At 37.2% G+C, this 120,687-nt stretch overlaps 4 protein-coding genes, 2 long non-coding RNA genes and 1 pseudogene across 7 annotated transcripts; 4 read left to right on the forward strand and 3 right to left on the reverse strand.

Moving 5' to 3' along the window:
* Positions 1-4,135: 4,135 nt before the first annotated feature.
* On the reverse strand, positions 4,136-28,076 carry LOC110731338 (annotated as a pseudogene).
* On the reverse strand, positions 27,989-30,435 carry LOC110731339. Its single transcript, XM_021911191.1, has 6 exons — positions 30,311-30,435; positions 29,357-29,461; positions 28,624-28,739; positions 28,439-28,509; positions 28,170-28,291; positions 27,989-28,065 (listed from the first exon to the last, which is right to left on the reverse strand). Coding segments are annotated over exons 1-6 (444 nt in total). The 5' UTR covers positions 30,313-30,435; the 3' UTR covers positions 27,989-28,037.
* Positions 30,436-30,491: 56 nt separating this feature from the next.
* LOC110731336 (F-box/LRR-repeat protein At4g14103-like) lies at positions 30,492-33,211 on the reverse strand. The gene is made up of 4 exons (XM_021911186.1): positions 33,056-33,211; positions 31,435-32,529; positions 31,195-31,347; positions 30,492-31,087 (listed from the first exon to the last, which is right to left on the reverse strand). Exons 2-4 carry the CDS (start codon positions 32,464-32,466, stop codon positions 30,776-30,778), a joined length of 1,497 nt encoding a protein of 498 aa, XP_021766878.1. The 5' UTR covers positions 32,467-32,529; positions 33,056-33,211; the 3' UTR covers positions 30,492-30,775.
* Positions 33,212-37,599: 4,388 nt separating this feature from the next.
* LOC110731341 lies at positions 37,600-40,555 on the forward strand. 2 transcript variants are annotated; one of them, XR_002513283.1, is made up of 7 exons: positions 37,600-37,762; positions 37,842-37,928; positions 38,047-38,262; positions 38,437-38,538; positions 39,399-39,467; positions 39,987-40,073; positions 40,196-40,555. It is a non-coding gene; the product is annotated as an uncharacterized LOC110731341 (long non-coding RNA). The 2 variants fall into 2 exon arrangements; XR_002513284.1 differs by lacking the exon at positions 39,399-39,467.
* Positions 40,556-41,028: 473 nt separating this feature from the next.
* On the forward strand, positions 41,029-48,984 carry LOC110731162 (dnaJ protein homolog ANJ1-like). Its single transcript, XM_021910994.1, has 7 exons — positions 41,029-41,040; positions 41,115-41,277; positions 45,663-45,807; positions 45,895-46,174; positions 46,267-46,444; positions 46,581-46,821; positions 46,975-48,984. The coding sequence occupies exons 1-6, from the start codon at positions 41,029-41,031 to the stop codon at positions 46,796-46,798; spliced, it is 996 nt and encodes a 331-aa protein (XP_021766686.1). The 3' UTR covers positions 46,799-46,821; positions 46,975-48,984.
* LOC110731340 lies at positions 43,556-44,990 on the forward strand. The gene is made up of 3 exons (XR_002513282.1): positions 43,556-43,847; positions 44,242-44,473; positions 44,918-44,990. It is a non-coding gene; the product is annotated as an uncharacterized LOC110731340 (long non-coding RNA).
* A 16,327-nt stretch (positions 48,985-65,311) lies between the features above and the next one.
* On the forward strand, positions 65,312-68,626 carry LOC110731342 (NEP1-interacting protein-like 1). The gene is made up of 5 exons (XM_021911192.1): positions 65,312-65,919; positions 66,336-66,487; positions 67,520-67,603; positions 67,730-67,912; positions 68,367-68,626. The coding sequence occupies exons 1-5, from the start codon at positions 65,748-65,750 to the stop codon at positions 68,532-68,534; spliced, it is 759 nt and encodes a 252-aa protein (XP_021766884.1). The 5' UTR covers positions 65,312-65,747; the 3' UTR covers positions 68,535-68,626.
* The last annotated feature ends 52,061 nt before the right edge of the window (positions 68,627-120,687 follow it).

Raw genomic sequence — 120,687 nt, forward strand, 5'->3', positions numbered from 1 at the left:
TACTTTTGACAAATTAATTTATTTGCATAAAGAATAAAAATTGTTTAATGCCTTGAACAAAATTGAAGTAACATCTACTCAAAAAATAAAAAAATAAAAAATAAAAATTGAAGTAACATGGAATATTTGATCAAGATCATATTCTTATAAAATATTCCTCCAACAATACATCTTCTTGAAAAAGATTATATATTTCCTTATAATTCCATAATTAATGAGTATCAACACAAAAAAAATTAAAAAACCATTGGCAAAAAGATGTAAAAAATGATTAGGTATCTAATTGAATTGTTTGGCTGAAATAATTGTTCAAGGAGCTAAAATATATTTTTTAATAATAAAATAGAAGGTAATTTAATGATATATTGAATGGAAAATTTAGGATTTTCAAATCGAGATGACACTTTGAATAACATCTCAATTTAATTTTATTTCAATTCGGCACCATAAAAATTACTTCATACTCGTATTTTAGTAGTGCTAGCTTAGCGAAACGAATAAATTTACTTTATTGTTTTAAATTTTCACCGCCTTATCATGTAAGATATTAGAACTGGGTTGTCAAATAGTCATACTCCCTCCGTATTTTAATAAGTGTTACACTTCCTTTTTTTTTAAGCAAAAAACTACATTAAAATATTATATTTCTCTCCTCTCATGTTCTCCACCCAAACCCACTATTACTTTTTTATTATATCTTTTTTATCACATTCATTACTTTTCAATAAACTATTAACCCCATTATCTTTCTTTTATAATTTTTTAATACTCCAACTACCCCACTTACCTCTTATTTTATTTAAGTCAATTAATTTGCCTAAAACTATGTGTCGATCAAACTGTAACACTTAAAAAAATACGGAGGGAGTAGTATTTCATACAAAACAATAACATATTTAATCATATCAGCTAGATCATATTAAAGTTTTCACAAAGTTATTATCAACTTTTACGTGAATTAGGGTGACTAATAAACATATATACATTACACATGTTGTAAATTAAACCATTTGCTATCTTTTTTTTTGTAGCCCCATTTTCCTTTGGCAAGTTTAATTGAACTTCTTGATGTAGAATCGAATCTTGTAGTCTATAAATTATGCTCTCTTATGCTTTAAATTTTTAACCTTCTTTTTCCTTTTCTTATACGTCGTTCTCTCTCCGCCATTCTACATTTTTTGCTCGAAAAATTCGAGAAATTTTGCTCGGAAATTTCGAGAAAAAGAAAAAAAAATGTATCAAATTGACGACGATGATGATAGAAGATTTCATCTCCCTCCACCTCTTTCAAACCAACCCAATAACAATGAGACTGATTCATCCCAATTTGGCATTATTTCATCAAATCATAATAAATTCTTACCAAATCTCCACTCTTATCTTCCACTTCATGACCTAACAACATTAAACCCAACTCTCAATATTGATTTACCATCATCATCTAGCCCTAATAATAGCATCATCAACACTTTATGTTCAGATGATCAAACAACCAAGGAGCAAAGTGAGGAACAAGATATTAGAAGGCTAAAGAGGATGATATCGAATAGGGAATCAGCAAGAAGGTCTAGGCTTCGCAAACGCAAGCAACTCGAAAACAAGTCCCATTATTAGAAAGCTACAAAAATCATGAATTATAGATGATAACATGCATGAAATCCAACAATGTTTATTAATCTTTGCCTTTGGGGTAAAAAGTGACTAGAGTGTTCTCCTAGCTAGGTCAAGCTAAGTAGAGGTAGAAATTAATTAGTAGAATTTTCCTCCGTTTTTAAATAATCGCTTGTTAATGTATTGCTTTGATCAATAATGTATTTAAATAAAAAAACACAGGTTGATGTATTGAAAATAACTTATTTCATTATAATTTAGGAAAAATGCATTTTAATAATCTCAATTATGGACGATTACTTCTAACAATCCCAACCTACAGTTTATTTTTTAACAATCCCAACTATGGGGCCAGTTTTCCTCCAACAGTCCCAATTACCGGTGACCTGCTAAACAAGTTTTTTTCTTTTTTACTTTTTTTTAATCGCCACATGTCAACACGTGAATAGTCAGAAATTAAAATTTAAAAAAACATTTAAAACAAAATAACTAAAAATTAAAAAAAAAAAAAATAACCAAAGTTTCGGCCACCCTTAATTTCCCCACCCCCTAGCCTCGCCAGAACTCTATCCCCATCCCTTAACCTCGCTAGAAATTGTTCGGCCAACACTCCTTCACAACTGAAATCAACAGCCGACCTCTACTACCTATCTCTGACCCCCATAACCACCCAGCCAGCCCTCCTCGACCCCCCAAAACTACCTTGAAAATCCCCTTAACCTCATTGAGTCCATGAAGAGATTAGATCGAAATTGGGGTCTGATTGAAGGTTTTTGCGAGGTGATGAGAAGAGTAGCTATAATAGGGCAAGATGGTGGCTTGCGGCTGGAGTTGCAAGCTGAGTAGCGGTTGTTGTTGCTCTGTTGTTGCTGTGATGAAAAGTCGGTGGATCGGAGATGGCTGGTTGCGGGAATTCGTATGGCGAGGTTGCGGGAATTCGTGGCGAAAGTTGTGAGAATTCGTGGGGAGAGGTGGAGGTGGCTGGTTGTATGAATCGGTGGCTGGGGTTGCACGAATCGGTGGCTGGAGTTGTCAGAAATGGTGGCTGGAGTTGCGCGAACTGGTGGCGAGAGGTGGAGATGGCTAGTGCCTGGTGGTGTGAATTGGTGGCGTGAGGGAGGAGGAATGCTGGTGTTGTTTGGTGGCGAGAAGTGTGTGTGGTGAGCAGGGAGGAGCTAGGCAGTGGACTGCAAAGGTGGTGAACGGTGGAGCAAGTGACTGGTAGGGGGTGAGGAGAGGGTGGCTGAATTTTTTTTTTTATATGGTTTTTTTTTTCAATATTTTGGACCAATAACGTGTTGACACGTGTCATGGTCACCTGTTATAATAGGTTATACCGGTTGGGACTGTTGGAGGAAAACTGACCCCATAGTTGGGATTGTTAAAAAATTAACTGTAGTTGGGATTGTTAGAAGTAAATCGCCCATAATTGAGATTATTAAAGTGTATTTTTCCTATAATTTATTCATTTTAGGTTGGATCAAATCTGGGTATAATAATATAGTAATATTTATGGGAATACATTTATGAATTGTGTTTGCTCATTTGTTACACTAGGTTAAATTTTTGTGTTCGGTTGATTACGGTTCAGGTCATAATTGGATTATCAATATTTGGGTCTAGATTGAGTACTTTGATTTAGGTGATCTTGGATTGGTTACTTTTGCAATTATAATTATATATGTATACATGATACCATTTACTCAGGTACATGAGCTACCTCTCGAAAAGATATAAGTATCCATGTTAAATTGTCACATTGTCTCAACCAATGGTAAGAAAGGATACAACACAATCCAAGTATCCAACTAAAAAACTTATTTGTAATAGTTGGACAAAGAGGTGGAAATGGTTCACTAGGACAAATCAGTTTAATTAAGCTTTAAGCTTTGATCATTTGGTGATGAATCATTTGTTTCAAATTCATTTCAATCTTGCATTGTCAATTCAAGACAAGTCTATTGCCAATAATTTTAGTCTTGTTATCTTTGCACTGATGCATATTCAGGTCAAATTCAAGTAACTAAATTTTGGGAATCTTTGAGGTCTAGATTGGATCAATCCTATTTCACAATCAACCTTCGTAAATTGGAAAAGTATTACTCGTACTTATTATAGAACAGCTTATTCTTAACAACCTAAAATTAATTAATTGGTATTTCCGAATCGGAGTACACAGTCACACGAGCACATGACTACCATAGCAGCTGGAAGTAAAAACAAAGTAGCCATACACTTAGATAACGAACTACCAAAAGTTTCAATGTTCAGCAGAATACCTAGAGCAACTTCAGTGATCCTCATTAGCTGATAGAACTGACTCCAGAGCACTGGAGTGCTTTAGTGTAGCTTAAGACACCAAATTCACATTCGAAAAGACCTTTGCAACTCATCTCAAACTACATATAATGTCATTGGAAACCATTCTTTGTTTTAGATTTCGCTCAACAAACTAGTAAGCCTCCTCTCATGAAGTTGTGCACAGCAGAACATCCCAACCCAAGTGACCAAAGAATGAGCAAAGTGAAAAGTTATGGGCCTCTTTTGTCATTTTAAGGGAGTGCACATAGTCAAAGGTTTAAATCATCCATATTACAACATTTACAAGGGAACATATACTCGACTCTTTCATTCTCTTCTTCAGGGAAGAAACTGTCCGGTTCCAAAACACATAGCACCATCGTATAATACATCACGGTATGAACAATAATAAACCTCAAACACTACTAGAAGTTGTGAGGGTTTATCTTAGATACAGGTACAAAATTACTCTGCTTCAAGCAGAGATTCAGAAGGAAAACCTAAGCAATTAAACAAAATCTATGTGAAAATACATATACACATGTTCAAACTTCCTGCAAAAATGCAGAGTAAACGTTCATAGACGAGGTTTCCTGCTGCTCCCGTCTAAAATATTATCACAAGCAAACTTACCGGGATGACTACAGACTATACAAAACACCTCTGCTATACTGACTGAACGTGGAACTAGAAGAGTTTTACTTGTGCTGTTGTACCACTTTTCATCACAGCGCAAAATTCATCATAGTTGATTTTTCCATCCTATAATATGTCAACAAAATCAGTCAAATGCAGACAATGATACTCTATTCTAAAATTGTGATTGCCTGATTGGCCAATTTTCTGTCTAATGCTAGTAATGCACTATGCCAATGAATTTTAAATTTGTGTTTACTAGATACTTACATTATCAGTATCAACCTCTGAGATAATTTCTTTGATACTGCTTTCATCAGCAATTCCGTATATCATCATCTCATTTTCCAGTTCATCCATTGTAATGAATCTGACATATAAGAAAGGTAATATCAGTAACTTGAACTCTGTTCATCCTCACAATAAGCATTGCTTTGGGGAGTTAAGAGTGTTCCACAAATATTAAGGAAGTTGGTTGATAGCATTAATATTTATTAAAGGAAAGACGCTGCCCTCAAGTTAAAAGTGGCTCATAAACAAACGCCACCGTTGTAGAGCAAAATTTTGAAGAAAAATAAAGTTCATGAGATAAGAATTATGTTAGATACAAGGGTTGTTTTTTTTTTTTTTTTTTTTTTTTTAATTCCTGTAAAATCAAACAAAAGTATCCTTGAAGGACTTGTTTCATGAATATCTTCTAAGAGAATCAAAAGAGCAGATGAGCTATAAAAACTCCAAAAACGAACAAGCTGCTTAAAAAAACCTTAACTAAACATAATTAGAAGCTAACCTCAGCAGAAAAACACGGTGCAACACGTCGGTATTACCAGATAAGATATTATTTCACGATAAGAAACCACAGAAAGAATGAAGTGGAAAACATGCAAGCTCCTCTAGCAGAAAATGATACGGGAATATCATGTGCATATTTAAGCAACGCACAAAAACTCAGAAATGCCTGTGGAGGGGAAAGGAGAAGCAGAGGGGGAGGCAGAGGAAGTTGTTTTGGACTCACCCACTATTATCCTTATCAAAGTATCGAAATGCTTTTAATAAATTTTCATCTGTTTCCAATCTGTGCCTATTCATTGTTGCAGTGATGAATTCCATGTAGTCAATTGTCCCATTTCCATCAACATCAGTCTGCAAAAGATTCAATTATACGATAACCAGCAACAAAGTGAAATATTAAAAGATAACCAGGATAGAATACAAATCATATGAAGCTGAATGATAGTATTCAACTTACAGCTTCCATAAGTTGCTTGACTTCAGTTTCAGTCAGCTTTGACCCAAGTTCAGCTAATCCTTTTTTAAGTTCATCATAGGTTATTGAACCACTGTTGTCTGTGTCCATGTTATCAAACATAGCTTTAAAACCTTTTTCTTCGGACATATTTTCTGCGATAACCTGCAATAATGAGCCAGGCTCATCAAAATCCAAATTATTAATCTGTTACTATCACAAGCTGAAAATATCAAACTAAAAAGATATAACTGAAATGAGATAAGTAATCAAACTTTCAAAAACGGCAAGAATCTATTTACTGCAACACCAGATGTCATTTTAGAATGGCTGTCCAGAAGAATGTAAGGGAAGCTAAGGAATAAAAATTGTGTATGCCTAAATTTCAAAGGTCTAACAGAAACGTAAAAGGGCATGGAGCAACTCAGTACTGGGCTATGCATATGTGACTTAGTAATTAAGGCATCGTTAGTAGAGGTAAAGACATGTATGGATGTACCAATTCAGACATAATGCTATTTTCTCCAAACAAAATCCAATAAATACCAAAATATCTAGCAATAGACCTTTGGGGCTCTCCCATCCTTGTGATTTACAGGTCTTACACAATAGAAGTATTGGTATATTTACTTTAAAAAATCCTTGCCATCAAACTAAGACTGACCACAAAATATTAAAATTTCAAAAAAGAGGGGGGAGGGGGAGAGAGAGATTTAATTAGCTAGCTCATAAGATGGTTGGTCATATAGCTTAAGTAACATGGCACATATAGTCTATTTTGGATGGATTCTTCATTTCACCTCAAGGCTCCAGAAATTTACATGTAGACAATGAAAATAGGCAAAACCAAGCGAATTGTTGGAAAAATGGCAGAGTGAAGGATAAGTACCATGGTTAGTTTTAGTAACTGGCAACAGATCTAAGGCTTAATATTTTAAGGGATATTATACCATGTTAACCTTGTGTTTTATAAGTTTTTCTCATAAACTAGACCACAGATCTAAGGCTTAATATTTTAAGGGATATTATATCATGTTAACCTTGTGTTTTATAAGTTTTTCTCATATAACTCTGACTTTTATACTACTATATGAGGTAACCTTAAACTTGCAAAAGCTCATTAAATTGGATGGAAAACATAATTCTGTTAATTAATTTCATTTTTTTTTTTTGAAAGATTTTAATTTCCTATATTTAAACTAAAAAGGTTCAAATGAAAAAGATAAAGAAGATAAGTAAGCTCCTTTTAATTTAACTCTTTCTTCCATTTCCTAATACAAATTTGGGTTTTTTTAAAAAAAATATTTTCAGTTTACATACTTGTATATGTTTTAACTAAAGGTGTTATCTTTTTCATCCAATTTAATGATGTTTTGCAACTTTAGGGTTACCTCAGGAAGTAGTGCAAAAGTTACGTTTACATAAGAAAATCACATAAAACACAAGGTTACATGGTATAAATTCCCAATCTAAAATGTTTGGAAAGTAAAGAATTTCCTAAATGTCCAATCTGCTTGGTTAAAGAATTCTCAGCCTACATCAGCTTTCCTAAGTTTAGTAGGGTGTAAGGGAACATTCCTCTGCGCTTCTCTTTTTTTAAAAAAAAATGTGATTTTTCTCCCAGAAAATGAAATTTTCCAAAAGTAGTCAAAATCTGTCAAACCATTCTGTACCTAATTTTTAAAGAAAAAATCTTCTATTCTGCGTCAAAGAATATCTGTAAATACTATATACAAGGAAAATATACCAAGGAAAATTAAAAAGTTCCGAATAGAAGCATACCTTCAAAGCTAGCTTCTTTAGCTTATTCATTGCCCTAAACTGTTTCATTCTAGAGAGCACTGCCATATATATTGGCTTGTCTGATGCATCTCCGCCTGCTCTCATCTAAGCATGCTCTGTGTGGTTCACAGAAATAATACATATAAGATTTTCATAGAAATTAATAACATGGCTACACTGTTATAGGTATAGTCAGGAAAAAACGGCACGTAGAGCAAATACCCTTTCAATTAGTCACTAACCAGAATAATATAAAGTCAAAATGTAATAGAATAGTTGTAAGTTAACAATTTTACATCTTAATATGGCAATGACAAGATAAATCGTGTGAATGAGATAGAAAATACATTTGAGTCACTAAACTTAAAAGTTGAAAGGATAGCACATTGAAGAGTGGAGATACAAGACATTCAAGAATGGCACTCTACCAAAGGAGGCAAGAAAGCACATTACCAAGCACTTCTGCAGAAGTAATTCTATTCTTTGGATCAGGATTCAACATCTTCCTGACCAGGTCCTTTGCGCTTTTTGATAAAGATGGCCATGGGTCGCTTTCAAAGTCAAATTCTCCTTTTAGTATAGCATCAAACATGCCTCTCTCGTTTTCTGCAGATGTAAACCAAGTTAACTGTCTGACTCTACAACTCAGAGTGAATAATATAAGAAGAATAAGATAAACATCATCATACCAGCCCAAAAAGGTGGGACACCGCTGAGAAGACTTGCTCCTCCATTAGACATAGGACCTGGGCCTGCTGCACCTCCCCGAGATGGCTGACCTGGGCCTGCTGCCCCTCCCCTAGAAGCCTGACCTGAAGGGCCTGCTGCCCCTCCCCTCGATTGCTGACCTGATGGGCCAGCTCGTGGAAGGATGCCATCAACCTTGAATAGATAAACACAAAATAAACCACAAAAAAATTTACAGCAATAAAAATCTATGAAGTCATCTTGCTCGTAAGAATTACGACAGGATGCAGAGGCTTAACCCAGATAGTGAAATTGAACCTTTACTAAAATACTCGTATTTCTCTTATAGCTAAAAAAAAATGTTTTACACATGTATCATCAACTTAACATCTCAGTGTTGTAAAATTACTTGGAAAAAAAATTCAAGGTCAAAATTACAACACAATTTGAATTTATGACAATTTTAATTGAGAAATTTAAAAAAACAACAAACTCTGCCAAATAAACAACCACAAAATGATAACCTAAAACACAAGATACACCGAATCTTTCATTAAATTTAATTAAAGAAATTCCAGAAAAATTACAGCAATAAGATTAAATTTATAACTTTAATTGAGAAATTCGAAGAAACAACAAAATCTGCCAAATTTAAAATTACAAAATCATAACCTGAAACACAAGATACACCGAATCATCCATGAAATTAAATCAAGAAATTCCAAAATAATTAATAGCAATAAGAATCTATGACAATTTTAATTAAACAAGAACCCTAATTATGAAATTGGAAGATTCGAATTCTTACAGATAAAAAAATCACCTAAAACCCAAGATACACCAAATTTTCCATTAAATATAATAAAGAAATTCCAAAAACATTAACAGCAAAAGAATGTATCAAAATTTATGACAATTTATTTGAGCATTTTGAATAAACAACTACCTCTGGGCTCCATCTTGATGGTCTATTTGGATTTCGATGGAACAGTTTGCAATCGAGACGAGCAAAGTTGGGAGACCACCGCAACTGTACCACGTCACCCGCAATCAAACGTCGATTAATGGTAAATTTTTAAACAGATATTAATTAAATAACTGTAATTTGGATAATTAATAGGAAGTGGAGTGGATAGTGGGCGGTTAATCAAGAGAGAGAGTGTTTAACGGTTAATTAAGGAGACATTTAAGAGAAATTTGAACTTTCCGACTTTGGAATTCTCCTTCCCGGAATTATAAGGTTTGATTTGCATTTCTGCCTCATTTCTTCACCAACTTACACTCGAATTCTCGAAATAACCCACTTTCGCTTTGAGTCCTTAGCGCAGTACCCCCGAATCCGAGCTCGACACTCAAATTCGTCACTCCCACTGACTTGGCCGACGCATTTCGGCCTATTTGGAGGTAAATTTCTTCGAGTCCTTTTGATTTTCTTGCTTTTTTTTCGAGAGAATTCTTCTTCTCCCTTCTTTGAATTTGGTTATGGCTCGAGAAAGGAGGCGTCAACTAGGTCGACGGGGTCAGGTTAGGGATCCCCGTGACCGCGCCGATGTTTGGAACGGGGAACGAGTCGAGGAAGACCCGGAAAGGGGGATTCCGGTCGTTCCTTTAAACGCCACGCCGCCTCAGCAGGACGCTGAGGCCGGCAAGGCGGAGCAACCTGAGCAGAGAGAACGGGCTGGGCAGGCCGAAGATTTGCCCCCTGTGCTCTGGGACCTGCTTCCTGGGCATGCTGAATGGCAGGACGCCGAGGCCTAGGACGCCATGGTGAGAAATACCCCATACTCGTGGTGGGTTCGGCATGCCGAAACCTACCGGTTCGCCGAGCAAATTGAGTTGCACTACGACATTTTTGAAGAGGATGGGCACTGGTGCCGAATGCCCTCGCCGACTGACAGGATTCACCGTCCTCCTCCTGGATATATAGGGGTGTACACTCGGCAATTACAATACGGGCTTCGGTTCCCTTTGGATCCCTTCGTCAGGGATATTTTAATAAAGTACAGGATCTCCCTGTGCCAATTAACACCCGTTAGCATTCGGCGGGTGATGACTTATCTCTGGGTGTGTCGGTTTTTTGTTGTTGAGCCGAATTTGCACTGCTTCCGAAAGATGCATCAGCTGGTGCAAAACCTTCAGAGCGTATACGGCCAACATGGGTCTTCAGGCTGGTGGCGAATAAAGAGCCGCCCCCAATATCTGACTATGTGGCCGAACGATTCCTCGGACAAGGATTGGAGAGGTCAATGGGTCTGGGTGAGAGTTCCCGCTGATCCAGAGCATCCCTATTTTTTCGGGGGTCCCCGATACCTCTCCAGGCCTGATCCGAATATGCAGGATTTGGGCCCTGAGGACCCTGATGCCGCTCGTCACCCCAGCTACGAGCAAATGAGCTTCTTCGGGAAGCAGAATAACCCAGGGGGAGTTGGCCGAATGAGATTTATCCCGGCCAGATGGCTCCCAGATAACCATTACATCTTCCAAGAGAAGATATTGGCAGTTGTCGGCCTCAGCCGAAAGTACAGGGATGGTAAGCATGTTCGGCTGGGGCCGAGGACTTTGACTTGTTTAATTTTTTGTTTATCTTTGATGCTTATTCCTTTAGTCTAACCTTCGTCTGTTCTTTTCAGAGCTGAGCGAAGCTACTTCGGGGATTGACTATAACCGGCTTGGGGTGAACGTTGAACGTGTCATTCTAGACCGAGCTCCGGCAATCACAGCTCCGAAGAACCGTCCGCTGCATCTGCACGACACGAGCCTTCAGATCGAAGCTGTCGCCGACTACACCAAGCAGAAGCCTTGGTGGGAGAAGCGAGATCCCCTCCGGCCTTTATTACCTGAGGAAGCACAGGCTGCTCAGACAGCCGAGGACGTGTCCCGAGCAATCGACTCCTTGGAAGGAGGTGTTGGGACATCTGGTGCTGCTGAAAGGGATATCCCTGCATCTGGAGCTCAGCCGAGGGTTCCAGTAAGTTCCTGACTTGCTTGGTTTTTTTTTTTTACTCACACTTTGCTGCCCCCCCTTTCTGCAGCCTGAGGAAGGGAGCGAAAGAAGAGAAGGGAAAGCGCCTGCCCGTTCTGAGGATCCATCTTCGTCAGAATCTGAAGAAATGGACGATCAACCCTTAGCAAAGAGGAGGAGGAGGTTAGCCGTGCTGGGGCCTCGTCAGTTTCAGACGGGGATAAGGCCTACCGGGGGCATTCTCATACGGGAGCCTGATGAAGGCAGACGCTCGCCGAGGGCTCCCCCTCCGCCGGAAGCTCCGCGTCCTCAAACCCCCCCTCCACCTCCGAAACTCAAGAGATGGAGGTGGACCAAAGAACTCCTGATTCGAAGGGGGGGGGGGGGGTTCAGGGACGCCCTGCTGAAAAATCTGAGAAGCTTGCTGAAGGTTTCTCATATGATATTGATAGGGAGGTTGACGCTCTTCTTCGTCAACCTGATCTGGGGGAGGAAGCAGAGGAGGTTGTCGCTGCTGACCCTGGTGGAGACCAGTTGGTCTCCGCCGAAGGGGAAGGTCATGCTGAGCCTGAGAAGGTTCAGGAGGTTCCGTCTTCTTCCTTCCCGTCCTTCCAGACGCTGAACTCTGGAGATTTGGGTTTCTCGGCCCCCCGCATCACAGTCCCAGAACCTATTTGGGAACGAATTTGGGGCCAGAACCATGAAGGGGCTGCAGGTTACTTCGGCGACCTATCTGGTATGTCAGAAGTAAACCGAGCAAGGGTGTGGTCGCTGAAGGCCACGGCTGGGATGGGAGAATCCAGCCGAAGGGTCCCTGACCCTGCAAGAGACAACCAGCGTTTGCTGATGCAGGTACTTAACCATTTAGTTGCTTTGCTTTGCTTTTATTCAGCTCTTCTCCTCCTTTCTGGCTCTTTCTTTTACATTATTTTATTTATTTTAACTGATGTGCCCCTGCAAACAGGTTGTGCACAATCAGACTCTTACTATAGAGCTGATTGACACCCTCCAAGACAAGCTGGAGCATGCCTGGGAGGATGCAAAGATTACCCGGGAGGAGGCGAAGCTTGCTGAGCTGAAACAGCAGGCTGCTGAAGAGAAGCAGCAGCAGGGCGAAGAGTATGAAAAGAGGGCTGCTGAAGCCATCCAAACCTTCTGCTCTGCTATGGAGAAAGAATTTTTTCCCCCACTGATAGAAGGGGAGAAATTTCTTCAGGAGCACATGGGGGTGGACATCTCCAAATTCAAGGCTGCCATCGAGAGCCGAATCCAAGAGGGAGCTGCTGCACAAGCCGAAATGCAGCAGAAGTTGGAAGCTCTTGAGGCCTGCAGAATGGCTGCTGAAGAGGCTCAGCAGGCTAGGGATATTCACCTTTCTGCTGCCCAAGCTGCTGCTGAGAGCCAAGACCAGAAGCTGAAGGAGTTGGAAGATCAGCTGAAGGTTAAGGGAGATGAGCTGACCCAGGCCAAGGCCGAGATTTCCAACATCCAGCTGGAGCTTAATGAGCAGAAGACTTCTTCCTCCAAACTCTCAGAAGAGTTAGAAAAATCTAAAAAGGATATGGAGGAAAGTCGAAAGAGGTTGGCTGACGCTGAAGCCTTGCTCCAAGTCCGCCTCTATACCCAAGAAGAGTACGAGATGGGCTACATAAATGGGTTTAAGGTGGCTCAGAGGTTGGCTCTCCATGTTGATCCTTCGCTGGATTGGTCCAAGTGTGCTCTTTGGGCTCAGGACCCCGAGGATCCGCACATGCTGTATGCTACTCCTGCTGAGCATGAGATCTTTCAGGCTAAACAAGTCGAGGAGGAAGCTGAGTGGCAGGAGTTGGAGGCTGAACAGCGAGCCGCTGAAGCTCAGGCAAGGGCCCAACATGCCTCCTCTGCTGCTGTAGCTGAGACTGCCCCGGGGCTAGACCCAGCTAACCAGCCTGATCCTTCGGCTGAAGCATAGGAAATCGGGCAGTCGTCTTCAGAGTCTTGCGGATCGACATGTGCTTAACTTCAGACTCGCCGCTTTCTGAATCTCTTTGTGCCTTATCTTTTTGCTTCAGTTTGCCTTGATGTACAGACAGTTTATTTTTGTTTCTGTACGTATTTCGGGGGAAGCTGTTATTTTCCGCTTGTGGGCGGCTGCCGATATAATCTTTAGTTTATTTGAACACATAATTTTTTAGCTCTCTTTCTGAGCATTACTTTCATTAATCTGATGCTTTTTCTTCGATTGCTTTGTCTTATTTTGAATGCTTTACTGTTTCTGAGCTTGAGAAATTTTCGCAAAAATTTGCTAAGTACAAAGCTTTCAGCTTGAAGAATTCTGCTGAAGATAAACTTGCGCTGATAGTGCCTCTTGCCCCCCCCCCCAGAAATCTGAAGGCTCAAGTCTTTGGATTGCTGAGTTGGGCTTTGTTTCTCTAACTTTCAGACGAAGCTGAATAAAAAATTTCCAACAGTTGTTGTTGTCCTTGATTTTCTGTCTATCTTTTAAAAATGGATATCCGAAACACAGGGCCAACTGAAGGCAATGCTTTGGATAATGGCTTTCTGGGATACAAGGCTCGGTTAAGGTAATATCCCAGACTTGTCCATGGACTCTTGTCTTTAGAGAACAAGTCTTACTGAAGTTTGACTTCAGCTGAAAGACTAGAGTTCTTTAAAAAGACGAGTTTGTTAGCAATCTGAAACCCAGTTACCCGGAGGCGAAGGTTTCAGACGAGGCTGAATAAAAACCCTTAAATAGTAGATAGAATAAAGAAAACTTGAAAGAATAAAAAGTTGCAAATACTTATAGAAATGGTGGCTCCGAGGCCTTTCATTAATGATTCAAAATGTACTTACAAAGATTGTTCTGCCCCGAAGGATTTACACATGATATTTCTTAAGTACATCAGCATTCCAGTGATTTTTCAACTCAGTTCCATCCAACTGCCGAAGTCGGTATGTCCCTGGCTGAAGCTCATCACAGATTTCATAGGGTCCCACCCATGCAGCTGAGAGTTTCCCATGGATTCGGCCTTTCTGAACTGCAGCAGCATTCCGAAGGACAAGGTCTCCAATTTTGAGAGGTCTTGCATGGACCCTTCGGTTGTAAAATTTGCTGATTATCTGCTTATAAGCAGCCATTCTGACTCGGGCTGAGTCTCTCACTTCATCAAGAAAATCGAGGGATTCTTTCATTAGGTCCTCATTCTCAGCCGAGAAGTGGTGCACTCGTAAACTCTCAGAGCCAATTTCCACTAGAAGAACAGCTTCGGCACCATACACCAACTCAAAAGGTGAATAGCCCGTTGCCTCTTTTTCCGTAGTCCGAAGCGACCAGAGGGTTCCTGGAAGTTCCTCTATCCACTTGAACTTTTGATCTTCAACCCTTTTCCTCAAAGCATTGAGGATTTGTTTATTTGCAGCTTCGGCTTGCCCATTACTTTGTGGATGACACATTGCTGAATATGCCAATTTGATGCCGAATTGATCTGTGTACTGCCTCAGCGGCATATTATCAAACTGCCTCCCATGATCAAAGACAAGGACCTTCGGAATACCGAAGCGAGTGATAATGTTCTGCCAGACAAATTTCCTGACGGTTTGTTCGGTGATATTCGAAGCTGCTTCAGCCTCAATCCATTTGCTGAAATAGTCGAAGCCGACTATTAACCATATTTTTTGGTAGGGTGCATTTGGAAAGGGTCCCAAAATATCCAGCCCCCATTGGGAAAATGGGAGTGGATTAAGGATCGGCTGAAGGTCTCTAGCTGGCCGATGGATGACTGGCGCGAATTTTTGACATTTTTCACATTTCCGGACCAGCTCCTTAGCATCTGAGATCATGGTGGGCCAGTAATACCCGACCCTCAATGCCTTGTGGGCTAAGGTTCTTCCCCCGATGTGGTTCCCACAGATGCCGAGGTGAATCTCCCGAAGGATGTAATCTGCATCTGTTGGTCCCACGCATTTCAGCAATGGGGCTGAGAAGGACTTTTTCAGAAGCTCCCCTCTAAAGACGATGAACCTCGAGCTGGTTCTCTTCAGCTTGGAGGCCAAAATTTTATCTTCAGGAATTTCTCCCCGAAGCTTGAAAGCTAGGATGGGATCCATCCAGCTGGGCTCTGGGTCAGCGCAGCACACTTCAGGTGCTTCGTCGAAACTTCTTTCTCGGCGCACTTCCACATATATAGATCTGTTAAGCTCAGTGAGAGTTGAACTGGCAAGTTTGGAGAGTGCATCAGCTTGAGTATTCTGACCCCTTGGGATCAGTTGAACTTCAAAAGTTCTCAGCTTTGCAATGATTGATTTGATCTTGGCAATATAAGCTATCATGGAGGGCTCTTTGGCCTCTTAGCTGCCACCGATCTGATATGCAACTAGCTGAGAGTCTGTCTTCAGGCAGACATGCTCGGCTTTTAGGGAGATGCACAAATCTAGGCCAGCGATTGCTGCCTCATATTCAGCTTCGTTGTTTGAAGCCCTAAAAGAAAATTTTAGTGCATACTCAAAGGATTTGCCTTCGGGAGAGGTTATCACTACCCCTGCCCCCGAACCATTTACGGTGGAGGATCCATCCGTAAACACGGTCCAGATTTTCTTTTTGTCGTCTAGCGTCTCTTGGTACGAGCATTCGGCCAAGAAGTCCGCTAGAGCTTGAGCCTTGATGGCAGCTCTCGGCTGGTAGCTGATGCTGAATTCAGTGAGCTCAAAAGCCCACTTGGCCAGCCTACCAGATTTTTCAACTTTGCCAAGAACTTTTTCCAGCGGTTGATCAGTTAAGACCACTATCTGATGGCAATCAAAATAGGGCCTCAGCTTCCGAGCAGCTACCACTACTGCAAAGGCGACTTTCTCGAGTAGAGGGTAGCGAGTCTCGGCATCCGTCAGAGTGTGACTGACGAAGTAGATCGGTTGCTGAATTTTGTTTTCTTCCCTCAGCAGCACTGCATTGATGGTGGCTGGGCTAACAGCCACATACATATACAAAGTTTTTCCCTCTGCTGGGCTAGCCAGTGTTGGGAGTTGAGCCAGATGCTCCCGAAGCTGCTTGAAGGCTTCTTTTTGCTCTTCTTCCCAAACGAGCTCTTTTGTTTTTGGGAGTTTCAGGGCTTTGAAGAAAGGTAACCCCTTATCCGAGGCTCTGGAAATGAACCTCGAGAGGGCTGCCATTCTTCCGGTGAGCCGCTGAACATCCCGCTTTATTTTCGGCTCAGGAAGATCGAGCGCTGCTTTGACTTTGGAGGGATTGGCATCAATCCCGCTCTTGCTGACCATGAACCCAAGGAATTTCCCTGACTTCACGCCGAAGACACACTTCTTCGGGTTCAGCTTCATTTGGTGCTTTCTTAAGGTGGCGAAGGTTTCAGCCAGGTCCTTAACATGGTCCTCAGATTTTTTGCTTTTGACGATTGAATCGTCAACATAGACTTCCATGTTTCGGCCTTTTTGATCGGCAAAAACTTGATCCACCAGCCTTAGATAGGTTGCCCCCGCATTTTTCAATCCGAAGGGCATCATTTTATAATTGTACACCCCGGCGTTCGTGACGAATGTCGTCTTTGCTCGATCGTCGGGGTGCATGAAGATCTGATGATACCCCGAGAATGCGTCCATGAAACTAAGCAAGGCATGGCCACTTGTCGAGTCAACTAGCTGATCGATCCTTGGCAAGGGATAGAAATCCTTCGGACAAGCCTTATTTAGGTCCGTGAAGTCAACACACATTCTCCAGGTACCATTGGCCTTCTGAACCATCACCACATTTGCAAGCCATTCTGGATATTGACAAGGCTCGATGAAGCTTGCCTCCAGCAACTTTTTGACCTCGGCTGCAATGTCTCAGTTCTTATTTGCGGAGTAATTCCGCTTCTTTTGCTTAACTGCCGACACGTTGGATCGACGTTAAGCTTGTGGGAGATGAGGTCTGGACTTATCCCAGGCATATCAGCTGCCGAGAAAGCAAACACATCTCTGTTGTCCCGAATGAGTTGAATAAGTTCACAACGGGTGTTCGGATCGAGGTCCATCCCGATTGTTACGCATTTTTCAGCATCTCCTTCGGTCAACTCAACCATTTCAGTCTGATGGTCCATGTCCATTGCTGATTGGCTGGACTCTTCACAATCTGGCCTACTGTCTATGTCATCAGGCGTCCCAGACTTTTTCTTCTTCGGCTGGCTCTCTGAGTCTTTCGGCTCAGATGAAGAGCCAGCCCTTTCCTTTTCTGGCCCTTTTTCTTTGGGCACAGAACCTTGGGCTGAAGCACTTAGACCTTTCGGCTTTTTTGTGCTCGGCCCTCTTTCTTTTTCTTTCTCCTCCTCATCCTCGTCATCGTCATCTGGACGACTAGTGGATGGATTGAGGTAGTTGCACCTTCGGGCGTCCTTTTGGCTGCCCTGGATCCTTTCGGGGAAGCCGGCGTCTGAGACGTAAATCATCAGCTGATGATAGGTTGAGACGACCCCTTAGATCTCGTGAATTATGGGTCTCCCCAAAATCACGTTGTACACTGAAGGAGCGTCAATGACCAAAAATTCAGTCATGAAATTCCTAGCTGCCTCATCGCAGCCGATGGTGACAGGAAGTATCACCTTCCCATCTGGATAAGTTGAAGCCCCGTTGAATCCGGATATCGGGTAGGGTACCAGCGTAAGGTGCTTGGGCTTCAACTTAATTTGATTGTAAACCTTTCGGAACAGAATGTTTGCTCCGCTGCCGCCATCAACAAGGACCTTGCTGACGTCGTGGTTGGCCACCATGGCGATGATCACCAGCGGGTCCTCATGAGGGAATGTTACCCCCCGGCAGTCGGCGGCTGTGAACGTCATGTCCGGCACCGGCGACTGAGGAGGCTGAATATAAGCGTTGTTCACCTGGTGGGTCAGAGCCCTAAGGTGTCGCTTGTGTTCCCTCCTAGAGCATATTCCTCCTGAGATAACATTGATTGGAGAGAATTTTCCCTCCGCACTTTTGCTGTTCTTCCGGGGGAAGTCAAGGTCCTGCCGAGAGTCCTTTGCTGACTTCTCGGCCTCTTTTTTCTCGCGGTAATCCGCGATGTATTTTTTCAAGTATCCCTTCCGGACCATGTCCTCGATCTGGTCCTTCAGCTGGATACATTCCTCGGTGTTATGTCCCGGGGATTCATGGAACTCACACCACTGATTTTTATTTTTTCGCTGATACCACTCTAGGAGCGGTCTCGGCTTTCTGTAACTCTGCTCCTCCTTCGTCACGCTGTAAATTTTGACGCGTGGAAGAGAGAGTGGAGTGTAGGATTCATATATGCCTGTGTATGGGGCAGATTTTTCCTTCTTCGGCTCGTTAGCCGAAGATTGTTCCGAGGCCTTCGCCTTTCCCTTTGTCTTCTGGCCTTGGCCTTCAGACGAGGCTTCCCTCCCCCAGATTGAGGTTGGGTTTTTGTTTTGTTCCACTCTTCAGCTCGGATGAACTTATCCGAAGCATTCAGCACCTCCTCCAAGGTCTTGGGTGAATTCATGACCATGAAGTCGGAGAACTGCCCTGCTTTGAGGCCGTGCTAAAGGGCGAAAACTGCTAGCCCTTGGTCCAGTTGAGAAATGCTGGACAACTCGTGGCTGAAGCAAGTCAGATAGTCTCGGAGGCTTTCAGCCTCCCCTAGCTGCAGACCCATGAGTTCTGCAATAGTCTTCTCTCGGCGGTTTGCCGTGGAAAACTTGCTCCTAAATTTGGAGGACAGATCGTCCCACCCGGTGATTGAGCCTTGTTTCATTCCCTTGGAGATCCACGCTTGCGCGACCCCCTTGAGAGTGGTTGGAAAATATTTGCACCAAGTCGCCTCGGACCTGGGGCAAAGATGCATATGAGCCTCATATGAGGCAATGTGGTCCTTCGGATCCGAAGTCCCGTCGTATGTAATGTGCGACGGTATTTTAACCGTGGGCACATGCTCTTCCAGAATCCATTGCTCGAATGGGGAGCTGGTGGGTAGCATAACGGCCTTGCCTTTGTTCCTGGCTGAAGGGACCGCGCTCCGCCCTCCTAGGGAGGTAGGAGTGGTTTTCGTCCCTGGCTGGGAAGTCTGGGCCTCGGATACAGGGAACGAGAGGCGGTTGTGCACACTCGGCTCCCTGCCGCCGAGTCGGTCGAGTACGCTTCGGCGGGCAGTCTCAGGTTGCTCTCGGCGGGCAGATTCTGGCCGAGAGGCTGAGCTGCTGCTCTTGTGCATTTCTGGCCGAGAGGTTGAGGATCCTTTGAAAAATTGAGGGTTCTTTTTCCTTTCTCTTTCAGATCTCCAAGTATCCTTTTCCCACTCTTCCAACTCCCGGAAGGAGGGAGGTTTCCCCCCATCACGGTCTAGCTTCCTCCGCTGATGCCTGGTATGCGGAGGAGTTCGAGCACATGGTGGAGGCATATTTTGTGCCCTCATTGCCTCCATGAGCACCGCTAGCGCTCTCGCCACTTCCTCCGAACTGGGCCCCGTCAAAGAGGTCCTCGGCTGAGTGTGAGAGTGAGAGTGGATTGTCAAATGTTGGCTTTGGGGCACTGATTGAGTCCTATGATCGGACTGACCTCTGTTAGACCGAGGTGGCTTCGGTCTATGATGAGAGTTGTGAATTACGGGAGAAAGGGAATCCTTCCGGTATGATCCTCCCTCCGAACTGGGACCCTTGGAAGAGTTCCGGTCCGGCGAAGGTGATGGCGTAGGAGTTTTAGGCCTTTCGCCTGCTCCTTGAAGGAGGCTTTTGCTCTTGCGGTTCTTAGCCATCGCTACTAAGATGATTGCAAGATGATTTTGATTGGCTTAAAGATTTTTGAAAGTCTTCCCCACAGACGGCGCCAATTGTTTCCGATGAAGTGGATGAATACTGGTCCGGTCCAATGGATGTTGGGCCGAAGGTTTCCTGCACAGCAAACACACGTAAACTGGCCTCGGGGGTGGATCCGAGGAAGACCCCTCCGATGCTGAAGTCAAACAGTGTATTTAGAGAGGAAGTTATGCAAGAGATTTAATGTTTGAGGCTTTTGTGTGTATATGTCATAAATGAATGAATTGAAGGCTTATATACCTTTGCATATGAGGAGAGGAGAGTAATTGGGCCCTTAACTAGCCATGGGTTGACCATGGCAATTCAGACCAAAGGACTCCTGGCTGACTTGGCTTGATTGGAGGCTCGGGCCTTGACCTTGGAATATTGGATCATTTAGTGACCAGGCCCAATGAGATAATTGGACCCAAATAAATGACTAGGCCCAATTAGATAAATTGGACCCAAACATTATACATTACGCTTGATACTTCAAGAGCAGAAAGATCCCCTTCGATCAAAGGAGCAAGCCAAGACATGGTTAAAGAAAGATGAAGATTTGAAAAACAGAAAAGATGAAGTAGAAGAAGAAGAGTGGGGTTTCGGCGTTTAAATTTGAATTTTTGTAGACTTATTTTGACTTGTTAGAATTATACTGGAGTAGGACTTGACCTTGTTTCTATTTATTTATTAACTCTAATAATAAACTTATATTTATTGATGACCTAATATATATTTTTAGTAACGATGTAGATTTTTGTAGTAACATAATTGTTGTTGTATGTAGGATTCACATACAACAATTGTATGTGTAGCCTTTACCGTTAATGATATAATCTAATTTGGTTTTTCATTTAGTGATTTGTAATAAAAGATTTGACCTCTTTTTATTTTCAATTTTGTGGTATTAAGTGTATAGGTATAAAGATTTGATGATTTTGTGCATAATTGAGAATAAATTTAGGAAAAATTGCCCGCAATAATTCCACCTTTTGGCCGTCCGCCGAAAATAATCCCACCTATGGATTATTTTTAAATAATCCCACCTTTATACCCACTCCGCTAGTAATTTTTTTTAGTAGAATTTACACGTGTCACTTCTTGATTAGTCTAAAAAATAAAAATAAAGAAGTAGTAAAAAATAACCACCACCCCCTAAGCCACACCAATTCAGCCAGCACCATACCCACCACCACCTAACCTAAACCCTAGAACCGCCATCCCACCCACCACCGCGTTGATCGGGGGAAGGGGAAGGGGAAGGAGAGAGAGGCCAGAATCGGAGACAAGCTGCCGAAATCGGGGAAGGAGAGAGAGGCCGGAATCGCGACGGAGGAAGGAAAGAGAGAGGCCGGAATCGCGACGGAGGAAGGAAAGAGAGAGGCCGGAATCGGGAAAGGGGGGCTGGAATTGGGACGGGGGGAACAACCGGAATTTGGACGGGGCGGGGAAGAAGGACTGGGATCGAGACGGGGGAAGGGGTTTCCGAGGGTGGTTGACTGGTTGGTGGTTTCAGGGTGAGAGGATCTCGAGTCGACGCTTTAGGGGGAGGGAGAGGGTGGTCAGAGTTGTTGGTGGCCGACGGCGCTGACGCTGGAGTTGGGGCTGGTGCTTTCGTGACGGAGGTTGGGGCTGTCGTGAGGGAAGGAGACGGTGGTTATGTGATGGAGGGAGGCGGGGTGTTCAGGGGAGGGGGTTCAGGGAACCGCCGACGCCAAGGTTGGGGGTCTGGGTGACTGGAGCCACGGGGATGAAGTGTTAAACCCTAATTTTTTTAAATTGAGCAAAAACCCCCAAATTGATTACCTAAACCCTAATTAAACTACTTAATTCAATTCGTTGTAGGTTACATTGTAGCAATTATAACCTAGTTTGCGAAATTAAAGATAAAATTGGAAGGAAATCGTGGGAAGAAAGAGGGAAATCGAGGGAAGAGTGAGGGAAAACGAAAGTGTGGGCCCATGATGACGTCATGTCGCACAAAAGGTGAAAATTTGAAAACATTTGGAAAAAACTAGGTGGTAATTTTTCTTTTTTATTTTAAAAAAAAAAATTGAGATGGTATTTTCGATTTTGGCAACAATAGTTGGTGGTAATTATTAAATTTTCCTAACTAAAACAAATATTTGTACACATGTATTATCAACTTAACCTCTTAGTGTTGTAAAATTACTTAGAAAAAAATTCAAACTCAAAATTACAACACAATCTTTTGATTTCATCTGTACATCTTTGCACAATTTAGGTTTTTATTAGCACAATCTTTTGATTTCATCTGTACATCTTTGCACAATTTAGGTTTTTTTATTAGCTAATCCATGCTTTCACGTACGCTTTTCCCTGCTAATTGTCCATTCTCAGAGCTAGGTTGGCAAACAATTAGCTTTTGATAAATTCTTCCTGAAAAGGATAGACAGAAAATTTAAATTAAACATGATTGTTTTCTAAGCAAAGTATAAGAATATACATGACTAATGAAAAAAGAACGACAGAAAGTTTGGGACATGAAAAATGAAATGAATAATTGGATTAGTGCCCGGAGCAATCTGAGCTACCTTGCTATAGGAATCATGATAATGCAACTAAATGTGGTAATTGTGTTAGGATCTAGTTACTAATTAGTTCAGTCTTCGTTGGAGTTGGGTTGAGGGACTAATCTCTGAAATTTCCCAGTGGAAAAAACGAAGAACAAACTTGGCATAATTCAGTAGCCTTAACAGGGATTTTAAAAATGTGGCAATATAGAAAATCTGATTCATACTGCAGTTGATACATATCATACAACTACCTGCCCAACGCTAAATTAAATTCTATATTTCATTTACTCTCGAGAAAAATCTATTGAGAGGGATAAATACCTCATTAAGACGCTTAGCGTCTTGCATTTTCTGGAGCATCCAACGATCCTATTCTCAGCTTCTGCAGTTTTTGCTTTCATACTGATCAGGAGAGAGAAAGTTGAAAATGAGCGAAAAAGATCAAGTTTCAAACTTAATCTACAGAAGAAAATTCAATAATCTAAACCATTACAGTTCATCATTGACAGAAACGAAAGAAGAAACACCTTACCTAGTTACCTCAGCTATAATAAAAGAGAGAAAACTCTGAATTCGCTTCAATCCTGCTTAGAATGAATCATAAAGACATACAAGTTACAACTGCAAAAGAAAAGAAAAGAAAAAAAAAAAGATTTGAATTGAATTAGGCAAGAGGTATCATTCAGCACTTCGAATTACCTGAACTGGAATAAAAGGTAAAGCTACACCACCAGTAGGAGCATTCCCATCTCCAAAGAGCAGTTGATTACGCTGTATGAGGTTCTGATATCCTACGAACTTCAAGGCAGCAAAAGAATCAGCAAAATAATCACAGAAAACAGGAAAAGAGACAATAAATTACAAAATATGGCATTTTGAAAGCACATGTTAGCTAATAAGCTAATCAATTGGGCTGTATATAAAGGAATAATTACTTGTTCTTCCAGTTCTCACAAGTATGCATCTTTCTTTTCTATCCTATTTCTCAGCCCAACCAGCTCTATCAGCAAATCTTAAAATGAAACAGCCTGAGAAGCTTACACACAAAAATGTTCTCAAAAGAAAGACCAACTAAAAAAGCGTAACTTTCACGCCTTCAACTTTTCAACTAAAAAATATATTTAAGCCAAAACTACAATGGTGAAGAAATTCATCTCAAGAATTTGTGAATTTTTTAAGCATGAAGATCATCAACCCACATCCAAGAACACAGTAGAAACTCCAATCCTTTGAGCTACCCGAATAGATTTGATAACACTTACAACACTTAAAATTCACTTATTATAGCTCATAAATACGAAGTAACTATTATCAACCATGTTGTCAGTATATACATAAATTCTCAAGTCAATGTAACGCTACTTTACATTATCGATCGATAAAGTATGAGTAACCGTTTCCCCAATTCTCAATAATAGTCACATCAAAATAGAGAGACTCAAATCAAAACTAAACATGGTTATAACTATAACTACTCACATTAAATCAATTCAACAAACACATAATTATAATTACTATGAGCTTCAAAATCAATCATACCAAATTACTAACAGAAAAGCAACATGGTTAATGTTTTCAATATGCTCTCTAACAGAAGGAATCCTCCTAAGCCCATCATCTTCCTCATCTTCATTCTCAACAAACCTTCTCCCTTGCAATCTTTGCTCCAACTCCTCCACATCCACCTCGTCCTCGGCCTCCTCATCAATATCATCCCTACCACGGATCGAAACTAGGGTGGAAGGCGAATTCGATTTCCTAAGAATCACCTCCCTATCAATCCCAAAAACAGCCTCAACTACAGCATTAGTAACAAACCCATTATTATTTTTATCATCATTACAAACTACAGCTTCCAATTATGTTAATATGTGTATAATTTCTCAACAATACCATCTCTCCTAACTCTAAGCTCTTCTGTCAAAAAAAAAAAAAAAAAAAAAAAAAAAAAAAAAAAAAAAAAAAAAAAAAACTCTAAGCTAATCTCCATAATCAAAAGATGCTACCTTTATTGCAGTTTCTATATCCCTCAAATATCTACCCTTGAATTTCCCAATATTCCTCTAAAATCATCTAAATCCATCTTTATCCACCACCAGTCCACCACCACTCTCTTTACAACTAACACCCACCAATAATTAGCAATAATCAGATCTAAATAAAAAAAGAAATAGAAAAATCGGCAAAATTTAGGAACTAAAAACATTAATAGAGTAACTTGACAAGATGAAACTGAAACTACCTACGAACATGAGTTTGAAGCTCTTCACAAACCCAGAAACAATGGAACACCCATCTTTTAATCCTTGAACCTGCTTTAATGGAGTTTATAAAATCAGAATTGGGCATACCCCGAATGCAAGCGAGCAAATCGATCAAGAGGTCGACATATCCCGGAGATTTTCGATCAATAATCTCTGTACAAGTAAATACCAATCACTCTGCAGCACAAGTACATCATAATATCACATTTGAAATACATCATTGTGTAGGTAGGGCCAAACGAAAGAAAGAGTCCATCTTTAAGTCTTCAACTACTACAAGAAATATTAATAAATAGAAAATACACAATGACAAGGAAAAGAGAAAAGAGTGATACAGGTAGAGAAAACATACCGTCGCAGGCAAGTTATGGATAAGTACATAACTCATTACAGTAGTCAGCGCAAAAATCCTGTGGAAGAAACATCAGAAAGGCTTTACAAAAACCTACTCATCAATGAATTCCAGATTCAAAGTTAATGAAAGAGCAATATTTACCAGTCATCATAAACATTTGATTTACCAATGCTTTCAAATCCCTCTGTATCAAGGTAAAGTACAGATGTCTTGACACCACCAACCATCTTTTCCACCGGTTCCCCACACCCATATACCTACATAGTGAAATTTCAGGAAAAATAAACAATTCATAGCAAAAATCAATAAATATCATGATATTTCCAAAAGAGTAAAATTCTAATTTATTAAATCATACCTTTGGTTTTAGTATCTTGCATGTGTCCAACCCCAAAAACTTGTTAGAAAATAGTTTTAAAAGTAATTATGATTAGACAAAATTCAAGCTATTATACTTTCACAGCAACTTTTTAAAGTATATAGTATCACAAAATTAGTACATTACTTCCATTACAGAAAGTGACAGAAACTGATTAAGTAGAAAAGGTTTGCCAGATCTATAGGGTCCAATCACCTTAATATATAACCACAATGAAGTAAAGAGAAACACGTAAATCTACATATGCAAGAAGCTTAGTATCAATAATCTCTGTACAGGTAATGCTAAAGACAAAATTTTATGTACACCATCTTAACATAGGAGGAAAAAAAATCAAAATAGATAAACGAGCAGTATTAGAGAACGGATAGAGGCTAAGTTGAAAGAAATATTCAAAATAACAACATTAGCTTACAGCAACAGCGGAAATTGGTGTTGTTATTCTCTTAATGGCCTCCAATCCCTCCATTGAAAGGCGTAATTTTGTATGACCAGGATCAGCTTCTTCAATGGGAAACCGGTATAAACAGAGACCAATGTCAGTATTGTCATCGCTATGACATTCCTCAATCAACAAGCATATATTCGTATGAAGTGAGCTAACATTAGGCTTAAGCAGACATATATTTTCATGGAGTAAACTATCATCAAACAAAGATCCCCGAAATAACATGCACATCCTACATAAGACATGAATTGTCAACCATGTAGGATAAGGGTAGCACATATCAAAATCTCATGAGAGATACCCTAGTGGTTAGAACTAAAGCAGCTCATTAACAAATAAATCTAATCTTAAAATACTCATATAAAGGGCCAAAAACCCTAATTAGAAATCAGACCTACAAAATCAAAATTCTCACTCCTAAGAAGCAAGGTGGTTTTTCCAGCATTATCGAGACCTAAGAACAAGATCTATGCTTCTTTCGGCCATAATCCCAGTGAAGCAAGAACACCATAAAACCAATAGCCCAAAAACACTGTTTTTCACGACTGAAATTAGGAAACCAACAAGCAAACGAATTGAAACGAAGAAACCTTGGGATTTCAGAAGTAGTTGAAGAAATCAAACAAGAATTCGAAAATTTAAAATACACTATGACTTCAATGACCTGGAAAGAAAGCAATACAATCACAACAATCAAACCAATTTCTCATTATAGAAAGAGTAGTCATTATTCGCATGAATCTCAGCACCTACTCAGTATACTCAAATTATAAATAATGTAGACATAAATGAATAAAGCTTCAGTGCTTCACAAAGCTAATTTCTCATTTGTTCCTAAGTAGCACAGACCTTTTGCCACCATAATGACAAAACAATGCTAGCACACACCAGACAAATTTAGATGGATAAACTGACAATACAAAGGTAGATATAAACAACATTATAGCTTGCAAAAATTTTGCCAAAAACAAGCAACATACTTATCATAACTAATCTAATAGAAATGTCAATTCCTCTAAAGCATATCTAGTAAGTAAATTTTGACAGCATAAAAGAGTTAACAATGCCAATATTTATGAGCTTATCAGAATAAACACATGTTTTCTTAAAGTTGAATAAAGAGAATCACATCAGAATTACTACACAAAGTGAAAGCATGATGATCAAATAAGGAAACCAGATAATGCAATGACAGATTACTCAAAATAAAAGCATAGGAAGTACTGATTACATGTTATATAATCATGCAGTTATAATATTATAAGCAAATTAATAATAGATGATGAGGCACTTAAACTCAATCTCATTAAGACCAAAATTGAGCAGACCCTATTACATATAACCATTATGACAATAACACCCCAGTTCAGTAATTACTAATTAGTACCTATGCAACAGCAATAATTCCAACACATATGATCTGCAGATGTGAGTCGAAATAAACATAATAATTAGGGGGAAAAGTCAAAGATAATGCATTTTAGCTTCAATACAAACAGAGTATATTTCATGGATTCTATAATATTTATTATTAAAGCTCACAGATTAGATTGTGTTTAACAAGATTATAACTTGCAAAAATGGTATCAAGAAACAAGCAAATAACTCATTATAACAATCTAACATATGATAAAATTTCCTTATAAGCTCAAAATTCGAGAATCAAGTTTCCTGCTTGGTGAACAAAAGTATACTAAAACATCATCTTATTCCCAAAATCTAATTAGTCGCAAGGAATCTAAATATATGAGTGGAGCAAAGTATATTCTATAACATTATCACCACAAGAAACAAGTGACTCTAATTAGTCTCATGCCTTTGCAATGTGTGCAGTAAAGTACACCCTGGCAGAATTGCAATAAAAAGTATTCCCCAATGTTGCTAATCATACACAGCAGAGAAAACACAAGTCATTATTGATGTCCAATATGAGAGGAAAAAAGTAGTGGAGATCGGAGAGTTGGAAACTAAAGGAACTGCAGAATCGTGTATTATTATCACAAAGTTAGAAATCTCACATTGAAGATTTTATTGTAGCAATCGGATCTACAGCTGGCAGAAAATCATTCACTGCAGCAGTCTTATACTCGCTCTTCTTATATATAACTACTGTGAAGGCAACCTTATATGGAAGTGGAAGAGAATAAAAGGTCTAAAATGGGACCAATAATCACTAAAAAAACGGCAAGCAAAGGATACAATCTTAAAAGAAAACAGCGAATTCCAGCAAGGCGGTGAGGAGGACATTCATTGAGCTCCATGTAGTGACGGAATTCAGGATCATCGGCACACACTGCTATTATCTTGTCATCTTTCTCACCCTGACACACATAATATGATAAATAATTAAGCTTATTAAATTTTAGAAATTCAATTCCTGGCATTTCAATTCATGGTGGGACCCAATAGTTGTAGGATGCTGCAGATTACTAAAGCAAGACAGGTGAAGGAGGGGAAAAGAGAATCACCTGATCAATCATAAGCATGAGTTTGATAGCCCGAGCTTGAAAGAAAGAACCTGGAATTGAAGTATATGCTCCTGAAAATTACAAAAAAAATGACATGAAAAAGGTTATTTTCATCCATGAGTTATTTTATGAAGGCTATCTTACACACATAACATAGAATTAAATTAACAGAGCATATCTGCTACCTGCATCAGTACAAGCACATCCATAGGGGTACAGGATCACTGTCCTCGCAAAGGGTACAGGAGATGAAACCAGAATAATGTGGGTAAACAACTGATGAGTAAAGAACCCGATCAACCTACAAGTAATGATCAGTATTATGTGGATTAAAATTCACACAGCTTGTACTTGCTCAATGCATAAAAAAGATTAAGGACATGCGCCATAACCATGGGAAATGAGAAAGCAAGAGAAAATGAGTGATAGCGAGCGAATTCAGAAAACAAGAACAGGAGGAAGTGATAAGAAAGACAAATGGGGAAAGAGCTAAGATGGCAAGCACGTAAAATGAATCATGCAAGGGCAGGGCCGTGTTAAAGGTGGTTGGATTGAATACAAATATCCAAAAATCAGCACATAAACCAAAATCTCATCCAAGAAATCACATCAACAATCGTAAATTAGCACCGACAATGCTCAAACAGTCACCAAAAATTAACACCCAAAACCCACATTTCTGATTTAAAAATAAAATAAAACCCTAATTCCCAAACTCAACACAAAAATCCAACCCAAAATTCACATTTAAAACCATAATATAGCACCAACAAAGCTCATATCATCAAAGAAAAGAAAAAAAATAACACCCAATATCCCAATTTCAACAGATCGTCAAGATCCAACATAATGCATAAAAAAACACTAAATCAAGCTAAAAACATTAAAATTAAAAAAATAAATTAAAGATGATCATACCTCAGAGAAGAAGAGATCAAATTCTCTACCTGTTTCTCTAATCTCTGACTGAAAATCACGCAGAATTGAGAACAAACGGGAAAGCAAGTCGAATGACACATAACCCTAAAGAGAATGAGTGATTGCAAAAGTGAAAGAAAATGAGTGATAGCGAGCAAAAGCAGGAAAAGAAGGACAGAAGAAAGTCATGGGAAAGTCGAAGTGGAAAATTCGCAAAATAGATCAACGATCAAGGGCATAAGAGGAATTTCGTGGAATTACTGTTCACAAGCAATGCCTATGATCTCAAAAGTCGGATTTCAAGGTCGATTTATAAAGCTGAGACGATGGTTCCTACGTTTAGAGTGCCTATAAATACGCCCCTAAATCCGACTTTTTGACCAATTTTGGCTCATTTTGTGACTTGTGTGCTTGTGAGAGAAAGTGTCTCTCTTTCAATTCTCTCTCAAAACACATTCAAAACACTATCAAAATCAATCAAATACATTCAAATTCAATAGATCTAAGCATTCAAAGAATCAAAGGCATTTGTTCAAGGAATTGTTCGACCACGCGCGTTGGAATAATCTGTGGCCACAAACTTCATAGCGATTTCTTGTCCCTTTCTCTTTATTTATATCAAGTTTATAATTACTCCTTATCACCATTAATCATGTAATATGGAATAATCAACTATTTGACATCAATTAACTTGTAAATAACCTGTTTCTTTTCATTTCTTATTTCAATATTATCAATACTAACTTTCTTCATTGTCTTTGTATCATCAAAATATAGACAACAGAGATAACCTAAACAATTTGAACATATTATTGAACTAACTTGATTCTCTCTAAACAAAAAATTGATTAGAAGGTATAACAATGAGTGATAAGTAACAAGCAACTAAACACAAATTAAAGAAGAAGAGTACCTCTGAAATGAAAAATAAAGAGACTATATTGGATACATTACATTACATATTTGAACCAAATGCAGTCACCATTGCTATTGCATATGCTTCTCCAAGGTGTCCCCTTTCTTGCTCTTCATCTAACAACCTCGATTTCCTACCGAGTATATAACTTGATCAACCTAATAAACATACATAGATTGAAGACAAAAATGTTTTGGGAATTTGGACAAGCTTATTGTTAAAAAAAAAAAAAAAAAAAAAAAAAGCAAAGGAGGAAATGTCTCATCAACAATAGAATACGCAGGGGTCCTCTCGTCATCTGACTTGAAACTACACACACAAGAAAACTAAGGGAAGAGAAACACACTTATTAATCCGATCCAAAATAAAAACTTTAGAAATAAAACCAGAAATTAACAGAAACTGAAGATAAAGAAGTTTTATGGAAGGACATAATTAAGATAAATAACAAGTTGACGATATAATTAAGAAGTTTAATGTTGGAGAGCATGATGATGATCAGATCACAATACTTGAATTGAGCAGGTGAGTGAGGCCCTTGGTAAATTCTGTAATGTCCTTTGGAGTTCCACCTTATCTACAATTGGAAAATGTGGATAAAGGCCCTCGAATTGAGATATGAGCAATTCCTCCAAAACTAATGCATGTTTCAGCAGAAACTGGATCAAACCAATTTCTCGTTCATTCCCATAGAAATTCTTAATCACGATTCTTCTGAGATGAAACTTGCAGCACGGAGGAACGATTGCTAGACCTCTCTTGCAAAACTGTTGTTCCAAATGCACCCTCTGCTCTGCAGCACGTTCTATAAGTAACTGCAAAGTACGTGACAGTAATGATAATATTGTTACACCATTGCCTAAGTACATCAGATCACATAAGAGTAGGAATTAATAGATCAGAGTAAAAAGCACAGAATCACCTCTGGAAAAACAAGCGTTTCTAAGACGGGGGAACAGATAAGAAATGCTTCCAGCACCCTTTCCCAACAGTTGTATCCTCTATTACCCAGCTCTAAATATTTCAGATTGCGAAACATGGGCAGTTGATCCTTCAACCCATCAACGTTGAAAGGCTGCAGCCAAATATTTTATATTAACAAGCTAATTAAGCAGTCAATTAGTTTATTTACCAATAGAATAAGAAATTGACACCAACCAACCTTTAAGCACGACCCGAGCAATTTCAAATTGTCAACATTGGTCAAGCACCTCATGATGCCTAGTATTTGTTGACGGCAATCCTGATATGAATGTGCACTCCTTATCAAGTCACAAATATTAATGCTTGCTTGAATCAAACGATCCATGTTTGTAATAGATTGCTGTACTGCTAAATTAGAATTGTAATGAAGATACTCCAAATTAGGAGTATCAAGACACAAAAAGTCAGTGTTATCACACTCAACAGTATATATTTTTAACAAAAAAATCCGAAGAGAAGGTGAAGAGATAATAATAGATTGGACATGGTCCAGCAATGCTTCCACCATGAGGTCTTCAAGTAAGGGGCAAGAAGAAACCAGGCTTGACACAAAGCTACCATCCCCATATATATGAGACACGCGGAGGTGGAGCAGTTTCAATAGTGGAAGATGAAAAGTGGTGGAAACTCGATCAACAGGGAGATTGACATCAAGCTTCAACACCTCCAATGTTTGACAAGTGAATATCTCTGGGGGCAACGGATGACCGTCATCTGGTTCTCTCACGTGAATGCAAAGGTCGAGCTCCTTAAGGCCACAACAGGTTAAGGGGAGAGAGATCCACGAACAAATGAGCACGGGTTTTACATCAGGTAAACAATGCTTCGTACACCTATAAATATATCTGCGGAGCATGTCTGAACCCACTCCAAGACTAAACCTGGTGAGATATTGAGATCGGTGTGCTTGGAGAACATTATTGACAAAGGTCACAAAAGAGGGAAACTTGTGGATTTTATTGGGAAAATGCACACAGTGAGATATAGGTGAATCGTCTATGTCGAGGGTGGTGATCAAACACAAGACGCGCATCAGTTTCTTAGACAAGACACAAGTAGCAGCAACATCCTTAGTCGGAAGCAAAGACATTATCCGAATCAACACTTCATCAGGTATATTGCTCAACCTATCAACTACTCGTAGTAGCCTTTTACTATCAGTATTGTCATGTAAGATACTAGTAGTACACGGATTTAACGGCATATCCATATCCGAATCCGAATTTATACTAGGGTTTAGGGCAGTGAATTCCAGAAATATTGAACTCAATCCCTGAAAACAACAAAAGATAGTATCTTTTATCAAGCTTTATTCTAATTATTAATTAATAAATAACACAAATATAACAACCAGACCATCAATTTTTGGGCACAACACGAATTTGAATTGAAATTGATCATGGAAATTGAATTCATATAACAGCCAAGCCAAGCCAGCAACATGAATGGAATCGATTATTAATCTTTTCTCTTTTTTTGAAAGCAAAATCGATTATTAATCTAATATCGCCAACATCCTACGATTGATTGATTCATAATAATTCTAATGATTAATTAAATGCATTATACGATTAATATATACATATGTATATAACAACATGACCATGAATTTGAATATGAATTTCAAGCAGGCCCGTCCCTGAGGCAGGGCAGGAGGGAAAGAGCTCTGAATTCATAGTTTTATTCATTAGCAACCAAATTTTATTCATAATTATAGGGCATAGGGATATTTGATTCAATTATCGATCTCATAATTTTAGAGATATTTGATATGATGATAACAAATACAAACAACTTACCTCAGAAGCTGCTTCAATGGGGGATACAAGAACTAGTTTCAACGGAGAACGCCAACTTCGCTTCAATGGAGAACGTTGAGTGCGCTTCAATGGATATCTCACTAATCTGAGAGAGAGCAATACTACGGAACCCTTATGACTACGGGTGTCAATTCAGATCGGGTTTGATATGGTCGGGTCGAGTTGAGTAAATTTTTAAACTTAAATCATACTCCCTCCGTTTTTAAATACTTGCTCCACTTTTCTTTTTCGGCCGCTTTTAAATATTTGTTCTATTTTCTCATTTAGTAAGCTTTTACAATATTTAATTTATTTCTCTCACCTAGTGACCCAACAAATATTATATTTTATTAATATCACATTCTCTCTCCTCCACTACTTTTGCTTTTACAATTTTGTATTCTTCTACCAACCCCACTACCTCCATATTTTATTACTTTCTCCAATTTCTCCTAAAACTCCGCGCATGGAGAAATGGAAAGTATTTAAAAACGGAGGGAGTACTAAATTGTTATGTCCACGCGAGTCCAAATCTGAATCGGATATTTTTCGGATCGATTGAGTCGGGTGTGCTTTTGACACCTCTAGTTATGACCTGTCAGGGCTCTCACAGTTATAAAAGGGATAGATACGTCTAATAATAATAAATAAATAGGTTGAGTCTTTATATGATTGTCCAATTATGGGATAGCGGCCATAGCGCAGACCTTTTAAGGGTTTAAAGTAAACATGTTTTAAAAAGTACGAAATATGGAGTATTAGTTTAAATTTACACTTTCTTTTCCCAAATACTAGGGTAGCTAACGCGCGCAATGCGCGTGTCATAACTAGTCATATCTGGTATCTCTTTCGGTTTAACCTTACATCACAAATTTAATGATTGACAATATAATCCATAATCCATAACCCTTAAAAGCCAAATTAAAGGTTTAAGGTTGCATTTTTTTTACTTTTGCTTATGAACAGTAAAGTACCGGTTATGCCCTTAATTCATGCCTATTTTTTTTTTGCTCAAAATCCTTATGAATAGTGATTTGGCATTGTAGACACCTAAAAATGTCTCCCCAAAACCAAACCCGATGATGAACACCTTTCACCGCCATTATTGGTCGGGTTGAGTATTTATTCTTGGAGTGCTTAAACCCATATTTCCATTTCATAAACCAACCCAACTTCTTGCCCATTTCCCCAAACCATAACTTATTTTCCACTTTTCGTGCCTTTAAATCCAAAATAATTTTTTTCGTGTCCTTTTAAATCATTCATTTCGTGTCCTTTTTATAAAAACATTTAGTTCAGTTTATTTTGGTCTATAATGTGGGTCAAATGATTGAATAGTTGGATGGGTCCTTAAAAGAGCTTTCCAACGATATATTATAAGCCCAAATCCGAGTTATAACGAATAAGTTATGGCCAAAATATTAAGCCGAGCTCAAACCGAACCTAAGCCCACCTTACCTACGACCCAATGATCATGTGGAGGGTCCAAATGATTTAATTCAATTCCTAAAACAATTAGGATTAATTATAAGCTTCTATAAGTTTCTAAAAGATCTTAATTATCCGTTTTGAAAAGATAAGATTAAAGAGTTTGAAATTGAATAAAACTTTACTTTTTGAAAATCCTACTTCTATCCGAATTGAAAGACGTTCAAAGATATACAGATATTATTTTTGTGCCTCATAGTTTTTATCCAAATTTTATATGGTTGGATAGCCCTTGAAATTATCTTTCCAATAATATATTATAATATCAATTCCGAGCTATAACGGAAAAGATATGAATAAGATATTAAACTCTATCCAAAAATGACACCGTCTCACTATTTCGGCTATATATTTTGTTCTACAAAATATTTTATTCTGATTTTAATTGGGTTAGAAAATAGACTTCAAGAGCTTTCCAACGATATCTTATTCTTCTTATTCCGATTTCTGGATCAAAAGATATGATAAAAACAAAAACCGCAAAAACTGTTGTCTATCGCAAAAGTTTTAATCCGATTCGAACTCGATCTTTTCTTGATTCTTCGACTCTTTTTTTTTCCCTATAAATAGAGGTCATATCACCCATTTTCCAATGATCAACAATCTTGATCACAAGTTTATTCTCTTCTCCCTCTTTAGCCTAAACACTAGCCTCCGTATTCTTTCATAACACTTCCCTTAAGCACTTCAAGGAGTCCATACTTGACCCGAGGTTCCGTCCTTAAACCAAGGCGTGAAAAGGTAGAATTAACTGAGGGTTTGAACCAAATCAACTCTACTTTTAATTTAATTTAATTTCTATTTGATTTATATTTTTATTGAAGTTACTAACAGTTTATTCATGATATAGCAATTCAAGGAAACGCGGAATGTGAGTAATTAATCACTTAATTACTCTTATTTTTATTCTTATTGCTAGTATCATGATTAGGGTTATCATTATTATTTTATTTGACTAACAATTTATTGTTAAATTGCTTCCAATATTAATGTTTATTCTATTATATTTTTTTATGATCACCATATTGCATGTTAAAGGGAATATGTAATTGAAAATCACGCCTAATAAGATAATTTGGACAACCGATTTAGGATCCTTTTTAATCTTGTTATTTAATCAAGTGATCACAATATTTTAGAATTATATGTTGCATTAATATTAAACCAATTAAGCCTAATAATAGTTTGAAGCAAACTGAATATTTTGTTTGTATCCCTTTGAGATCGCAGGAATCACTTTTCACTATAAGAATCGAGTAGAGGCCAATACGGGCGAATGTGACTCCATGACTCACTTCGTACCATCATCCCCGATCCTCCTTTCGTAGTTCCGAACCATATTGAGTTAGTAATCTCATAGATTATGAATGGGGTGTAACCTTCACGAGTCAATCGTTGTTGCCTTCGTTGTCCATTTATCGTGGTTGCCTTTTATGATCCGTAAACGGTTTACAAGTTCCTTAAAAACTTGTTGGCGGCTCCCTACTTTCCTTGTCCCTAATCGTGTCCCTTATCGTATATGTCAATTCCCACTTCCTATGAGTGCCAAGCATATTTACACATGCTTTAACGTAGGCGCACTTCAAACGACGCCTACAATTTGGCGACTCCACTGGGGAGGATTCTTGGTTATTTATCGATTTGAGTGATCGGTATTTAATTAAGATGAGTGGATGAGACTTGAAAGATTCTTGAATTGTATTCCTGCGATTTAATTGGCATTGTCACATATGCATATGATTTTTTTTTAGGTTACCTATTTTGCCACAATAATACGTGTTCTACGTATGTGGCTAGCCCGGGGATTTATGCTATATCAACCCGAAAACGGTCATGGCAATAAGGGTTCATCCGAGTTTTTAAATCCACCCAAACCATGGAGTCGAGTTCGATTTCATCACGAACTCGTGGAGCCGCCCGTTGGCATACACCCTCAAAGGAGGATGCCTTGCTAACGCATCCAAACTCTTAACCATGGTACCCTTTGACACCCAAAAGTTTGACCATAGTCGAACATAGAACTTGACTTTAGGTTGCGAACTTCATTGCATCATGCGTGACTATATGCTTATGTGTGAATTTTTTTTATTGACCTTTTTTTAATAATTTTTTTTCTCTTATCAAACCCCCTTTTTTTATTATTAGAGTCGAGCCATAGATTTTTATTTTTATTTTTGAGTCACCCGGTTTTTTATTCTCGTATACTGCATAAGAGTTAACTTGTTTTGTTCATACCCGGAGTTCTAGAACGAGTTACGTGTCGTGCCACCTATGGATCCGTAGCCCCGAGTTTTATCTTTGATTTAGAGTTGGTTTCTCCCAAATCGGAGTCACAGATCAAAAGTTGTAATCGATATACTACAGCCTCTTCAGTTTAGGTGACTTTTTAGCGTCAACTTTCTTTCTTTATTTATTTATTTATTTATTTATTCTTGTCAAGCTAGTCTTAGTCAAGTCCTTTAATCCGTGTCAACTCATATAATATAGGATTATAGATTTTTATTTTTATTTATTTATTTTTTATACCCATGAGTCATAACTCTTCTAGAATTCTAGTCATCTTCCTAGTTTCTTGTGATCAATTTTTGTGCTAACCTTAATATGTGTTCTTCGTCTTTGATTGTGGTTGATCTTATTTATGACTAACGATTGCCAAGGGACCATTTTCATCTAGTAAATAGCATAAACATTTAAATTGGACAAAAGTAAATAGTAGGTAATATGGGATTGCCTTAAATACATTGTAGTAATTCTGTTGTAAAATATGTGCTCTTATGTAAATTATGCCCTTGTGTTTTCAAACAGTGAGTTACATGGTTGGATGGATTGTCGGACAAGGATCCTTTGGAGTAGTGTTTCGGGTAAACTTGGCAATAACTAATTTAAAGCTTTCATCTTTTGTTTGCAAAAGCAAATAAGCAACATTATTTTAGACTTGAAGCCACCCTATATAACACTACTAATTTACTAATGTTGGGATGTCTAGGCAAGGTGCTTGGAATCGGGTGAAATTGTGGCTATAAAGAAAGTCCTTCAGGATGAGATACGGTGAGTTGCAAATAATGTGCCTTTTGGGTCATCCAAATGTTACCTCTTTGAAGCATTGTTTCTTTTCCACAACTGGGAAAGATGAGCTCTATTTTACTCTGGTGCTTGAGTTTGTCCCTGAAACTGTTCACCGTGTCATCAGACACTACAACAAGAATTCCATTGATATATGTAAAGCTGAGTTTAATCATTTTATGAATTTCAATCATTTTTTATAATGTTTAATCAATCTCAAATGCCATCTCTCTAGGTCGGATAAGCTTTCTGGAAGAATATCGAACTATTAAAGCTTGTGAAAAGATTTGCGACATTACTCACTCTTATCTTGGTCCTAATGGTATCCCTCTGTTTTTAAAACTGATTTATGATGGAGTTTTTGTTTATTTGCTGAAATTTGATATTTTTGCTGTTTTATTGACTGTTTTCCCAATTATTTTAATTTTGTATATGAACAGATTAACAGGGAAGATGGAGAACTTGAATTGAAACTGAAGTGATAAGTAAAGTGACATTTTCTGCTCTTTAGGACCTTTTAAACAGCAGCATCAAGCGAGTTTCACGCTTCTCCAAGACCTTTAGTTATGAAGGAAATCAAGAAGATAAGCTAATAGTCGGTAATCTGGATCTTCAAGTCATTGGACGCAAGCTTGAGTTAATGGTGTCCTTGGCAGGTTCTGATTTTTTGAAAAACTGTCTTCTAGGATTTTTTTAATTGCTTTTTAAATTAAATAGATACGGGGTAACTTCTCTTCCAATTAATTCATGTTTTTTTCGCGAATTATCGTATTTTTCACTGATTAAGCTCTTTCTCCTTCCCCTGCACACTGAACACTGATTAAAACCAGACTTTGAAGATTCTAAATTGCCATGGCACGAGCACGATATTGAAGATTCTAGAACTTGTTCGTCAAACTGAGAAATTCTTCAGTAAGCTCATCAAGAAAGAGGTATTTTCTGATCTACTGGTTCTTTTTCATTCGAATTCTATCAGCTTTAATTTTTATTGTTAGTAGTGTTGTTTTGCTTGAATTGATTAGAAAAATGTATGGGCTGATTTGGCTAATCATTTCTCTCACCTCGCTTTCTCTCTCTACAAATGGGTGTATTTAGGTAAACTGGTGTTTTTCTTTTAAGGAACAGTTTTTATTGCTTAATTATTGTATTAATTGAGCAAGTTTTAGTTAGTCAAGTCGGGAAAGCTGGCTTATTTTAACAATTTATTAGACAATTATTTCATGAATTGTTGGGAGAATTATTGTGGGTTTTAATGTTTACATTTATGTAAGTTGATGATTTGTGGGTTTGACATTTAATCGAAATTTTGGTGATAAAACCAACAAAGCAGCGATGATGAAGTCGGGGTCTCAGTCTTTGAGCTATTGAGGTTTTTGTGTTTATTATGAGCTAACTAAAGTACTTATTATTATTGTGAATTACGATCATGTATAAATTAGATCCAACCACCAAAAGGTATCATAGCTTGTGTTATGCTATGCTTAGGATGAAATGAAATAATTGGTTACTTTTCATGACTTGGACTCAGTTAATTGATTACAAGGAAACAGTAGTTTATGAATTTTTAAGAATTTGAATGCTTAAAAATCTTGGATGAACAGTTAGTTCAATGATAACTTGTGTCAGTTCATGATATATCCCTGTTTTGTTATATGTTATTGTATCAATTGTATCTTTGTTTGAATGTAGACGGCTAAGTTTTAGAGTTTTATGTGTTGGTCATTAGTTGCTTTCATTGAGGTTGATAGATATTCACTTTTTGTTTGTGGTTTCTGAATCCAAATTTGAGAAGATTACACTTCAAAGACCCAAATCATCATCTAATTTTAATCAAGTTGAAGATTCTGGAACGAGTTATTCAGTATGATTTTCTTTAACTTGATCTATTTTAATCAAATTTTGTTCTGCTTAAATATTGTTAATATAATCTTGTTATTGTTCTTTGATGATTTCTCTCAATTGAATTCTGCGTTTCCAATTTTCTTGGTTGGTTATACCTTCGAAATGACTTATTAATGGCTAATTTAAAGAAAGAAGTGAATGGGTGTTTGATTATTAGTTCATTCAACTTGCATAATGTAGAAATGTTGAATATTTGCTTGTTGTATGTTTTGATTTTCTGCTTAGTATCAGAATCTCGGTGATGTTCTTTGATTATCTTTTGTTAATACGATAATTTTCATGCTCTCCCTGTTCAATTGGTTATGATGATTTATCCATGGGGAGTTAAGAGAAAGAAGTAGGTGGGCAATATGTTTATTAAATTGGTGGTGAGAGGGCGAGTAGAGTGAGAATTTGACCAAGCAAAAGATGAGTTTAATCATTTTATAAATTTCTATTTTTTATACTGTTTAATCAATCTCAAATGCCATCTCTCTAGGCCGGATAAGCTTTTTGGAAGATTATCGAACTATTGAAGCTTGTGAAAAGCTTTGCGACATTACTCACTCTTATCTTGGTCCTAATGGTATCCCTCTGGTTTTTTTTTAACTGATTTATGATGGAGTTTTTGTTTATTTGCTGAAATATGATATTTTTGCTGTTTTATTGACTGTTTTTTCCGATTATTTTAACTTTGTATATAAACAGATTAAGGGAAGATGGAGAACTTGAATTGAAACTGAAGTGACAAGTAAAGTGACATTTTCCGCTCTTTAGGACCTTTTAAACAGCAGCATCAAGTGAGTTTCACGCTCCTCCAAGGCCTTTAGTTTCCGGTATCTTTCTTGTTTATGTTTAATCCATTACACATGTTTAGTTTGGTGAATTTGAATTTTGGGTTTTGTTTATTTGTGCAATTAGATTGAATCGTGTTTATGGATGTGTATTGTTGGATTTCTGTTTAGAGTAGCTTAAAAAATTGAAGTTAGTTGGGTAATTAGATCCAAATAATGTGAACTATTTCGAAAAGCAGAAATTATTCATCTCCCATATTTTCAATTGCTATTTTCCCCCAATTTTTAGAAATATTTGAAAACCCTAATTCTTCTATTTTCATTTGATTGACAAAATTTGTAGCGGTTGAGTTTATAAATTTGATCATCATATCGCAGAGTTTCAAGCTTCAACATTTTCTTGGTAATTCCTACATGTCTTTTACCGTTAATTTGATCAATTTATAGTAAGTTGTTCTTTGTTCCTTTGATTTTCAGTATTGTATGTTTGATTTTTATTTTCTAGGTTTTTTCCTGATTAAATATTAGGCTCCAGAAAAGGATACTAAGGATATGCCTTCATTAAAACAGACTAAATCTCGAGTCAGAAAGAAGAAGAATTAAAGGTCACTTTTTTTAATTATTCATCTCCCATATTTTCAATTCAATAACATGTATTGGTAGGATTCTTTTGGAATGTTTTAGACATTGCAGGCTTAGGACTTTGTTATTGAAAGCTGGGGTTTATGACCCGACTCGGCTATAGTGATGATCTTTATAGTAAGATTATGCCTGTGTTGAATTGGAAGTTTTTAGGGAAACTAAAGCTGGGGCATGGTTTTTGTATGATGTAGTTTAAAGAGCTAGCTCATGCATATGAGGTCCTTAGTGATCCTGAAAAACGGGAGATCTATGACCAATATGGTGAGGATGCACTTAAGGAAGGAATGGGTGGAGGTGGCAGCATGCACGATCCATTCGACATCTTCCGGTCCTTTTTTGGAGGAAGTCCATTTGGTAAGTAGCCTATAGCAATCAATTGAATAGTTTGGTTTTATGTCATGCCTCATGCCTGTTTCCTTTTTTTGAGGGGGTTGCTAATCCTACACAGTGCAATGTAGCAATTATTGATCATGTAATTCATATAGTTTTCTATAACCCTCATAAAAGCCAAATTTGGGTGAGGAATTTTTGCTTTTAGGAATTTCCTTATGAATAGTGTTCGGTCTCTGTAGGGAATAATTTCAAGCCTTTAAATCCCACTAGCTCGAACCCCACTGTGATCATACACTAAAGTACGGTGGCGTCCAAAAGGGAAGAAGATAGAGCAAAAGAGTCGCCACACAAGTTTTTAAGGAACTTGTAAACCGTTCACGAGGTGAAGGTTACACCCCTTAACGATCCAAGAAATCGTCAACTCCATAAGGTCTTGAACCAAATAAGGGTTCGGGGATGATGGTACAAATCCAACCTAAAAGAGATTGAATCTGCCCTAATAATAGGCCTCTACTTTATTCTGCTTGTATTCATGTGCGCTTTCTGATTAACATGCAATCAATAGGATTAACCCTAAACCTGTTTAATCTATGTTGGTTGAATTTAATGCACAAACAAACTATTATTGGCGATCACTTGAATTATAATCATATTAACCCTAAACAAGATTTTTAATTATCTTATTAAGCATGATTACAAGTACCAATTCCCTTTAACATGCATAAAAGGTGATCAAGCAATAAAGAATAAAAATCAAGCAACAATGATAATAAATAATCATGAACAATAATTATAATCATCATAAAATTATAACAATTATAATCATAATCATAATCATATTCATGTTAATATTAAAGCATAATAGGAATAACAAGATCCTAGGCATGATACTAACAAGATTAATAACAAACCCTAGCATGTCACTAAGCAATAAAAATCATATCTTTAACCCTAACATGATACTAACATGAATTAATATTAGGAAGAACATAGGAAGCATCACAGGAATCATATTTAATATTAAAAATACCTTAGGCATGATACTAGGAATATCATAACAACAATGTAAACATGATTTCTACATCATAATACCAATATATCAATTAAAGCACTTACTTTGATGCCTCGTACCTCTTTCTAATAACAAAATACACACGTTAGTAACTTCAAGGAAAATAATAAACAAACAATTAAATTAAATAATCGAAAGAGAGATTTGGGACCAAACCCTCAGAAATTAAAACCTTTCACGTCTAGGGCGAAGGTAACTTCGAATATGGCTAGGTGTTTCTAGATCTTGTGAATGCGGAATTTTGTATGAAAAAGTAAGAAAGAATTGAAGAAATTAAAGAACGCTAAAGAATTAATGTTTGTGGAGAATTGGTGAATGAAAGATGATGATCGTAGATGAATGATTGTAAATGGATGAAAGCTTGCGAATGAAGAGAATTGGTGAAATTTGGTTATCGAAAACGGAGTTTTTGATACGATATTTATAGAGAAAATCAGCCAAAAAAGATAATTTAACAAAACAGAGTCTGACGATCGCAAAACGAGGTTGGCGCCAACCCTGGCTAGCTGGCGCCAGGTACCATTGGCTAGCGCCAGGCGCCAATGGCTAGCGTCTGGCGCCAAGCCTGGTTCCAGGCGCCAAGGCCTGGGTTTGGACGCCAAACTGAATTTCAACGCGTTTTCGAAAATCTGATAAATTTACCGTACTGGAAGATAAAATAATATAATTTCTTCGAAAATGCTATTTGATCTTGATTAAAACTCTGAAAAGTCAACAAAGTCAACTTATCAATGCTAATTGAATTAGGAATGAAAAGAACCTTCTAGAAGATTCTAGAAGACTAAAACCATTCCTAATGGCATTAGGAATGATAAATCATATTAGGCCCTCCCTAGATCATTGGACCGCACATAAAACTCAAATTGGGCCCAATTTAGTAAATTGGCCATAAATTCCTCAATATTCATCGGAATTGGGCTTATAATATATCGTTGGAAATGTCTTTGCAAGCCCCATCCAACTACACCATTATCGAACCCATATTATGGACCAACCAAACTAGATTGACTGTTTTCTTAAAATAAAGTTTTCAAAAACAGGGAGAAGAGAAAAGAATTAAAAACTTTCCGCAACACTAGACCTTCCACACTTTCGTTTCATTCGATTATAATTCGACGTAAAAGGTACTCATCACCGGGTTTGGTTTTGGGGAGACACAAATGGGTGTCTATAGTCTCTTTTACCCCCGCAGTTTTTTATTTCTGTTCTTGTTGAATACTGTTCTTCCTTTTTTGCCCTCATTTTTTTGCACATGGAGTTGTCAGCTTAGAAACTCAGTGGTTTCTCTCTCCTTTGGCTTTCTCTCTCCTCTCGAATCATCTGTATACCTCCTTTTTCTCCTTCCTTCCTTCGCGAGATCGCCGTCAATCTATCAAAAAGGGTTAGAGAAACGCTCAAAACCCTCCTTTCTAAACGCGCACCACCACAACACACCACTGCACATCCATTCTGTATTGAACGAACTGACGTCGATTTGATTGGTCAGCTTATGTAGTGCAAGCCTCTTTCCGAACAAGAGGTTTTCATTCTTTCTCTTTCTTCAATGTGAATGTGCTTGATCCATTTGTTTTCTTTACATCTATTTGTGTTCCTTTTCAATCCAGCTTGTTAATTTTGGGATTTTTGTTTTGTTTTTGAGGGTTTCTGGTACATGAAAATGTGTGAAAGTTGCAATATTTGTTCTGGGTTTGTTGATTATTTATTATTTTTTCAATTGAATTAGTTCTGCTGATATTCTTCTATATTAACCCTCAATTTGTGTAGAAAGTTTGGATTTTCTTCTATATTAACCCTCAATTGTTCGTCAATCTTTTGTACTCCATAATTTTTATTTGGATTTGTAATGATTTTAATGAGTGTTATTATGTGTTTGTTGATGATTTATTAATTTTAATTTTGTTTTTGTGCATTAGATTTTTGTAATTTTCAAGAGTTCGGGGTTTTCGTCTTCAAGCTCCCTTCCTATGGATTCGAAGTCGCCGTTTTTTGGGGTTTCCTATGGATTTAATAGGGCCAGCCTTTAATTTCATTTCCATTTTCTTAATTTTTTATCTGACTTTTGATTTTAATCTTTCGTTCTTTTCATCGTTTTATTTTTCAGGACGATGAGCTACGGAAACAGTTCGAGGCTACACAAAATGACTGGTAGATATTCATCTTTTTGAATTTGTACTACAATTTTTTTGTGTGCTATTGGTGTGCTTATGTTGCTCATTCTTTAAGAACTGAAAATCGATGTCACATGCTTAGAGTTCAGAACTTCAGACTCCCCGAGTAAAACATTGTAACTTTTATGTGTGTTGATTACTCTATTTCTATTTGAGTATATTTTGTGCGATTGCGCCTATAGCTTAAGTGCTTGTTTTATTTAAAAACTTCTATAAATCAGAATTTTCATATAACTAATGAGGAACATTTTGTTACTTCTACCAAGCATATAAGCCAGGGTTGTGAAATTTTGGTGCCATGATTCAGTTTTACCTTCCCCCAAACCCCAAGATTGGTAGTTGTCTTGTTGGTTTCCTGCTTTGTGATTTTGCTAGCTTGAAATTATTTGGAGATTTATTGATCATTGTTTTGCCTTTCCAGTTCTGGAATTAGAGGTACCAACCCTGGAATATCTACCTTTTCTCCGATATGTGCTGCTATTCTGCTAAGGTATTGCTGATTTTAATTATTACTCTGTTATGGTCATCAAATAGCTTTGTCGATATTGCCAGCAGCAACCTGATAATTCAACACATTTGTCAAACCTTAGAGAATTTGTGGATATGCGTAATATGTGGTTTTGTGGGTTGTGGAAAGTAATAACTCTTTCTGTTATGAGAAAATTTTGCATTGTATAACGACTATAACCCCGAGTTTCAACTTTCAAGTAGCTAATGCTAAGAAACTGCTATCATTATTCAAATGGCCAAAGGAATGTCAAGAAAAAAAAATCAAAATAAAAACATCAAACAATATATGTAATATACCTGTCAAATAGACAAGATATTCTAATTGTTAATTTTTTGACCAGGAAGCATTTAATCCAGGTATAAAGAGGGCCATGCTATTATGCATTGGAAAGAAACACAACATTGTTATTCCCTGGACTTGGAAACTAGGCATGTTTGGGACTATGTTGGTGACAACTATGTTGCACTGTTTAATACGTTCCTTGTTCATGTGCTATGCATGGCTGTGGAAGCTGTGAATGTAGTGGGGATCCTGGAATAAACGATGCTATTGTAAATAGTAAAGTTGAAGCTGTATGTTTTTTTTTTTTAATTTTCTTAATTTAAAGCTATAGATCTTTGGTTTGTTGCAGCAAGTAATTATTATTGATGGTTAGGTGGTGGTGGTAGTAGCCGAGGAAGAAGGCAAAGGCCGGGAGAGGATGTAGTTCATCCTCTGAAGGTATCACTTGAAGATCTCTTTACTGGGACGACAAAGAAGCTCTCCCTCTCTCGTAATGTAATATGTTTGAAGTGTACTGGGTAAGTATATATATGATTTGTTTTCAGAGCTTTGTCTCCCATTTGTTGATCCATTCCTAACTTAATTGTTATTTATACATGTAACAGCAAAGTATCAAAATCTGGAGTTTCCATGAAGTGTTCTGGATGTCAAGGTACTGGTATGAAGGTGTCTATTATTAGACATCTGGGCCCCTCAATGAGACAGCAAATGCAGCACCCTTGCAATGAATGCAAAGGGACTGGAGAGACAATTAATGACAAATATCGGTGCCCTCAATGCAAAGGTGAGAAGGTTGTGCAGGAGAAGAAGGTCTTAGAGGTTGTTGTGGAGAAGGGCATGCAACATGGACAGAAAATTACTTTCCCTGGAGAGGCTGATGAAGCTGTATGTCATAAACCTCTCTTTGTTGTTGGTTTGATACAGTTTGTATAGGTTGTTGGCTGATAGGCTTACGCCTTTTCTCTATTTATCTGCAGCCTGATACTGTCACCGGAGATATCGTCTTTGTCCTGGAGCAGAAAGATCGTCCTAAATTCAAGAGAAAGGGCGAAGATCTCTTTTATGAGCATACTCTGAGCCTGACTAAAGCTCTTTGTGGCTTTAGATTTGTGCTGACCCACCTTGATGGAAGGCAACTTCTTATCAAATATTCAAGTTTGTATCTTGTTGGAAATATTCAAGTTTATTCGACCTGAGCATTTTGAATTTTAGTAGAATGACAATATTTCAATTTTGATCATCCCAAATCACTACTAAATGTGCATCTTTTTTTGTTGGTATGTCCGAGCAGATCAATTCAAGGCAATTGATGATGAGGGTATGTCAATTTACCAGAGGCCATTCATGAAGGGCAAGATGTACATCTATTTCACAGTGGAGTTCGCCGATTCTTTTAACCCTGATCAGGTTAAAGCATTGGAAGCGATCCTTCCACCTAAGCCATCGATGGCTCTCACTGTAGTTTTCTCCTTTGTACCGTGGGTGGAGTTTGAGGTTGAATTCTGTTGAGTATTTGTGTGATAAATGAAGAAGTAAGACTAATATAAAATTCTTCTTATTCTCAGGTTAATTTTTGATTTTTTTAAAAAAAATATAATTTTATGTTGTTTAGGAGTTTGATTATTATGTTATAAATTTTATAATTTTGTTGATTATTGCGTTATTATCCATTTCAAAATTTCAAGTTTGGAGGAACCCCTCAGATTTGATAATCTGTTGAGCAGGTGCATCACATCAAACAGATGTAAGTCAGTGAGCTTCGAGCTTTTTCATAATCTTATATCATATGATGATATGAATGTTTTTGGGGAGATTTCCTCATTTGATTTGTCTTTTGAGATATTGCAGAACAATCTAAGCTCTTTCTCTGAAAGTTATAATATAAATTATACATCACATGCTTGCCTAAAGATAGTTAATTCCAGTCAAATCATACAAGATAGAAAACATGATAACAAATTGTCGGCAGAGTAATAGTATTGAAGAATTTTAATTTAGGATGTGATAATTATAATTTAAGCAGTTCACATTTTTAATTAATGAACTGTTTTTTGAGCTTACAAAAAATTATTGCTATTAAATTGAGAATTGAAGGAAAAAGCTTAAAGTCTCTTCCATACTTAAGACTGTTGTAGTTGCGAATTTAAATACTCTTGTCCAAAATGCCCAGCTTGTTCAGGGTTATGCAATTGTTCTTGTCCCAAATGCCCAACATGTTCAGGATTATGCAATTGCTTGTCTTATTTGCTTTGCATGTTAAGAAATTCGCAAATCTTGTTTCAGTTGCTTTACGTGAGATTATGAGATGAGAGCTTCTCTGGCTCTCAATTTAAATGACCTTTTGGTGCTTCTCGAGGAGAATCATGAGTGCTCTTTCCATAATCGTCAGAACAATGTCAATTTTAACGACCTTTTGGTTCTATCAGGTTTGTTTGTGTTGATTTAGTTTTTTCACCTTTGTTTTTTTTATTATTTCTTTTTGATTATTTGTGTTACACAGTTAGTTATACATGTTTTTTATCTGATTGATGATTGTCTAAGGTGTTTGCGGTGGAATAAAAACATGGGTTAATGTAATTATTTCTACGGAGCTTCCATATATCTTATATTCTATTGGTCTAGGCTTTCAGCTGTTACCTTGTTCTTAGTGAAGTTGGCAAACCATCACTACATTTCAAGAGACGGTTGCAGTCAACTGACATTTTTGTGGAGCGGAAAATTATTCTAGAAGCTTCTGATGGCCTATAAAAGGCTCAAGTATATTCATCTTCTCTGTTTTTCTACCCTAAAATGGCCATCGACAATAATTATGACAGTAGTTTGTCAATATAATTAGCCCTTGAAAAATTACTGTTATATGCCTTGTCATATTGTTACTGGAAAGGTTATATTGATATTAACCTTATATGTTTTAGTTACTTTTTTGGGTTAGTTGAGTTTTGATTTGTTTAAAAGAATAATTTAGAATTTTGGGTTCAGATTTTAGTACGATAAGGGGTGTTAAGCAGCAATGGTGAAGTCGGGGTCTCTGTCTTTCACCTTTTAGGGTTTAGGGTATAGTAAGATCAAGGGTTTATGATGGGTTTTGTTTTGGGTTTGTAGCTTGAAGACAAGGAGATGCTTCTGCCCCATTCTAAGGTTGAGTATTACTTCTATTACCACAAGAGGTCGGGTTTGGTTGGGTAGGCTAACTGGTTGTGGCTGGGAAGCTTGACAGAAGATGGGTTTCTAATAAGGAGAACTTGGATTAGTAGCTACTTTGATATTATAGGTTCGTGTCTGTTATTTGTCTATTTGCTCATGGATCATGATTACTTGGGGATGCTTTTGATATTATAGGTTCTTGTTTATTATTGGAGATGCTTTTGTGTTGATAAGCTAAGCTCCTTTTATTTGCATCTCTTTGATATTTGCAGTTTGCCTTGCATTATTCATGGTCGACTAAGTTGGGTGTATAGTGAGATTTGTCAAATATTTGAGCATTGCTTCGACCAAGTGGCATCTTAATTTGAACAATGCCTGAAGCCAATGCTACTGTCTAGAAGTTCAGAGAAGCTTTCCTATGTGTGTTATTAATTTTTACATTACCGGAATTCAGACCTTAAAGAAAATCAGGAATGTTTGGCTTGTAACACAGGAATTTCTTATGTATGTTTATATTAATTATGCAAAGCCAAACCACTGGATTCCTTTCATTTAAATGTCATGGCTAATATGATCATCTCATCCCCTCCCCTAAAAACATTTGTCAAACGCTATGTTTTATGATCGATAGACGGCCATTTTAAAGCTCATTTGTAAAATATGAGTGTTTGACCATTTTTGGGGCCTCCTACTACGGGCCTTCAAGGTAAGACTTAGGGCCTGTTCCGATTGACTGAACTTAGCTCAACTGAGCTGAACTGAACTGAACTTATTAATTAGTGATTTTTAACTACGGATTAGTGATCTTTGATTATTTATTGATTATTTAATACTATATATATGTGTATATACAAATGTACATATTAAAATATTTACAAAAAATATACTATATAATTATAAAATTTATGGAAAATATATTAAAAACTTGAAACCTCTAAACATTTTAAACACATATACTATTTAATTTAAAAATAAAATAGTATTATGACAAAAGAACAAAAAACAGTTACATGTATCTAACCTATTTTAACAATGAATTGTATCAATATTATTATTATTATTATTATTATTATTATTATTATTGATGATGATTATTATATTATTATTTATTGATTATTATTATTGTTATTATTATTATTATTATTTTTATTATTATTATTATTATTATTTATTGATTATTGTTATTAGTATTATTATTTCAATTATTATTATTATTATTATTATTATTATTATTATTATTATTATTATTATTATTATTATTATTATTATTATTATTATTATTATTATTATTATAGGTTGTTGTTGTTGTTGTTGTTGCAACTATTATGTAATGGAGGTAGTATGTTTGATCTTGTGAGGATTAATGAGCTTATTCCCTTTTAATCTATACAAATTCATATAGACTTCAAATTTTAGTTGCAATTTTAGAATATTTTATTTCTCATAGTTGCAACTATTATGTAACGGAGGTAGTATATATGTTTGATCTTGTAAGAATTAATGAGCTTATTCCTTCTTAATCTATACAAATTCATATAGACTTCAAATTTTATTTATATGTTAAGAATAATAAGCTTTGTTATAATTTAATCAATTGAGAATACAAACAATAGATGATATAAACAAGAATTCTAGATTGAATAATGTTATCACCCATATCATAAGAAAATATATTAAGAGTCTTTATTCAATTTTGCTAAGAAGATTTTGACATAAACATTTATGAAATAGCTCTTTTAATTTAAAAATACAAGAATTATAGTCATCCTTCTAACTTCTCTTCCCTAATTAACTAAATTTAAAAGGGGGGCGGGAGAAAAAAAAAAGGCAAGAAAAATAAAGGGGCCAAGGGAAAGAGTGGGGTTGGGAGAGAGATAAAGAGCAAGCTAAAAGAGAGAGAGGAGAGGGCAAGCCGGGAGAGGAAAGGGTTTTAGAGAAAAAAAGAAAGAGGGACCAGAAGAGAGAGAGACAGATTAATAAAGAAAAACTAGGACTGGGAGAGGGAGGGAGATATATTAGAGTGATAAAGAGAGAGATGTGTTGAGGGAAAAAGAAAGAAATGGAGGTCGGAAGAAAGGGGGAGATAGAGAGAAACTAAGAAATATAAAAGGGAAAAAGAGAAACTAAGAAATATAAAAAGGGTTGGGGGAAGGGGCTATGGAGATAGGGATCAAGTGCAACCTATAATTGTCAAATCCTTTTAGAGGATGAAATAAGGGCATGAGAGATTGGAAATTTTTATAGCCTTTTATAGTGTTCAAAGCCTTTTAAAAGATGGAACAAGGACAAGTCATCTTAATAGTAGCACATTTAACATAAAAGTTAAACATTATGTTAGAATTGTGTTAGATTCATGAGTAAGTGCTTTTTTATGTGTGTACAACCACAGTGAGAGAAGGAGAGAAAGAGAAAGATAAAGATAGAGGAGGAGAGGTAGGGGAGAAGGAGAGAAAGGGAAAGGGAGGTAGAGAAACAAGGGTCAAAAGAGAGAGAAAAAGGAACTAGGAAAACGGAGGGTTTGAAGAGAGAGACAAAGAAGGACTGAGAAATAGGGCAGGCCGAAAGACAGAGATACCAGTTCAAAAGAGAGAGGAGGTAGGCCAGAAGAAGAGATAAAGGCTGGGAGGAAAAGAGTTAGAAAAAATGGGAGAGATAGATTTATGGGTTATGAAGGAAAGAGGATGAGATAGAGAGAGACAAAAATAAATAAATAAATAAATAAATAAATAAATAGGGACAAAATTACTTGTTCAAGGGATATTTAAGGAGTTAGGTTAGGGGTTACTTGAGAGTTCAGTCAACGGTAATTTGAGGGGCACTCAATCAGGGGTTACTTGAGGGGTTCGGTCATGGATTACTCGAGGGGTTATTTGGTCATGGGTTACTTAATAAGGAGTAACTCAAGTAATTAAATCCTAACCAAGAAACTTGAGTAGGCCTAGCAACTCGAGTAACCCTTGACCGAGAAACTCGAGTAACCCCGACAACTCGAGTAATCCAATACCGAGAAACTCAAGTAACCTTGCTGCACGGTACAACAGGCTACATACAAAAATTTGTGAGTTTATAATATAAAGTATAGTTTGTGGGATATATTTATTTGTTCATAGAAGAAAGAAATGATAGAAAAAAATAAAAAGTGTAAACAGGGTTGGTTTGAGAGAAATAATAAAATAGTTGTGATGGACTCTTATCAAAGCAAGTAGTGTTGTAATTATTATGGAACGAACTGTGACAGGGGTTACTTGAATTATTTTGTTAGGGGTTACCCGAGTTATTTAGTACGTCATGGGTTACTCGAGTTACTCGGTCAGGGGTTATTTGTCAGGTTATGGCAAGGACTACTCGAGGGGTTCACTCAGTCAAGGGTTACTTGATGGGTTACTTGATCAGGGGTTACTCGAGGGCTTAACTTGGTCAAGGGTTACTTGAGGGGTTACTCGGTCAGTCAGTCAAGGGTTACTTGAGGGGTTACTCGGTCATGGGTTACTTGAGGGTTTACTCGATAAGGAGTAACTCAATCGAGGGGTTACTCGGTCATGGGTTACTCGAGCTACTTGAGCAATGGTTACTCAAGTTACTTGGTTAGGGGTTATTTAAGGAGTTCAGCCAGGGGTTACTTGAGGGTTCAGTCAGGGGTTAGTTGAGGGGTTACTTAATCAGGGGTTACTTGATGGGGAGAGGTTACTCAGTAAAGGGGTCACTCGAGGGTTTCAACCGTGGATTACTTTGGGGTTACTCATTCAGGGGTTACTTGAGGGTTTACTCGATAAGGAGTAACTCAAATCGTAACCCCTAACCAAATAACTTGAGTAACCCCAACAACTCGAGTAACCATTGACCGAGAAACTCGAGTAACCTCGGCAACTCAAGTAAATCCATACTGAGAAACTCAAGTAACCCTTACTGCACGGTGCAACATGCTTTATATGTTTGCATGAGAAAAAATAATAATAAAAAAAAGTGTAAATGGGGTTAGTCAGAGAGAAATAATAAAATAGTTGTGGACTCTTGCCAAAGAAAATAGTGTTGCAATTATTAAGAAACGAATTGTGGCAGGGGTTACATGAGTTATTTTGTTAGGGGTTACCCGAGTTATTTAGTCTGAGGTTACTCGAGTTACTCGGTCAAAGGTTACTTGAGGGGTTGGGACTAGAGTTACTTGAGGGGTTTACCCTATCAGGGGTTACTTGAGGGGTTTACCCTATCAGGGGTTACTTGAGGGATTACTCGAGGGGTACACTTGGCCAAGGGTTATTAGGGGTTATTCGTTCAGGGGTTACTCGATATAAGGAGTAACTCAAGTAACACTTGGCCAAGTAACTCGAGTAACCCCAGCAATTCGAGTAACCCCTGACCGAGAAACTCGAGTAACCCGACAACTCGAGTAATCTAATACCAAGAAACTCGAGTAACCCTTGTTGCACGGTACAATAGGCTACATAGAAAAATTTGTGATTTTATAATATAAAGTATAAGTGGTGGGATATATTTATTTGTTCGTATGAGAGAAAAATAATTTAAAAAAAAAGTGTAAATGGGGTTGGTCAAAGAGAAAAAATAAAATAGTCATGGCCTCTTACCAAAAAAAAAAAGTAGTGTTACAATTATTACGAAATGAACTGTGGCGGGGTTATTTGAGTTAGGGATTATCCGAGTTACTTGGTCAGGGTTTACACTTGAAGGGTTTGGACAAGGGTTACCCAAAGAGTTCACTTGGTCAAGGGTTACTTGCGGGGTTCGGACAAGGGTTACTCGAGGGGTTCACTTGGTCAAGGATTCACTTGAGGGCGAGTTTATCCCCAGACCCGGACCCAGACTTCAAACTATGCCACATCAGCTTTTCACTAACTTTAAAATACTTTTATATTATTCAGATTCATACAAGACTTTCTCCAAATTTACACATTATCCCAAGACTCACTCCAAACTCATATAATCATTTTCAAAATATTTTTATTTTTTTGTAAAATATCTTTTTTTTATTTTTTTAAAAATTATTGTAAACTTTTGGTTGGTGAGGTGGCTAATTTTCATTGGGCGTGCAAAGTCTTGACATGGGTTTGGATTTTCCAAACTCCATGTAAGACTCACATGAGTCTTAGATGAGTTTATTGTAAGAATCTTGAGTAAGACCCATGTTGAGACTTTGCTCAATACTTGCAATAAACTTACCCTGAGGGGTTGCTTGGTCAGGAACTACTCGAGTTACTTAATCAAGGGTTACTCGAGTTCTACTCAGTCAGTGGTTACCCGAGTTACTCGGTCAAGGGTTATATAAGGAGTTAGGTTAGGGGTTAATCAATCAAGGGTTAATTGACGGGGAGAGGCTACTTGGTTAGGGGTTACTCAAGGGGTGCAGTTATGATTACTCGAGGGGTTACTCGGTCACGGGTTACTCGATAAGGAGTAACCGAAGTAACTCCTAACCAAGTAACTTGAGTAACCCATGACCTCGAAACTCGAGTAACCTCGAAACTCGAGTAATCCATACCAAGAAACTCGAGAAACCCTTGTTGCACGGTACAACAGGTTGCTTACAAAATTTTTTGATTTTATATTATAAAGTATATGTAGTGGCATATATTTATTGGTTCGTAGGAGAGGGACATAATAATAAAAAAAAAGTGTAAATAGGATTGGTTAGAGATAAATGATAACATATTTGTGGGCTCTTACCAAATAAAGTAGTGTTGCAGTTATAATGAAACGAACTGTGGCATAAGTTACTTGAGTTATTTTATTAGGGGTTGCCTGAGCTATTTAGTCAGGGTTACTCGAGTTACTCGGATAGGGGTTACTTGAGGGGTTGAGATAATGGTTACTCGAGAAGTTCACTCGGTCATGGGTTACTTGGGGGTTACTCGATCTAGGGTTATTTGAGGGGTTCAGACAGAAGTTACTCTAGGGGTTCACTTGGTCAAGGGTTACTTGAGGGGTTACTCGGTCAGGGGTTACTCGATTTACTCAGTCAAGTATTACTTGAGAGGTCACTCGATCATGGGTTACTCGAGCTACTCGGTCAGTGGTTACTCGAGTTACTTAGTTATGGGTTATTTAAAGAATCCAGTCAGGGGTTACTTGAGGGTTCATTTAGGGGTTACTTTGAGGGGTTAATCAATTAGGGGTTACTTGAGGGGAGGGGTTACTCGAGGGGTTCAGTTATGGGTTACTTGATCAGGGGTTACTCGAGTTACTCAGTCAAGTCATACTCGAGTTATTTAGTTAGGGGTTACTCAAGGTTTACTCGGTCATGGATTACTCGAGCTACTCAGTCAAGGGTTACTCAAGTTACTTGGTAAGGGGTTATTTAAGGAGTTCGGTTAAGGGTTACTCGAGTAATTCGGACAGGGTTACTTAAGGAGTTCAATCAGGGGTTACTTAGTGAGTGGTTACTTAAAGGTTCAGTTAGAGGTTACTTGAAAGGTTATTCATTTCGGGGTTACTCGAGGGGTTATCAAATCCCTTTTAATATATAACCTATCCATGAAACTCAAAAGCTAACAAATTATAATGTTGGCCCATCTTTTTTTGGGATTTCCAATTGTAACATTTCAAATTAGGATCAATCTTATTCTTGTGCTCTTTCGTACTCCAAAAAGTATCATCAAAATCCACATATCCACGACAACAAAAATTAGTCTTACCAAACCACATAAATACAGCTACATTTTTTACAAGCATAATAACAATAATAAATTAATTAAAAAATATATATCTCATACCAGTTTCTCTTCCTGATGAGCCTCATAATGGACAGTAAACGTAGTCGCAAAATCAGCCAATCAAGTTCTTAAACAGATTACTAAGATATATGCCTATACTTAGCTTATAATCACAATTCAATGGCTAATTTTTATTTGATAGCAAACAATGCTATATATAAAACAAAAACAATGTTAGAAATTTGTATCACATTAAGTGCAATTAAGCTTTGACAAGAATACACTTGAGCAATATTCTGTTTTTAGAAACTGAAATAGCACACAATTTCAATATTCTTTATACCAGCCATAATGACAAGTCAAGTAAGTTCAAAAGAGACATAATGATCTACACAAATACCACATTAACTTATATTCCTCTTGATACAACAAGGAAAACAATATGAAACATATTTCAATTTAAAATGACTTGTCTTACATATGTATCTCATAAATTCAAACACAAAGCAATAATGGTTAATCCAAATATATTTATTTAGTGATTTACTATTTGCATCCTAATTTTGATTAGCAAAATGGTGCGTGATTCACTATTAGCATCCTAATTTTGATTAACAAAATGGTGTGTGATTCACTATTAGCATCCTAATTTTGATTAGCAAAATGGTGCGTGATTGGATCTTAATTAAAGGTCTTGGAGGAGCGTCTTGCTACTGATTTTCTTAATAAGGTTTTCAAACCGGTGCGTGCGCGACGCGCGCGGCGCACTCGAACTAGTGTAGTACAAGCGCAGAAATTATTGTTATATCGTGGGTAACGTCTTTTTTACACTTTATAGCATTATTAGCTTCATTTATTACATATTCGTAGCAAATTGCATTGTAGATAACTAAGATAAGAATATTAAATAAAATCACTTGTAAATTAAATGAAGGAATGGAGAAATAGAGGGAAATGGGCATTTTCTATTTATTTAATGAGCTTTCAAACATGGTATAGCGAAATAGCTCATTGTTTCATAGACAACCATCACACACGATCACTGAATTTGGTTTCTTATCATGCATTGAGACAGCTAGCTAGGACCATAATTCTTTGTTTCAATTCGATGCATGTCATCTAAATAAAATATCATTCCTTGCATTGTTTGCTTGGTTGTTTTACGGGTAATGATATATATTGCCCTAGTCTGATCCGTACTTCTGCATTAATTGTTAAATGTGATATTTAAGATTGGTACTACTAATTAACATAGAAATACATGGCAAACCAAGGTGTTGATTGGTGATATTGATTTTTAAATTAAATTATATCTCTACTTTTATTAATTTTTTTGGCTACACTAAGGCCAAGTTGTAGACTTCAGTAATAAAATACTAAGTATATGATTAATACATATTCTAATATACTGTTATATTCTAAAATTTTATTAATTATCAGCCAACATAAATAAGTTTTAGAGAAGAAAAAAAATTGATCTAAGAATGCATGACAAAAAGTTGATCTAAGAATGCATGACTAATAACTAAATTAATAAATTATGCTTAATATTTTTTTCCCCTGTTATAAAATCTATATAATTTTTTAAGTTCCAATGGCATTTTTTAAAACCATAAAAATTTCCTAATTAGGCAAAAGCTAATGAGCGCCCCCGGGACGTTAGATAAGAGAATTAAAGTGCAAATATTAGAGTAAAATTAACATTAATTACACCGAACGACACGTGATTTTGTCATGAATTCCTAACTTATTACCATTTCAACCAATATAATTTATACTTAACTAACGTCCCGGGATGCTCGTTAGCAAGATTGTTAATAAAAACCCACAGAAACAGGAGAAGTGTAGCACCCGGTTTTTAAGCATGCAACCAAAAAATTGTGTAATTTTGTTTAGTTATAATACCTCATTTAATGAGAACATTATTACCTATGAACTACTTACTCAAAACAGACATGCAAACAATATTATTGGATGTAGGTTGTACTCCAATTATATTGTTAGAGTACAAGCTGATGATGTTTTTTTTACAAAATAAAAAAATCTCGACCTTGGGAGAAAATTTAGTCTAGTGTAGCTTATATAAAAAAAATATATATCTTAACCTATCCTTCTTGTTAAATTGAAAATCCAAGCTTATTACCGTGATACATTAAACATATTTGTTTGTTTATATTATTATCATAAGGGTAAAAGTGTAAATTTTGCATAAAAATGGATAAAATTGCTACATGGTTTATCCTCAAAACAGCAACTGTTAGTAGTGGTTATGTATGAAATTTGTTTATTACGAGATTAATTGGATCTATCTCTCCTGTTAATAAATAGGAAAAAAAAAATAGTATCAAATATATCAAGATAGTGTACCAAAATGAGAAATACGTGCTAAAAAGACCCTTTGCAAGAAATAAGATGATAAGAAAATGTCGTATCCCATTTAATCTTTCAAAAATGGTTTTGAGAATTCCCAGGCCATGGTAAATGTTAAACCCTATATAGTTCGATCTTGATGAAGTTAACTAAGTATGAGATTATCACACGTTTAACATTCAACAAATCACTTTTCGTTGTTTTAATAAAACGTGATGGTTAGGAATCACAAACTCGAAGTCACTTCTAAATTTAGATTCAAACAAAAATACTTTAATGTGTAACGGAGAAGTATATTATTGAATATATAGATCGATGGTATGTTAATTATTTCACACTTTTGAAAAAAACAAGCTAATCCCGAATGTTCAGTAATTTTAATTTTATAGGAAGATTGACCATATGGCATAGATAATTATAACAATTTTTACTACTCTATATATATATATATATATATATTATATATATATATATATATATATATATATTAATTACATTATACTAAAGGCGAATCTGATATGACACTTGTCATGTTTTGATTAAAAAAATTCCCGCCACTTTTACTTTCCTTTTTTTAACAAATATTTATGAACATTATTTTATAATATCCTATAATATTTAACTTTCAATTTGACAACTATATATAAAGTATATTCTACATGCATTCAATGAAAATATTTTGACATATAATATTTTATAATAGGTATTTTATAAAAGAAAATCAAGTATTTGTTTCAATTAAAAATATTGATTTTTATTTTTAATTAATTATTGTTAAATTAACATTATAATTTATAAATATGCTAAGTAAAAACCGTGCATTGCACGGGACTTAAACTAGTGTATATATATATATATATATAAATATATAAAAAAAAAAAAATAATATATATATATATATATATATATATATATACAGTGGCGGACTGGGCCTTGTGCCTGGTGAGGCAAATGACTCACCAGGGCCCAAAAAAAATTCTAAGTTTTCTTTTTTTTTTAAAAAAAAAAAATAAAAAAAAAAATAAAAAATTCTAACTTCAGCCTGTTGACTTGCCGAGTCCCGACTTCCTCAAGCCCTAGCCCCCGCTACCACTGCTCTTCGCTTCTTCATCTTCACCCAAATCCCGCATTTCCGCCGGCAGCCGACTCCGTGAGACGAGACCTACAGACGACCAGCGGTCAGCGGACCAGACGGCCAGACCTCCAGTGCTGCTCACTGCTCTTCGCTTCTTCTTCATCTTCGGCTTCAGAGTCCGCCGAGTTCAACCCGGGTTCATCTTCTGCACCTTCAAGCACTAGAAGAAAAAAGGTGATGGGAAGCCACAAATTGGAAGCGGTTATTGAAATCCGCTTCCAATTCCTTACAAAAATGGGTTTAATTTAATTTACGATTTGGGGATTTTTGATGTAGGTTTTCTGTATTTGATTTAATTATGTCATTTTTGTTTAAATTTGTGTTTTGTGCCAGTTTTTGCTCGGAAAGTTGAAGGGGTTTTGTTATCTACTAATGGGTAGTCAGGATTAGCTGATTTTTGTGTGAATAAGGATTGTTTTGAAGTTTAATTAGCTTAATTTATGTGGAATTTGTGCTCAAATAAAGTACTTGCTATCTGTATAATCATTTTGTTTGCTTAAACTAAACAATTTCGTCTAAAAAAGTAGAAATTGAAGATTGGTTTTGAGTCTTTTGACTGTGTTTAGTTATAGTTTTGTCTAATTGTCTTCATTATAATTTTTAAGTCCCAAATGATTTATTTTAATATGATTAGCCGATTAGAAACTGAAGATTGGTTTTAATTAGCCGATTTGGGAATTTTTCCTCTAGAAACTGAAGTTGTGACCGGATATTTGACTATTTGAGTTGAGTAGTTGAGCCCTATAATTTTTGTTTAATTGATATTGATTATTATTTCTGATTTTCTGTTTAATTGATATTAATTATTGAATTTATTATCATTCATTCTGCATTTATCATGTATGTGTCGCAATAACTGATTTGGATGATCTTTGTAAATAATTTTTCTGGGGAATATTTCTTGATTTAGTTGAATATTGCTTGATTTAGTTGAATATGAACCGTCCAACCAATTATGAATAGGGGTAATTCGCTGTTGGGGTTATTTGCATATGATTCATACTTGTGATTTCATTTGTTTTGTTAACTTTGTGTTTGATTAGGTTGTTGAATTTATATGCAGGGAAGACTCAGCTTATCAATCATTTTCTAATCAACAAGAGTTGGTATATTGTTAATTTGCCTGGATATGGGTGAGTCTCTGTAATTTTGGTTTTAATTTGGGCAATTTATGTAATTCTTGAGTCTATTTCATGCTGGGAATATTGTATACTTGTATTGTGAATCAATTGTTATTCGTGTTTATTCCTGATCATATGCTTGAATCATATTGAAGTGCCAAAAAAGGATTGCTTTTACGCCTTGAGGCATTGCTTCAAAATTATTGATCATCCTGTAAAACATGTTGCGGACTGATATGTATTTAGGCTACATCCGTTGTAGTTAATTTGGTCTCCAATCGTGTTGTTTATTTTCAAGTTTAGGAAGTAAATGTCTCCTTACATGTCATTGTGAAATTTTATTTTACATATTTGATTATCGATTGTGACTCACCAGTCGGAAATTCCTGGGTCCGCCACTCTGTGTATATATATATATATATATATATACGGGGAGGTTCCGCTAAAAACAGAGCTTATGGTGAAAACTAAAAACAAGCAATCTTAGCCATTCATTACTAGCACAAAAGATCAGACAGTTCTAAAGCCCTAAGATCATTCCAACCTTACATATAATCAATTCAACCATTTTAAAGGTTTTTTTTTTTTTTTTTTTTTTTTTTTTTTTTGACAAACGCAACGTTTTAAAGGTCACTACATGCTAAAATAAAGTAACTTTATCTAAATTGACGATATTTACATAGAGTCACTATATATAAAAATAACGTAACTATATACAAAAATAGGGTAGCTATTTCAATTTTTACAATATTTACATTAAGGTCACTATATACAAAAATAGGGTAACTATTTCAATTTTGACCATATTTACATAGAGGTCACTATATACAAAAATAGGGTAACTATAACAATTTTTACAACATTTACATTAAGGTCACTATATACAAAAATAAAGTAACTATATCGTCTGAGTTTTTGACACCATTTACATAAAGGTCACTATATACAAAAATAAAGGTCACTATATATAAAAATAAGGTGACTGAAACAAAATTTACAACATTTCCATAATTCTAAGGTCATTATATCGAAAATAAGGTAACTATATATTAACTTCGGGTAATTATATCAATTTGACACCATTTACCTAGAGGTCGATAAATATAAAAATAAGTATTAAAAAAGTCTATGTAGGATTCGAACCTACATCCCGTGATTACACGGTGCTCAACCAATTGAGCTAATAGGCTTTCAACATACCAAAAACGTAGAGGCTTAAGACCAACACAGATTTTAGATTCATAAACATATTCACCGAAGTCAAGTACCTTTACAAATAAACTCCTCCCAGGTTCTCATGACACAGGCCCTAAGATTATAGGAGCTCCGGAGAAATATTGTCATCATGTATACTCAGATTACCTATGGCAGCCTTGAAACTCAACGAAGAAGGAAACACCTAAGCAGAACAACTTCAGATCAGCTAAACTAAATTTCAAAAGAACGAAAGCAACATACACAACATAATTAAATATCAAAGTAAGAGGTAAGATCAGGTGAAGCTCAACAACAGTAAGAAGATTATCTTGCGACAAAGTGGTGAGCTTAGTTTTATCCTCCATCAAAAGAACTATTTGTACACATGCCATATTCAAGACCAAGCTCAAAATTACTCTAAACTACCCCCTTCTTAAAAGACCTTTGGCAAACAGACAGTGCAACAGAAGTTGATGGATCAACACCGTTGTTGATGAGTGTCTATTGATTTACTGTCACTGCCAGTTTCATATCTTGCTTCTTCAACATTTGATACCACACATAAAATCCATAACAGCAGTAATTGTAGGCCTAGCGACAGAAAATGATATGGTGCTAAAGTAGTTCCAGGCTCACCTATCTAACTTCTACACAGTTGGTGCCTCAATATCAGTTAAATTGATGCTAAGAATAAAGATGTGAAACTTGCAGATAAACTCCATTTATGTGTTAGAAGCATTTCTAATGTTATCAAAGATAAAAGGAAGGTATTATTAGTATTAGCACCTCAGATCAAACTCAGATTCACGTCCAGGGGTGGTTTTCTCAATTACAAGTCTGTCTAATACTCCTCCCTTAGAAGATCCAGTAGCTGACACAGCCATAAGGAATCCCGGTGGTGGCACAATCCTTTACAAAAATAATGTTTATCCCCTGGGCATAAATCCAGAAAGATCATTCCAGTAATAACATAACACATTCTTTTAACAAACCACAGTCAACTGCTCCAATGAGTGAAGATAAACCAATCAAACATCCAAATAAATCAAACAATGAGGATTAAAAGGGGAAAAGGACATCCAAAGTTTGCATCACTAAAGCAACCAAGCGAAAAAAATCATAATTTTTATCTTCCAATTGGAATCAATGAACAAAAAGGTTAGAGAGCATAAGTTCAGCAATAAGCATGTAACATGACTAACATCAGTATATTGCTTAATATTTTACCATATACTCCTAAAACACCATATGAAGCAGTATATCGCTTTCTGCATAAAACTCCTTAAACCAATTTCATTTGTGAAGGCATCAAAATGCATCCCACGGTGAAGCTCCTTGTATCCTGCAACGCAGTCTTTATGCAGTTGTCTGCAATCACAAATGAAAACGGAAAAGGTCATTGTTAGCAAAATATTGATAAGGAAAATTTAGAACATGAAATTGAACAAAAATCACAAATGAAAACGAACAAAAACCAAGCAAAATCAAACAGGAAATCGAACAAAATTGAACAAAATCGAACAGGAAATCGTAAAATTAAACAAAATCGAACAAAATAGATAAAAAAAAAGTCGAAAAAATTGATGACCTAAGTCGCAAACTCGCAGTGGAAATCGAACAAAATTGATTAACAAAACACACAAAATCGCACAGAAATCGAACAAAATCGCAGAAAAAAAAATTGATAAAATTGCCAAATGATATCGAAAATTAAACATCTGAAATCTAATCAAATTATGAAAAAAGAATATTCAAATTTGATGAGAAAAAGTCGAAAAATCGCACTAGAAATCAAACAAAATTGATGAACAAAACACGCAAATCGCACAAGAAATCGAACAAACTCGCAGGAAAAAAATTTGATAAAATTGCCAAATAAAATCGAAAATTAAAAATCTGAAAATCGCATAAATCAAATCTCAAAAATCGCAAAAATTAAAATCGGAAAAATCAAATTGAAAAATCGCAAAATCTAGTTGAACATCATGCGTTTTTCATGAAAATTTGAACAAAATCGGAAAAAAAAAACGTACCTGATTTGAGCAATTTAGGTTGTTTATGCGAAATTTGAACAAAAATTCTTCAATTTCCAGCAATTTGTGTTCAATTTTGGGATTTGAGGAGAGAGAAAGACAAGAGGTTTGCAAGTTTGAGGAGAGAGAAAATTTTGGACGGTGGGTTGGGGGTTTTTGGGAGGATATGTGTTTTAATCTCAGCCGTGAGATTTGATAGGTCATAATCTACGGTCTTGATTGTCCGTTTTCATGTTTTTAGCTATAGGCTTGTTTTTCACATGATCCACACTATATATATATATATATATATATATATTATATATATATATATATATATATATATATATATATATATATATATATATATATATATTCTGTGGTAAATTAATCCACTCGTAAATTAGGTCATCCAATTATAATCTTTGAAAATTAGTGCATGGTTAGTGACGTAGTTTACTGAATTGCTGTGTACGTTGAATGTCATAAATTAGTACGTGAAGTTATCCATGGTACACTGTGAAGCATGGATGCTTGTACGGAGCAAATGAACTTTCTACTTTCGTAATTTCGTACTACGAGTATTAAATTATAGGTTAGATATTTTTCCTCTTTATATTATTCACGTGGTAAAGTCTTATAAAAAAACGGTTTCATAATTATCGTTGATTACTTTGAATAATACTCCATATGTTTTTTTTTAGTAGGTAATATAATTTTTAATGTCTCACGATAAATTATTTGAAAATTAGATAATACACCCGGGTGCACCATGTTCATGGTGCACCCGGGTAAACAAAAAAGGCGGAAAGAACATATAATGTTTGATAAAGAACATACCTATGTTTGACAAAGAACATACCTTTAATATGTTCTTTGAGTGTGATCAGTGTGTTCTTTGAGTAAAATTATATGTTCTTTACATTATAACTTATGTTATTTAACATATGTTGATAAACATATTTTTTTTTTGGGTTTAACAATACAAAGTATGTTCTTTGAATTTGGCGTGTATGTTCTTTAAGGTCGTAATGACGTCCAAATTCTATTTTTATTATCATATGTCATATTTAAATTACTTTTATTATCATATATTCTTTGAGTTTGATTAGTGTGCTATTTAGGTATTAACTATATGTACTTTACAATATAAATTATGTTCTTTTAACATATGTTATTTTGAAATTTGATATTGAAATCTTAAATTATTTTTAATTGAAAATAATATTAGAGTAAAAAAAACTAAATTATTATGGGAAGTTGAATTTTTTTTTTGGAGAGATAGAAAACTATTTTTTGGGGAAATGATATTTTGGGTAAGGATTTTTTAAGAGTTGATCAACATTGGCATGACTCGCTTCCCGACCCGATCCGGCCCGAAATAGGGTGGGTTTAGGCAAACCTAAAAATGCATTTTTAGTTAAAACTCGAACCGGGTTCGAAAAAAGCCCAAAACCCGCTACTTTTCTACGGGTTTGGGCACGAGAAATTATGATATGGCCCGGCTCTACTCGATTTTTTATCACCTCTAAATTTTTTCCGTTAATAATGTGTAATTTTTCAGAAAATTTTATTAAGTTTTTATCTCGTTCTTTTTATTATATCTTTATGTTCTTCGGTAATGCATGTTTTTGTCAAATACAAACATGTTCTTTGTCAAATACAAGTATGTTCTTTATGAAACACAAGATGTTCTTTCCGCCTTTTTTTTTATTTATCCGGGTGTATGATGAGCATTGTACACCCGTGTGTATAAACCACGGATTATAAATTATTGAGTCCTTAAAAAAAATGTCTGATGCATCCAAAATAAAATTCTAGAACACATTATTAATGTACTGATATGCATGCAAACACTGCGTTTTGCTTTTCCCTAATTTTCTGCCAGCATGCATGGTACTCTGTTATACATTCTGCGGGTTGGGTTAACATATTCTTTAAGTAAAACTAATTTAAGTAATTAATTGACAAATATTCCATGTATGGTATAACCAATTAAAGTAATTAATTGACAAATATTTCATGTACTCTACTTTGTTTAATTATGATATTTGCAATCCTAACTCCTAAGGCTTTAAGAGATGAATGTCGAAATAAATCACACGTCTTGATGATTACTTCTAATTATTACTCCACCGTTTCAATATGATAGTCCCATATGGAATCAATCACATAAAATAAGAAAAGGATAATATTTGGAATCTAACATTAAATTAAAAAACAATTCATAAATAATTTTGCCTTATTTAATATTTTTGATTTTTTTAGGAAAGCTTTACTCATATTTGCATAAATCAAGGGAGTAATTTATTTACTTAGAGTCATATCATTAATTCACAATCAATTAATCTAACCAATCAGAATTTTGATATGAATAAAATAGGAAATAAAAACTAAGTTAAAAGTGGAATACATTCAATATGGGTATATCTTTTTGAAACGCCCAAAATAGTATATGGGACTAACAAATTGAAACGAAGAGAGTAATATTTTTATTTTTAATTTCTTATATGCAACCCTTAAGAATGCAGCGTATATATCATTTTCATTGTTTTAAAGTGGGTAAAATTATTTGGTTACACCAGTACATTAATTGCACTTCTTCCATCCATGCATATATGTGCAGAGGGAAGAGCAAGTAGTCCACACCCTCTTAAATGCATTTTCTAAGTTTCAAGCCCCATTTAAAACCTCGCTCTTTTAGTTCTCTTTCCAATATTACTCATTCTCCCTCAATTTCACACTTTTCCAAGCCCTTTTTTTTCCCATAAATTTCCAAGATATTTTTACTTCAAATTAAATCTCTCAATTATAATGGATGTTCACAGAATAAGTTCTAATTGTTCATTACAATTTAATTATCTTTGTAGAAAGGTTGTTCATTTGTTGGAATGTATTCACATTAGAGAATTTGGGTTTCATCAATTTGCTTTCAATTTGCTGAGGAATGTTGCTTTGGCCATTGCCACCATCATATTTGCATTTGGTAAGTTTGTTTATTATTATCTTATTTTAATAATTCTCATTTTCTTACATATATTTGTGTTTAAGGATGTATTAAAATTCGACTTTTACTAATTAAATATATATAGATATATTTTGTATCTTATTAAATCTCATGTTGGTGACCCTTTCAACATCTTTGATGGTACGTATTAGATGAGGGGTCACATGTATATTGTCGAGTTTGAGTTACATAGTCTCATAATTTATCTTTCTTAATACTTAAGCATTAGTAAATTCGAAAGAGACTAATTTTGAACATGCATTATTTTTGATGTGAAATGTACCTATACAAAAACAAAAATTATGATCATACAATAATTGTTGGTTTTAATATATATATATATATTTTTTCATTTTTTCTTATGTTATAATGTATACTTGGGAATATTTTGGCAGGAGGGGTGATAATAGGAGGCATTGCAGGAGCCATAAAAGGGCAAACAACCGAGTCAGGATTATGTAGAGGAGCCGCAATTGGGGTCATGTCCGGTGCCATTGTAGCCCTTGAGTTGCTTGATTCACTCCTCAATGGTCATTTTCCGTTCAAGGTATGCATTACTAATTACATAACACGGATAATCAACTAGCTTAATTGGATTAAGGTTTACTGTTCAATCACGACGTTATTGATGCTTTGAAAGAAGTGGGTTCACAAAAGAGGGACATTTCTATGACAAAATCCGTAGTACATAGAAAAAAAATTCATGTCATATTGTTTTCCTAGAGATGAGGTCCATATGATCAAGTCAATTCATATAATTTTGCTTTAATACAATGGACCATATAGTTGTGCATTGATTTTTATAGACCAATTAAACCCTACACATCATGTAAGCAACTTGTTCATCACATTATATATCGTGTACTTATCATGATTATAGATTTGGACATGTAACAACAAAAAGTTTGATAAAATATATATGTAGATATTAATTTAACGCATATAATTGATTAAGAAATTGGACATCATAAATTCAATTCTTTGGTAAAATAAACTAATAAAATAAGGGTTTTTTTTTCGTCTTTCTTTTTTAACATGGAATTATAAGAAAATACCCGTCTTAATAAGTTTCCCTTTTAATTCTCACAAAATATCTTCTAACGTCACTGGGCGTACTAAAAATATCTCTTGATAGTGTTACTCAAAATGGTCACGTCTACTAGAGATATATGTACATCAACCATCCTTATGAGTGTAACATAGATGCATCGAATTGGCGAATCTAGATCATAGATTTCAATTTAGTAAGGATAAAACTCATAAAAGCTGGACCCATTTTTTTTTTTTTTTTTAATAGTTTTATCGTATAAACTTGAATTTATTCCTCTTATACAGAAAATATTAAATTACTTGCCCATAATAGGATGTAGGACAATCCTATGATATTTTTCTTGAATTTTATTGGGCCCCAAAAGTAGGTATAGTTTGGAGGATGTAAATTAAGGCGAGGCTTTACATATCAGAATAACCTTACCAAATTAACATATTAAGAATTAAAATCTGTAAATTGCTGCTTTAATGTGTAAAATTAATTACCTAATTTTTATTTTATTCTTTAAACTAATTTTGTTACAATCAGGTTGCTCTTTTTGGATGCATATTTAATGGCAAGGCCTTTAGGGAATTGGTCAGCCCTGCAGTTCTTAAGGCGTACCAATGGCAAGTAAGTTAAATTACATAAAATAAAGAGTCTGAGTAACATATATAATAATAATCACGTCTATTTTTAAGAACAAATACATACATAATGGTTTTAATTTGGCTCGTTAATGAATTTACTTTAATCCAGACAAGTATGAACGAGGGATTATTTGGGAATGAAGAAGGATCAGATTTATATAACATCGTCGAAATTCGAGGGATGTTCCCTGAGCAGATCAAGAAGCTCCCTGTGATCAATTTCCATAGCAATTCATCGAATTCTTCCCTTCCAATTTCACATAATGATATATGTTGCACAATTTGTTTACAGGTAATAATTATTGTTTATCTATGTCATTATTAATGCATAATACGATATTATTTACGAAGTATTTTCTTTTAATAAGTAGAGCTGACAATTTCTGCCACAACATCATGATCAATAATACGACCTCAGTTTCTCAACAAAATACAATGTGAACATGCTTAAAAAAAAACACACACACTAGTCACTAGGAGACATTTCACCTTTTGTTGGCATCATTACTTAACAATTTAGCACTACTCATCATGTAAAATATATCAATTATAAAATTACAGTCTTTAAAGATCTTGTGCAACTAAATAATTAATATGATATAAAAACATGAATACGACTCGTTTACCTGAATTGATTATTTTTCTAGAAAATTTATTTGACACGAAATTAAAAATTGTGATTTTGTTAATAATAGTAAATTTTTTGTATTTCTCTCATTCTTGTCCTTGTTTCATCCCGAATTTAGGACCTTGAGGAAGGCGAAAAAGCGCGAAAGCTACCAAATTGTCAACATTTGTTTCATATGATGTGCATAGACGAATGGCTAGTACGAAGTACATCATGTCCTGTTTGTAGAAAAAATGTTGTTGATTCTACTCAATATTTGGGCTGCCGAAATGTACTACTAGTATAAAGTTAACTAATAATTGTACAAGGAATATGAAGATGTAAAAATTTGGGATTATAGGGCATTTTGCTAATTGTGGAAATGAGTTTATGTGAAAAGTTTAACCACCAACCATTCTTCATTTTATTTATGCCTTATTTTTTCTCAACTGTGTATCGATCAACTTTGAGAGCTTCAGAGGAATCTGTTACATGCTGCACCGTTGAGGTCGAGGACTTATAACACAAGAAAGGGTTGGTGTTTAGAGAGCCACAAAAGGCGGGAGTGAGAATCGATTCCAGAATCTCCTGAAACCGGGAAGAAAGGTGTAACCACTTGAGATATGAATTTATGCATTGATTGGTGTTATTAAAAGTCAAGTAAAGTTGGACGTCTTAGGGTTCTTTAGTTGGCCATTAAATCAATCCAAAACAAATTGTAGTAATTTATGCGACACCAATGGACTTCACAATCAGTTAATAGCCCATCTATATCAAATAGTCCATATGAAGTTTTCCTTATTGGGCTTTAATAAAAGCACAAATTGGACTGTGAGTCTGTGATGTAAAACAAATGAGTTATACGAGTTTTTATTTTCCCTTAATTTTAATACTTTCTCCGTTTTATAAAATATGCAACAACAAAAGCTCTTACATTTTCTTTAAAGAAAAAATTCCTAAATTACTTGTAGTCAAAATGTTACCATTTTTTGAAACGAAGGAAATATAATATACTGTACTAAGAAGTTTTATTTTTTCCTTTTTTTGTAAGTACAAAGACTCTGATATGATCCGTTCGACTGTGCTCTTAGAATCATAAGGTAAGGGAGGCTCAACCCTAAAAATTGTAGCTAGTAAGAATCAATCAAACTCGTAATCTCACAGTAAAGGTGAAAGGTGAAACTCTTGCCAATTATAAAAGAGATGCACAAATCAATTTAGAGAATAAGAAAATCAATGTTCAAATAATTATAATATTTTGTATAACGTATGATATGAAATCATTAAGAAACAAAATGATTGAAGTTTGTCTGATAAAACTTTTTAATAAATAGTCTAGTCCCTAATCTACTACCTTGATTGTGGTCCTAGGATAAAAAAAATATTACAAAGGACATAATCAAGTGGGTGTACTTGGTCCATCAAAAGAGGAATTATGGCATCACCCACTTTCAATGGCAACAAATTTTTGCCTCCCAAAATACTTTGATTGATTACATTTTTCTTTAGCTTTGCCCTATTTTCTCAGGAGATTCAAGATCACGGTCCAACAACTAGCCTACCATACGTATTATATGAATAACGAGATGCTCCAATCAAATTGTTTGGGGTGTTCGATTGTAACTATGTATACACAACCGAAAGATAATAAAGAGTTTAATTCTTATCTGACCCTTGATTTTCAAAGATGTGAACTAACAAAGCGAGAAGGGATCCACTCATCTTATACTATATGATTGTGAATCCCTAGCGGCCTCTTCCTTTTTTTTTTAGAAGCTTTTAAGATACGCTTGATTTTCGTCATCATTATCATTGAAACCTACACGGTCAATTAAGCTTAAAAGATACCGGTACAACCCTTTAGGACGACAATTCTAGGCATATCATGAAAAGAAAAAAGTTGTAATAATGTATGCCTATAATGTATGTAGAGCGACTTAAATTGATGGGATCGGATTGTACATAATTATTTGACTTACAGTGACGATCACATTTACTATAATTTTATTTTAATCTCCAATCTCTTAAATCATATTAAATGATTTCTCTTTAATAATTAGGTGGACGGGATGCATGTATGATATTTTTTTAAAAAAAAATAATAAAATTATACTTGTATCATATAACAATAACAACGACGTACTCGTAATCCATATTCTAGAACTAAGAAATGGTCCTAAACTAGCAATTATTGTATTTAATTACGGTGATTTGTTATATAGCGTGACCTAATGATTAATGTCTAGTGTAGTACGAGTATGTAGACTAATAATATCTTTTTCAATCCTTGTCCTGATAGAATAAGTGCAATAAAAATGTGATTAATAACCACATAAATCAATTTTATTACTCGTAGTATCACTTATAATGCATTTACTTCCATGGATATCTTTACCGGTCATACCTTTAAGATTTTAGGTAATAAATTTATTAATAAGTGAGTCAAGCTTTACTTGGTACGGAGTATATATATATATGTCCTCGTTAGTTATATACAGAGTGTACGTGCACAATTAGATATAGACTTATAATAGATATTAGATCGAAATTAGTTCTTAATAGAGTCCTTGAAAATGGTTGATTTCGAACCATCACGTCCAAGTCCAACGGGTACAAATCCGTTTAGCCTCATTGAGAAAAAATACTTAAAGCACGTTGATTGTAAATTTCCTTCAAATCATTGAGTTTGATTAAAATTGCAATTGATGAATAGGAAAGCCTAAAGTCAATTAATAGCAATATTTTTCACGCGAAGAAAAACAAGTTATAAAAGACAAAAGTTGATTGTTCCAATTGGGTGATATCGAGTGAAAGACACAAAAGATACTAACTTTAAAAATTCTAAAATCTGTTATATTACTCGTGCGTATCAAAATTGTAACAAGAAGTTTGGGACTTGAGGAGGTTTTGTTTGTTCTTAGTAATAAAATTGAGTGATTGACAATATGACATGCATTTATGCATAAAGGATGAGTACTTTGATTCCTAACCTGCACAAAGTAATATAGGTTATTGTGACTTGTTTAAAAGTTCAATCGTACTCCATAAAATGATAAAATTTGGACCCCTCGTAAAAAAAGACGGTAAATCACAACAATATAAAAGAGGATACGAAAAGTACATGATTTGCAATAACGATCGTAGCTTTATAAAGATGATGTTTTTATTTGATTCAACGATGATGTATTTGTCAGATATAAATCTCATTGTATATGTCATATGACTTTTATTTATGAATAAATTGAATTAAAAAAAATATACGGAGTACTACGTATTTAATTTTGAAGAATGGTAAAAATATTACTCGTAGCTAGGTATGGGTTCTTCTAGCTTATTGTTAGATTTATTTGGGCTCAACATTGATGATTGTAAGGCTATTCTATGCATGTCAACATCTTTTTATAATAATTTGACATGACATTTGAATAGAGGTTGAAATCTCAATGGCATCATACATTCAATCATACACTAATTTTCATGGGTAGAAAGTAGGAACTACAGTTGTAGGATGCTAGCGTAACAGTAACCTTAACGGTTTTTTTTTTTTTTTTTTTTTTTTTTTTTTTTTTTTTTTTTTTAACATATACTTCCTCCGTTCTTTTTTACTTGATCCGCTTTGACTTTTACACTATTCACCACTCCTCCTTTGACCGTGTTTTGTGAATAATATTTAAAGAAAACATATTCATGAAAGATATTTTTAAATTCTTCTCAACAAGTATTATCATAATATATAACTTTTATAATTTTTACTTATCGAGAATTAAAGTTATTTATCATTAAAGTTTTGCGTTGACAAACGTGATAAAAGAAATAGGTCAAGTAAAAAATAACAGATGAAGTATATCTTGGTGTGAATTGTGTGATTGTTTGGTGACTTGGTAAGTGTTACTCCATAACTACACAACTTTGTACAGTATATGCAATCTTCCTCATAATTGAGGTGAGCCCTAATCATAATAATATACTCTCTGATTTGTCCACTTCAAAAGTTCAAAATACATACAAAATGTGCTTAGAGTAACTTGCAACAATGAACATTTGAAACTTGTGTCGTATCATTGTTGAATAATTAAACAATTGCAACATGCATATAGTCTTTGTCTTTTAAATTTTTTTTTTTTTAAAAAAAAACAAACAATCTATATATTTTTTTTCTTTCCACAAAAATATAGGTTGCATTTCATATTCAAGTATTTTTATAACAATCAGATGTCAAAATTGAATAAACATACCAAAGTTTAATATACTTGTATATCTTTACTTTTAAATAGGAATGCATGTGATTTTAAATTAATTTATTACTGAAATATATGACTGGATTAAAATCCCTCAATTTTATTTGGTATGATCTAGTTTTGAGCCATTATGATGTAACTTACCAAACAAAATTAAAACAAGTTTAGATGGTCTAATATTTCTCAATTTCCATCTTAAGAAAATTATGATAACAAAAAGAGTATATTCAAACAATTTAAAATAAGAATTAGAAAACAAGCTCAAACAAATTTAAATAAGGGAAATTTACGCAAAAGAATATATCCTTAAACCCCAATCTAAAGGACAAAGTATGTCCTATGAAATTGCTTTGGTATGCCTTAAGAGTACAAGAAAGTGAAGTAGAACATGATGCAAAGCAACTATTACAAACAATTGTAGTCAAACTAGTATTCTATCATAAATCAAAGATTAGAGGAATATCCCCTATTAATTTATAAGTATAGTGGAGTAATTGATAATGTGAATACACAAGGACCACCTCAATTAATCTAATATCAAAATCACCAAAAGATAATTGCACCAAAAATAAATCACCAAAAGATAAAAAATATATAATGTTGTTTGGGATCCTAGGGAGAATTATAATATGAAAAAATTGCAAGTGACTTAAACCAACTTAAGTCATTTTCTTAAAAAAGTTTGAAAGAAAAGCTCAAACTCCACCAAAAAATGTGTCATTTTTTACAAGTACATAATACGGAGTAACCGAGTAATTAATAACATTATTTTTTTCCCAAAGACCTTGTCAACTTGTGCAACCAAACGGTCCCTTATTTTCTCACTCTCTTTGATAAGTAACAAACATGACGTAACTATGAACCACCTCCATTCTCTTTGATAAACTGTTGCCAATTGGCTCTATTCTCCCTTGAGGTTGAACTTGAAGGCCCCCACAAATAAATTATTATATTTTTTATATAAAATATTAAAAAAAAATAAAAAATAAAAAATCTAAGAGAGAAAAAATTATTGTTGTCTATTTTGATCATTATTCCCCTTGTCTACCTTTTTGAAATGAAATGGTTTTGTATTCATTTGGGTTTTTGTTTCTTCTACTATCTTTTAGGCTAGTTTGATGTTGGAGCTTTTTGTATTTTGATTCTTATGGTAGCCATGTTATAAAATTACTAGAAATGCTTGGTATTTAGTATGAACTCATGATTTAATGACGTGATTATAAAAAATAGACATTTTTATATACAAATTTGTTAAGAAATATGATCTGTTTTGACTTTTATTTTACCTTAACTTTTTCACAGTCGGAATATTTTCATAAATCGATAATAAACTTATGCTAATTCTGTCCTTAAATACTCTTTTTGTTTATTTCTTACCGGCTCTAAATATATTTTTCTTTCAAATCAAAAGTTATATCAAGTGTTCTCTCTATCGTATCAACTCAACCTTCATCATATAATTAGAAGAAAATTATCTCTCAAACAAAACAAACTTAAGTTTCAATTACTAAAAATAGTTGGACTCACAAGATATTTTATTGTATTTATATGCATCTTTCTTTGTCCATTGAATTAGCTTAGTTTCAAGGGACTAAAATGCACTAGTAGTCCACATCGGCCTTACCTTAAATCATAGTAGCACTTTGTTTTAAAAATTGCAATTTTATTACACTAGCACTAATACTAACATCATTAGTGTCACCTAATATGTGATTATGTCATCCTCAATCCATATCAATCCCCATAACCAATGTATTTCAAGCTCATCATACACCTATTCAATGTAAAATTGAGATCAATAATTAGCTTAGCGATCAAACAATAATACATTGACTCTAAAGATTAATAACGTGGCCTGTAAATGCATAAGGATTAAAATTCTTCGGATCAACCAAACATTTTCGGAATTACCAATAATAACGGATAAGCCTAACCTCATCATTAATTAGAGTATCAAATAATTAAAATAGTGGCACTCATTGTTATTGTGAAATTTACACAAAAGACGTAATATAAGCCAAAAAAAAACTGTGCCAAAAAACTTTCACTCTACAATTATTTGCCTCAAAAGTTCTACTACTACTAAATTACAATTTCCTTCTGTCAAAATTACTAGGAGTAAAAATTAAAATTGACAAATACTACTAGACAATTGCCAAATCCCAGCTAAAATAGCAAAATAAAGACAGAAAGTTTAGGGAGAGTTTTTTAGGCTTTATGCATGTAATAAACTCGGACTCGTTAACTCACTGAGTCGACTCGTAACCGAGTCGACTCATTTTCTTTACCTTCTCCCGGTTCAAAAAATATTTTCTAAACGATATTCGGTTTAACTAACTAATTTTCAAGGAGGGAAAAAATTTTACACCATAATATATAATATTTTTTTTTACTGATTTATTATGTGTTTCATTAATATTTACCCTTCAAACCCGGTTTGGCTCCATATCGCGTCGCGAACCCGGGTCATGTCCCGGCCCTTGAGGGTCCGGCCCACGCCTTCGAAAACCGAAAATGCATTCATTTTCCTACTCCGAGCCAAGTACTCGTGGGGCGGTTCGACCGCCGAGTCACCAACCGGGTCATCCTCGTCCGAGTCAACACATGACTCGGCCGAGTTGACTCGGAGGATCTTGCTCCAATCAGGAACGTTTACAGGAGCTGACGAGGCCACGTGTCTGGTATCCACACGTGGGCCCCTACTTGCACCCGTGGCACCTCCGTATTGGTGCAGAATCCTACGGCTTGACGGCGGCGGCGCTTTGTCCTCAAATGCCAGGGACAAGCCCCCCACGTGCCTGTCATCCTGGTGGCACGTGACACCCACGCCCACTCGCCTACGCCCACTCTCAACGGTGGCGCGTGAGTCCCACTCGCGGATGTGGTTGTGATGATGGTGATTCTCGGAGGTGTCGGTCACCATCGACCAAACATCCTCCTCCCTAAATTCCGTTACATCGGTAACCGTGCCGTTTTCTTGGTAACCATGGTCGTGGTCGTGGTCGTGGCCGTGATCGTAGTAATTATTGTAAGACCCCGTGCCAAGAAGCCGGTCGCTTCGGCTCGAGGTTAATCTCCGGCCTTTAGCCATTAATAACCACTATTTAAATTAATGATTGACAAAAAATTAAACAAATTATAATATGGTAAAGCTAAAAGATGAGAAAAGAGTTCAATGTAGGAGTAAGTAAAACATAAGTTTGTGTTTGAAGATGAAGCAAGTATATATAGAGATTTTTTAGAAGTACATTTTGATGTAGTGGGTCCCAATAATTTTCATTTCATTTGAATTTAGGATGTATTTATGATGCATTTCAGGTTAAAGGGGAAATTAAAATGGAGGTAGAGAGAGAAAGAGGGAAGAATTAGATTCATGTGATTTGTATAAAGAGAATGGAACGGAATTGTATAACATTGGGAAAGTGATGATTGAGTGATTGAATTATTGTAGAAATGGATGAATAGGATGTGAGTTAAATAATTAGTGATTCTCAAGCGCCTTATTTGGCGCGTGTTGCTACTACTATCATGTTTAGCTCACTGTTTTATTGGATTTATTAGTTGAGATTAGGAATATGTTAACTAAAATTCTCTAGGTGCATATCAATAATTTTTTTATTTTGGTGCAAGAGAGGAGCAAGTTCACACAATGTATATATAATTTCACTACAGTTTTAATCATATTATTGTTAATTTTACATCGTCCTTTTATAGATCCTGTAATATAGTGATGTATGTAAAATAATAAAAGAGAAAGTAAAATTAGGTAAACTAAAAGTTTATATATACGATTTGATAAGACTTAAAACTCATAATTTAATCAGGGTTTTTCAAGGACCAAAGGCTGGACCGATCCCTCGGTCCGATCCAAGTTTGGTTCATTTCAGTATGGAATGAATTTTGCATATCCTTCAATTTTGGGAGATTTTTTTTTAATTCAATTCAAAGGAATAGAGCTAAGTTTAATGAATCTTCATTGTGCTAAGCACCAGCCCACGTCAAATGACAGTCTAAGCACATTAAAGTTCAAGTTTTTAATTTCCATCTTAAAAATTTCCTTGATTTGGAATATAATTAATTCTACCTATACAATAAACTTGGTTCGCACCAAAATAATTAGGCAAAATTATTATGAAATGAAGAAAGGTATACAAATTTTTATATGTGGTTGGTCATACGGTGTTATCCATCTTAGGGATTATTTTGTTAGTGTTAAAGGGGATACTTGTCAATATTAAGGGTTACTTGGTCAGTGATGAAGGAGTTATCAGTCAGTATTACAGGGGTTATTTAGTCAGTATTATAGGGTTACTTTGTATCTTTATAAGCGGTCACACAGTGTGACCAACCGCACACAAGACGAATAATTTTTTTACAAAATATCTTACATTAAGATAAGAGCGAGGCTACATTCATTAAAGAAAGAAGCAGCAAGTTGAAATTAGCGTGAAACAGAGAGGAATAATTCAAGTTGCTTAATTAGATCATTAAAGGAGTAATTTGCAAGGAGATTAGTTGGCCTATTTAATAAGAAAAATACATAATAAAGTATGTAGGGGCTACAAATACAACCTTAAGAAGAAGAGCAAATTGCAAAAAATCAATGATTAGAAACTGATTTCTTGGATTAGTAACAATTACTACGGTAAATTAGGATCAAGTGGCTATCTGAATTTATGCATGAATTAGTTGTCAAAATTGTTTGTTAGGTTTCTCAATTTTTGTAATATGTTAGTTGAGTAGGTGATAAGCTAACTCGGATATTTTTGTTAGGTTTACCATTTTTCTCTCAATTCGTAATTGCGTATGAATAGAAGTATAGAACTACAGTTGTAGCAACCTTTATCTAAGCATACTACATGTCTATATTGTGCCTAAATTCTGTTTGTATTGAACTACATTTGTAGGCCTTGTAGACTTGTAGCAAGGACAACAAAAACAAGAGCATTTATGCCGGGTGTACCATATATATATATACACCGTACCTGGGGTCATTTACTCATACACCAACAAATGAGGTAAAAATATTATTTTCTCGTTTGTTGATTAAATGAGTAAATGATCCCGGGTGTACGGTGCACCCGAGTATATATAACAAATTCTAAACTAGAACAGATCTGACCAACCTGATTCAATTCAATATTTCCACATAATAAGGATAATAAATATTGGATTATTGGATGTTTATATAATTCTTCGGACTCTGAATTATTTGGTTAATTTAATTATTAATAAAATTTACCAAAATTAAAGCCCTAAGAAGTTGTTGATTAAAAACTTCAGATTGTTTCAGGAAAAAAAAATCAGATTGATTCCAAAATGTTAATTGGATTATTGTGATCAATTAATGTAATACTCCGTATAATATTATCATGTTTGATAGGTTTTTAAAACCTTCTAAAAAATATTTTGAATTTTTACTTCCCTATCACAAAATATCTGAAAACATTGAATAATTCGATCCTATTTTGTACAATAATACTCCTTATTAAATTTTTGGATCTAATATTTATTTTGTAGAATCAAGTTAAGTTAATTATTTTCGATTTGGAAAGTTTAATTATATCCAACAAGTTGGATTGGATTGGATATCCAATTTAGCCAGCTCAATGTTGTAATAGCCAACTATACTTAAGCAACCTATACATGGCAAGTCTTTTTTAGCCAATTATTTATGACTACAATCGATTACAATAAACATGCATTATATTATTTTCCTCAATGAATTGAAGTCAATATTTTGAGAGTTCATTTTTTAACTACCAATTTTAATGAGCTAGTATGCGCAAATAACTAGGGAAATCCATATATATGCATTTTGATGCAAGAAAACCACAATAATCATTATCGACCATTTATCTCCTCTAATTTATTCCCACTTCAATGTATACTTTTCATGTATAAAACAATATTTTCACTCATGATATTATATCGTTATTGATTAGCGAATGCTTAATTTGTTAAGTAAAAAGTTCTATAAATCAAAAAACAATATTATGTTTCGGGTGAAAACAATGAGACCTTGCCGAAGGTCCGCTGAAATGGAGAAGGCTGGATTCGGTCCAAGTTATGTTGGGCCGAAGATTTCCTGCACAGTAAACACACGTAAACTAGCCTCGGGGGTGTTGCCGAGGAAGGCCCCTCCGATGCTAAAGTCAGTACAATGTGTAAGAAGAAGACACTATGCAAGAGAGTTTGTTGCTTGAGGCTTTTATGGAATATATCAGAATATATGAATGAACATATGAATCTATGAATGAATCAGAATGAATCTCCCCTTGAATCTATCAATATGATGCTTTATACCTCATTTTACATGGAGAGGTTGGGCCTTAGCCCAATTGGCTTGCTTTGTGGGCTGACCTTTGACTTTAGCACAATTGGAGAGTTGAACCTTGACCTTGGGCTTTTAATTGGATCATTTAGTGCTTAGGCCCAATTGGACTAAATTGGACCCAAACAACTTGCCCCCCAGACCCGATTCGGAAGGATGACGGGTCGGGTTTGATTTAATTCAGAAAAGCAGGGAAGTAAATGATTTAATTAATCCAAAAATTTGAATTTAAACCGTAATTAATGAGATAACAACGATTAATGATTGTGGAAGTTGGACGGATAATGGGCAGTTTAATCACAAGATCATGTGTTTAACGGTTACTTAGTGGAGTATTTAAGAGAAATTAAAACGCAGACTCCTCGTATCCCGTACCTGGAGGTATAAACAGAGGCGCGTCATCTCTCCTCACTTATTCACCAACACAAACCCAGAATTCTCGAGAGAGAAACCAAGAACCCGCATCAAAACTTCGCAAATTCCCCGAGCATTAAGCTTAGAAACTGAGACTTGCCACTACGAACTCGTAAATCGGCAACTTTCGCTTCAGATTAAGGTAAATTCCTTTGATTTCAGTTTATTTTTCTTCGAATTCGAACTCCTTCCCCTTTTCTTTCGACTTTTTTCTTCGAAATAATCAATGGCAAGAGGAGTTAGAGGTAGAGCCCGTGCTCCAAGAAGAGCAAGGCCGATTCCCGATCCTAGGAACAGGATTGGGATCTGGAATGGGCAAAGGCCAGAGTCTGACCCTGCTGAAGGGATTAGGGCGACTCCCCTTTCCTCGGCTCCTCCTCAGAGAACGGAGGAGCCGAGCGCTTCTGGACGGGATGATGAAGTTCCCGCTGTCCTTTGGCATATCCTCCCCGGGTTTTCAGAATGGGAGAATGCCGAAGTTGCTTCGGCCATGATAAAGAACCGCCCCTACCCATGGTGGGTGGAGAATGCCGATCAATATCGATTTGCCGAGCAAATTGAGTTGCATTACGACATTTTTGAAGCTGATGGGTATTGGTGCCGAATGCCCTCGGCCTCCGATAGAATCCATCGTCCACCCCCGGGGTATGTGGGGGTGTACACAAGACAGCTTCAGTACGGGCTGAGGTTCCCTTTGGACGTATTCGTCCGAGACTTGCTGATCCATTACAACATCTCTCTATGTCAGTTAACTCCCACCAGCATCCGAAGGGTGATGACATACTTATGGGTCTGCAAGTTCTTCAAGTACGTGCCGAACCTGCACTGCTTCAAAAAGCTCCATCGGCTAGTGCCAAATATTCAAAGTGGGCACGGAAGCCATGGTTCTGGGTGGTACCGGATTGAGTCCCGGCCCCAATACCTAACCATGTGGCCAAACGACTCTTCAGACAAGGACTGGAGAGGTCAATGGATTTGGGTTAGGGCACCCACAGATCCGGGCCACCCTTGCGTCTTCAGCGCTCCCCGGTACCTCGCTGAGCCTGATCCCGAAATGGGAAGTCTAGGTCCCCCCGCAGATAACGGGGCGGATCCGAACCTGGATCAGCAACATATCTTCGGCAAGCTGTCGAACCGGGGGGGCAGTGGCCGAATGCAGCATATCCCGGAGACTTGGCTCCCCGATACGCATTACGTTTTCCAAGAGAACATGCTAGCAGCTGTTGGCCTCAGCCGAAAGTTTAAGGATGGTAAGCTTCTTCGGCTGGGGCCGAGGCTTTTTAACTATCTCTTTTTCTTCTCTCGCTTCGCTTTTTTATGCTGTGCCAACCTATCTGAGCTAACCTTTCCCCTTTCCTTTTTTCAGAGCGGGACGAGACCAACGTTGGCATTAACTACGCTCGTCTTGGTGTCAACCGAGAACGAGTTGTAACTGAACGGGCCCCGTCTATCACTGAGCCGAGGCATAGGGAAGTTCATCTGGACTCTTCCCACTTCCAAATTGAGGCTGTTGCTCTGTATCAGAGGCAGAAGCCTTGGTGGAAGAAGAGAGACCCCTGGTTTCAGCTGCTGGACGAAGAAGCTGAAGCTGCCCGCACAGCCGAAGAGGTTGCACGGGTTCTCGAAGCTTGCGAAGGAGGAGAAGGGTCCTCCAGAGCTGCTGAAGCAGAAGCTGCAGCTAGAGCAGCTGAAGAAGACGAGGCTTTGCTGAAGACCTCGGTGAGCTTTCAGACTTAACTTTTTCTTTTTCTTTTCTTCTTTTTTTTTTTTTTTATTTTTTACTCACATTCTTCCTCCCCCTGTCTGTTACAGTCTGAAGAGAGTAACAGACACAGAGAAGGGAAAGCTCCTGCTCGTCCCGAAGACCAAATACAAGGAGAGTCTTCAGACTCAGATATGGACGAGCAGCCCCTTCTGAAAAGGCGCCGAAGGATGGCCATCATCGGCCCTCATGACTTTCAGAGGAGGCCGATGACCATCGGCGTTGCAATAAGGGAACCCGAGGAAGGCAATGGATCGCCGAGGGTTCCCCGGCCACCACCCCAATCACCTCAAAAGACCCCTCCGCCACCTCCTGAGATGGAGGTGGATCAGAGAACTCCCGAATCTAAGGGAGGGGTCCAAGAAGAAATTAAGGAGAGTGCTGCTGAGCACAAAAACAAGGATGCCGTGATGTCCAGTGCTGAGGGCTTCACGGCAGACATCGCAAGAGAGGTTGAGGCTTTCGTCCTCACCCCTGAAGAAGAGGAGGTCATAGTAATTGACTCCTCTGAGAAGGATGATGCTGAGCCATCCAAAGCTAATCAAGCTCCATCGTCATCCTTCCCTTCTTTCCAGACTCTGCAATCTGGAGAAATGGGTTTCTCGGCCCCCCGAATTCCAATCCCAGACCACATCTGGGACCTCATATGGGGTCAGAACCGAGAAGGAGCTGCAGCCTACTTCGGCGATTTTGCTGGCATGTCCGAAGTAGATAGGGCAAGGATCTGGTCGCTGAAGGCCACTGCTGGGATGGGCGAATCCAGCAGATCAGTTCCTGACCCAGCCAGGTCTAACCAACTGCTGAAGATGCAGGTAATTTTCCTTGTCTTCACTTCCTCTGAAATTCAGCTCTATATATTTTTTTTATTATTTATTATTTATTTATTTTTTTTTTGTCTTCCTGTTTTCAGTTCGTGCACAATTAGACTCTCACTGTAGAGCTGATAGATACCCTACAAGATAGGGTAGACGCTGCTGTGCACGACAAGAAGGTGGCTGAAGAGGAATTAAAGCTTGCTAAGCTGAAGCAAGCAGCAGCTGAAGAGAAGCAGCAGAAGGGTGAGGAGTATGAGAAAAGAGCTGCTGAAGCCCTCAAAACCTTCTGCGACGCTATGGAGAAGGAAGTTTTTCCCCCACTGATGGAAGGGGAAAAATTCCTCCAAGAGCATATGGGAGTGGACGTCTCCAAATTTAAGGCTGCTGTTGAGAGCCGTATTCAGGAAGGAGCTGCTGCACAAGCTGAAGTGCAGCAACGTCTAGAAGCTCTTGAAGCTAGCCGAATGGCTGCTGAAGAGCTGCTCCAGGCCAAAGATGTCCAACTCTCAGAGGCTGCTGCTGCTGCCGAAGCTCAGAGAGCTAAACTCCATGAGGCTGAGGATCAACTGATGACACAAAAAGTTGAAGTGGCCCAAGCTCAGACAAAGGCTTCCCAAGTTCAGCAGGAGCTGAATGAGCTGAAAGGTTCCTCCTCCAAGCTCGCTGATGAGCTGAAGAAATCCAAGGAAGACTTGGAGGAGACCCAGAAGAAGCTGGCTGATGCTGAGGCTCTACTCAAAGTCCGTGTCTATACCCAAGAGGAATATGAGATTGGTTTCAGAAACGGGTTCCGAGTATGCCGAAGAGTCTGCCTTCATGCTGAACCAAAGCTGGACTGGTCTAAATGTGCTGAATGGGTCCAGAATCCCGAAGACCCTCATATGAAGTATGCAACTCCAGCCGAAGCTGAAATCCTTAAGGCTGAGGAAGCCGAAGAGGAAGCTGAGAGAATGGAGTTGGAAGCTGAACAGAGGGAAAGGGAGGCTCGGCAGAGTGCAAAGTCCGCTTCTTCTGCTGCTGGGGATGAGGCCACCATGGGGCTCAACGCTGATCAGTCTGATCCTCAGGCTGAAGCATAGGAACTCGGGCAGTCGTCTTCAGAATCTTGCGGTTCATCATGTGCTTAACTTTAGACTTGCCGCTTTCTGAATTTTTTGCCTTGTTTTTCTCTTCAGCTTGCCTTGTCGTACAGCAGTTTATTTTTTTTTGCTTATGTACGTATTTCGGCAGCTGTTATTTTCCGCTTGTGGGCGGCTGCCGATACAGTTTAATTGAACTTGTAGCTCAATTTCTGAGCATGAATTATATATCTGATGTTCTTTTCTTCAGTTGCTTTGTTTTTGAATGCTTTACTGTTTCTGTTTCTTCAATTCTGCCGTACATACTTGCACTGAGAGTGCTTCTTGCCCCCCAGAAATTGAAGTATGACTTCAGCGGAATAAGCAATTTCTTCACTTCTTCAAAATGGGTATCCGAAACACAGGGCCAACTGAAGGCAATGCTTCTGGGATACAAGTCTTACTGAAGATTGACTTCATCTGAAAGTTGGATATCCGAAACACAGGGTCAACTGAAGGCAATGCTTTGGATATTAGCTTTCTGGGATACAAGGCTCAGTTAAGGCAATATCCCAGAATTGTCCATGGACTAATGTCTTTGGAGAACAAGTCTTACTGAAGTTTGACTTCAGCTGAAAGACCAGTGTTCTTTAAAAAGACGCATATCCGAAACACAGGGCCAACTTAAGGCAATGTTTCGGATAATGGCTCTCTGGGATACAAGGCTCAGTTAAGGCAATATCCCAGAATTGTCCATGGACTCATGTCTTTGGAGAACAAGTCTTACTGAAGTTTGACTTCAGCTGAAAGACCAGTGTTCTTTTAAAAAGACGAGTTTTGTCAGCAATCTGAAACCCAGTTACCCGAAGGCGAAGGTTTCAGACGAGGCTGATATAAAAATTTTCAACTGTTGCTGTTATCCTTGATTTTCTGTCTATCTTTGAAAAATGGATACCCGAAACACAGGGCCAACTTAAGGCAATGTTTCGGATAATGGCTCTCTGGGATACAAGGCTCAGTTAAGGCAATATCCCAGAATTGTCCATGGACTCATGTCTTTGGAGAACAAGTCTTACTGAAGTTTGATTTCAGCTGAAAGACCAGTGTTCTTTAAAAAGACGAGTTTTGTCAGCAATCTGAAACCCAGTTACCCGAAGGCGAAGGTTTCAGACGAGGCTGAATAAAAAACCCTTAAAGAGTAGATAGAACAAAGAAAATTTTGAAAGGATAAAAAGTTGCAAACATTTATATAAATGGCGGCTCCAAGGCCTTTCATTAGTTCAAAATGTACTTACAAAGATTGTTCTGCCCCGAAGGGTTTACACATGGTATTTTTTCAGTACATCAGCGTTCTAGTGATTTTTCAACTCAGTTCCATCCAACTGCCGAAGTCGGTATGTCCCTGGCTGAAGCTCATCATAAATTTCATAAGGTCCTTCCCATGCAGCTGAGAGTTTCCCATGGATTCGGCCTTTCTGAACTGCAGCAGCATTCCGAAGGACAAGGTCTCCAATTTTGAGAGGCCTTGCATGGACCCTTCGGTTATAAAATTTGCTGATTCTCTGCTTATAGGCGGCCATTCTATCTCGGGCTGAGTCTCTTACTTCGTCGAGGAAATCAACAGATTCCCTCATCAGTCGCTCATTCTCAGCCGAGAAGTGGTGCACTCGAAGGCTCTCAGAGCCAATTTCCACTGGAAGGACGGCTTCGGCACCATACACCAGTTCAAAAGGTGAGTGGCCCGTTGCCTCTGTTTCAGTTGTCCGAAGGGACCAAAGGGTTCCAGGGAGCTCCTCTAGCCATTTGGACTTTTGATCTTCCACCCTCTTCTTGAGGGCATTTAAGATCTGTTTATTTGCAGCCTCGGCTTGTCCGTTACTTTGCGGGTGGCATACCGCTCAATATGCCAGTCTGATGCCGAACTGATCTGTATACCGCTTCAGCGGTAAGTTATCAAATTGCCTCCCATGATCGAAGACAAATACTCTCGGGATGCCAAAGCGAGTGATGATATTCTGCCAGATAAATTTTCTGACAGTTTGCTCTGTAATGTTCGAGGCTGCTTCGGCCTCGATCCATTTACTGAAGTAGTCGACACCAACTATCAGCCATTTTTTCTGGTACACAGCCTCTGGAAATGGTCCCAGTATATCCAGTCCCCATTGGGCAAACGGGAGTGGATTAAGGATCGGCTGAAGATCCCTTGCTGGCTGATGGATAACTGGAGCGTATTTTTGACATTTTTCGCATTTCCGAACCAGCTCCTTAGCATCTGCGATCATGGTGGGCCAGTAATATCCAGCCCTCAATGCCTTGTGGGCTAAGGTTCTTCCCCCAATGTGGTTCCCACAGATGCCGAGGTGAATCTCCCGTAGGATATAATCTGCATCTGTTGGTCCCACGCATTTCAGCAATGGGGCTGAGAAGGACTTTTTCAGAAGTTCCCCCCTGAAGACAATGAACCTAGAACTGGTTCTCTTCATCTTGGAGGCCAAAGCTTTATCCTCAGGAGCTTCTCCCCGAAGCTTGAAAGCTAGGATGGGGTCCATCCAACTAGGCTCTGGGTCAGCGCAGCACACTTCAGGTGCTTCGTCAACACTTCTCTCTCGACGCACTTCTACATATACAGATCTGTTCAGCTCGGTAAAAGATGAACTAGCAAGTTTGGAGAGTGCATCGGCTTGAGTATTCTGACCCCTTGGGATCAGCTGAACCTCAAAAGTTTTCAGCTCTGCAATGACTGATTTGATCTTAGCAAGATAAGCTATCATGGAGGGCTCTTTGGCCTCGTAGCTGCCAGTGATCTGATATGCAACTAGCTGAGAGTCTGTTTTTAGGCAGACATGATCGGCTTCCAGGGAGATGCACAATTCTAGGCCGGCGATTGCTGCCTCATACTCGGCTTCATTGTTCGAGGCCTTAAAATAAAACTTTAGTGCATACTCAAAGGATTTGCCTTCGGGAGAAGTTATCACTACTCCTGCCCCCGAACCGTTTTCGGTGGAAGACCCATCCGTAAACACGGTCCAGACTTTCTTTTCACTGTCTAGCGCTTCTTGGTATGAGCATTCGGCCAAGAAATCCGCTAGAGCTTGAGCCTTAATGGCAGCCCTCGGACGGTAGCTGATGCTGAATTCGGTGAGCTCAAAAGCCCACTTGGCTAGCCTACCAGATTTTTCAACCTTGCCGAGAACTTTTTCCAACGGCTGATCAGTTAAGACCACTATCTGATGGCAATCAAAATAGGGCCTCAGCTTCCGAGCAGCTACTACTACCGCGAAAGCAACTTTCTCGAGTAGAGGATAGCGAGTCTCGGCATCCGTCAGTGTATGACTGACGAAGTAGATCGGTTGCTGACTCTTACTCTCTTCCTTCAGCAATACTGCGCTGATGGTGGCTGGGCTAACGGCCACATATAGGTACAAAGTTTCTCCTTCAGCTGGGCTAGCCAGCGTTGGGAGTTGAGCCAGATGCTCCCGAAGCTGTTTAAAGGCGTCTTTTTGCTCTTCCTCCCAAACGAGCTCTTTTGTTTTCGGGAGTTTCAGGGCTTTGAAGAAAGGTAACCCCTTATCCGAAGCTCTGGAAATGAACCTCGAGAGGGCTGCCATTCTTCCGGTGAGCCGCTGATTATCCCGCTTCGTTTTCGGCTCAGGAAGGTCGAGCGCCGCTTTGACTTTAGAGGGATTGGCATCAATCCCCCTTTTGCTGAACATGAACCCCAGGAATTTCCCTGACTTCACGCCGAAGACACACTTCTTCGGATTCAGCTTCATTTGATGCTTTCTCAAGGTGGCGAAAGTTTCAGCCAGGTCCTTTACATGGTCCTCTAGTTTTTTGCTTCTGACGATCGAATCGTCAACATAGACTTCCATGTTTCGGCCCTTTTGATCGGCGAAAACTTGATCCACCAGCCTTTGATAGGTTGCCCCCGCATTTTTCAATCCGAAGGGCATCATTTTGTAATTGTACACCCCAGCGTTCGTGACGAATGCTGTCTTGGCTCGATCGTCGGGGTGCAAAAAGATCTGATGATACCCCGAGAATGCGTCCATGAAGCTAAGCAAGGCATGGCCACTTGTCGAATCGACTAGCTGATCGATTCTCGGCAAGGGATAGAAATTCTTTGGACAAGCCTTATTTAGGTCCGTGAAGTCAACGCACATCCTCCAGGTACCATTGGGCTTCTGAACCATCACCACATTTGCCAGCCATTCTGGATATTGGCAAGGTTCAATGAATCCTGCCTCCAATAATTTTTTGACCTCGGCTGCGATGTCTCGGTTCTTATTGGCGGAGTAATTCCGCTTCTTTTGCTTAACTGGTCGACACGTCGGGTCAACATTAAGCTTATGGGAGATGAGGTCTGAACTTATCCCGGGCATATCAGCTGCCGAGAAAGCAAACACATCTCTGTTATCCCGAAGGAGCTGAATAAGTTCGCAACGGGTGTTCGGATCAAGGTCCATCCCGATTGTTACACATTTCTCAGCGTCTCCTTCGGCCAACTCAACTGTTTCAGTCTGTTGGTCCATGTCCATTGCTGATGGATTGGACTCTTCATAGTCTGGTCTGCCGCCAATGTCAGCAGGTGTCCCAGTCTTTTTGTTCTTCGGCTGGCTCTCTGAGTCTTGCGGCTCAGCTGAGGAGCTAGCCTTTTCCCTTTCGGGCCCTTTACCTCTGGGTACAGATCCTTGGGCCGAAGCACTTAGGCCTTTCGGCTTTTTTGTGCTTGGCTCTCTTTCTTTTTCTTTCTCCTCCTCATCCTTGTCGTCATCTGGGCGACTACTGGATGGCTTGAGGTAGTTGCACCTTCGGGCGTCCTTTTGGTTGCCCTGTATCCTTTCGGGGAAGCCGGCGTCTGAGACGTAAATCATCAGCTGATGATAAGTTGAGACGACCCCTTGGATCTCGTGAATTATGGGTCTCCCCAAAATCACGTTGTACACTGAAGGAGCGTCGATGACCAAAAATTCAATCATGACGTTCCGGGCTGCCTCATCGCAACCGATGGTGACAGGAAGTGTCACCTTCCCATCTGGATAAGTTGAAGCCCCATTGAACCCGGATACCGGATAGGGTACCGGCGTAAGGTGCTTGGGCTTCAGCTTAATTTGATTGTAGGCCTTTCGGAACAGAATGTTTGCTCCACTGCCACCGTCAACAAGGACCTTACTGACGTCGTGGTTGGCCACCGTGGCGATGATCACCAACGGATCCTCGTGAGGGAACGTAATCCCCCGGCAGTCGGCGGCTGTGAACGTCATGTTCGGCACCGGCGACTGGGGAGATTGAATGTCAGCGTTGTTCACCTGGTGAGTCAAAGCTCTAAGGTGGCGCTTGTGCTCCCTCCGAGAGTATATTCCTCCCGAGATAACATTGATCGGAGGGAATTTCCCCTCCGGCTTTTTACTGTTTTTCCGGGGGAAATCAAGGTCCTGCCGAGGGTCCTTTGCTGACCTCTCGGATTCTTTTTTCTCGCGGTGATCCGCGATGTATTTTTTCAAGTATCCCTTCCGGACCATGTCCTCTATCTGGTCCTTCAGTTGGATACACTCCTCAGTGTTGTGGCCCGAAGACTCGTGGAACTCACACCACTGATTTTTATTTTTTCGCTGATACCACTCTGGGAGTGGTCTCGGCTTTCGGTAACTCTGCTCCTCCTTCGTCACACTGTACATTTTGGCGCGTGGAAGAGAGAGCGGAGTGTAGGACTCGTATCTGCCTGTGTATGAGGCAAATCTTTCCTTCTTTGGGTCGTTGGCCAAAGATTGCTCCGGGGCCTTTGACTTTCCCTTTGCCTTATGGCCTTGGCCTTCAGACAAGGGTATTTGCCTCTGTTTCCCTCCCCCGGATTGAGGTTGGGTTTTCGCTTTGTTCCATTCTTCGGCTCGGATGAACTTATCCGAAGCACTAAGAGCTTCCTCCAAGGTCTGCGGGGTATGCATGACCATGAAGTCTAGGAACTTTCCTGGCTGAAGGCCATTCTGCATTGCGAAAATGGCTAGCCCCTGGTCCAGCTGGGAGACGCTTGATGACTCGTTACTGAAACGGGTCAGGTAGTCTCGGAGGCTTTCGGTTTCCCCCTGTTGCAGACTCATGAGCTCTGCGGTAGTCTTCTCTCGGCGGTTTGCCGTGGAAAACTTGCTCCTGAACTTGGAGGACAGATCATCCCACCCTGTTACGGAGCCTTGCCTTACTCCCTTGGAGATCCACGCTTGCGCGACCCCCTTGAGAGTGGTTGGGAAATATTTGCACCAAGTCGCCTCGGATCTGGGGCAAAGATGCATATGAGTCTCATACGAGGCCACGTGGTCCTTCGGATCCGTGGTCCCGTCATATGTGATGTGCGACGGTATTTTAACCGTGGGTACGCGCTCTTCCAGTATCCATTGCTCGAATGGTGAACTAGCGGGTAGCATAACGGCCTTGCCCTTGTTCCTGGCCGAAGGGACCGCGCTCCGCCCTCTTAGAGAGGTAGGAGTGGTTTTCGTCCCTGGCTGGGAAGTCTGGGCCTCGGCTGCAGGGAACGAGAGGCGACTACGCACGCTCGGTTCCTGGCCGCCGAGTCGGTCAAGGACGCTTCTGCGAACAGTCTCAGGTTCTCGGTGAGTAGATTCTGGCCGAGAAGCTGAGCTGCTGCTCTTATGCGCTTCTGGTCTTGAGGATGAGGATCCTTTTAAAAATTGAGGGTTCTTTTTCCTCTGTTTTTCATTTTTCCAAGAATCCTCCTCCCACTCTTCCAGTTCCCGGAAGGAAGGAAGCTTCCCACCATCATGGTCTAACTTCCTCCGCTGATGCCGGGTATGCGGAGGAGTTCGATCACGAGGTGGTGGCATATTTTGTGCCCTCATCGCCTCCATGAGTACTGCCAGCGCTCTTGCCACCTCTTCCGAGCTGGGCCCCGTCAAAGGGGTCCTCGGCCGAGTGTGGGAATGAGGGCGCGCAGCCGATGGTTGGCTTTGGGACACTGAATATGTCCTATGATCGGACTGACCCCTGCTAGACCGAGAGTGGCCCGGCCTATATTGAGAGTCATGAATTACGGGAGATAGGGAATCCTCCTTGTATGATCCTCCCCCCGAGCCGACACCCTTGGGAGAGTTCCGGTCCGGCGAGGGCGATGGTGTAGGGGTTTTAGGCTTTTCGCCCGCTCCTTGACGGAGGCTTTTGCTCTTGCGGTTCTTAGCCATTGCTGCTAAGATAATTGCAAGATGATCTTGGTTAGGAATTTGGCTTAAAGATTTTTGAAAGTCTTCCCCACAGACGGCGCCAAATTGTTTCGGGTGAAAACAATGGGACCTTGCCGAAGGTCCGCTGAAATGGAGAAGGCTGGATTCGGTCCAAGTTATGTTGGGCCGAAGATTTCCTGCACAGTAAACACACGTAAACTAGCCTCGGGGGTGTTGCCGAGGAAGGCCCCTCCGATGCTAAAGTCAGTACAATGTGTAAGAAGAAGACACTATGCAAGAGAGTTTGTTGCTTGAGGCTTTTATGGAATATATCAGAATATATGAATGAACATATGAATCTATGAATGAATCAGAATGAATCTCCCCTTGAATCTATCAATATGATGCTTTATACCTCATTATACATGGAGAGGTTGGGCCTTAGCCCAATTGGCTTTCTTTGTGGGCTGACCTTTGACTTTAGCACAATTGGAGAGTTGAACCTTGACCTTGGGCTTTTAATTGGATCATTTAGTGCTTAGGCCCAATTGGACTAAATTGGACCCAAACAATTAATAAATTGGGAAATTCTCTTTGGTAGACCTCTAATGTTAAACATTCTCAGTGGTTAAATGCAAAAAAAGTTATTATCCTTGGTGAACCATGTTTTAAAAAGTTTTATCAATGGTAACATTAAGCAAGGTAATTAGGCATTTTAAGCGTAACTATGGTTAATGGTGTAATGACTAATTTGACCCTATGGTTAACCCCTTCTTAGATTTTTTTAAAGGAAAAAAAAAAAACCAAACCCCTCACCTAGCCACCAGCACCACTGCCGGCGGCTAACCCCCAGCCGGCTTGCCTTCCCACCTCCGGTCGGCGACGCCTAACCTCTACCACCTCCGGCCGGCGACGCCCCACCTCGGCCCCGTTCCTCCTCCCTTTCCCATTTCCCCCATCAATCACCACCTGCCCAACCTCCTCTCTTTCCCAGTTCCCCCACCACCGTTCGTGGGCCCTTATCGCACCCAAAACCACCACGAAAACCAACACCCCTCCCCGACGAACCCCCTCCTCGACAAAACCACCACAAACCCTTGAAATCTACCCAAAACCACCAGAAAACCGAAACCCATTTCTCGGGTTTGGTTTCGAAACCCTAAACGAGTTTGGGTATTTTCTGGTGTTTTGGGGTTTTTAAGGGTTTTTGGCCGGCGAACAAGGGAGGGGGGTCGTCGGGGAAGAGCGCCGGTTTTTGTGGTGATTAGATTGATCGGCGGTGGGCATTGGGTGGGGAAAACAGGAAGGGTCGAAAAAGGGGGAGAGAGAGAGGAGGTGGGGGCGGGGCGTCACCAGGGGCAGCCGGCGCACCAGCGAAGGTAGAGCTGGGCGCCGGTGCCGGCGTCGGTGGGGGTGTAGGAGGGGGAGGGGGAGGGGGAGAGGGAATGGTGGCGAATGGTGGGGAAGGTGGTGGCAGGGTGGTGTTTTTATTTTTTATTTTTTTAATTAATTTTAAAATGGGGGTATTTTAGGCATCACAACTTTTTTTACTTAGAATGGCTAACCATAGTTAAGAAATGTCTAATTACCTTGCTTAATGTTACCATTGATTAAACTTTTTAAAACATGGTTCACCAAGGATAATAACTTTTTGTGCATTTGACCACTGAGAATGTTTATTATTAGAGGTCTACCAAAGAGAATTTCCCTAATAAATTAAAGTCTATTTATCTGTATCATATTAAAAGTACACGAAAAAAAACCAAAATAATGTAGCTTATGACAAATTCACATTTATACACATCTAGAATGCTTAAACTAACTTTGATAACAAACTATACGTTGATGAAAATTTTAAATAAACTTAGAAATAAGACGAGTATCAACCATCACACCAAATTTATAGTGCGGTTTATTTTTACTCTTTTAGGAGACCAAACATGTGTAATTGTATAGACTAATATGTAACATGGAGTAGCAACAAAAATGTTTTAAACACCTTAAAGTCCGGCTCATCAACATGCACATAACAACTTGTTAGGTTCTACAATCCAATACTATTGCTATTTGGTAATGGTACAACCACTAAGGTTTTAGCTACATAAAGATATATATGAATTGTGCTATTCAAACTTTTTGAGAATATTTAATAGTTGAAATAGATTGATCACAGTACGTACATGTCAATGTAAACTATCTATATCCACGACTTTCTTCTTACATTTACTTATACTTTCCATGCATTTCATAAGCACAAGAGTCTAAACTCTATAACAAGTAATCCGGTCAAATTTTTAAGTACGAAGGGGATAGGCGAATAGCTTGTATATTTAAGCTTATATCAACTTGTGCATCTATACATTAATTTGTACTCCGTAGTAAACAACTAAACTTACAAAGTATTACAGAAATCTACGGAGTAATTAATTTACTTCCTCCGTTCTTTTTTAGTTGACCCGCTTTGACTTTTACACTATTCACCACCCCTTCTTTGACCGTGTTTTGTGAATAATATGTAAAGAAAAAAATATTCATGTTGGATTATTTTGAATTCTTCTTAATAAGTAATATCATAATATATAACTTTTATATTTTTTAATTATGAAAAATTAAAGTTATTGACCGTTTAAGTTTTACATTAGCAAACGTGATAAAAGAAACAGGTCAATAAAAAAAAAACAAAGGAAGTATTATATTCGAAATCTATGGAGTAAAATCAATATCTTGTACACTTATACAGTTATATACATACTCGTACTGTATTTTACTAATTTGGCTTTATTAACCCCTGAAAAAAGTAAAAATAATAATAAAAAAATAAATAAATAAAAGGCATTATGGAAGGATAAATCATGATTGACCCCACGGGTGGATGTGGATCCCCACATAATTTGACTGCGGCACTCAATTTAAATCTTCTTATTGGGTCCTACAGTCCACGTGGGTAGGGATACATTTTTTTAATCTTTCATAAGCCTAACACGTGTTAGATCATTCTCAGAGTGGGTCCCAATGTCTTAGTCCTTTTTGCTTGCCACGTGTCAGTATAACCGCCTATTAAGCTTCCAACTCCAAAGTACCGGGGAAATAAAATTTAGGTTCTCAAATGTCACGAGTCCTCCGTTTTATAATAATGGTTAGATTAAAGCCTTTTGTTTTATTAATTAGTGTCTTGATCTCTAATCGATGGAGAGTATAATGGAGAACTTATTGACTTAATTGTCAAATCCTTAGTTCATATGATTAATACTACGGAGTAGATCTTTTGTATGAGAGTTTATCGCCTATTATTAACTATGAAGTAATTTTTTGTGTAGTAACACAAATATAATCTTAGCATGATCGAAGTACATGTATCAGTGTCTAGTAGTATAGAAGTTTACTTGAGGGTCATTTGATATATGACGATATATGATTTGAGTCAAAGTTTCATTAAAGAGTGAAACTTGATTATGGTTGTTGATAATCCTTAATTGACATAATAAAGGTTTTAATTTAAGTGATGAAAAAACAATGGCTAAAAATGTAACAATACATACAAGTCGTTAATATAGAGATAGTGAGCTCTCCTTTGGTGGGCACATTGGACGGTTGAGAAAAAGTTAATTAAGGGGACCAAGTTGGCATTGTCTATAGTGGTTTCCCTGTCAATGCCTTTTGAAGATGTTTTTGGCACCTTATATATATCTAACTAATCTAACTTCTCCTTCTTAGGACTTTATACTTACCTATCTTGTGACACTCCCTTAATTAGTTTGATTCTTATGAGACCACTTGGTTCATCATTTTGCTTTATTGCTTGTGGCTCTTTTTTTTTTATTATTTTTTTTTTATCGATCTTTATTAGTTTAAGGTCATTTGAGTGATTTTATATATATCTTTTCACAGCGATTCGAAAGATGTTAGGGAAATAAGGTGGTTAAATTATGGAGGTTTAAATTAGCCTGGTGTCAGATGGTAATTGATAGAAGTGGACAAGTGGTGATGAGAATAGGATGAGTACAGTTATTGTCGTACAAATATGAGTTATGCTTAAAATGAGGGTGATCAACGATTATATTAAAAGGTATTATTTTAGGCCTGAATTTGGAGCAAATCGCGAAGCAAGTAGTAAGTGATGATAGAACATTAAGAAGTTTAACCATATGAGTACCTTCTAAATTTAATAATATCATACTACATGCATGCAAAGAATTGGACATCAAGTGATTTATGATATATAACATGATATAAAAGGATGTATATATAGACTACACATATATATGAAGTACTCCATATATAATATATAGATATATATATAATCACATTGATCATTCACACAATTGCATAATTGCATGATTACACGTATGAGCAAGATCGAGGACCCCATGCAAATATGCAATGTTTCGACTTACTTAGACTTTAGAGTAGACGTAAGATAATATAAGCGTGATGGTTAACAGGACAATGGCCCCATAAATAATGCTAGCCAATATATTATATATGCATGAGACCCATTAATCCAATGGGGTAGGAAGCTTGAGTCATATTATTGGTCTTTTTCTACTTGGTGGGTCCCTCTTTCATGCACTATGATGAACTTGAACGAGGGACCATGTCAAAATTTAGGGATCAAGAAGTATCCAATGATATATAACATGGCTTAATTTGAAGAATCAATTTGGTACTATTTCATCATATATTCACCTTACAACCCTTAAATAATCAAGTTTGATTTTCATTATATATGTAGAGTTAAATGATTTACATTTCCACCCTCAATATAGATGTTGTGGGGGACGTAGGAAACAAGAACGCAAAAACGACAAATAGAGAAAACACATTAGTCATCCTGCCAATTAATACAGGGGATGGGTGGTTATAAGGTTGAAAGACACAAAAATTGAAACAAGACTTTCATATTTTGATTTAATTATTTTTAATTTGTCGTTAATAAAACGTTAAAAAGAGTAAAGTTTTATTGCATTGGTTAATAAACGAAATGAAATAATTATTGGAAATTAGATTCTAGATTCAAGGGAAAAAAATACTACCTCCGTTACATATTAGTTGCAACTTTGGAATATTTTATCTCTCACAAATAATACCTAAAATTGCAACTAATATGTAACGGAGGTAGTAAATATCTTAATGGTCTTTCAAGCTTAAGTGAAGGTCTCCTAAAATAGAATTGTTTGTGATAGAGTATTTAACATATTACTGGGACTCAACCATCAGCTTAAGCTTTTGGTTGAGTTGGTCCGCTAACATGGTATCGGAGCCAACGTGACATAAAGGTCATGGGTTCGAATCTCATCCACCCCTCCTTTAAAGTGAAATTAATTCGCGCCGGGTATGAGAGGGTCTTTCATGTGAGGGGGAGTGATAGAGTATTTAGCATATTCCTGGGCCTCAACCATCAGCTTAAGCTTTGTAAAGTTGTAAGATCAAGTTTTGTACATCAAATTCTCCAATCCACAAATAAATGAAATAAAAAATAAAATGCCGTGGTTTTTGTTCATCCAACATTTTTTTTTAGAATCTTTAATCTCTGATTCTTTGATGTAAGCTTCAGGTTTTTTTTGTTGTTGTCACAAATTCACATTATTTATATGTCAAAAGATGGAGAAAGCCTGAAATGGTCCAGAAATATAAAGTTTCTAGAAAATTAAATAATCAAGGTTGAGAGGAAAAAGGAAATTCACCACTTATAACTTTATAAGGCAAAGGGACCCTTAATTTAAGTGTCATTTTCAATAATAAAAATTGATTTGAAATATCAATTTAAAACAAAGTCTAGCTTTAGGGCCTGTTCTGTTCCGTTGAAATTCAGTTTAGTTCAGTTCAGTTCAGTTCAGCTCAGCTCAGTTCAGTTCAGTTCAGCTCAGCTCTTAATTTATGTCTAATGATATTGCTAATGATATAAAGCCAAATTTCATTCTTTTAAGCTCTTATTACAACGACAACAACAACAAAAACAACAACAACAATAATAATAATAATATTATTATTATTAACAACAATAATAATAATAATAATAATAATAATAATAACAACAATAATAATACTAATAATAATACTAATAATAATACTAATAATAATAATCAATAAATAATAATAATAATAATAATAATAATACTAATAATAATAATAATACTAATAATAATCAATAAATAATAATAATAATCACAATAATTAATAATAATAATAATAATAATAATAATAATAATAATAATAATATTATTGATACAATTCATTGTTCAAATGGTTCTATTTTTTTGATACATATTTCTAATGTTAATCTCATTGAGAAAATTAGAGTACTACACAACTTAAAATTTGTTTAAATGGGTTAGATACATGTAAGTGTTTTGTGTTCTTTTGTCCTAATACTATTTTTTAAAAAATTAAATAGTATATGTGTTTAAAATGTTTAGAGGTTTCAAGTTTATAATATATTTTCCATACATTTTATAATTATAATTATATAGTATATTTTTCGTAAATATTTTAATATGTACATTTGTATATACACATATGTATAGTAATAAATAATCAAAGATCACTAATCCGTAGTTAAAAATCACTAATTAATAAGTTCAGTTCAGCTGAGTTCAGTCAATCGGAACAGGCCCTTAATGTACGTGTGATACCATTGGCGGATCTTGGCCAAAAATATTAGAGGGATCGGGATTTGAATTTCTTTTACCTCTTGCTTAAAACTAATCACCGTAACCTAATATTTTAAAAGTGAAACTAGTTCTTTAAGTTCATAACGAATTAATCTATTGGGGCCTAGGGGCCAGGCCCCGGTGGAAGGTCCCCCTCTATGTGATACCCTAGGTGATTGATTACTAATTATTATAAATTTACCTAGTCCATTAATTGTTACATTATACTACCGAGTATTATTAAGATTCCAATGGAAACATACATTTTAAAATATTTTCAAAAGCTTACTTGTACTTCCATGGAATATATAGAAGGAGAAGAAATCTTAATTGTATCTGTTTGGGTCCAATTTAGTCAAAATTGGGCCTGAGCACTAAATGATCCAATTAAAAGCCCAAGGTCAAGGTTCAACTCTCCAATTGCTCAAAAGTCAAAAGTCAGCCCACAAAGTAAGCCAATTGGGCTAAAGCCCAACCTCTCCAAGTATGATGAGGTATAAAAGCCCTCATATTAACACATTCAAGGGGAGATCAGATACATTATGACATATGATCATTGATATTCCAATTCATATGCTCATTCTTGCATTCAGAAATATTCCACAAAAGCCTCAAGCTACAAACTCTCTTGCATAGTGTCTTCCTTCTACACATTGTACTGACTTTAGCATCGGAGGGGCCTTCCTCGGAAACACCCCCGAGGCTAGTTTACGTGTGTTCACTGTGCAGGAAACCTTCGGCCCAACACAACTTGGATCGAATCCAGTCTTCTCCATTTCAGTGGACCTTCGGCAAGGTCCCATTGTTTTCAACCGAAACAATTTGGCGCCGTCTGTGGGGAAGACTTTCAAAAATCTTTAAGCCAAATTCCTAACCAAGATCATCTTGCAATTATCTTAGCAGCCATGGCTAAGAACCGCAAGAGCAAAAGCCTCCGTCAAGGAGCGGGCGAAAAGCCTAAAACCCCTACACCATCGCCCACGCCGGACCGGAACTCTCCCAAGGGTGCCGGCTCGGGGGGAGGATCACACAAGGAGGATTCCCTATCTCCTATAATGCATGACTCTCAATATAGGCCGGACCACTCTCGGTCTAGCAGGGGTCAGTCTGATCATAGGACATATTCAGTGTCCCGAAGCCAACCATCGGCTGCACGGCCTCATGCCCACACTCGGCCGGGGACCCCTTTGACGGGGCCCAGTTCGGAAGAGGTGGCAAGAGCGCTGGCAGTACTCATGGAGGCAATGAGGGCACAGAATATGCCACCGCCTCGTGATCGAACTCCTCCGCATACCCGGCATCAGCGGAGGAAGTTAGACCATGACGGTGGGAAGCTTCCTTCCTTCCGGGAACTGGAAGAGTGGGAGGAGGATTCTTGGAAAAATGAAAAACAGAGGAAGAAGAACTCTCAATTATTTAAAGGATCCTCATCCTCAAGACCAGCAGCGCATAAGAGCAGCAGCTCAGCTTCTCGGCCAGAATCTACTCGCCGGGAACCCGAGACTGCTCGCAGAAGCGTCCTTGACCGACTCGGCGACCAGGAACCGAGCGTGCGTAGTCGCCTCTCGTTCCCTGCAGCCGAGGCCCAGACTTCCCAGCCAGGGACGAAAACCACTCCTACCTCTCTAAGAGGGCGGAGCGCGGTCCCTTCGGCCAGGAACAAGGGCAAGGCCATTATGCTTCCCGCTAGTTCACCATTCGAGCAATGGATACTGGAAGAGCGCGTACCCACGGTTAAAATACCGTCGCATATCACATATGACGGGACCACGGATCCGAAGGACCACGTGGCCTCGTATGAGACTCATATGCATCTTTGCCCCAGATCCGAGGCGACTTGGTGCAAATATTTCCCAACCACTCTCAAGGGGGTCGCGCAAGCGTGGATCTCCAAGGGAGTAAGGCAAGGCTCCATAACAGGTTGGGATGATCTGTCCTCCAAGTTCAGGAGCAAGTTTTCCACGGCAAACCGCCGAGAGAAGACTACCGCAGAGCTCATGGGTCTGCAACAGGGGGAAACTGAAAGCCTCCGAGACTACCTGACCCGTTTCAGTAACGAGTCATCAAGCGTCTCCCAGCTGGACCAGGGGCTAGCTGTTTTTGCAATGCAGAATGGCCTTCAGCCAGGAAAATTCCTAGACTTTATGGTCATGCATACCCCGCAGACCTTGGAGAAAGCTCTTAGTGCTTCGGATAAGTTCATCCGAGCCGAAGAATGGAATAAAGCAAAAACCCAACCTCAATCCGGGGGAGGGAAACAGAGGCAAATACCCTTGTCTGAAGGCCAAGGCCATAAGGCAAAGGGAAAATCAAAGGCCTCGGAGCCATCTTCGGCCAGCGACCTAAAGAAGGACAGGTTTGCCTCATACACAGGCAGATATGAGTCCTACACTCCGCTCTCTCTTCCACGCGCCAAAATTTACAGTGTGACGAAGGAGGAGCAGAGTTACCGAAAGCCGAGACCACTCCCAGAGTGGTATCAGCGAAAAAATAAAAATCAGTGGTGTGAGTTCCACGATTCTTCGGGCCACAACACTGAGGAGTGTATCCAGCTGAAGGACCAGATAGAAGACATGGTCCGGAAGGGATACTTGAAAAAATACATCGCGGATCACCGCGAGAAAAAAGAATCCGAAAGGTTAGCAAAGGACCCTCGGCAGGACCTTGATTTCCCTCGGAAAAACAGTAAAAAACCGGAGGGGAAATTCCCTCCGATCAATGTTATCTCGGGAGGAATATACTCTCGGAGGGAGCACAAGCGTCACCTTAGAGCTTTGACTCACCAGGTGAACAACGCTGACATTCAATCTCCCCAGTCGCCGGTGCCGAACATGACGTTCACAGCCGCCGACTGCCGGGGGATTACGTTTCCTCACGAGGATCCGTTGGTGATCATCGCCACGGTGGCCAACCACGACGTCAGTAAGGTCCTTGTTGACGGTGGCAGCGGAGCAAACATTCTGTTCCGAAAGGCCTACAACCAAATTAAGCTGAAGCCCAAGCACCTTACGCCGGTACCCTATCCGGTATCCGGGTTCAATGGGGCTTCAACTTATCCAGATGGGAAGGTGACACTTCCTGTCACCATCGGTTGCGATGAGGCAGCCCGGAACGTCATGATTGAGTTTTTGGTCATCGACGCTCCTTCAGTGTACAACGTGATTTTGGGGAGACCCATAATTCACGAGATCCAAGGGGTCGTCTCAACTTATCATCAGCTGATGATTTATGTCTCAGACGCCGGCTTCCCCGAAAGGATACAGGGCAACCAGAAGGACGCCCGAAGGTGCAACTACCTCAAGCCATCCAGTAGTCGCCCAGATAACGACAAGGATGAGGAGGAGAAAGAAAAAGAAAGAGAGCCAAGCACAAAAAAGCCGAAAGGCCTAAGTGCTTCGGCCCAAGGATCAGGGCCCAGAGAAAAAGGTCCCGAAAGGGAAAAGGTTGACTCTTCATCTGAGCCGAAAGACTCAGAGAGCCAGCCGAAGAACACAAAGACTGGGACACCTGCTGACATTGGCAGCAGACCAGATTCTGAAGAGTCCAGTCCATCGGCAATGGACATGGACCAACAGACTGAAACAGCAGAGTTGGCCGAAGGAGATGCTGAGAAATGTGTAACAATCGGGATGGACCTTGATCCTAACACCCGTTGTGAACTTATTCAGCTCCTGCGGGATAACAGAGATGTGTTTGCTTTCTCGGCAGCTGATATGCCCGGGATAAGTTCAGACCTCATCTCCCATAACCGAAGGGTCCATGCAAGGCCTCTCAAAATTGGGGATCTTGTCCTTCGGAATGCTGCTGCAGTTCAGAAAGGCCGAATCCATGGGAAGCTCTCAGCTACATGGGAGGGACCTTATGAAATTTATGATGAGCTTCAGCCAGGGACATACCGACTTCGGCAGTTGGATGGAACTGAGTTGAAGAATCACTGGAATGCTGATGTACTGAAAAAATACCATGTGTAAACCCTTCGGGGCAGAACAATCTTTGTAAGTACATTTTGAACTAATGACAGGCCTTGGAGCCGCCATTTATATAAAATTTACAACTTTTTATCCTTTCAAAATTTTCTTTGTTCTATCTACTCTTTGAGGGTTTTTTATTCAGCCTCGTCTGAAGCCTTCGCCTTCGGGTAACTGGGTTTCAGATTGCTGACAAAACCTGTCTTTTTAAAGAACACCGGTCTTTCAGCTGAAGTCAAACTTCAGTAAGACTTGTTCTCCAAAGACATGAGTCCATGGACAATTCTGGGATATTGCCTTAACTGAGCCTTGTATCCCAGAGAGCCATTATCCGAAACATTGCCTTAAGTTGGCCCTGTGTTTCGGGTATCCATTTTTCAAAGATAGACAGAAAATCAAGGATAACAGCAACAGTTGAAAATTTTTAAATCAGCCTCGTCTGAAACCTTCGCCTTCGGGTAACTGGGTTTCAGATGGCTTACAAAACTCAGTCTTTTTAAAGAACACTGGTCTTTCAGCTGAAGTCAAACTTCAGTAAGACTTGTTCTCCAAAGACATGAGTCCATGGACAATTCTGGGATATTGCCTTAACTGAGCCTTGTATCCCAGAGAGCCATTATCCGAAACATTGCCTTAAGTTGGCCCTGTGTTTCGGGTATCCATTTTTCAAAGATAGACAGAAAATCAAGGATAACAGCCTTTTTAAATCAGCCTCGTCTGAAACCTTCGCCTTCGGGTAACTGAGTTTCAGATGGCTTACAAAACTCAGTCTTTTTAAAGAACACTGGTCTTTCAGCTGAAATCAAACATCAGTAAGACCTGTTCTCCAAAGACATGAGTCCATGGACAATTCTGGGATATTGCCTTAACTGAGCCTTGTATCCCAGAGAGCCATTATCCGAAACATTGCCTTAAGTTGGCCCTGTGTTTCGGATATGCGTCTTCTTTAAGAACGCTGGTCTTTCAGCTGAAGTCAAATTTCAGTAAGACTTGTTCTAAAGAGGTTAGTCCCAGAAAGCTAATATCCCAAGCATTGCCTTCAGTTGGCCCTGTGTTTCGGATATCCAACTTTCAGACAGTCAATCTTCAGTAAGACTTGTATCCCAGAAGCATTGCCTTCAGTTGGCCCTGTGTTTCGGATATCCATTTTGAAGAAGTTCAGAAATTGCTTATTCAACTAAAGTCATACTTCAATTTCTGTGGGGGCAAGAAGCACGCAGTGCAGCTATGTTCGGCAGAGTTGAAGAAAAGAAACAGTAAAGCATTCAAAAATAAAGCAACTGAAGAAAAAAAATTGAGCTACAAGTTCAATAATTCAGTATCGGCAGCCGCCCACAAGCGGAAAATAACAGCTGCCGAAATACGTACATAAGCAAAAAAATAAAACTGCTGTACGACAAGGCAAGCTGAAGCAAAAAACAAGGCAAAAAACTCAGAAAGCGGCAAGTCTAAAGTTAAGCACATGATGAACCGCAAGATTCTGAAGACGACTGCCCGAGTTCCTATGCTTCAGCCGGCGGATCAGACTGATCAGCGTTGAGTCCCATGGTGGCCTCAGCCCCAGCAGCAGAAGAGGCGGGCTTTGCACTTTGCCGAGCCTCCCTTTCCCTCTGCTCAGCTTCCAACTCCAGTCTTTCAGCTTCCTCTTCGGCTTCCTCAGCCTTAAGAATTTCAGCTTCAGCTGGAGTTGCAAACTTCATGTGAGGGTCTTCGGGATTCTGGACCCACTCAGCACATTTAGACCAGTCCAGCTTCGGCTCAGCATGAAGGCAGACTCTTCGGCATACTCGGAATCCGTTTCTGAAACCCATCTCATATTCCTCTTGGGTATAGACACGGACTTTGAGTAAAGCCTCAGCATCAGCCAGCTTCTTCTGGGTCTCCTCCAAGTCTTCCTTGGATTTCTTCAGCTCATCAGCGACTTGGGAGGAGGAGCCTTTCAGCTCATTCAGCTCTTGCTGAATTTGGGAAGCCTTTGTCTGAGCCTGGGCCACTTCAACTTTCTGGATCAGCAGTTGATCCTCAGCCTCTTGGAACTTAGCTCTTTGAGCTCCAGCAGCAGCAGCAGCCTCTGAGAGTTGGACGTCTTTGGCCAGGAGCAACTCTTCAGCAGCCATTCGGCTGGCTTCAAGAGCCTCTAGACGCTGCTGTACTTCAGCTTGTGCAGCAGTTCCTTCTTGAATTCGGCTCTCAATAGCAGCCTTGAATTTGGAGACGTCCACTCCCATATGCTCCTGGAGGAATTTTTCCCCTTCCATCAGTGGGGGAAAAACCTCCATCTCCATAGCATCGCAGAAGGTTTTCAGAGCTTCGGCAGCTTTTTTACCGTACTCCTCAACCTCCTGCTGCTTCTCTTCAGCTGCTGCTTGCTTCAGCTTAGCAAGCTTAACTTCCTCTTCAGCCACCTTCCTTTCGTGCACAGCAGCGTCTACCCTATCTTGTAGGGTATCAATCAGCTCTACAGTGAGAGTCTGATTGTGCACGAACTGAAAACAGGAAGACAAAAAAAAAAATAAGTAATAAGAAAAAAATAGAGCTGAATTTCGGAGGAAATGAAGGAAAATTACCTGCATCATCAGCAGTTGGTTAGACCTGGCTGGGTCAGGAACTGATCTACTGGATTCGCCCATCCCAGCAGTGGCCTTCAGCGACCAGATCCTTGCCCTGTCTACTTCGGACATGCCAGCAAAATTGCCGAAGTAGGCTGCAGCTCCTTCTCGGTTTTGACCCCATATGAGGTCCCAGATGTGATCTGGGATCGGAATTCGGGGGGCCGAAAAACCCATTTCTCCAGAATGCAGAGTCTGGAAAGAAGGGAAGGATGACGATGGAGCTTGATTAGCTTTGGTTGTCTCAGCATCATCCTTCTCAGAGGAGTCAATTACTATGACCTCCTCTTCTTCAGGGGTGAGGACGAAAGCCTCAACCTCTCTTGCGATGTCTGCCGTGAAGCCCTCAGCGCTGGACATCACGGCATCCTTATTTTCGTGCTCATCAGCACTCTTCTTCATTTCTTCTTGGACCCCTCCCTTAGGTTCGGGAGTTCTCTGATCCACCTCCATCTCAGGAGGTGGCGGAGGGGTCTTTTGAGGAGATTGGGGTGTTGGCTGGGGAACCCTCGGCGATCCATTGCCTTCCTCAGGTTCCCTTATTGCGACGCCGATGGTCATCGGCCTCTGCTGAAAGTCATGAGGGCCGATGATGGCCATCCTTCGGCGCCTTTTCAGAAGGGGCTGCTCGTCCATATCTGAGTCTGAAGACTCTTGTATTTGGTCTTCGGGACGAACAGGAGCTTTGCCTTCTCTGTGTCTGTTACTCTCTTCAGACTGTAACAGACAGGGGGGAAGAAGAGTGTGAGTAAAAAAAAAAAAAAAAAAAAAAAAGAAAAAGAAGAAATGAAAAGAAAAAAAAAAAAAAAAAAAAAAAAAAAAAAAAAAAGTTGTCTGAAAACTCACCGAGGTTTTCAGCAAAGCCTCGTCTTCTTCAGCTGCTCTAGCTGCAGCTTCGGCTTCAGCAGCTCTGGAGGACCCTTCTCCTCCTTCACAAGCCTCAAGTACCCGTGCAACCTCTTCGGCTGTGCGGGCAGCTTCAGCTTCTTCGTTCAGCAGCTGAAACCAAGGGTCTCTCTTCTTCCACCAAGGCTTCTGCCTCTGATACAGAGCAACAACCTCAATTTGGAAGTGGGAAGAGTCCAGATGAACTTCCCTATGCCTCGGCTCAGTGATAGACGGGGCCCGTTCAGTTACAACTCGCTCTCGGTTAACACCAAGACGAGCGTAGTTAATACCAACGTTGGTCTCGTCCCGCTCTGAAAAAAGGAAAGGGAAAAAGTTTAGCTCAGATATGTTGGCACAGCATAAAAAAGCAAAGCGAGAGAAGAAAAAGAGGTAGTTAAAAGCCTCGGCCCCAGCCGAAGAAGCTTACCATCCTTAAACTTTCGGCTGAGGCCAACAGCTGCTAGCATATTCTCTTGGAAAACGTAATGCGTATCGGGGAGCCAAGTCTCCGGGATATGCTGCATTCGACCACTCCCCCCCGGGTTCGGCAGCTTGCCGAAGATATGTTGCTGATCCAGGTTCGGATCCGCCCCGTTATCTGCGGGGGGACCTAGACTTCCCATTTCGGGATCAGGCTCAGCTAAGTACCGGGGAGCGCTGAAGACGCAAGGGTGGCCCGGATCTATGGGTGCCCTAACCCAAATCCATTGACCTCTCCAGTCCTTGTCTGAAGAGTCATTTGGCCACATGGTCAAGTATTGGGGCCGGGACTCAATCCGATACCACCCAGAACCATGGCTTCCGTGCCCACTCTGAATATTTGGCACTAGCCGATGGAGCTTTCTGAAGCAGTGCAGGTTCGGCACGTATTTGAAGAACTTGCAGACCCATAAGTATGTCATCACCCTTCGGATGCTGGTGGGGGTTAGCTGACATAGGGAAATGTTGTAATGGATCAGCAAGTCTCGGACGAAAACGTCCAAAGGGAACCTCAGCCCATACTGAAGCTGTCTCGTGTACACCCCCACATACCCCGGGGGTGGACGATGGATTCTATCGGATGCTGAGGGCATTCGGCACCAATATCCATCAGCTTCAAAAATGCCGTAGTGCAACTCAATTTGCTCAGCAAATCGATATTGATCGGCGTTCTCTACCCACCATGAGTAGGGGCGGTTCTTTATCATGGCCGAAGCGACTTCGGCATTCTCCCATTCTGAAAACCCAGGGAGGATATCCCAAAGGACAGCGGGAATTTCATCGTCCCGTCCAGAAGCACTCGGCTCATCCGTTCTTTGAGGAGGAGCCGAGGAAAGGGGAGTCGCCCTAATCCCTTCAGCAGGGTCAGACTCCGGCCTTTGACCATTCCAGGTCCCAATCCTATTCCTAGGATCGGGAATCGGCCTTGCTCTTCTTGGAGCACGGGCTCTACCTCTAACTCCTCTTGCCATGGATTATTTCGAAGAGAAAAGTCGAAAGAAAAGGGGAAGGAGTTCGAATTCGAAGAAAAATAAACTGAAATCAAAGGAATTTACCTTAATCTGAAGCGAAAGTTGCCGATTTACGAGTTCGTAGTGGCAAGTCTCAGTTTCTAAGCTCAATGCTCGGGGGAATTTGCGAAGTTTTGATGCGGGTTCTTGGTTTCTCTCTCGAAGAATTCTGGGTTTGTGTTGGTGAATAAGTGAGGAGAATGACGCGCCTCTGTTTATATCTCCAGGTACGGGATACGAAGAGTCTGTGCTTTAATTTCTCTTAAGTACCCACTAAGTAACCATTAAACACATGTCTTGTGATTAAACCGCCCATTATCCGTCCAACTTCCGCAAATCATTAACCGTTGTTATCTCATTAATTACGGTTTAAATTCAAATTTTTGGATCAATTAAATCATTTACTTCCCTCCTTTTCTGAGTTAAATCAAACCCGACCCGTCATTCTTCCAAATCGGGTCTGGGGGGCAAGTTGTTTGGGTCCAATTTAGTCAAAATTGGGCCTGAGCACTAAATGATCCAATTAAAAGCCCAAGGTCAAGGTTCAACTCTCCAATTGCTCAAAAGTCAAAAGTCAGCCCACAAAGTAAGCCAATTGGGCTAAAGCCCAACCTCTCCAAGTATGATGAGGTATAAAAGCCCTCATATTAACACATTCAAGGGGAGATCAGATACATTATGACATATGATCATTGATATTCCAATTCATATGCTCATTCTTGCATTCAGAAATATTCCACAAAAGCCTCAAGCTACAAACTCTCTTGCATAGTGTCTTCCTTCTACACATTGTACTGACTTTAGCATCGGAGGGGCCTTCCTCGGAAACACCCCCGAGGCTAGTTTACGTGTGTTCACTGTGCAGGAAACCTTCGGCCCAACACAACTTGGATCGAATCCAGTCTTCTCCATTTCAGTGGACCTTCGGCAAGGTCCCATTGTTTTCAACCGAAACAGTATCTTAATTGTAATTGGAGATAAACTATATGATTAAGCCATTAAGGGTTCTTTAATTTCATACACAGTATATAATAATGTCCATGATTACAATTTAAGTAGTACTTCCAAAAATGTTGACAAATTTATAAAAACAACGAATTACAACAAGGTAGGTCCAAGAATACTGTACTATGGATGCATGTTGTGAAGTTTAGAAATACTAATGCCACTATGTAAGCAACTTATGAAATATCATAGAGTGAGGTATAGCTCAAGTGGTTAGAGCTTTTCTCCCGATTTCAGAAGATCCTGGGATCGATTCTCACCCCTGCCCTTTGTGGCTCTCTAAACACCAAAAAAAAACTTATGAAATATCAAAAAGAGATTCCGATCCATAGTTTAATTTATTTTTGGGTAAAGTGAGCCGCAAAGACAATGATGCAGAAAAAATTCAATACTCCGCTGTAATAGATTTTGAATATATAACCCTTTCATCAACACTTTCACCATGCTATTAGCAGTACTTGACATGCTCACTGATCCTCAAAATTTCTATAATGTGTTAATGGGTTAAACTTTATGTTTTGATGTTGTAGTGACTCTAAATTTCAAGATTTTTTTTTTTCCTCACATTTTCCAATTAACATTTTGAAAATGTATTTTCCTATCATTCTTAGTGCAATAATGTTTTGTTTTTTGTTCACGTTTTTGTTTCAGTACACTTTATTCACATTTTCGATTCAGTAAACTTATCATTCACATCGAGTTTATAAATCATCCACAAAATAAAACTACTACTGCTACTACATCAAATGTATCTAATAATTTATCTATAAGACTGTAGCTCACATACAAATGATACAACAGATATATACATGGAGTACATAGCTTTAATTTAGGTCACTGCACCAATGATACATACACCACTAGCTTAGAGAGTGGAGACCCCCTTTGGCTTAGATGTGTTAGTAGTACTCCAATTCAATCATCTACATGCCAAACAGTGTAATGACTTGTAACTTTCAATCCAATTCACATTTAATTTGGGTCTCTACTTGCTCAATGCAATAATAAAAACAATAATATATAATCAACCCATCATATAATATATGCTTCCCTCAGCAATATGTCCTACATAAATCAAATTAATGTAACATGGCAAGACAACATTTCGTATCATTATAATTGACATGACTTATATATGTGTTTCGTCTACTTTATATGTCCTTTCTCTATATATATCATGACCAGCGAGCATATATAAGATATTGTAGTCAATTTTGAAAGATAAAAAATTATTTATACGATTCATTCTAAACTCAGAAGAGATCAACTCTTATTCATACTAAACTTAAATTGTACATACACATTTTGTAGGATTAAGATCTCATTAAGTCAATCAAAATTATAATCACCACAAAGCTTATTAGACTATATTTTAACTATGAACTAATTAAAATTCTAACAATAGATGATCATGTTGACAAATTACCAAACCTTTCCCTAACAATGAAGATTATTTTTTTGAAACAATAGACATATTATAAGGTATAGGGATATACGATTAAGATAATATATATGGGTGGAATCTCTAGACTTTTTTCTTCTTATATAACTAAACACCTAGTAGTCTAGTACTGATAACAACGTAGCCAAATCATAGAATACTAGGAAACTTATTAATAGAATCTTTATAAAAAAAAAATACAATAAAATAAATTTATAAAAAAAATTTATAAAAAAAAAATCAAAAATAATAAATAAAAATAGTAGAGTATTATTTGTATATAAGAATGGTGTATGGTGAGGTCCACCATTCGTGTCATGATATTGAGTATGACAACCCAAAATTAACAATTTCGTCACTGATGAGGAAGGACTTTGATGTATACACTTTGTAGTTTGTAGTATTGATTATTATTATTTGGTTTAACAATATTAAATTTTCATATTTTTATGCAATTTTATTGTATGAATTAATTAAGAGTATAGTACAACAGTGTATTATTTGTATAAAGTATAATATATAGTTGTACAAAGTTAAGGACAAGATCTGAGAACAATTATGCAAATTGTGGCTCTAAATCAGACCTTAGAATCAGAATCCTAACTGCTATATTATTATTCACTACCCCTTTAAATTCCTGTGGTCCAGCCAGCCATTTTCAACAATTTCAACCCAAATTAAATTGTTAATTATCACTTTCTGGCTAAAATTCATTCACCACAATTTAATGTACATATACTTCTGACCAATCTTAATTCTTTTTATATACTTTTTGATGATTTGTTTGCGTATATGATGAGTTAGTTTCAATGTATGCACTTATATTGTATCATATTCAATGTACGTTTAAGATATATATTACGGAGTATATGTTAATATATCCTGGCTAGCTGAAGGGGTGGTTATTAGTTGTATGATGAAACCTTGCTATGAACTTTTTGTTTAGCCAAATAGCCAAGATTACAAAGTATATACAAGTAACATGGCAATAGTCTAAGAGGCCAGAGGTTTTGGAGTAATGTGCGTTTATACTTTATAGTATATTAAGTTTTAGAATAATTATATATGAATAAACATGCACATTATATAGGCGTCGACAACAAGACATGATTTTAGTTTATAACTAGTGAGTGTCTTAAGCAACCCTGTATTATTATTATTATTATTATTATTATTATTATTATTATTATTATTAATACAGTTGGCGAGGAAAAAGATGATAATGCAATCTAATTAAGTAGTATATATAATTATAGAATTTTCAAAGGTATGTATTCTTTTTGTAAGTAATCCATCAACATAGGAAAAGCTTTTCTTTTATTTAGTGTTAAGCATGTGGTTACATGGTTTACAGATTATGCATGTATAAGTATTTTTATAATTATAATTTATGTTATTTATTAATGAAAATTGTGACGACATTGATATCTTTTAGTACAATATAATTGGTGTACGCATTAGAACTTTATCAGCAAAATTAATAATATAATTAAGAAAAGTGGTTAGTGAAGTTGTGTAGGATGGAGCCAAATAAAAAGTTGTCAGGCCAAAAAAAATAAAATAATTAGGGATGTCATTAGTTGCACAGGCCAATATTTGTAGGCCGGTGCACCATTTACTAAGCCGTTACTCTTAGGATTTGTCGATAAATTGGTTTCCTTTATTCTATTTACGCATGCAATCATATTATATACTACAATACAAGTAATACTTGTATGTAGTATTGAATTTGATTTAATCATGATTATGTTTAGGAGGATTTAGATAGATGTATACAATAATGGTATTTCATCTTGATAAAGAAATTGTGGGGAAAAAAACTTGCATTTTAGGGCCAACACATTGACGCGATACAACCTAAGCTAATTACTCGCGTATTGCTTTCTAGTGCAAGAAGTCTTTATGTGATGACATGCTTAGCGTGTGAGTAGCGTGTGAGTGCGCGTGTGCAAGTTATTTCTTGTGTTGGTTTGAGCCTATGTCAAGGTAATAGAAGAATGTTTGTGCAATGTATGTATTATTGTGTACATAAAACTTTAATTGGCAGAAATATTATAACAAGACTAGTAAGATATTAAATTACTAAATTAAAATACGTGCGTTTATTATGAAATGAAATGAGTATAACATAAGTACATAACAGAGATATTAACGAATGAAAACATAGCTCATATCGAAGATATCTAGTTTGGTTGACCCCAAAGGGAATTATTCTATTATTGAGACCCAATTAGTTACTCCATCTATCTTTAATCTGTATTGCTTTTCTCTTCAATTGTCGGATTTGCTATTTTTTTTTTACATCTTAAAAATTTAACTTTGAAATAAAACTCTTCTATAGCTCCTTTTGCTCATTTATATGATTGATTAGATCTAAGTGGACTCAAGAAGATAAAATTATTCTCTTCATAATTTGTACCAAAGAATATTCAGTCATGTTACTCTAAAATAATATAGGCTTTTTGCTCATGATTTTTGAAACCCCACCAATTAATTTCCTCATAAAAAGTGCCAAGTATATGCTTTGTTATATACCCACTATATATACGTAATACGTAGTACTACGTAATATTGCTAATAAATTAGGTGGACATACTCATTTTAAGCTAATTTAATTACGTAGGTGATTATTGGATTTAATGATAATAATTTTATGTTTATATATAATCTCTTAATTCATCAACCATTGGATGGTTGATTAACCACTTATAAAGTGTGATTATTCTAAGAGGCATATTATTCTGATATGAAAAGGAAATTAGTGGTACATATATGATTAACTTTACATCTTTTAATTGCTTTAGTTTTGAACATATTGCCTTGTCTTATTGTGCATGCAAAAGTATTTTATACTTGCAAGATTTGTTGAAATAATGTACTCTTAATAACATCTGATTTGTCTCATGTCCTAGGACATTTTGTTGATTAAGTAGTGCGTTTAAATTAAAGAATCAAATGATTTGTGACTGGAAGAGGAGCATAATGTGTTATAATTGACCTAGTATAACTTTCAACATATATTATTATAGATCTAGTGTGTGTTCTATCTCAAATCGTTACTTTGATTATTTTGTTGTGTTTAGGTTGTAAGATAGATTAGCACAATTGATTTTTTTTTTTTTTTAACACAAATTATATTATGGTGCATTGTGTTGTAAAAAAACAAAAACATGTTAGGGTAACTTACTTGTTAAAGGGTTGACTCAACCAAATTTTGAACCTTTTGATTGAGGTCTAAGAATAAGTTTAATACTCAATCACAACTCTACATATAAGAACCTATTGGCCGTGGACCGTGGTGCATGAAGTGTTCGTGGATGCAACATGGGTCTGCATACACTTAATCAACGCTAAATATTCCACTTAAATGGAGGGTGAATGAGATTCGTGACCTTCATGTCACGCTGATTGCTCTGTTATCATGTTAGAGATTCAACTAAATTAAAAGTTTAAGCAATGGTTAAGGTTTAGGATTAGATCTTATACTCTATCATTACTTAATTACTTATATTTTCTTACGATCTCTAATACATCTTTGACCAATAAAATCTTAATGTACTAGTACAAAATTTTTAAAAGTCATTGAGATGAACCACACAAGATTATGACCATGGTAAATCTAGAAAAGAGGGTATCGTACATTCGTACTTCTTGTTTGTATGCCAACTAATAATTATGTACTTACTAAAAAAAGCTGGTCCCTTCATCAAATTATTCAATTATCAAAGTACTGTAAAAATAAGTACTCGTACATTATTATGAACACATGCATGTTAGTTTAAGATCTCAACTATAAATTGAGTGGCCACTATTTCATTTTCTACTGCCTATAAAGATCTTAAACTTGTTTTCTTAGATGTACTTACATATAAGTGACTAAATGAGTGTTGTGGATTTCAATCCTAGTAAGCATTGATGTAGAAATTAAGTTTATGATCGTGACAATCTAGCTAATCTTGTTTTATGATTGGAAAAATACAATTAAGAGGACAATATGTGTTCATACATTTGTATGGAGATTATTGGGTTCGTGTATGTGTCATTAATTTAATTTTACTCGTACAAAATTATAATTTGTTTTGGTGATGATTTGAATCAATTTATTATCTTACTGATTATGTATTCTATTGTCTCCATGAATTCAATCACCCATTTAATGGGTTAGGGACAAAATCTAAATAAGTTGCGCGCTTTGAGTGTTTAATTTTGCACTTTGCCTAAGTGGCAACTCTTCATCTCCAAACACATTGCCTAGATTGGAACTCTAATCACTTGGTCACTACACTTAAATTAGTGTGTTAGAATCTTTCACTAAATTTAGGGAAATGATATATATAGCCTTTAGGGCTACATATAAGCATTACAATTACTCTTAAAAATCGTAAAAAGTTGAGAAATCACGAAAATATAAACACTAATTACACTGATTTACGCGTGTTTTTGTCATAAATTCCTAATTTTACACAATTTCCGAGAGTATATTTAATGCTTATATATAACCCTTAGGGCTACATATAACATTACCCTAATAATAATATCAAGAAATGATGCACATCATACTCACCTCTATCCTCCTCTACTACAAACATGAAACAACTATGAAGTACTCGTAGTAGCTAAGATGAATAGGTTTAAGAAGTCAATTAAAGAAAAATTATGATTGATTGATGACATACAACATTAGAAAATTGTTACTAGTTTTATTTATTTATTTATTTATTTATTAATAAGTGGCTTTGTATGGTTTGTTACTTTTAGCTTTAAGTGATGATTAATGTTTGCCTTTATGGTATTTTCATTTAAAAACTAAAAGTTCTCTTCACCTATTGATTAGGAAAAAAAATACGTATTAAAAAAAGATGCAGAATACTTTGCAAGCTAGTGATCTATTGGATATGTATATCGTTTCGTCATACACTTATACAAGCTAGCTAGTGATGGTCTGACGCGAGTATGCGACATTTTGATTAGTAATTGCTCCATGTACATAGATTCGGGCATAAGAAATCTACATTTTTATATTTCAAACGTATTTGGAAAAGTAAATGTGTTACATGTAACTTTATATAAACCTTGATAATATATTACATCCTATAATTAGACGATAACAGATTACAGATACGAAGCACAATTGTTTGAACTATGGACCAAAAATTGTTTGGCTATATACGCTAAAAAACATGATTTTAAGAAAGTATATGTGTGATATGTTAATTAGTGGATTTAACCTATCTAATCAAATAATTAGAAGTTGCATGAGAAAGAACGCATGACCCACGTATAATTGGTCCAAGACCTAAATATGTCCCGCTAAATATGGAAAAATTGAGCAACACTTCTATAGGCATTTTTATAGAGAACAAGGACTATGGAATAAGCAAGTTGTTTGTTTGGTATTATTTTTGGTTTTTAGATTCTTGTTTTTTTTAAAACTAAAAACCAAAAACAGGAAACAAGAAAAAGGTGTTTCCACTTTTTTGTTGTCAGTTTTCAAAATTATTATGATTCTAATAAGTTTAAATAATTTTTGATTCATTATGTGACATATATCATATACTTTATACAACAAAAAACCAAAAAACAGAAAACCACAGCAATGTCAAACGAACCCTAAAGTGAATTAATTTTGTTTTTTTTAAAACATAAAAGTTAGCAAGTTGTAAAATCAAAAGGTTATAATGTTTTTTTTTTTTATTTAATTTTGTAAGCCTATGGTTAGGAGTAGCTCACGTAATTATATGTATTTATTTATTTATATATATATCTCATATCTCTAACATTTTGTTTTTTTTTTATTTTTTACTTTTGGGTGAAAATGTATTTATATGATAGATGGATACAAATAGTATGTTGTGATAGAAAGGATGATATTAGTGGCAAGTTGTAATTCCACCCTAGGGGATTCATTAATTTTGAAAATCATGAAGAACAGCATGCTTAAAAAAAAAAGTATATGAAAAAGTTGGCCCTTTTCTTGTTACCGTACCTTTCAATTTTTTTTATACTTCTATAATTCTTTGTATAATTTTAGGCTATGTTACTGGTACTCTTTCATTTACCTCACGTGTCCGTGTCGACACGACTCGTGTCGGATACCGACACCGACACTTGGACACTTCATTTTTAACTAAAAACACAATTTTTTTCAAGAAAATGGGAGATTCCGATACTTGGACACCCATGTCTAATTGGACACTTCATCCGAGTCCAAGTAACATAGATTTTAGGTGGTCATTGAAGATAAATCTTTATCCGTTTATATTTTAAATTTATAAGAAGACATTTTCAAGTGTACATTATAAATTAATAATGCTTAATACGATACCCACAATAAATGTGATATACTTCGCAGATATTATTTGAAGGACGAATAGGCTTAGGGTATGTATTATTTCACTAAATAACAATAGGAGCATGCATAGTCAAAAAGAGCTATAAATGAGCGTTATCTCATTAGGTAAACAATGAAAGATAAGCATGAGTATAGTGTAAGCTATAAAATGAGGTTAATCTGATCTCGCTCATCTATAAGATTTTTAATTGATTTTAAAAAGTTAGTAAAATGTATTTAAACTTTGCCATAATAGTTCTTTTATAAGTTTGGTGGTCCAACGAAGTTGACACCCATCACAATCGTTCATGATTATTTTGGTTTCTAGGCATCTTTGATTAGCAAATATGGTAATATTTTACACCCAAATCATTTATCTAGCTACTTAGAATATATTTGATAGATTCCATTTTTTATTTTGAGCCGTTGCATTGGAGAATTGGAGGCTCGGAACATATAATTAGAGTCTGTTCTCTTACGTAGAAATTCAGTTCAGTTCAGTTCAGCTCAGCTTATAATGTCTTTTTTTTTTTTTATAGAATATTCATTTCAGTTCAGTTCAGGTTCAGGTTCAGCTCAGCTCAGCTCAGCTTATAATTTCCTTTTCTTATAGAATATTCATTTCATTTCAGTTCAGGTTCAGGTTCAGGTTCAGGTTCAGTTCAGCTCAGTTCAGTTCAGTTCAGGTCAGTTCAGCTGAGTTCAGTCAATGAGAACAGGCCTTAGTTGTTGTAGTTCTTAGGGTTTTGGTTTCCAAAAAGAAAGCTCTTAGGATTTTTTTTGAAAAAAAAAAATACTATAGGGATCTAATATAGCGATTGGACAACTAACACATTAGCCATCTTCGACATTATGGTTTAAATAATTATTATAGCATATGTGGGCAATGTGGCTGGCCACATTTGATGGGATTATTTCGTTAGTGTTATATGGGTTTCTCGGTCAGTGTTACATGGCTATTTCGTTAGTGTTATATAGAGATTACTTGATTTTTTTTTTTGATGTTTCATCCGGTTCACCCTTTGGGCTAATCCGGATTCGGGGATCAGTTCTGGGTGGTTAGATTCCAGTCCCCTCCCGATTGTCGTTGCGGGGGATCGAACACGGGTCCTCCTTACCAAGTGTAGTCCTAATCACCACTACACTTGATTGATGTTATATATATGGGTTACTCGATCAGTATCATAGTGCTTACTCATTCAGTGTTATAGGGGTTCTCATTTAGGATCTTATTTATTTATCTATGTTAAAAATGCACATTTTGTATCCCTATTTTATTTTTTTGAAAGGTAATTTTTATATTTTATGCAATTTAAGTTGGTAGCTTTGAAAAGCTATATGGTATATTTCTTCCAAACAAACAGAAAATATGTGATATTAAGTTGTAAACTTTATAATGAATTGTGAAATAAATATATGCTTGTTGTTTTTAAAGTTTTGACTCATTATTAAGTTGTAAACTATACTTTTAAAAAAAAATAAAAACAAATATACTTTTTAAAAAAAAAAAAAATAATGCACATAATGCTCACGATTGTAGACTCTAAATATCGGTAAAAAAAATTGATATAGTTAATACTCGTAGCTACTAAAATTGTGCACTTAATCACATCATGTATCAACCGAAAGTGGGCGGTTCCATAATCTAAATCAATAGACTATAGACCCCATTTCCTTCCCATTATAAAAAAAAAGACCCCATATTTGCTTTTAGGGATAAAAATGGAAGCATAAAAACAACATTAAACAAGTTAAACACGATTAAATTGTTAGAACCCTGACATTTGAAGCTTATAATGCATCTTAAATTAACCTTTCTGGCTCAATAACTAAATCTTGTTCAAGTAGTGTTAGCAACTTTGATTTGAATTAAGACTATATTGTACACAAACGCTTAAATCTTAATCATCAGGTCAAGACTTCAATAAAAGTGAGATACAACACAATGTTTTAGCACTGATATGAGAATTGGTAGGCTGTTCTCCAATCCAACATATCTTTAAGGATATTAGATATCTAAGTTTTCAAGTTCTTGTGTTTGAGTTTTTATATGATAAACAAGCCTGTAATACGATTGCCCACCTTGACACTGGAGACAATGTGAAGTCTGTTTGTTTGGACTTGTTCTCTCAAAGTATGACTACTTTGGCGGAACTATATTTAAGTTAATAAAAGTCGGGTTTATTTTTCTTCATCTTCGAAAAAAAGAAAGTGAGAATTGGACAGTGTATAATAGTCCCCTATTAATTGGGCTGGATAATGTAATAAATGTTTATGCTTATACTGGGCTGGATAATGTTGTCCTATATTAGGCCAAATAGGAAATCGACATATAAATCAATGACCCAATTTGTTTAATGGACAAAGGGCAAAATGAGCTCTTTCGTTGCCAGCATTTTTAACTTGTAAAATTGATATTAAGAGATCAGGATCCAAAAAGATTATAGATTTTTGTCTAATAAAGATGTGATCCATAAATGGATTTGGGCACTGATTTAAACAGTTTTGGGTCGTCTGCAGGTTCTGTTATTAGAGTTGCATATTGCATTAATGCAACAAGGGTGTCAATATCCCGAGCCTACTAGCCTAGGCGACCCAAGCCGAGTACTACCCTGTGTATGACCCGACTGACCCAATTTAAAATCGATCCGTGAATATCCGGATTAGATTTCAGCTCGCATGATCACAATAATTTCACATGACTTAAATTTGAAATCAGATCAAGCTATTATATATTATATTAAGGCATACTTAGCATTAATAATATCATAATAAAAAAATACCATATTTTAGATGTAGAGAACATATAGTATAAGTGAAGAAAATGAGACTGGAACTTGTGACCATAAATACAAAGGCGTGCGTGTTTTATCCAACTTAACAGTTCCACTTCCACAACCAATCAAAGCGAGTAAGATCTCTTTATTTTTCAAAGTAGAGATTAGATCAAACAAGAGCAAAGAAAAGGACATTTTAATTTGGTATGAATGGAATATATATTATTATATTCAATTCAAGAAGTGTTACGTCAAACACAAATCCAGTTACATACTTTATTTGAGCAGGGATTTTTCAGGCAAATCCACACCATATATTTATTCATCACTAATTAGGAAATTATGAAGACAAATTCAGCAAAAGAGGATCTAAGAATTAGATTCTTTTCATTTTTTATGTTCTCACTTGCTAGTATTAAATTACTTAATTAATTATGTAATTAATTTTAATGATGTAAATTTTATATATAAGAATATTCCTTCTCATAATCGTTTTTATACACGAGTTAAGTGAAACATTTGTTACACACGTATTATTGATAGTAGAATTTTGTGATTTTATCCTTACGGCTTGTTGGCTAAGGTGAAATACCTTCAACAATGTCATTATTATCTATAAGAATACAATGTCTACTCCCACTTAATTATTTGACAAGTAATCTTATTTTGATAATCTTTTTTCAGGATAAAACTTATCCATTATTACATAACAGAGCAATAAAATTAAAGATTGTTGTACCTACACTTGACACAAACCCGCATAAATATCTGTTGAACATATGAGAAATCGGAAAAACATAGACCATAAATACCATATATACTACTTTCTTATTACATTATGTTCTTTAGGCCAGGGTTAGTTTGTTTGTTTCTTTCAACTTTCGGTATGATGAAAATCTTTTTCTGTTCATTTAATACAAAACAAGCTAAGGTGGCTTCATACAAGTTAAGATAAGCTTAGATAAGTTATTCAAACAAAATAATTATACGTCAGATATAATACTCATTTGACTAGCTCTCCCGCTCTTCAAATACTAACTTTAAAATTGATATTAGATATATATGTACACGCACGCACGCACAAATAAAAAAATTCTTAGCTAATTAATTAGGAAAATTGGATGATCGAGAGTTAGGACACTAGGAATAATTCGACATACCATTTCTAAGCTAATACAAAGTCAAAAGGAATAAAAGAAATTCACACAATGATCTTAAAGTAGGCAACTGCATCAGCACGCTCCGTCCTCTTATATGGCTATATAATTAGTCAATTGTACAAATAATTTGACCATGCATTGGCATGTAATAAGCATTAAATACTAGTAGTACTCTATTACTTATACTCCCTCCATTTTTTACTTTGTGCTACGAGTATACCAAGTATAATATTAAAGAGGAGTTGCATATAGTACCTCCGTTAACTATTATTTTCAACAAAACAATATTTTATATCTCACAAATAATACCCCTTTGTTGCAAATAATAGTTAACGGGGGTAGTAGATTAAAAATTGATTATTTTAATTTTGTTTGACAAAATGACAATAAATCTAATATATCTAGAACGATGTGGATTTAGCAATACGTAATAAAGTTACTAGCTTATCGGTTCTATTAATGTTTGATATAAAGTTACTTGCTTATCGGTGCTATTAATGTTTGATTTATGCCTAATATTTACATTATTTCTCATTATTAAATTTATTTCTTAGGGTTGTACATTATTTTTAGTTATTTTGATTAACTTCAATGAAACAAAATTAATTTGAATTTACATTAATTGACCCAAGTGATTCAACACTTTAATCATTAATAATCTACAATTCACTAACTTTTTATACGATAATTCAATTCGATCAGCTCGTATTGTGTGTGGTTGGCCACACCGTGTGACTAATAATTATATATAAAAGAACAAAGTAACTTATATAACACTGACCAAATAAATCCTGTACGGCTGACTGAGTAAACCTCTATAATACTGACCGAGTAACTCTTATGAAGTAACTCTTTTAACACGGATTAAGTAACTCTCATCCTATTATATGATGGCTGACCACACGATATGGCTAACCAAATATAAAAATTTGTGAATTCAATTAGGTCCAAAAATAATCCAAGTGATTGGAAATCACACACGGTGTCCCGCTAAGAGTTCCCCACCAGCGCCTCCCCGGCCCTACGCCGGAGTAAACTTAACAAGAAAGAGTAGTAGCAGATGAGTAGAAGTAATCCACAAACACAGTTATTACTCGTAGTACCCATCAATAATAAACATCTAGAATACTACGTCGACAATGACCTTTACCACACTGTCCACTTCAATTAAAATGACCATTTCTTCTTTTAATTAATTAAATTTATTTACTCTATAAAACACCTTCCTTTTTACTCCTCCCACACTAATAAATGAAAAATAAATTATAATCTTTAATTCAATTTTATCCAATAATCTACTGCCACGACACGGTTACTGGTGAAAAGTCCGCCAACCTAACCCAAATGAGCCTATCTAATCTTGCCACGTACCCCTTCACATCACCTCACTTTTTTTCTTTTTTTGTTTTCCACCAATTTTCTTTTAATTAATTTGGGTAAGCAAAATTTCCCACTTTCTTAGAACATGCAACGACTTCTACTTTTGTGACCTTTGCTATATATATATATATATACCCTCTCATTCCCACTCTTCAATCTCTCCTTCATTCCTTTCTTATATTATAACCAATAATTTCAAGTATTTTGCCATTTGTCTGTCCTTAAACCTTAATACGAGTACGTCTATAGATATATCCACCGTTACCTTTTAGTTGCAACAGTGCATATCAGGCAGTAATATCAGGTTACGCGTCATTTAAATCAACTACAAAAATTAAACATCTTTGTAAAATGGGAAACCATTGTTGTGCAATCCATGGTTCATCAACGGTGGCGGTGTGGGCCGAAGACGATTGGGGGCCCAACACATCGGAGTCCATGGAAAAGGAAGAGCTTCTAGGTGGTTGTAAGGAATCATCCTCTACGGTTGGGACTACGGGAAATCAAGTGAGAATAAGGATCTCAAAGAAGGAACTTGAAGAGTTGCTAAAAAGGGTAGATGATAATAATAATAAAAGTGGGTCCCAATTTAAGAAAATGAAGGCTAATCAAGTTTTGCAAAATTTGATTGATAAAAGTGATCATTTTGAGATCCATAATCAACGGTCATGGATGCCCGCCCTTCAAAGCATTCCTGAGGTGAATTGATGATTGTAACATTATATTATAATTATATTCTATGTAGTTTGCTAGTTGCATGTATATATATTGTATAGTGTATATATATATGCATGTAATACGTACATATTACGTATATATTAATATTAATGTAAGTGGTTTTAGAGGGGGAGATAATTAATTAAGCTTTAAGCTAAGGGGTTGATTAATTTTCTCCTTAGTATTGCCTTTTGTTATACTTCATTTTGCTCCTCTTAAGGGACGTGATGTACAAGTTCTTTTCGTTTCTTTTT

The sequence above is a fragment of the Chenopodium quinoa genome, unplaced genomic scaffold (genome assembly GCF_001683475.1).
Source record: "Chenopodium quinoa cultivar QQ74 unplaced genomic scaffold, ASM168347v1, whole genome shotgun sequence".
Taxonomy (NCBI): domain Eukaryota; kingdom Viridiplantae; phylum Streptophyta; class Magnoliopsida; order Caryophyllales; family Amaranthaceae; genus Chenopodium; species Chenopodium quinoa.

Excerpts from the sequence above, each read along its gene's own strand:
- LOC110731339 (XM_021911191.1), bottom strand. Across the intron at positions 28,740-29,356 it reads TTGATCTCTTCTTCTCTGAG|GTTGATCGGGTTCTTTACTC; the intron begins GTATGATCATCT and ends CATTACTTGTAG. Across the intron at positions 28,292-28,438 it reads TCATGCTTATGATTGATCAG|GGTGAGAAAGATGACAAGAT; the intron begins GTGATTCTCTTT and ends TATGTGTGTCAG.
- LOC110731336 (XM_021911186.1), bottom strand. The coding sequence starts at position 32,466 with ATGGATATGCCGTTAAATCCGTGTACTACTAGTATCTTACATGACAAT. Across the intron at positions 31,348-31,434 it reads TGCTCGGGTCGTGCTTAAAG|CCTTTCAACGTTGATGGGTT; the intron begins GTTGGTTGGTGT and ends ATTTGGCTGCAG. Across the intron at positions 31,088-31,194 it reads AAACGCTTGTTTTTCCAGAG|TTACTTATAGAACGTGCTGC; the intron begins GTGATTCTGTGC and ends CGTACTTTGCAG.
- LOC110731162 (XM_021910994.1), top strand. Across the intron at positions 45,808-45,894 it reads ATATGTTTGAAGTGTACTGG|CAAAGTATCAAAATCTGGAG; the intron begins GTAAGTATATAT and ends TACATGTAACAG. Across the intron at positions 46,445-46,580 it reads ACTTCTTATCAAATATTCAA|ATCAATTCAAGGCAATTGAT; the intron begins GTTTGTATCTTG and ends ATGTCCGAGCAG.
- LOC110731342 (XM_021911192.1), top strand. The coding sequence starts at position 65,748 with ATGGATGTTCACAGAATAAGTTCTAATTGTTCATTACAATTTAATTAT. Across the intron at positions 66,488-67,519 it reads ATGGTCATTTTCCGTTCAAG|GTTGCTCTTTTTGGATGCAT; the intron begins GTATGCATTACT and ends TGTTACAATCAG. Across the intron at positions 67,604-67,729 it reads TTAAGGCGTACCAATGGCAA|ACAAGTATGAACGAGGGATT; the intron begins GTAAGTTAAATT and ends ACTTTAATCCAG.